The following is a 144,179-nucleotide window of genomic DNA, read 5'->3' as shown; positions in this document are numbered from 1 at the left end:
AGTAGAGATTAGAATATATGATGTCTTCAACAATAGAATCATTTCATCGAGTTCTGGTGTACAATCAAGATCAGTGTCAATGGCCTGTAATGTTTTTGAGGTCTCTGGGACTTCTATACCAACAATTCAAGGTATGGTATAGTACACCTGGCACTAAGGTTTTATTTGGCAACTAGAGTATCCAAGAGAAACAATATACCCCATGTATGGCAGTAAGGTAATTTCAATTAAATACACACATATGTATGTGAGTATGAATATATGTATTTTTAAATATGTGTATATTATATATACATTTTATATGTGTATTTGTATACACCCACATAATACATACTTGCTTATTTGCATATATATCTGCATTTTGAGGAATGACCACCAGGGGGCAGGAATAACCAACTTATAAAGTTCATGTGTCTTTTACGAAGGATTGTACACTATTTATTTGTCCTAACTGTATTTTTCAAATATAGAGTATATTTACAATATGCTCAGGTGAAGTACTTGCTATGTAGTTATCAACTTGTGACTTCCATTTGATAAATTTTTTCACTATGATCTATAAATAATCATGAATAAAATATGCTTTCTGGTGTTTATTAAAATACATGAGTAAAATTAATAGCATCAAAATATTTCATAATTATCTGTGTTTATTTCAACATTTGCCACTGTTAAAATCACTTTTATTTAACCAAAATGTTTATTGTGCAGATATAAGTGTATTCATACACATATACATGTATATCTTTGCATTATGTGTATGTATATGTATATATTGATCTCTACCTTATTGTAAATACATGCTCAATGTTTTCAGTGTCTTAATATTAATTACCTTATATAAATTTGATGTTTCAAAAGTCTCTTATAAAGGATACTTGTACTTTATTCAAGTATTTATATCTGCAGCATTTATATTGTCCTTCCAAAGTATTAACCTAAGACATTTGACATGACAATTAAAGATGAAAGCAACACTAGATTAAGCCAGGCCGTAATGCAATGATAAAAACCATTTAAAGAAAGGAGAACATTTCTGTACTTACATGAAATGAAACTGTAAGTGTGGCTATGAGTAATAAAAGCCTGTCACACATAGTACTGATAACATTTGACTATTAAAAACACATTCTCTTACCAATAGATACTTCCATGTTAATTTGCATAAAATATTTTAGGTTCAAAAACTGTTAAGAAGAAGTTGTCTTACAAATCTCAAGCATGGCTTAACTTTGGAGATTTTACAAGATATAAATACAAAAAGTGTCCATTAAGAGATATGGAGAAGGTGTACGATTTTCCATATCCATAAACTGTCTGCCATGAGCATTTGCAAAAATCACACTAATGAACAGATGTGATATATAGCATAGCAACAGAAAAGGGAAAAAGCAAATTGTTGGCTTAGTTTGCTGATCCTAGTCACAATGTAAAATGGTTGAAATCTGCCAAATAAGCAAAATAAATGGTACAAAATTCTAGCACTATAATATGGCAAATCCTCAACTGTTGTAATTATTGTAATGCTGATATTTTCAGAACAGCTATTTACCTTCCTCATTTGCTTTTCTGGTTCCTTTCAATTGTTTTAGCTTGTGGTGTTAGGATTACCGCCAACTCAGTAACACCTAGGATCACCCAGGTGATGCTCCTCTGGCTATGCCCTTCAGGGATTATTTGTGGGAATATCCATCTCATTTTTTTCAATTATAATTAAATTTTGCCCTTCCTTTTCCTTCCTCAAAACCCATGCAGATAGTCTTTGATCTCTTTCAAGTCCATGGCCTCCTTTATTATTAATTGTTATTACAGTTATGGGCAGGACTCATGGGCATGCCCGGTTTCTTACCTGGGTTGTGGCATCCAAACTCCAATTAATGTTCGAGCAACAAGTATTCTGAATCTCTGAGCATTCCTTTGGGTTCAGCAAAACATTCTTAAAAGGAAAATCTTTGGGCAGGCCAGCTTAGTTTCGTTTCCCCCTTGATAATGTAAATAGAATATGTGGAGAATCCTTAAGTCAGACAGTATAATCACTTTCCATTCACCAGTGCTGCCTATCTTGAAATCTTATGCTAGTAGTCATTCCCACCTAATAGCTTATTTCTTTCTTAAGTAAGATCTAATCTAATTTTGCCCTAATTTTATCCTGTGCAACTTTTCTATTATAGGCTTTACTGTTTTAACATGTGAACTTTTACAGTCTCATATCTCAAACACACTACCTTTTAGCTACGGGGAATGGCTGGCCACTTGGTACACAGCAGTGTAACTTGCAGTAAACAGCTCACCAAGACAACAACTACAAATGCCACAGAAGACAACACTTAAGAATTAACCAATTACAGTTAAGATTACGTACTTATTAAAGATTTAGTAGCAGAATGCTGCCACATTACCCACATGTACTTTGAGAGTCAAGTTATACCAGCTCATATAAATGCATTTGTCAAAGAGGCCATAAGAAGTAAAAAGTAGGATGTCAAAAATCTTCCAGAAAGAGATTTTTTTCTAATACTGTAAGATACATCTTGGGGAAAATCCTATTCATATCATATTTTATACTGTTAGGAACATGGCAGTGACTTTCTCAATTCTGTTTTTCAACATTGGAAAAATTAGATAAAACTAACAAGCAAGGCGGGGAGGGGGGAAATAACACATTTACATGTTGAGAAAGAAGAAGCAAAATTCTCCTTGTTCACAGATGATAATTTTATCTATAAATAGTTTTAATACAAAGTATCAAACGAACACACAATCACAGCAAGTTACTACACCCAAACCGGTTATTTTCCAGTTTACTAAGAACGAAAATCAGCCTAAAGCATCTGATGTCCAGGAAGTAAACCTGTACCCCAGCCTGCTTCCTCGAAATAGCCAGAGTTAGTCGTGAACTTTATCCAGGTTGCTAGGAGACAGGACTCCTAACATTCCGGAGGATTTATGAGGTGAACATTGCACAACCAAACTCAGTTGCTCAGTCCGCTAAAAGATGGACGTGCTGCCAGCCAACCAGAGAACCTCGCGACCTCCACCAGCCAATTAGAGCGCCAGAACGCCAACAATCACGTCATTACCCTTCAGACTGTCCACTTTTCTGAGCGCCGGCGGCCGCCCCGTGGCCCTCCAGTGCTGGCTGCTGGTTGAGCCAGAGAGCCAAGGGGTACCATGGAAATCATCCCTAGGCTGGGCTTAGGCACCTGGAAGGTAAGGATACTCTTTCGTCTGTGGTCGGGCTAATTAAGGGGGCTCGAGCCTGGTGAATACTTGCTTAGGAGCGGTCAGGGACGCGGGGTGACTCCTTCCACACCCGGGCTCTGATCAAGGTCCTGCCTGAAGAGGTAGAGGAGAGGTCGGACTCTCCCTTGTGAAATAACTGTTACAGGGTCCTAAAACACTTGCTCCCTGTCAGTTTGAAAAGCAGTCGGGATAAACTATATAAAGCATAGTGATCTTGACCCCGACCTTGTCCGAGATAGTCATGGATCCCTCCTCCCCCAGTCTCCAAAGAATCATTTATGCAATGTAGCTCTAATCCTCTTTGCACGCCAACAAAGTGTGCATGAAGCGACCACCAGGAAGCATTCTACTTTGCATGCTATAACCAAATAAAAATAAACAATTGCACTAATGCCTGCTTCTGGCTTCTACTTAATGACAGCAGAGGTATTTGCTAGTGATTGGACAGCTTGCACAGTAGATATTTTATGTTGGAAAAACACTTTTATATAGAGAACGAACATGAATTTGGGTTGGTAGAGGGGTGAGGAAGGTCTGCGAGGGGGAGAAACATAGTAAATATACTTTGTATGAAAAAATGAATAAAAATTCTGTTTAGATAAGTTTTTTTTAAAATAAACGTTTCTCTGGAAATTTTTGTAAAAGTGGGATTTTTAGGCAATTTTATGGTTTGAGTACTCTTTGGTTCATTAGAGTAAAGGCTGATATGGAAGAAACATGAAATTATTGAGACAGAGGCTTAAGAAAATCAAGAGGTGTCTTCAAAGTTGGTCTATTTCAGATTCTTCAAATACCTATCCTCTGTTGTTCTTGCCTGTCATGTTTGCACTTGCTAGCTCCTTGACAGCATTCTTTTTTTCGTTTTCTCTAACTGAAGAGGGATACTTCAGTCATTAGTTTTGAACTTCTCTGAACCTGTGATTTGTTATATGAAAACAATTACACTGGTGTGTTTTAGTAGCATTAATAACTATAATTAAAGTTAAAAAATAGGAAAAAAAGCATTGCCTTCTAAACACAGTAAAAAAATTTAATTCTGTTCAAGATACTGGGGTATGAATTTCCAAAAATATGGAAGGCACTGGAAAACCATAGCACAATTTGACATTGACTGATGGTCTTAAATAATGTAGCTATGCTAGATATGTATGTTGTTTTGAATAGTTATTATACTTGAATAATAAATATAATATCATAATTTACTTAATTTAATTATTAAGTAAACTATAAAACAAAGCAAGGAAGAGCTCAAATTCAAGACTAGCTTTGGCTATACTCAGATTTAATGGAAATGTATACTGTATCATTGAACTTCTCTTGTATATGTCGTATAGGTATCTGATGGATCATTTTTATGAGAATAAACACTTGGTTTGTCTTTACAGTTGATTGAACATTCCTGAGTGTTAGATCTCAGACTGCTTCATGCCCTGTCTATTGTTACTCATTCAGTAATCACTGGGGAGCATGGCATGCAGCTCAGTCCTCTGCAGGAGCTGGAAATGTCGGTGGTCTTTTCCCAAATGAGTAAGCGAGACAGTCAGACTTCTAATCACATTCTGACTCTGACATTCCCCAACTTTCGGTTTGGCTGATAATAGTGCTGTTTTCAAGATTTGGGTGTTTATATATTCCTTGGTTCTGCTTCCCAGGTGACAACAGAGACACTAAGTTGTTTGCCCCTAATGACAGAAGGGATACTTGTGTTTGATTACATTGCAGGCCTCTCCAGGAGAAGTAGCCAACGCGGTGGAGGAGGCTATCAACGTGGGATACCGGCATTTTGACTGTGCGTACTTGTACCACAACGAGAGTGAGGTTGGAATGGGAATCAATTCCAAGATCAAGGAGGGTGTGGTGAAAAGAGAGGAACTGTTTGTCGTCAGTAAGGTAAGGTTTCTCAGTTGCAAGGACAGTATGGTCTCCGCCACTGCAGTGATGGAAACTGAGAAAACTGGAATAATCTAGCCTCTAGTTTTTCTTATGGCGTCTTTGGTTTTCAGTTGATTCAGAACTAACAAGGAAGCTTCATGAACCTACGAGGTTACATCAAGTGTAGATTTGCTTAAGGTTGCTTAAGGTTTTGTTTTGGGTTTTTTTTTTGTTTTGTTTTGTTTTGTTTTTAAATTCAGCTGTTCAAATGGTTATGGAGAGATACCACCAATCAACCGTCCATTCATGCCCACAAAGCTCGGTTGAGTGATGACACCTCTGTGTCTGTGATGAGCAGGATAAAACTCTAGCCCTTGTGAACTCTGTCTACATATCCATGCCTAAACTTGGAGTCAGTGTGCACATGGCAAAGTCCACACTAAGAACTTGATGCTACCATGATTAGCTTTAGAAGCAGGAAGGAAATCAGAAATCAAACATGAGCTGGGCAGGAGCACAGCAGATGGAGGCTGGAGAAATGGACAGGGTTCAAATCATCGATGTTCTGGCGCATAAGAAGCTTGTACTTTTCCCTGAAATCCAGCGGGTTGAGAAAAGCCCTGTTTCTAAGTCAGGCAGCTGGGTTTCCATACGAATCAGACACGTGCATAGAACACAATGGTAGCTGACCGGAGGGATGTGCACTTTAAACAGGTTGTATACACAGTGCAGGAGATGATGAATTCTGTGCTGGCAATGTGAGAAAGGCGAGGCAGCTATGAAGGAGAGTAGGAAAATAAGCCCTGTAGAACACAAGGGTTAAACCAAGACTTAAAAGCTGCTCTGCCCAAATTGTTAGACAGCATAGGCTCAGGGTCCCAATGTCAGCATTTTTAAACTAAAGAGTTTAAGGAGGTTAATGTTCTGCTCTAATATTCTACCCAATTTCCTTAAGACAAGGGTCTTGTTAGTCCCATAGATGTGAAGAGAAAGATACAGATTATAGTCAAATTAATTTTCAAAAGCCTTTTTTATTTGTGCACATGGGCCATCCCTATAGGTGGAGTTGGAATGATGAATATTGGACATGGGTAAGGAAGGTAAGGGTTTTCTATTTCAGGAGTAGGGGTTTTCCACATAGGAGATTTAGCAGGCAAATTGCTACAGAAGCAGAACATAAGCATAACAAGCTGGTCATTACAACCTCCTGAAACAAAGACATGGTTGTAAGGTGGTCACAACAATTTCTAAACAAAAGTGTGCTTGCAAGGTGATCATAGCAACCTCCTGAAACAAAGCACGGTTGCCACTTCCTGGAACAGACAATTTAGAACCATTAAGGTTATAGTTGGGGCATAGTCCAACTTTTGCAAAACAGATTTAATAATCAACATAAATGATGTAGTTCGGCTTTACTTTGAGATTGCTTTCAAGCCCAAGATAGAGGCAGGCTGGTTTATCAGTTTCTCACTGAACATTCGGATAGACTAGCAGCCTCCCATTAAATGTCTTCCTGTGTTGCCTTTATGTAAATAGAGACAGTACTTTAGTTTTCCGGCTACCCAGACCGAAATAATCACACAGAAACTCTATTAATTACAACACTGTTTGTAGCTAGCTCTTACATCTTAAATTAACCCATTTCTATTATTCTGTGGATTGCCATGTGACCCTGGCATTACCCCATTTTCTACATGCCTTGTTTCCTCAGTAGCTGTCTGGCATCTGCTTGACTCTGCCTACTCTCTCTATGTATTTCTGTTAGGATTTCTCGCCTGGCTTTACTCTGCTAAGCCATTGGCCAAAACAGCTTTAATCATGAACCAATAAAAACAACACATATATGGAAAGACATTCCACATCACCCTTAAGCTCCCTTGAGTTTGGAAGGCTTCCTGCTATGGATAAGGATCATCCTTTTCTAAGGAAAATGTCTCTGTATTTCTTCAGAACTTGATGTGTTGTGTTGTCACATGAAAGTTTGTGGGAACCACTGATGAGTGTACGACCTGTTGGTTTTAGATCGTGGCAGTGTAACAACAGTCTCCCTTCTTTTTTGTAGCTATGGTGTACCTACCACAAGAAGTCCTTGGTTAAAACAGCATGCACCAATACCCTGAAGGCCTTAAACTTGGATTACCTGGACCTCTATCTCATACACTGGCCCATGGGCTTCAAGGTACCACTGATTTTATGACTGAATTCCTGCAAAGACCCAGACAAATGTTTTATCATAGAAAATGTATATAAATATGAATTAAGCTGCAACTTCCAACATTTGAAATTATTAGAAATTATATATATATATTTGATACTTGTCCTTTGACCTGAAGGAAGGTATGATTGGTCACAAGAGACAGGTAGTCTGTAAGCCCTTGTTGCTGTTCAGCAGAGTGACTAGGTTTTTTTACCCCTTAGCATGTTTGCCTTTTCCCTCCACACCCTGCCTTTGTATTCTCACTTGGTTGTCACTAACCTTGATGGGAGGTTGTTGAGGAGTAAAGATCCTAATAATATTGTTGGGAGACAATTGAATATATTAGGACATGAAGGAAGTCCCATTGTTCCCTGATTTTAAAAATCTGAATCAGTCAGGGATTCAAACTTTGAGCAAGTTTCATGATGGAATTTTGCTGGCCTCACCTTCCCTTCATTCTTGGTCTTAAAGTAGCAACTGAGCCTAGAGAGGAAAAGAGGCACAGCAAAGCCAGTAGGATTTAGTGGCAGGGCTAAAGCTAAGATGCAAATCCACCAGTGCAGACTCTGTACATCTGTGTTCTCTCCTACATAGTCTTCTGGTGGAGGATGCCACAAGCCCCAATAAGCTCTTTTTCTTCTGGTTCTCACAGCCTGGAAAAAAAGACGTACCTTTGGATTGCAATGGCATGGTTATTCCCAGTAACACCAGCTTTCTGGACACGTGGGAGGTAAGTTGAAGCACGCCATCTGGCTACGTCACCCCCATTCACACATACCCAGATGAAAGTTGCACAAGATCTCTCACGCTTCTATGTTCAAATACACCAGGTCCTACACTTCAGATATGTGGCTTGCAGTATATGATGGTTAAATATGGACTGTCAACTGGACATAATCTAGAATCAGTTAGGTCAAGAATCAAACCCCTTGGCAATCTTTAAAGAGGTTCCTAGATTGAATTAAATGAGGCTCAAAGGAGTCACCCTAAATGTTGGCAGAATCATTCCTTGAACTGGGGTCTTAGACTGAATAAAGAGAGTTTCTCGGGCACAAGTGTGCATCTCTGTCCATTTCCTTACAGTGGATGCATTGTGGCCAAGGTCCTCACATTCCTGTTACCACACTCCCCTACCATGATAGATGACCAGCCACACCTTTAAACTAGAAGCCAAAAATAGACCCTTCCTTAGGTTGCCTTTTTGAGGATCTTGTGCAAATAAGAAAAGTAGCTAATACACACCATGAATTATGGATGGATACTTGAAAAACTGAAGATACCAAATGAATTTCTCACTATTTTAACCTAGTGCAGTGTAGGGAATAATACAGATCACTCTTTTCCCACAACTGTTTCTTTTTTAAAATTAAAACATACTATTTCCCCCCAGGAAATACAGAGTAATAAAAAAAAAGGAGAATTTTTAAAATTCCTATTTCCATAAGCCTCTGGCAATCTCTGGCATTGCAGTTCTCTCCTAGTTCCTGTAGGTTCTCTTTTAATTGTTACAAAAACATAATGTTGGCCTCATTTAAAGCCCACATTGGGAAGGTAGGAAAAGGAAAAAGTTAGTGGCCAGGTGGCGAAGTGTCAAGTCAGTCAGTGTCCCAGATCTAGATGAAAAATGGTGAACATTTGAGTGGAGGTGGTAAGAAAAATAAGCAAGGTGGTGGACTTGAGAGTCTCATGATCAGTGAAGTTGACAAAGTCGGAACAGAGACTAGCAGGACTCTCCGACTGTTGCTGCCCAGCTTGAGGAACAGAACATCAGCACATTTGAACAAGTGTAAGTATAAATCAGCAAAGCTTAGGGAAGAGTTTTAACTCAGACGATCCAATATGGAGCCATGCCTGTGAGAATGATGGCTGAAATTAGCGCTATTTCAGTCCCTTAAAAAGAGATACAAGAGGACCAGGACAGACAGGGAGATGTCTCTGGGCTGGGCACTGACAGCCTCTCCTGGAAAATTATGAACTTGGAAACTAACCAGAAAGAAACTAAACAAAGTACTTTTGGGGTTCCAGCCATTTCTGTCACCTTGGGCTTCTGCTCATGAAAGATTTTGGTCATACACCAGGCGTTTAAACATGCATGGTGTTTATTGGGTGATTATTACAGAGTGCTAATTCTCTGGTCCCTGTCTTCATCATCGCTGGAGACTCAGGTGTGATTCTGCGCTGTCCTGCAGCTCATGGGTTTTCGGAAAGCCCAGGTCCAAGGCTCATTTATCAGAGGTCAGCCCAGTTTCAGATCGCTTTGCCCTCAAATTACTGAAAATGTGTAATGGGGAGAGTGGGAAACAAGAGTGCTGACCCGTCGCCACGCTCAGGGCGGATGCGTAGCTGGAAAGCAAAGTGAACAAATGGAGCCGGCAGTGGAGGGGTCGCTGTAGGTCACCTCGGAGCACAGGCTTAAGGAGATTGGAAATAATGCCGAATGCTTGCTGGGTTCTAACTGAGGCCAAATGTTGTGTGTCTCTCATTCCATGTAACTTTAAAACAGCCCTGGTGTGGAGACTGTTGTCCACATGATCGTGTAACGTCAAGTAAAATACTTTTAAAATATTGGAGCACTATGGCAAGTCGCTAAGGGACATGGCTTGTCATGGGGCTAGACAAACCATATAACTTATGTACTCAGCACATGTTTTTCTCTTTCAGGCCATGGAGGATCTGGTGATTGAGGGGCTGGTGAAGCACCTTGGGGTGTCAAACTTTAACCATGGACAGCTTGAGAAGCTTTTGAATAAGCCTGGTTTGAGGTTCAAGCCAGTTACTAACCAGGTGAGCTGGTAGATGGTCAGAAGTTTTGCACAGTGTTATTCTCTTTCCCTCCATGTGGTGAGTGAGAAAGGTAACATGCTTGCCTGTGTTAGCTGTCCGAATTGAAATGAGGTGACAGGCAGATGTGAATGGGCAGATGTCTTCCTTTACAGCTCATGTGGTTAGGTGATGCCTTGGGTGGGTGGAGTGTGACATGGATCTCGATTCTTGGCCTGGGTTTGGAGGCAGACGACCAAGTGTGTTCAGAAGAGCAGGATCCTCTCAGACCCTTCACCCTCACTAAAGGAGGGCAGCCCTTCCAGTCCACTCATCCAGCCCATGCGAAAGAGTAGTGGGTAACACTGTCTCCACCCAGGCTTGCAGAGTGCAGAAATGAATCTTCTCCCCACCCCCCAGCTGCCCTTCACATTTGGCCACAGCACTTACAGTACCCCAAATCTCACATTTTGTACGTTTACTGGCTATTATTTGTCACCAGGGTTTAATGACCATAAGAAGTTTCGTCTGAATTTAATTGTAGGTAAAGCTCAAAACTTGAGCATTTGAAGTTTTTCAGTACCTATTTGTTGAATGCATGCAATTAGAGAATTACTTGTGACAAGTGCATACTGCGGCTAACAGCAGCAGTCCTTCAAAGGAAACTTCCCTGCAAGTTGATCTTGCTGGATGTGGCATGATCCTGAAAGCCAAGGTGCTGCTCATAATTCTCTTCAGTTTCCTCTAAATGAGCATTAATTCTAAGTCTGTTTATAACCTGAAATGGGAGAGGTAGAAATAACTGTTTTCAAGGCTTGTGTTTGAAACTAAAGTCCTGGTAACAAAAGATAGCCAATAAGCAAATTAAACGTGTGAGGCGTTGGGTAATGTGAGTACCATAGGAACCTTGAAGGGCAGGAGGGAGAGGGAGTGGATTCAGACTACTCAGGCTTGTTCCTGCATGATGGAAGAAGCTTCACTGAGAAGGAATGTCTGCGTGATATAGAGACCTGAGAGTGTGGAACTGGAGCCATTTATAGCATTTGACATCTTGGAGATGCCAGAGACCAACCTACTCATTTGTAGATGGAGACACCCAGACCTTAAGAGAGAGGTTTTATACCTAGTTAGTGACAGGGGGGACATCAAGTATGTCTTCTCTTTGGTGCTTTCCTGGTATGCCACTTGTCTGGATTATTTTGGTGCACTATGGTTATGTTTGTAGATTGAATGCCACCCATATCTTACTCAGAAGAATCTGATTGATTTTTGCCATAAGAGAAATGTGTCTGTGACTGCTTACCGTCCTCTTGGTGGCTCAAGGTAAGGGCATGTTAGAGACTGTGCTAATCCAAATGCTAACAGATGCTAGATGCCCCCCTCTTGTTTCATTTGAGATTTGGAGGAGCTTCACTGAGAGAGTGTAGAGGGGGCTTCCTACACCTCTCAGGCCCCAGGGAGAATGTAGGTAGCTACTTCTCAGGCTGGAGAGTTGCCTTGTTTGGGCTTCCCTAAGAGGGTAACCAGCTTTGAAAAGACAGACCCAGCCTGAAGCAAAACCCTTTGCTGATCTGCCCAGTAGTTCATCAGACAGCTGCTACCCTTTGATTCAGGGCATGTCACAAAATTCAGTCCTTAGATAATGTTACAGTGATGTCTTCTTTCTTTATACCTGGAGCTTGTACCTTTCCCTTACGGAGCTACCTAAGCCAGAACTGTAGATGCATCCCTTTTTCTTATCCCTCTCCAATCCATTGCCAAGATCAGTTGCTTATTGTGCCAGGAGAACCTGGAATCTGTCTTTCACTCTCTGCTGTTATCACCTCTACCTTAATGAAATGCAGATGGCTTAAGGTTCTTAACCACTTAACTCCCTTGCAGATCCACCCGTTCCTTTGGGCTACTCACCTGCTAACTGAAGTGATCTCATTGGACACGATCATGTGTTTCCTACTTAACTTTGTTCTTTCTGAGCCTGTGTGGAGGAGCTGACCTGGCTTCATCCTCCTCTGGTCACACTTTTCCCCAGTCCTGTAAACCGTCAACATATCAATCAAAGAAAACTACTGATGGGTGTTTGGATAGAATATTCTTTCTAGTCTTTGCAACTTTGCATATACTTTTTTTTTTGCGTATACTAAGAATCTGTCGTTTTCTCTTTCTTGAGTTTGCTTGCTCTTGTTTCTGTTGTCATGCTCAGGTCGGGAGCACTGTGGCCTCCAGGAAGTTTCCATGATCTCCTTGCTGTATTTGGTGCCTTGATCTTGTCATAACATCTCACCTTCATTCCCTTCCACTATCTGATGCACTGGGTTTCTTTGCATTGTTTGTCACTGATGTCGCCTGACTGCAGAGGCTGTCTCTTCTTATCTATTCCTACCCTCAAGCTGGATGCCAGGAAAGTGTTAGGAAGCCAGGAAAGGCGGGACTTACTTCAGTTTCCTTAGCTCTGTGTTTTCTGTGCGAAATAGGGAGTGTATATTTGGACTTGAGAGCAGCTTGGGAGTTCTTAGGAGGCTGGGGTATATTTTACAGCTGAGCCTTTGTGTAGAAGAATCTCTGCTAGAGTGAGTTTAGGGCAAGATAGCACTCTGTCTGGTTCTTTCTGAATCTGTTGAGAGCTGTGACTAACTTTGTTCTTTAAACCTGTTAACTGCTTAATAAAAGATGATTTTCTGGGTTTGATTCCCCAGCGCTGTGTAAACCAAATGTGGTAGTGCACACCTGTAACCCCAACAGTTTGAAGAGGAGGCAGAAAGATCAGAAGTTCAAAGTCATACTCATGCTGTATAGCAAGCTCAAAGCCAGACATGACACCCTGTCTAAAATAAAATAAAATGGCTTTCTTATTCACTAGGACCCTTGCCTGGATAGAATTTTGATGAATATGTTTATAGTCTTAAACATATCTTGTAGTAAAAGTTTTTACAAGCGGAAAATAGTAAAGCTTACCCAGGTCTGGTGACACCTGCCTGCAATCCAAGCACTCAGGTTACAGAAGTAAGAAGACTGAGTTTGAAGTTGATGAAGTCCAAGTGAGTTACCCCAAAAATAAGCAAGTAAAATAAACAAACAGTAAACTTTTAATCTTAGAGGAAAGTCCATTTTCTTTCTCCTGACTCGACCCGCTTTGCTGTGTCTCTCTAGAGATGGGGTTGACTTGTTGGATGATGCTGTCATTCAGAAGATCGCAAAGAAGCATGCAAAATCTTCTGCTCAGGTATGTGGAAAGAACTGTCATGTGCTGAGATCACACTTCATCCCCTCTCCCCAGGTCCCGAGCCTTGTCAGCTCACCCTGATGAGTTGATTCGCCAGAGCTTCCCAGTTTGGAGCTCTACGTTGGTTGCTTCCATGTCCTCAGCCAGTCGAGCCATACATGCTGCCTTTTCCGGCAGTCAACTGGATGCCCTCCAGTGCCACTTTCTCTGCCCTGTCAGCTTCATGGACAACCAGTGTGAGAGAGATCAGTCATTAACATCAGCCTTATCCGAATGTCCTGATCATTTGTAAAACCAGGTACATGCTGAGGGATTCTAGTGAAGGTGTGAACGAGTCCTCTGTCCTTCTCTTTGGGCTGATGGCATTCATTACAGATGTATTGACAAAGCAATTAAGTTTGATTTCTAAAGGCCTTTGAGATGACCAAGGCTTTTGAAGTCTTACTGTACAATGAAGCTAAGCTACTGTAGTGTCTTGTTTCCATTTGTTTTATTTCTATGTGAAACTTTCTTTCCTACAGATTTTGATCCGATTTCAGATCCAAAGGAACGTGATAGTGATACCCAAATCTGTCACCCCAAGTCGGATCAGGGAGAATTTCCAGGTGGGCATTTCCTGATTCTAGAGTGTTTTAGATCATGACTTAGAGAGTGGAGGGCTGGCTAACTTCCATAACAACCAACCAACCAGATCTCTGTGGCCTTCACCTGACAGAGGTGTATTCTTCTATGACCTGTGTTGGTGGTTAGCCTTTCACATAGTGAGTCAGGCCCGGCTCTTATTATGTCCTGTCCCCCTACCTGCCAAAGCTGGGTGTCTTCTCCATTCAACCGAAGATGGGGAAAGAGGTAAGAGGAACTCCTGGGGAAGCATGTAACAGACCACATTTGGGAATGCGCACCTTCATCCCATTCAGTAATTCTGTCACACAATAATTGTGCTCATGAGGAAGGAATACAGGTTGGTGATCACCAGTCTGAGCCATATGGGGTTTGTCCACTAGTCTCGTGAGGGCAGCTGCTGTGGGTGTTTATGTTCTTCATGAATCAGTGAAAACTGAAGGGCTAGACAACTTAATTAGCAATCCACATACAAAACTCTGATTGAGAACAGCTTTTTTGAAGATAGTCTTTTAAAACTTGACCAAGCAGCAGAATTGGACCTGATGCTGAGGATAGAGAATAGTGTCCATTTAGAAGAGGCTCAAGAGAAAGTACCAATTAGTTTGGAGGAGCCAGGAGTTGTGTACCTGAGTTTAACTGGAAGGAAAATATCAAGGATAGTAGACTGTGGGCTTGTCCTCTGAGTTGGTCAAAGCCTTTCAATACAAGCACCTATGCTGCTCTGACAGCTCAGAGTACCCCTTTAGTATTGTGTACTTCTCCCCGTGGTCACAATGACTCCAGCACTAAGGCTGGCTCTCTACAACTCCCATATATGCTGTGTGGCTGGTTTGGCCAAACCTGAATATAAGTATATCAGTCTCCTTAGGGTAGAGGTGGGAGTCCAACAGCTTCCCTCCTTAGGGCATGGTGAAGCTTCTGGTTGTTCTTCTGTTCCTTTTCCTTGGGTTCAGACCCTCAGCTGCAGTGTTAGTCACTGTGAGATACTGTTGTTGAGGAATTTGATCATAGCCCTCAGTGTGTTAGAGGGCGAAGGGCAAAGAGGTAAGAATACTATTTGATTGAAGTTACTCAAAATGTTCTTGTGTGATTTGATGCTAGAGTCAATACCAACTGACTTCCTAGCTGATGGGGTAGAAGGAGCAATGGCTTTTTCCTTTGGAGAGAAGGAGGTAGATCAGTGAAGAAAATACTTTGCTTTTTTGAAACTCTTCCTCTTTGTTCCTCACCCCCATAAGATAAAAACAATATATAGTTCATCTTACCAAGGTTTCTTAAATTTAACTGAGACTAAGCCTGAGCCCACCAAGCAGTGAAAATCAAAGTGCATTTTGGAAGGCTCAGCAGTCTTTTACGGGAAGTTCTAAGTGCTTAATGAAGAATTTCTGTCCCATCTTGGTGTCTATTTTAGGGAACACATATGCCAATTAGATGGGGTTTAATCTGAATTGCCTATGATCATCTGATTTTGGTTCTAGGTATTTGATTTTGAATTAACAGAAAAAGATATGGAAGAACTCCTCAGCCTTGACAAGAACCTCCGGTTGGCCACATTCCCATCGTAAGTCTTTCTCCTTTACTTCTTTTCAAAGATAAAGACAAGCACAGTGACTGGTTCTAGAACAATCTTTACCGTTAATCTTTCTCCTTTACTTCTTTTCAAAGATAAAGACAAGCACAGTGACTGGTTCTAGAACAATCTTTACCGTTAATATTCAAGGTTAATTAAACCCTACTGTAATTTTTCCCTGTTAATTGTTGGGCCAGTGAATAAAGACAATGACTAATTTATAAACTAGAGAGTTAGAAAAGCACACCCCTGCCCTGTCACTTAAGATGTTTCCTTTAAAGATGCCTGCTCTCTATTTCTGCTTGTAATTTTTGATTCTGTTTTTCAGAACTGAAAATCACAAGGACTATCCTTTCCACATAGAGTACTGAAGACAGCGTCGCTCGCCCTCTTTTGTTCTCAGATCACCAACGTTGGCAGCATGGAACCACCTCTGCAGAGGCTGTGTGGGCTCAGCCAGCAATGACAGCAGCAGAGTTAGAAGCAAGAAAAATCCTGCCTAGAACAGAGGACCAGTTTTTGGAGAAACATATAAATCTAGGGGTGAGCAAAGAAAGTACCATGTAGACCGTAGCTGTTACCGAGTTGTTAGGGATCGCCAAGTACACAGAGCAGTGTAATTTATGGGGGTTAGTAGCCTCTGAAATGAGTTGCTGATGGCTCATGAATTAAAATCTACGAGTCAGCTTAACAACAATCAACCTAAGGCCAGTTGTGTTTTTCCTTCATGCCATTCTCTGCCCCCATCCCAAGTTTTCTAGATTTTGTTCAAGCAAACTCTACCTGCACTTCAGAAAAGGAAAAGCATTGAGCTGAGACTCTATCTCATTTTTTAAAAATATTCTTAATTAAAGATTCCCAAGTGTGGGTGTGAATGGATGTGGATGTGTGTATGCCTCTTCACATATGTGTGCAGGTGAACGAACATATGTGTGCATGCATATGGAGTGTTCACTTCTCTCATAGTCTACCTCCTAAAGAGAAGTGAAAGATTCTCCTTGGTCTGAGTCCAAAAGAGAGCTTCGTTGTATGAAAGCATTTGCTTTCCATGTGAGAACCTCATGTTAGGCTCTTCAGAGCGGTGCAGGTGGAAGCGAAGTGGGATGTCCCAATAGAGTATCTACAAAGGCCTCCAAATATCTCCCACCTACATTTCACTAGAAACACCCTGACTGACTCTTCCTCAGTCCCACTGACATGGACTTTTTTTGCCGTACTCATAACTCCTTATTACTTATTAATTGTATGACGTTATGCAAGTTAGTTAGTTCCTAAACTGAATTTTTCTTGAGTATCAACCTAAGGGCACGATAATGAAATGTCACCATATACATAAAGCACTTGATCCCATCATTAGCAGTAAAATCTTTTGTGTGGGCACACGTGAGCGCACCAGGAGGTTATATGGTCTTATCTCCATGAGGCTAAGCATGACAAGTCTAACCATAACATTTTGCATATCTCAGATTACTTATACATAAACCACTGCAAATTTGGAAAGTTTTTCTTAATCGTGATTCATATAAAGGTGATTCTTTAACTTGTGGGTTGTATGAATTTGATGGGGTAGAGATTAGTCCTCTCTACCCAACTGCAATGGGAATAAGGATGGAATTCCACATTAGTAGTGGTCCAAAACTTGTTCCTGTCTGTGTAATGAGAATATAAAATCTCACCACTCTCCCCTAGGCAGCTGTCGGTTAATTAAAGAAAACATGGGAGCCCCAGCCCCTCATGTAAAGACTGTCAGTCCCTTAATAACATGTTTTCCGATTGACTGAAATTTAACAGACATAAACAAATATTAAATTCAGACCACAACCATGTCTTCCCAAAGAATATCTTACCAATCCCCTTTTTTGCCAAGGAAGCATGGAGAGTCTCCTCTTATGTCAGAGATTTGGCATCCAGATGTCTGCCAATACCCAGAGAATGTAAACTTAATGGAGATATAGAAACAGTGGTTTTTCTACCTGAGTTTCAAGAAGTACACTTGAAAGTCTCTTTTGTTCCTCTTGTGGGAGCAGGAATGGAGGTCATTTTGCTTTGGGAGTGCATTCTTAAGAGTGTCCCACACTGTATGCACCTCAGCCCATCCTCATGAACCTCAAGAAAGGTTCTGTTTTCAAAACTAAAAAGCACTGTTTCCTCATTTTAACAAAAACGCTGCCCAGCAGATCTATGGGGGTCTTGATTAGACCTGCCAACTAAACTGAAATTGCACTTACGTATATAACTGCATTTTATCTAAGACTTCAAAACGTTAGATAAGGATTCATGGGCTATAAGGTCTTCTGATTAGTTTTAAGTTTTGTCGACTTGACACAAGCTGGAATCACCTAGAGAGTCTTTATAAATTATATCTAGATCAGGTTGGCCTGTGGACAAATCTGTGGGAAACTGGCTTTGCTGTTAATTGACACAGGATGGCTTAGCCTGTTGTGGGTGGTACCATTCCTTAGGAAAGGAACCCTAAATACTATATGAGAGGAGTGAACTTGCTCTTAGAAAGAGCAAATAAGTAAGCCTGAAAAGATCCATGTGTTTATTTTTTTTCTCTGCTCTTGACTGGATATGATATTACTAGCTTCTTAGATTCCTGCCTTGACTTGCCCTCAATGATGCATTATAATTGAATTGTAATCTGACTAACCTTGTCCTTGAGTTGCTTTGTGTCAATGAATTGTGTCACAATAACAGAAATGAAACTAGAATGTATGTTTTCATATTTTATCTAAGTGCTGTAGTCATCACACTTTTCAATAGTTGTTTTCTATAGTCTCTTTTAAAAAAATGAGTGAATGCTAAATTGATGTTCTGACAGAATTTTTGGGTTAGGTTGTTATAAGCTACATTGTAACAGTTCCATAACTGATCAATACCTAGCATTGTTTATATGTTTCTGTTTTAGAAACACCTTTTTGAATACACACTGGATTCATTAATGTTGAACTCAACAAGTATAAATTCATGTTTATCTAACATGTTCATCTTCTTTATAAAACAAATATCAGTCTCTTGGGTTTGAAACACTGTTTAACAAATACTGGTCAGTTTTAAACCATGAACTGACAACAAGAACCACAAAAATAAAATAGCACTAAGCAGACCGTGTAAGCAGGACTCTGCTTACAGCTTGAGCTTGTTGATTTTAAATGTCAACATGCCATGCCACAACCTAGAATCACCTGGGACAGAGCCTCAATTGGGAGATCACCTGTACTAGATTGGCCTATGAGCATATCTGGGAGGGACTTTCTTGATTGTTCATTGCTGTAGGAAGACCCATCTCATGATGGATGTCACCGTTCCCTGGTGGTAGATGTGAGTTATATGACACGGGAGGAAACTGGATGGGAGCTAGGAAGCTGCTGTCAGTGTAGATGCTCTTTTAATCTGCAATTAACTGGATGTTATGTGAGTTCCTGCATTGTACTCATCCTGTGTCACAGCAACAGAAAAAGTGCTCAGTGTCAGACACCAGCTGGTGCATGGAGAGCAATTATTTTTTTCCCGTTTGTAGGAAATAGATTTTATTTTATTACATAATATAACCTGATTACTGTAATCCTCTCCCTACCCCCTTCGAATCCATATTACCCCCTCTCTGTCTCTCATTAAGAAACCAGTAGGCTTCTAAGGGATACTAATGAAATAAAAAATAATAAAGCTAAAACTAGCACAGGTTAGGAGAAAAAAAAAAAAACAGGAAGAAAAGACCCCAAGAGCAGACAGAAACATAGACCCACTCATTTGCACACTCAGGAATCCCATAAAAACACTAACCTGGAAGCCATAATATGTACACAAAGGACCTGTAGAGTAAAAAGAGAGAAAAAAGGTTGTGTGTGTGTGTATACATACAAATACATATATGTGTTTATATATACACACATCTATTATATATACACATATATTATAAAATATTTTGAAAAAAGGAAAATCCATGATATGACATTATGAGACAAGGAACCTCCAAATATGCCAGTGAGTTTCTGTTTGCCATCTATTGCTAGGCATGCAGCCTATTCTTTAGAGTTGATTTCTCCAGTGAGACTCCCTCAGAGGAAGTGTTATTTTCATTTATAAGTGCTTATCCATTGGGAATTTCTTCTATGATTGTGATGGGAACATGTATTCACTTCTTTCAGCTTTAAGACCCCATCTGGTACAGTGCAGTAGCAGGCTGCTTGTGGATTTCTGACTGCCGAGCCCTGAAACAATCACAGAGAAACTGTATTAATTTAATCACTGCTTGGCCCATTAGCTCTAGCTTCTTATTGGATAACTTTTACATATTAATTTAACCCATTTCTATTAATCTGTGTATCGCCACAAGGCTGTGGCTTACTGGAAAAAGTTCCGGCATCTATCTCTGGCAGGGCTACATGGCTTCTCTCCTGACTCCTTTCTCCCAGCATTCAGTTTAGTTTTCCCCACCTACCTAACTTCTGTTCTGCTATAGGTCCAAAGTAGTTTCTTTATTCATTAATGGATGGTAATCACAGCGTACAGAGGGAAATCCCACATCACCTCCTCTTTTCTGTTTAAATAAAAAGGAAGGTTTTAACTTTAACATAGTAAAATTACATATAACAAAACAGGTATCAAGCAAGAATTATAGGTACAATATTTATATCTACTTTATCTTTTATCATAATTAAGGAAAACTATAACTATTCTTCAACTTTATCAAAGACTCCAGAAGGATATACTATTACGCATGTAAACAGAAAGTGCATTGTAGGCAACTTCTAAAACTCTAGACATGACAGAGCTGCCTGGATAGTCACCCAAAGTTCTTCTGTAACATTCTTCTAGGCATCCATCTTCAGCCTTCAAGCCCATAGTATCTGGTAGACTTTTCCATGAAGCAGGAAATTTCAAAGACAGTTCCACTTATATTGGCAGTTTGTCAGTGACTTTCTTCTGCATTCTGCAGAATCTGTGACTGCCTCAACAGTGACGCACTTCCTCCAACAAAGCCACATGTCCTAATGATGTCATTCCAAATGTACTTATTGGAGCCAGTTACACTAAAACTACCACACTTTCCATGTTGGGAGCTAGAATTCTGGTGGGGTGGGTAGCTTGGCCTTTGTTGCTACAAGGGGTTTCTGCCTAAGTTGGAGGGTGGGATATGGGGATGAGGAAGAGAGTGGAGATTGGGGGCACTGAGTGTGTGGAAGAAGTTTGCAGATGGGCTGTCTACTCATCATTCTGGCAGAAGAAATGGTCACTGACTGGTTCAGTAGGGAGTCTTGGCCTGAGTTCACCAGTTTTTTTTTTTTTTTTTTTTTTTTTTTCTGGCTTGCTTGACCTATCCCTCTTCTTCAAACTGTCATTGCCTTCACCAATTCTTCTGATTGGTATGACCTTCACCTCTTCTGACTGTCATAACCTATTTCTGGGCAGTGGAATTCCACCAGCTTGGAGGCAGAGGCTCAGCATCATGCCAAGCAGTGAGGTAGGAATATGGAATGAAAATTTGGGAGCCATAGCTAAGGAGGGGGACAGTTCAGGTGGAGGGAGAATCACTCACCTTTTATTCCGACTGATGTGACATGCACCTGAGCAGCAGAAGTCTGCTGGAGATGAGGACATGGGGTTATTTGGAGGAGATTTCTTCATGTTAATTGTTCTTAGACCACCAGTGTAGCTGACCTTGGTTCAGAAAACAAAGTGCACTTTCAACTGACTGGAGCAGACCATTGAGTTCATGGCCGACTAAGAACAGAAAGAAAGGCATATAAGGAAGAGTCAGAACCAAGGGTTTTTGTTTGTTTGTTTGTTTGTTTGTTTTTTCTTGCTTGGGTAGAGAAAGTAGAGAGGAAGGATCTTATCCTGGTTGCTCTGATGATTTCTCCCCCAGGTTTATTTTTTCAATAAATTATAAAAGTTGAAATATCTGATGTCCAACTCATACAAGCCTAAAAGAAGCCTTCACTGATCTTTTACAACTACTAACTACAGCTATAAATAGAATGCTATCAGATCCAGAAGTCAGGCAAATATTAACTAATTGTCTTTTGAAAAGGATAACTCAGAATGCAAAAGGGAGATTAGGCATATAAAGGCAAGATCAGCACCTATAGATGAATGAACCAAAATACAGCTAATATTGGATCTTGGTTATCATGATACTTGGATAGGAGAAGTCATTTCAAAAAATTTTAATAAAAAAATCAAAAGGTTAGATGTCTTAATTGTGGTAAACCAGGTCATCTGAAAAGGGATTGTAGGCAAGACATTCCTAGAAACAATTATTTTTTCTAGAGATAAGCCAAAAAGAAGGCCTCGACCTTCTGAAGTATGCAGAGGTGTGGCAAAGGACAACGTAGAACTAATGAATGCAGCTGAACAAAGGACATACAAGACAACCAACTACCATCAGAAAACACCTTGTGGAGGCTCTTGCATGCCCCAATGTCAAATTGGTTCAATCTTTAGTTGTCAACATGGAAAAAATTCCTCCACAGAGCAATTAAATGACCTAATGACTATTGTTAAACCGTGCTGATAAGAAAGACAAAACGGCTTCAGTAAGGAAAACAACATTTTCAGGAGAGAACCTAAAAAAAACAAATATTTTGGCAAATTTCTATAAAAGATCAGAGATTAAAGCTTAAAATACAAATAAATAACATTGAAACTGAGGATATAGTAGACACAGGGGAAGAGGTAACAATAATTTTGCAGAAATCTTGGCATCCAAATTAGCTACCTCAGGAGGCAAATATTCATTTTCTAGGGGTTGAAACTTTGCCACGGTGGGTTGGGGGTTTACATGTAAGTTGGGTCAAATATATAGGGCCAGAGAGACAGATAAGGAAATTAAAACCATGTGTGTCTAACATAACAATGAATTTATGAGAACATTATTTATTACAGCAGTAGAAAACTAAGATTAATGTTCCTCCAATTTCAAAAAAACCCTGTAAAATAAGAAAATGCTTCTGAGAGAAATATTAAAAGGTAATATTAAGAACATCCACAAAATGTTCAAATTGTACATGAGCAGGGCATAACAGCTGATCCTCTTTCAAAAGTATCAACAGCCCTACCTTTAAATTAGTTAACTGACAAACCGATCTGGGTAGAACAATGGCCTCTGATGTCGAAAAAAAAGCACAAATATTAGAACAGCTGGTACAGAGGCAACTAAATGCACATCATATTGAAGAATCAACCAGTCCTTGGAATTCTATGTTTGTCACTAAAAAGAAATCTTGAAAATGGAGTGTGTTAGCAGATTTGAGAGCAATAAACAAAATAATTCAGAGCTGATATGCTCTCTATAGCCTGGAATTCTGCCTTCTCTATTACCTAAATGTGCTCTATTATAGTGATTGACTTTTTGAAACTATACCATTAGATGAAAATGATAGAGAAAAATTTGCCTTCACAATGCCTAATTATAATTGTTCCCAGTCTGTTAAAAGTATCAGTAAAAAGTCCTTCCACAAGGTAGTTTAAAGCGCTTTAACTTCTGTCAATATTTTGTACACAGCCATCTGAAATAATTTATAAAACAACTTCCTCAATTTATGTGAAATAAATATATGAAATAAATTCATATATTTACCATTTTATGAATATTTTACTAACCGTTTCAGATGCAAATACCTAAGAAAAAGTTTGAAGAAGCCAAGAAAATTTTGCCTTGTTGGAGGATTATCAATTTTTCCTGAAAAAATACCAAGAGAATATTCTATTAATTAACTAGGTGTAGCACAAATTCTAATAGGTTTCAATAATAAAAGCCTGGAGTCAGCTATCAGGGAAAATGCTGAACTATCAGAGACAAAGGATTAAAACTGCAGCCACTTTACCTCTCCTGTTTCCATCTGAAAAGGAACTGAGTTCCTGTTTCCTCCTGGCTTATCACTTTGTTTTTCTCCCGAGTCATATCACTTCCTGACTCTATAGACAGACATTCACACCATCATGATTAGCTAGTGGCTAGTTCTACCATCTGATCTTCAGGCAAGCTGTAGTTGTACAAACAAGATATCACCACGTTTACTCTTTGTATAAAAATTAAAAAGGAAGTTTATAGCTAATATAAGAAAAATTATATACAGTAAGTACAATAGCTGTTTTGTTGTTGATACTCTTGTCTATAGTACCTTTAGAACTAGCATTTATTAAAATACTTCTTGAAAGACTAGGGATGCCATGCATATGTGTCACATCTCACTTAGTGAAAGGCACCATGGTTTGTGTGATGATATTCTACCTTGTGTACGAAAAATAGGTTTTAAGTGTTAGTGGTCATTGTTGTACATTATGAATTGTCAATGACAGTCCAATTTGAAGTGAGCTAAAATGTGAGAAAAAGAGAATCTTAAATTGAGCACCGTACCATATGAAGAACATTAATTAAGGTAGCTTTCTTAACAAAGGGGACCCTGTCTCGATTTAAATAAAAACAAACAAAAAGCATTTTAGCCTCTCTGACATATATAAACAAATTTGGAAGTCTTTGTAAAGTATATAATTGTTGTTTACTTGAAATGTTTATGACACTGTAATATTAATAATTTAAATGTCTACCATGTTAAGCTGTTGTGCAAAAATCCATCCAGAGTGGTTGCAAAGATTCTCATTGATATATCATAATATGCTAAGAGAGGAGTTATTTTATTCCCCATTTCAAGGATAAGGGAATCAACAACAAAATGTGAATGCATGGCAATCTTTACTTTGCTTTTTACAAAACTTCAAGCCAAAGGAAACTTGTATTCATATAAGTGTGCCTTATTCTTGACAATAGCTAAACTCATAGAATATATAGAAATCAGATATTTGCTATGCTTAATGTTAGTATCTAGTAGCAGTTTCACAAGGGAGATTTAGGACACTTTGGGCCACTTTGAGATGGACTCGAATTAGAAAAGGAAGATGAGATTGCTGCTTCGTAAGTTATGAAACTTCTCGAAAGCTTTTAGAACATCTCTATTTTGTGGTAGTCCCTGATCATGGGGGAGGGAGTATAACAGAGATATCTCATGTGTGGCTGAGCATTCCACTGTTATTTAATTCCTGTATTTTGAACAATTGTGAGTTTCTCTGTTAACCATGCTACACTGCACAAAAACCTGATGAGACTGGACATCTGAATAAACATAAAAATTTGGTGGCAGTTTGGTACTCTGTCCATTTATCATAACAGTAGTAGGTTCATCCATAGGGACAGCGAACTCTACAACTCTTGGCCCATGGCCAAATTTACAGTACTTTTTTTTAGTTCAACTAATTTTCAGTATTAAGTAGTAAAAAAACATCATACACATGAATATACAGATTTTTGGAAAAAAACAAGGAAGCTCTTTGGGAAACAAAGAAATAGCCAGCATGATATCCAACAATGACACTCCTGGGTACAGATCCAAGGGACACAGAACCAGCATCTCAGAAGTTGATTCATGTGTTCACAGCTGTGGCATTCACAGTAACCAAGGAATGGGAATCACCAAGTGTCTGTCTGCTGGTGAATAGGAAAGACATGGAACAGCAACACACTAGGAAATTCCTCAGCCATCCCAACCTCCAGTTACAAAATGAGACACAGTGCTGGATTTCAGCAAATACAGAACATGGTTGCTTCATGAATACCAGTAATTTATAACTTAAATTGTGCTTTCTAATAATGTCCCTCTTATTCTTGTTCATCACAGTGATAACTATGCTGCATCATGTGTCAGTTCTAATGCAGATGTTCAGGGTAAAATCTGGGTTCTTTATACACTGGAAATGATAGTGGAAGATCTGAATCCCCACCAAAAACCCTAGTGCACCAAGGCTCACACTACTTCTACTGTCAGAGACATAAAGAAACAGGTCATGAGAGAGAATAGGCTAATGAAAAATACACAAATGTCACTATAGGGATCATTTAACCCAAATCACGCTTAGGTGTGAGTTTCAACACACAACTTGCACAACAGTGTACCTATTGATGTTACTATGGTTACCTCGAAAATTTACTTCCCTTGAAGTTCTCATTCCAAGATTTGAATCAGGTTTGGCCAGAATTTCTCCTTTCACCCACAAGGGAGGGTGATACTTTGAGTAGAGGGAACAACATCTCACAATAATGAATGACACAGGTTACTCTGTGCCCTAATATTTCCACATAGAACCCGTGTTCTATCTCTGATGTCCAGCTTCATCCACAATAGTCTGTGCAGGAGAGAGCAATATGGCAAAACTTAGGAACCAGCAATGGCCACTCCTTCACCTGCTGTAACAGCCTGTCCTTCCGTCAGGCACTCTGACTTCCCACTATCTCCAGATGACACCCGGAACTCCTCATGATCATGAGCCATGATGCCCTTTGGGATTCCCAGAATGCAGTGAGGTGAACCTTCTGTGATGTCACAGGTAAATCCCTGCCCTAGAAACAGCAGTGTTCTTTGCCTGAGGACTACACAGTGTCCACCAAGGAGGGTTGGGATTCAAAGACAGCCCATGTGTCTGGGTAAGTTTGGGCTGTTTTGTGGGAGGAACAATACCTGAAATTCAGTACGTGAGTGACTCACTCAGTGTGAGGCACTTCTTCATCAGAACCTTTAATATGGAGACTAAACAGAGTGAGGGACTGGAAATGTTTCTGCCTAAGGACAGTTCATTCTATGCAGGATAAAAAAGAGCAAGGATGAGAAGTCTCATAACAGTGTGACTAGACCCCAAAGACCACAGGGAAAGAAATTCTCATCTCACCAGAGAGAGGGGCCTTGTAAAGGAGCTGCACAGGTGTCAATGGTGCAGGAAGGATGAACATTGCTGCTTGCTGCCCACATTAGACCTTCACTCAGAGCTTGTCCAGGGAAGGGAGGAAAAGCATCCAGGGTACTGATGTCTGCTTCACTAAGGACTTCTTTTGTATCAATATTTTCATGTGTACTCATAGCTGACACAATATTCGAACAAACATTACTGCCACTGTCATAAGAAACATCATGGCAGCACTATACTGTCTAATTCTCTACTTCTGAACCTGGTTTTTACCTTTATGTCCTCGTGTCTGCAGGTTTATATCATAGGTAAGAAATAACTTAGAGAGGACACTGAATGCTTTCCCATATCTTCCCTACCAAAGAACACATTGTTATAAGAGTCAGGGTGATATTATATTAATACTTTGTTACTAGGATGACCTCACCACATGGACAGCCTTCTACTTTCCTGGGACAGTGTGCTCAGCACAGTGTGGGAAAGCATCGTTGTTCCTTTTGCTACACTCAGACAGACAGGAAGAAGCTGGACAGAGGTGTGGTTGTGCCTCTATTACCTCATAAAATATCTCATTGCCAAGGAAAAGGTTATGGTGTTGATGGGGGAACCCTGTGTCTATGGGGGTGGACTGGATTTCAGTAGGAATTGCTGTTATGCTGTGAGGTTTGAGCTATGTGGGGGAAGACATACATGCAGGAAATATGAGAAGGCAACCTAATTAAACATCACTGTGTTATACTGGGAAGTGGAAAATGAAAAAAGGGCATGAAAACAATGTGTTTTTGAGGTGCCGTTTTTGATATAGGCTTTCTCTGAGTAGTTTTGGAACCTGTCTTGAAACTAGCTCCTACAGACCAGGCTGGCCTCAAACTCACAGAGATCCACCTGTCTCTGCCTCCCGTGTACTGGGATTAAAGTCATGTGCCACCACAGCCCAGCCAAGGTGCCTTTTAACAAGACCTGTGCCATAGCAGTAGAACTAATTTATCTATTATGATGTATGCTGAGGAACTTGCCAAACAAGGATTCATGGAGATGACACCCACAACTGACCAGAGAATGAGGTCAAGGGATGACAACACCCAAACTATAACATTGGTACGGAATAAAGCCTGTTGTTGTTCTTCAAGTCTGGTCAACTGTCAGCTATGGCAGCCCACAGTGTCCAGGGCATGTGGGAAATGCTTCACAGACTGCTACTGTAGGGGTTCTGAAGGGACTTCGCTTCTTTCTGTCATTAATCTTCTCATTTCTAACTAGGGATTGGACCACTACAACTGAAGTTAGAGCCAGAATATAAAACAGAGCTAAAACCATCTTTCTAACCCCAAACCCTGCCCACCATCCACATTTATATTTAAATGGTATGTTATATATATGGACATGTGCCTTCAGGTATTATAAGCATTCAAGTAGGTGTAGGAGCAAAGACCTGAATGATGGTGACAGGGGCTCAATGCAGTTCTTGACATATCCTGATCTAACACACAGGAATCTTGATAGAAGCCAAAAGAGCAGTGAATACAAGCCTGTTTGCAGAGTGACATGCCAAACAAAATATCCAGGACAGGAACCTATACAGTGGGAAGAAAATGTCTAGAGATGACCTGGTCTAGGACTCAAGAGTAGAACCTACAGAAGATTAATGATCAACAGCATACAGCAACAACTTGTGGCAATCCCTCAAGGGGCACATGCAGCACAAGGAGGACAGGAAGTGCTTCACTGGGACCTTCTCTTGGGCTTCTTCAGATGTAAACTTTCCTGAAAACCACCATATTTATTCAGGCCTTAGGCATTCACTACTGGGCCATAGACAGTAATGTTACACTCTCAATATCGACATTTTTACACTTGTAGTTTTATTTAAGAAACTTGTGTTACTATGTCTCTTATCTGTGCATGAATCTCTACATAGATGTTCATGTGTGAGGGTACTATGTTCTTCATTTCTACTGGTCTACACCTGTACTTTTTGAGAAAAGGTGAAATCAGCTGAGGAAGCCACTACCTATCTCAGGACTTCTGGTTCCAAACTTCAACAGGAGGAAGCTTTGCTTTTATTCTGTTCTCCAGGGACTGACATTCTCAGAAGTCATCGGCTACAATGACAGGGTCATGTTTGGAAACTTCATGATATCCTGTTTTCTAGGCAATCCTACTTCAAGCTGTGTTCAATGGTGGTGATGGGATGGATTACAGGGCAAATTTAACAGTCAGCTTGGTGCCCAGGATCTAGCAGGTAGCATACTCCAATTCAGAGGTCTATATAAATTTCCTGATACCCCAGGAATCAGAAATGATAGACCAAAAATTATACATTGCACATTTTAGATGAGTTTGACTCGTGGCCACTGAACTTGCTCCTGCCAGATGAGAAAGCCCCTAGAGGAGGAGGAGGACTGAATGTGAGCTTGATCCCAGGATATGGTCAGAAAAGCAGTCTTTAGGCACTTTCGTAAGTACAGGTGTGTACAACAGTAATGGATTTCCTGTCTCTCCTTACTACATATTTCATATTTCTAGTCATATAATGTATAATTTGTAGCATCTGAATGGTGGGGAATAGACATTTGTGTTTGCACATGTATGCCTGAGCATGGGTCAAGTATATACCAGAAAAGAACACAAATAATTTTCTCCATAACTATCCATAATCTTATTGGTTTGATGTTTCTCTATCTCTTTTTCAGAAAAGCTAACCTGATATGAACACTAATGTAAAAGTGTTCATCTTTTATATTACTTGTTTTTCTGAGTCAATCGCTGAGCCTGAGGCATCCCAGGCCCAAAGAAGGAAAGATGTGGGCCTGGGTCGATAGCTTACCCTGACAAGATTGGGAAAAATGAAGAAGAAATGACAACCTGGGCCTAACAATTACACTGAAGAGGCCTGAGTGCAATAAAGATGAGATGTGGGCATGGGTTTAACACTTGCCCTGAAGAAGCCTGGGCCCAAGGAAGAAGAGATGTGGGCCTGGGCCTAACCTTACCGTGAAGAGGCCTGGGCCTAATGAAGAAGAGATATGGGCCCGGGCCTAAAGTTTACCCTGAAGAGGCTTGGGCCTAATGAAGAATAGATGTGGACCTGGGCTTAACCCTTACTCTGAAGAGGCCTGGGCTCAAAGAACATAAGATGTAGGCCTGGGCCTACTTTTGATGCTGAAGAGCTCCAGGCAAAACAAGAAGAGATGTAGGCCTGGGTCTCTTCCTAACCCAGAACAGGCTTGGGAAAAGAAAGGATTGAACCTGGGCCATTTCGTAACACTGAGGATGCTTTGGCCCTAAGAAGAAAAGATGTGGACCTGACCCATCTTTATCCATGAAGAGGCTTGAGCCCCCCAAAACAATGGGATGTTGGTCTATCATTCACACTAAGAGGGCTTGACTTTAAGAAGGAAAATGTGGCCCTTTGCCTGTTTTAAACTTGAAGAGACCCAGTCGAAATGAAGGAATGCAGGCCTGGTTCATTCACTAAGCCTAAAGAGCCCTTGCCCTGAGTAAAAGAGAAATGTGGGACTGGGCCTACTCTTGAAACCAAAAAGATGATAAATGGGCTAGGGCATATTGCTAAACATGAAGTCACAGCCCTAAAATAATAGAGATGTTGGCTTGGGTGAATCCCTAATCCTCAAGAGGCTTAGGCCCAAATAAAAGGAGAGGTGTGGTCCTGGGCCCATTCCTAACACTGAAGACTCCTGGGCCCATAAAGATCTGTGTCTATACCTCATGCTGTAGAGTCCAGGGCCCAAAGCAAGATGAGATGGAGGTGAGAGCCTATCTATGAATTCAAAGAGGCCCAGGCCCAAAGGAGAAGAGATGAGTGTCTGGGGCTATACCTGACCCTCAACAAGCATGGGCCCAGAACATGAAGACCTGTGGGAAAATACAAAATGAGCAAAAGCCAGGAGAACCAAACAAAAAGGATTGTGCCTATGGTATATCACAACCAGAAGCATCCCAGGCCTAGATCAAATAGCCCTGGAACAATTGACTCAGATTCATTCTCTTCCAATAAGCCCTGGACATAAAGAAGAGTGCCAAGGCCAAAACTAAAGAGAATCAAAATTGTGTTTAGACCATGTACATGAGCCACACTGGTCCTAGGTCTGATTTTCTATTTTATAACCAGCTAAAACATCTGTGCAGATACATCCCTGCTTGTTCATCCATAATCTTGGCCTCGACTGCACTACTCTCTTTCTGAGTACTCATGTAAGTTGACATGCTCAAAAAATAGGTGTGTGGATCACACACACATATTTTATTCAGTGCTGACCACATTGAATATCAGCAAGTATGAACCATTGCCGTAATGTGCCAGGGACTCACTGAAATGATATGTCAATATAGATATAGCATACAAGAAAAGAGTATTATACTGTGTCCTCTAGCTGTCTGAGACATAATCTTAAGATCTTAAATTTCTTTAGGAATGAACAGTTCTCAAATGTAACTCATGCAAAAGCCTATTTTTTAAAAATTGCCGACTAATGCAAATTTGGTCTTTATCTGAGTAACTGACTCCTGGTCACATTATATCTTTCAAGATTCAGAACTTGGTGATGATGTAACTACTAACCTAAAAGCATGGCCATGAACAGACCTCAAAGGAAATGAATCTGCTCCTGAACTGCAAGTACTCTGGGCTATCATCTTCAAGGGTGTGTGGGTCACACCCTTGCTCTATGCATTCCAGAACAAAATCCCAAAACAGAGGATCCAGGCCTTAAAGGGAACAAACCTCATCTCAATGATCAAAGGAAATGGACACCCCATATCCATGACCAGGTCTAAAGCTAAGCATTATCTTCATGTCAATTTATTTTGTTGGATACACCATAGCCTCATCTGTGACCCAGGCCATGCCATGTTCACCAAGACAATTGGATTCTTCACCAATGTGTGACATCAGATCATAAGCCATGAACTCAGAGCAAGAAGAAGTTCATCTGAAAGCTCCTTTTGGTTCCATTCTGGTTTGTGGGTTGTATTCGTGATTGTACCAACACAGGCAAAATTCTCACAAATGTGTTAAGGCAACCTCATGGCTTTGAAATAATCTGGACCACACATGAATGTCCAATGACAGGGACACTGCGGGCCGCACCCAGAACATCTCTGTGTCCAGTTCAAGAATAACAGTTTGACCTTGGTCTGACCCAGGGCATGTACTACTAAAGGAATGTCTACACACTCCTACCCTATGAGTTGGTTGTCTAAAGAATGAGAAAAGGACAAAGGCCATAAACTGACATCCATGGGGCCCTGCCAGCTCCCTGATTTCCAGTAAGTCAGGTCAAGATTAAATTTTAGGGTGTGAGGGCCATACCCTCTCTTTACAAGACCAAGCACTTTGCTGACAGTGAGTCAGGACCACAAACCATGGCCTTGAATATGAAAAGGACCCACTCTCATTAATGATAAAAAAAACACGGTCATAACTTAATATAAAGAGTGATTACATGGCACATGGCCCTATACTGATTTTAACTGATTTTTACCTGAGGCTAGACTATATTCACCAAACATTTTAAATGCAGAAGGAAGGCTTCATAAGTGGAAGACAGACCCCAAATTAATAATAATGTGGGCTTTCCACCAAGAAATCTGTGTCAAATTTGAATTCTCTCCATCTAATGCAGGAGATTTGCTCACCATGTAGGACCCAGGACCATGAAACATGGCCTTCATCATGTATGAGAGACACCAGAGAAACAATCTGGACATATTTTGGCAAGATGAATGTGTGGGCCGCACCCAGAAGCCATTATGTGCCCGGCTGTCTTCAATAGATCCAGAACAAGTGATCGTGTTTGTGTTGGCCTACACCACCACCTCAAAAAAAAAAAACAAAAATAGAACCACCACAATGACCAGAGTTGGTATTGTGGTATATGACATCAGCCTCACAAACTTCCAAATTGTGGTCCAAATCTAAATTTCCTGAATTTCCTTCTCATTGCTGACTTTGGCCTTCAGCCTTACCTGATTAGAAACACCAAAGAAGCCATTGGGTTAAGAATGTCATGACCCAAGAGTACAGACATAACTTTAATAAAAATGTGTAATGGAAAACCCTGAACTTCTTTCTCTGGAGGCATGTTTGGTGGCATGCTCAAAGACTAGACATGCATTCCTATGTTTGTTCACAGGAGCCTACCTAGAAGATGCCAGAATTATAACCTGGTGACTATAGATCCCTCATAGGTCTAAAGCCTTGAAGTCATCAGTCTTACTGCATTTCCTAACATTTTGTATATGGTTTTGAATAAATATGATGAAATGCTATCATGGTTGATCTTTAAATATCTATTTGGCCTTTTCCTTTTCCTGAAGATAGGTGAACCTCCATCCATGGTTTGTAATTTTGCCACTTGCAGGAGTCACTTCAAAAAGCAAAAATTTAGTGAAAGGGGACAAGTAGGCAAGATCCCTCATCTAGTTGTCAAATCACTGGGATAAATTTCCTAATTTGGAGGAGCAGATCCCAACTACAACTGGTGGCAAAATCTGATTAGATTTACTGAGAAAGGTCAGGGAGGCAGAGAAGTAGCTGAAGGTTCAGTGTGGATCACAGGACACCTGCATCTGAAAATTGTTTTTCCAGAGAGACTGCAAGTGAAGATGGACTCCCACTGATATCCTCTGCATGGTGCCACAGCACAGTCAGATACAGTTCATGTCAGAAGAACAGTAAAATGTCCTCTATCTCTTCAATTAGAGATGCTAGAGGCTGACCTTGTCCCTCATGATCTTTGGAAGCACAGGTTGCAGATCTGTTGGAATGTTCCACATTGATTGTAATAGACGAGTGAGGGTGTCTCCTAGAAATGACATGGAATCTACACCCATAAAACCACAAAATATGGGTGTAAAAATGAGACAGGACAATACCCTTGGATATGCTTTTGGAGGCGGGAGAAAACTCATGAGACTCAACCCAACACAATGAGCTATAGGCAACTGAAGATTGGTAATAAGGGAGAATTAGCTATCCCTAGAGATGAGTCTTCTACCTGGTTATCCAATACCTAGTATTCAGACCTGACAACTGTACATGCAAGCTTCACTGAAGAGGTATAGCCTATTGGAGTTATACATTTAAGCATTTTTCTAAAAATATATATCAATAAGAAAAAACATCCCATAAATTTGAGGGAAAGAGATGGAAAAGATAAAGGTTAGAGCAAGATTAGTGAAATGGTGAGGTTTTAAATAAATGTAAAGTTTAGGAACTGGTTATGGGAGACTTTGGCTAGGTTAGATACTTAATATTGTAGCATTTATGCAGTAAAACAGATTTCCAGTGTAGGCATTGTATTTCAACACTCTTGTTTCCACACCTAGATCTCTTCTCTCAAGGAGACACAAACACAAGACATTGCAGCACTGTGTTAGACATGCAGCTTCTATGGTGACAGGGAGAGCCATCTTGAGCCTTTAAAACAACTGACGTCCAGGGAATAATGCTCTATCCTACAGCATTCTGCACCCACACATTTCCCGAAGCCCATCTCTTGTATTAAATCAATCCCTACTATGCTGCCTGCACCTGGAAGGAAAGCAACACAGAGGAGAGGACTACAAGCATGCTGGGCTTTACACTGGAGCAGCAGAACCCTGGTCGGCCTTTTGTTTCAATTTATACAGGTACCTGAGTGAGTCAGACTCCAGAATGCCAGGAGTTATCTTAAACATATATTGTTCAATTTCCTATTTATATTTAGATATACACACAACTATTTTCCCACACCTCAAATACGCTTACAATGCTTTTGTATTATCTGCATAAATATTAAACCATTTTCACTTTTTATGTAAATGAATTTAATAGCTGGTCCATATCAGGAATGAAAGTTTTGAGATACATGTAACTCACTCAGGAAAACCAAAGAAATGAGAAGATCTGGGTGCATAAAGAACTTGTTTATACTGTTATAAGCTAAGTGCCATCTATTACCTGAGTGCCCAAACCACAGGAGAATTCTTAAAATGTGCTTTTCAGTATCCAGAAGATCAGCCTTTTCATTCACTAACGACTTTGTCAGCATCTAATATCTGGTTTGATATTTGGCACCAGGTCAGGTATTGCTACATGGGCAGTCCTGGCCTTGAGCTCACATCTCTCCTCCTTTCTCTGTCTCTCAAGTTATGAGATTCATAGCCCACCAAATTAACACACAAGGCTTGCAATCTTCACACCTGACCTCAATGGGGAGGCTTTTCAATGGTTCTGCAATGATAAGGAGGGTCAAAAACAAGTGGAATATACACGAATACATCTTGAACCAAGTTCCTCTGCCTATCTACCTAAAGGGTACACTGAGGAGTGTTACTTACGTTGTACATAGAAGTGTCAAGTAGCAAGAAGAACCAAATTTCAAGTAAAATTATTGAAAATTAACCTTGTACTGATACATAGGAAACAGCTTTAAGATCATTTTGTAAAATTACTCTTTTTACCTACATTTTCTCTAAGTATGCTGATTCTACAAGGAAGGGCGGCCTCTTATTTATAATTTTGCAGATTTCATCACCAGGGAATATTTATTAAACTTTCTGCTCTTGCTGTGCCTATGATGTTTCACCTGAACCAACACAGGTGTCAACATCCACACATGAGTGCTGAAATGCAACATTCTGCCACAGAAGGCACACAGGGTAGAGAGAAGTAATAATTAATTTTTTAAAAACTGAACAACTGAGTTCCATGACTTTTCATTTGTTCTTGTTTTAGGTACCGGGCTACTTCATAATTTAGGTACAGAAATAGAAAGGAAATTAACGCTAACTAAAAACCTTTTCCCAAAAGATGATGAAACACTTCTCACAGCCCTCAGCAAGATCCATAAGACAGAAGTTCACATTTTCTGCACAAAGGAAATGGTTGAGAAGCACAAGTGAATGAACTGAGCCCCACCCATGATCTGGCTCTGCAGCCAAAGCACATAGAGCCAAGTTGCAGTGACAATAACTTCCACTGCCTATAGAGAAAAATTATAATAGTGAATTCTCACCCTATTCCTTTCAAATATCAAAAGGTTTCATAAGGATTTTAGTAGCATTAAAGAATGAACTTTCAGGGATGGTAATGCCTCCAGAAGTACCTTTATTGTATAAAATTGTTTTGGCTATCCTGGGTTTCTTGTTTTTCCATATAAAGTTGATTATTGTTCTCTCAATATCTGTGAAGAATTTTGATGGGATCTTGATGGGGATTGCATTGAATCTATAGATTGCTTTTGGTAGAATTGCCATTTTTACTATGTTGATCCTCCCAATCCACGAGCAAGGGAGATGCCTCCATTTTCTGGTATCCTCTTCAATTTCTTTCTTCAACGACTTAAAGTTCTTCTCAAATAAATCCTTCACTTCCTTGGTTAGAGTTACCCCAAGATATTTTATGCTATTTGTGGATATTGTGAAAGGTGATACTTCCCTGATTTCCCTCTCTGCTTCCTTATCCTTTGTGTATAGGAGGGCAACTGATTTTTTGGAGTTGATCTTGTATCCTGCCACGTTACTGAAGGAGTTTATCAGCTGTAGGAGTTCTTTGGTGGAGTTTTTGGGGTCGCTTATGTCCACTATCATATCTGCAAATAACGAAAGTTTAACTTCTTCCTTTCCAAATCGAATCCCCTTGATTCCCTTATGTTGTCTTATTGTTATTGCTAGAACTTCAAGCACTATATTGAAGAGATAAGGAGAGAGTGGACAAGCTTGTCATGTTCGTGAATTTAGTGAGATGGCCTTGAGTTTCTCTCCATTTAATTTGATGTTAGCTGTCAGCTTGCTGTAAATAGCCTTTATTATATTTAGGAATGACCCTTGTATCCCTAATCTCTCCAAGACCTTATCATAAAGGGGTGTTGAATTTTGTCAAATGCTTTTTCATCTAATGAGATGATCATATGGTTTTTTTCAGAGCTACAGTATTGAAAACAGCTTGGTATTGGCATTAAAACAGAGAAGTCGACAAATGGAATCGAATAGAAGACCCACAAACGTATGAACACCTGATTTTTGATAAAGGAGCCAAAAGTACACAATGGAAGAAAGAGGGCATCTTCAACAAATGGTGCTGGCATAACTGGATGTCAACCTGTAGAAGAATGAAAGTAGATCCATATCTATCACCATGCACAAAATTCAAGTCCAAATGGATTAAAGACCTCAATATTAATCTGAACACACTGAGCTTGATAAAGGAGAAAGTGGGAAGTACTCTACAACAAATGGGCACAGGAGACCATTTCCTACGTATAACCCCAGCTGCACAGACTTTAAGGGCAACATTGAATAAATGGGACCTCCTGAAGCTGAGCAGCTTCTGTAAAGCAAAGGACACTGTCACTAAGACACAAAGGCAGCCTACTGACTGGGAAAAGATCTTCACCAACCCTGCAACTGACAAAGGTCTGATCTCTAAAATATATAAGGAACTCAAGAGTCTAGACTTTAAAATGCTAATTAACCCAATTAAAAAATGGGGATCTGATCTGAACAGAGAATTCTCAACAGAAGAAGTTCAAATGGCCACAAGACACTTAAGGTCATGCTCAACCTCCTTAGTTATCAGGGAAATGCAAATCAAAACAACTTTGAGATACCATCTTACACCTGTCAGATTGGTTAAAATAAAAAACACCAATGATAGCCTTTGCTGGAGAGGTTGTGGGGTAAGGGGTACACTCATCCATTACTGGTGGGAATGCACACTTGTGCAACCACTTTGTAAAGCAGTGTGGTGGTTTCTCAGGAAATTCGGGATCAACCTACCCCAGGACCCAGCAATTCCACTCTTGGGAATTTACCCAAGAGATGCCCAATCATACTACAAAACATCTGCTCAACTGTGTTCATAGCAGCATTATTTGTAAAAGCCGGATCCTGGAAACAACCTAGATGCCCCTCAATGGAAGAATGGATAAAGAAAGTGTGGAATATGTATGCATTAGAGTATTACTCAGCGGTAAAAAAACAATAACATCTTGAATTTTGCATCCAAATGGATGGAAATAGAAAACACTATTCTGAGTGAGGTAACCCAGACCCAAAAAGAGGAACATGGGATGTACTCACTCATAATCGGTTTCTAGCCATAATTAAAGGACATTGAGCCTTAATTCGGGATCCTTGAGAAGATAATAAGAAGGTGAACCCAAAGAAAAACATATAGTTATCCTCCTGGATATTGGAAGTAGACAAGATCGCCGGGCAAAAATTGGGAACATGGGGGTGAGGTGGGACGGGGCCAAGGGCAGATGGGGAGAGAAAAGTGTGAAGGGGAGAATGGGGAGAGCTCGGGGGAATGGGATGCTTGGGATATAGGAAGGGTGGATATGGGAGCAGGGAAGCATATATCTTAATTAAGGGAGCCATCTGCGGGTTGTCAAGAGACTTGACTCTAGAGGGATTCCCGGGTTTCCAGGGAGATGCCCCCAGTTAGTTCCTTGGGCAGCTGAGGAGAGGAGCCGGAAAAGGCCAGTTCCTATAGCCATACTGATTAATTTCTTGCATATCATCATAGAACCTCCACCTGGCAATAGATGAAGAAAATGACTGAGGCCCACATTGGAGCACCGGACTGAGCTCCCAAGGTCCTGATGAGGAGCAGAAGGAGAGAGAACATGAGAAAGAAAGTCAGCACCGTGAGGGGTGCGTTCACCCATGGAGACGGTGGGACAGAACTAACGGGAGATCACCAACTCCAGTTGGAAGGGGACTGATGGAACATGCGACCAAACTGGACTCTCTGAATGTGGCCCAAGGTGGAGGCTGACTGAGAAGCCAAGGACAATGGCGATGGGCTTGGATTCTACAGCATGTTCGGGCTCTGTGTGGGCCTTGTCAGCTTGGTTTCTCACTTACCTGGACCTGGGGGGAGTTGAGAGGACCTCAGACTTAACATAGAGTAGGGAACCCTGATGGCTCCTTGGCCTGGAGAGGGAGGGAGTGGGGGTATGGGTGGAGGGGAGGGGAGGGAAGGGGGAGGAGGAAAGGAGGAGATGGAAATTTTCAATAAAAAAATAAAAAATAAAAAAGAATGAACTTTCAAATAATACATTTTAGTTAATATCTGAGAATTTCATACATAAATATAGTGTACATTTCACACAATCCCCTTAATTTCTCCAGATCCTCCCTGATTTCAACATCAGCTGTGAGATTATTCCATGTCCATAATCTCATGTGTGCAGGGCTATCAACCAAATGTTGCTCAACTTACCCTTGAATCAGCACCAGAAGGAAAGCAGACTCCTTTTCCTCTAGAAGCCACCAACTGTCAACATCTCTCAGTTAGGGGAGGGGCTAGTGAGCTCCTTTCTCTTCCATGCTAGAATACAGTGTTCTTAAGCACAGCAGGACTCTCATGTCCAGAAGACACAGCTTCATTGCAATTCTATGACCTCTGGATCTAAAATATTTTCATCCTTCTTCCAGGATGGTGTCTGAGCCTCAGAGCAAGCCACAATAGCAATAACATATTTATGCCTGTGAACTCCTACAGACACTTCTCTGAGTTTTGAGTTTCTTTGTAAAAACAGATTCCTGCATTAAGAAACTTCTCTGATGAGGAACGAGAGCTCAATAACCTATGAGTATAGAGATGTGAAATCAGAGGGCAGTTTAATGTGACCATTTAATATAGTAATTATGGCAGGTCCACCCTGGGATCCTGGGAGTTTAACAAGCATAGGTTTTATATAGATTAAAGTTATGATATTATATGTGATTATCTGTTTCAACAAAACATCATACATGAAAAAAATTACAAGAATATAAAAAGGAAAGCAACAGGAAAGAGAGAAAGGAGATGAATATTCTCAGTTCTGCAGGTGGAAAGACAAAGAGCAAGCTGCCAGCATCTGGATTCCATCATCTCAGATAATTTGCTGTTGTCCTCTCACATGGTGATTGATAGAAGAGAACTGATGATAGACACCATGTGATTACATGGCACTAAGATGACAAATTCACTTCAACAGGCCCTCATTACAATGACACCTGTCCTCCATGAGGATGAGAACAGGAACATCTCCCTAAATGTTCACTTCCCAGGATAGAAGCCCTGGTGAGCAAAGAACCAATCCTTGTGTAATCATGAACACATGGAGGACAAACTTGACAGACTGGAACATACAAACAGATCTATCAAATAGTTGAAAACCTCTAAAGTTTGCCCGTTGGCCTTCTGCCTCCTATATTTCCAGGATCACTTGTTCCTGAAAGGGACCGAGGATTGCTTGCAGTCTCCTTATAACATCATGGCTGTTGGGTCAAAATATCCTATTAGGTTTGCATGGTCAGTTGCTAAAATGGTGCTTTCCTTCAGCTTTCCTTCCCTGGAATTCTCAAAGTAACTTCTGTGGTCCTCATTACCGGACCTATCTGAGGCCATGTGCGGCTGCTATGAAAAGATATCTTAGGTCGATGGCATGCCTGCTAAGCAGAAGTTAACGGTTAATGAAGGGAACCTTCCCAAACTGTCCTTTTATCTGATTATCTATCCTGTTCAGGAGGGTACTACCCTCTGATATAATGATCTGCCAAAGGCTAAACTTCATCAACTCTGGAGCTATAAGATCACAGCATGGGAATTTGGGGCCCACCATTTTCAAAAAGAGTAGAGGCCCACTATCTTAGAAACCACAAACATGACTTTTACTTTTCTGCATCCAGATGCCAGTAACAGAATAAATATTGTGCACTGTGCTACAAGGAGGAGAAGATGGGTCTTCTCAAACCAGAGAGGTAAAGGGAGATGCAGTTGCCACTAACTCTTACACTACAGGGAGAAACAGGAAGGGCTACAGATAATAAACTCCAATCCTCTCAAATTTGCCTGGCATTTTTCTCATATAAACTAGGAAACATGAAGGCTGCTGGCCTGGTTTTAGAATCCTTCTTTAAAGGGTTCCCAAAGAAACTCTTGCATGTATAGACACATAGGTTGACCATCAGCACACAGAGGTTTAATTAGCAATGCACAAAATCCCCAAGTACCTAGGAAAAACTTCTGGACAAATAAACATCTAGTTAATGTTATTAGGCAAATAGAGAGGATTTTGGCCTGAGAAGTGATTGTGGCTGACGTGAATGGCCAGAGTTCTTGCATTCCAGAGATATCCAAGATACTTCCCATACAGTCACTTCTGGGGCCTCAGACATACTAGGCCCCAAAACAATATACATCATAATATGGGAGACCTAACACTGATGTGAGATTTCACTCTGTGTGCTGTGATTATCATTGATAAACAGAGGAACTGCTTTGGGTCTATAGCGGAGCTATAGGGGAACAGAGCTAGGCAGGGAAAACTAAGCTGAATACTGGGAGAAAGACGGGTAGAATCAGATAGAAACCATATAGCCATATAGCCCTGCTAGAGTCAAATGGAACTTTAGCCGGTAAGCCACAGCCATGTGGCGATACATAGATTATTGGAAATGGGTTAAATTAATATGTAAGAGTAAGACAATAAGAAGCTGGAGCTAATTGGCCAAGCAGTGATTTAAATAATACAGTTTCGATGTGACTATTTTGGGGCTAAGCGGCTAAGAACCAACAAGTGGCCTGCTGCTACATCACACTCAGTGGGGAAAGTCAGTACTGCCAAAGGTGAGTTAGAAGGACCAAGAACTTCAACTTGAAAACTCTGGGCACTGATTTGCTCACAAATTGGGCAACCTTTAGAGCAGGACCTGGATACCAGCCTGCAGGGAGCAGAGCAGCAGTGGGAATGGAAAGGTAGCGAGGACAGAACACCAAATAGACTGGATCAAAAGAAAGCATCCGCACGCCATATAATAATCAAAACACAAAACATACAGAATAAAGAACAGATATTAAGAGCTGCAAAGGAAAAAGGTCAAGTAACATATAAAGGGAAACCTATCAGAATTACACCTGATTTCTCAATGGAAACCATGAAAGCCAGAAGAGCTTGGATAGATGTGCTACAGACACTAAGGGAACATGGATTCAAGCCTAGACTATTATACCCAGCAAAGCTTGCATTCACCATTGATGGAGAAAACAAGATATTCCAGGACAAAAACAGATTTAAACAATACGCAGCCACAAATCCAGCCTTGCAGAAAGTAATAGAAGGAAAATCACAAACCAAGGAGTGCAACAACGCCCACAATAACTCAGGCATCTAGCGACCCTTCACCAGCACAACTAGAAGAAGGGAAACACACAAACTCTACTACTAAAAATGACTGAAGTTAACAACCACTGGTCATTAATATCACTTAATATCAATGGACTCAATTCACCTATAAAAAGGCACAGGCTAAGAGACTGGATACAAAAACAGAATCCAACATTTTGCTGTTTACAAGAAACACACCTCAAACACAAAGACAGACACCTACTCAGAGTAAAGGGTTGGGAAAAGGTTTATCAAGCAAATGGCTCTAAGAAACAAGCGGGTGTGGCCATACTAATTTCCAACAAAGTTGACTTCAAACTAAAATCAATCAGAAGAGATGGAAAGGGACACTTTATACTCATAACAGGAAAAATCCATCAGAATGAAGTCTCAATCCTGAATATCTATGCCCCTAATATAAAAGCTCCCACTTATGTAAAAGAAACACTTCTAGAACTCAAGGCAGCCATCAAACCACACACACTAATAGTTGGAGACTTCAACACTCCTCTCTCACCAATGGACAGGTCAATCAGACAGAAACCTAACAGAGAATTGAAAGACTTAATGGAGGTAATGAACCAAATGGACTTAACAGACATCTATAGAACATTCCACCCAAATAGGAAAGAATATACATTCTTCTCTGCAGCTCATGGAACCTTTTCGAAAATTGACCATATACTTGGTAACAAAGCAAACTTCCACAGTTACAAAAAAATATTAGTAACCACCTGTGTCTTATCGGATCACCATGGATTAAAATTAGAATTCAACAACAATGCTACCCCCAGAAAGCCCACAAACTCATGGAAACTGAACAGTCAACTACTGACCCACACCTGGGTCAAGGAAGAAATAAAGAAAGAAATTAAAGTCTTTCTTGAATTTAATGAAAACAAAGACACAACATACTCAAACCTATGGGACACAATGAAAGCAGTGCTAAGAGGAAAGTTCATAGCACTAAGTGCCCACTTAAAGAAAACGGAGAAAGCACTCATTGGAGACTTAACAACACACCTGAAAGCTCTGGAAAAAAAAGAAGCAGACTCACCTAGGAGAAGTAGAAGACTGGAAATAATCAAACTGAGGGCAGAAATCAACAAAATAGAAACACAGAAAACAATCCAAAGAATCAATGAAACAAGAAGCTGGTTCTTGGAGAAAATCAACAAGATTGACAAACCCTTAGCCAAACTAATCAAACGGCAGAGGGAGAACACGCAAATTAATAAGATCAGAAATGAAAAGGGGGACATAACCACAGACACAGAGGAAATTCAGAGAATCATTAGATCTTACTACAAAAGCCTGTATGCCACAAAATTGGAAAATGTAAAAGAAATGGACAGTTTTTTAGATAAATACCATATACCAAAGTTAAACCAGGACCAGGTAAATACTCTAAATAGTCCTGTTAGTCGCGAAGAATTAGAAACTGTTATCAGAAACCTCCCTACCAAAAAGAGCCCAGGACCAGATGGTTTCAATGCGGAATTCTACCAGAACTTCCAAGAAGACCTAATACCTATACTCCTTAAGGTATTTCATAATATAGAAACACAAGAGTCACTGCCAAATTCCTTCTATGAAGCTACAGTTACCCTGATACCTAAACCACACAAAGACTCAACCAAGAAAGAGAATTACAGGCCAATCTCACTCATGAACATTGACGCAAAAATTCTCAATAAAATACTGGCAAACCGAATCCAAGAACACATTAGAAAAATTATCCATTACGATCAAGTAGGCTTCATCCCAGAGATGCAGGGCTGGTTCAACATACGAAAATCTATCAATGTAATCCATCATATAAATAAACTGAAGGAAAAAAACCATATGGTCATCTCATTAGATGCTGAAAAAGCATTTGACAAAATTCAGCACCCTTTTATGATAAAGGTCTTGGAGAGATTAGGGATACAAGGGTCATTCCTAAATATAATAAAAGCTATTTACAGCAAGCCGACAGCTAACATCAAATTAAACGGAGAGAAACTCAAGGCTATCCCACTAAATTCAGGAACACGACAAGGCTGTCCACTTTCTCCTTATCTCTTCAATATAGTGCTTGAAGTTCTAGCAATAGCAATAAGACAACATAAGGGAATCAAGGGGATTCAATTTGGAAAGGAAGAAGTTAAACTTTCATTATTTGCAGATGATATGATAGTATACATAAGCGACCCCAAAAACTCCACCAAAGAACTCCTACAGCTGATAAACTCCTTCAGTAACGTGGCAGGTTACAAGATCAACTCCAAAAAATCAGTCGCCCTCCTATACACAAAGGATAAGGAAGCAGAGAGGGAAATCAGAGAAGTATCACCTTTCACAATAGCCACAAATAGCATAAGATATCTGGGAGTATCTCTAACCAAGGAAGTGAAGGATTTATTTGACAAGAACTTTAAGTCTTTGAAGAAAGAAATTGAAGAGGATACCAGAAAATGGAAGAATCTCCCTTGCTCGTGGATTGGGAGGATCAACATAGTAAAAATGGCAATTCTACCAAAAGTAATCTATAGATTCAATGCAATCCCAATCAAGGTCCCATTAAAATTCTTCACAGAGATTGAGAGGACAATAATCAACTTTATATGGAAAAACAAGAAACCCAGGATAGCCAAAAAAAATCTTATACAATAAAGGTTCTTCTGGAGGCATTACCATCCCTGACTTCAAACTCTATTACAAAGCTACAGTATTGAAAACAGCTTGGTATTGGCATAAAAACAGAGAGGTTGACCAATGGAATCGTATAGAAGACCCGGATCTTAAACCACAAACCTATGAACACCTGATTTTTGATAAAGGAGCCAAAAGTACACAATGGAAGAAAGAGGGCATCTTCAACAAATGGTGCTGGCATAACTGGATGTCAACCTGTAGAAGAATGAAAGTAGATCCATATCTATCACCATGCACAAAACTCAAGTCCAAATGGATTAAAGACCTCAATATTAATTTGAACACATTGAGCTTGATAGAGGAGAAAGTGGGAAGTACTCTACAACAAATGGGCACAGGGACCCGTTTCCTACGCATAACCCCAGCTGCACAGACTTTAAGGGCAACATTGAATAAATGGGACCTCCTGAAGCTGAGCAGCTTCTGTAAAGCAAAGGACATTGTCACTAAGACACAAAGGCAGCCTACTGACTGGGAAAAGATCTTCACCAACCCTGCAACTGACAAAGGTCTGATCTCTAAAATATATAAGGAACTCAAGAGACTAGACGGTAAAATGCCAATTAACCCAATTAAAAAATGGGGCACTGAACTGAACAGAGAATTCTCAACAGAAGAAGTTCGAATGGCCAAAAGACACTTAAGGTCATGCTCAACCTCCCTAGCTATCAGGGAAATGCAAATCAAAACAACTTTGAGATATCATCTTACACCTGTCAGATTGGCTAAAATCCAAAACACCAATAATAACCTTTGCTGGAGAGGTTGTGGGGTAAGGGGTACACTCATCCATTGCTGGTGGGAATGCAAACTTGTGCAACCGCTTTGGAAAGCAGTGTGGCGGTTTCTCAGGAAATTTGGAATCAACCTACCCCAGGACCCAGCAATTCCACTATTGGGAATCTACCCAAGAGATGCCCAATCATACAACAAAAGCATATGCTCATCTATGTTCATAGCAGCATTATTTGTAATAGCCAGATCCTGGAAACAACCTAGATGCCCTTCAGTGGAAGAATGGATGAAGAAACTGTGGAATATATACATGCTAGAATACTACTCAGCGGTAAAAAACAATGACATCTTGAATTTTGCAGGCAAATGGATGGAAATAGAAAACACTATTCTGAGTGAGGTAACCCAGACCCATAAAGATGAACATGGGATGTACTCACTCATATTCGGTTTCTAGCCATATTTAAAGGACATCGAGCCTATAAATTTGGGATCCTTGAGAAGATAATAAGAAGGTGAACTCCCAAAAAAAGATATAGTAATCCTCCTGGATATTGGAAGTAGACACGATCGCCAGGCAAAATTGGGAACTTGAGGGTTGGGCAAGACTGGGCCAAGGGAAGATGGGGAGAGAAAAGTGTGAAGGGGAGAACGGGGGAGCTCGGAGAAATGGGGTGCTTGGGATATAGGAAGGGTGGATATGGGAGCAGGGAAGCATATATTTTAATTTAAGGAGCTACCTGAGGGTTGTCAAGAGACTTGACCCTAGAGGGGTTCCCAGGTTTCCAGGGAGATGCCCCCAGTTAGTTCCTTGGGCAGCTGAGGAGAGGGAGCCTGAAAAGGCCAGTTCCTATAGCCATACTGATGAATTTCTTGCATATCACCATAGAACCTCCACCTGACGATAGATGAAGAAAATGACAGAGCCCCACATTGGAGCACCGGACTGAGCTCCCAAGGTCCTGATGAGGAGCAGAAGGAGAGAGAACATGAGAAAGAAAGTCAGGACCGTGAGGGAACCTCCAGCTGGCGACAGATGGGGAAGGTGACTGAGCCCCACATTGGAGCACTGGACTGAGCTCCCAAGGTCCTGATGAGGAGCAGAAGAAGCGAGAACTTGAGGGAGAAAGTCAGGAACGAGAGGGGTGCGTTCACTCATGGAGACGGTGGGACAGAACTAATGGGAGATCACCAACTCCAGTTGGAATGGGACTGATGGATCATGCGACCAAACCCGTCTCTCTGAATGTGGCCAACAGCGGGGGCTGACTGAGAAGCAAAGGACAATGGCTCTGGGCTCTGATTCTTCTGCATGGACGGGCTCTGTGGGAGCCTTCTCAGCTTGATCGATCACCTTCCTGGACCTGGGGGGAGTTGGGAGGACATTGGTCTTAGCATAGAGTGGGGAACCCTGATGGCTCCTTGGCCTTGAAAAGGAGGGAGGGGAGGTATGGGTGGAGGGGAGGGGAGGGAAGGGGGAGAAGGAGGGGAGGGAAGGGGGAGGAGGAGGGGAGGGAGGGGGGAGGAGGAGGGAAGGAGATGGAAATTTTTAAATATATATATTAAAAAAAAAATCAAAAAAAAAATTTAAAAAAAAAAAAAGAAAGAAAGGTAGCGAGGTATAGAAGCAGGTTTCCTGCTCACTAGGGCCTCAGCAGGACTAACAGTAGTCCAAACATCTCTTTATCACAGCATCACATCCTAATGGCTTCTGTTAGCCTCTGGACTATTATCTGTAGTTCACAGGTAAAAATCTGTAAATGCAAATACAGCCACAGGCTACTTGCTTACACTGTATAGTTTCAACAAATTGACTTTTATTGAGCTATACATTGTTCTCTTCTCTCCTCTGTTCTTCCCTCCCTTTAAACCCTTGAGCATGGACCCCATGCTTCCAATTTACTCAGGAGATCTTGTCTTTTTCTACTTCCCATGTATATTAGGTCCATGTATGTCTCTCTTAGGGTCCTCATTGTTGTCTAGGTTCTCTTGGATTGTGATTTGTAGGCTGATTTTCTTTGCTTCATGTTTAAAAGCCACTGATGAGTGAGTACACATGATATTTGTTTTTCTAGTACAGGGTTACCTCACTCAATATGATGTTTCCTAGATCCATGCATTTGCCTGCAGATCTCAAGATGTCATTATTTTTTCTGCTGTGTAGTACTTCATTGTGTAAATGTACCACATTTTCTTTATCCATTCTTTGGCTGATGGGCATTTAGGTTCTTTCCAAGTTCTGGCTATGACAAACAATGCCGCTATGGACATACTTGAGCATATGTCCTTGTGGTACGATTGAGCACCCTTTGAGAATATACCCAAAAGTGGTATTCCTGGGTCTTGAGGAAGGTTGTTTTCTAACTTTTTGAGAAATTGCCACACTGATATCCAAAGGGACTGTACTAGTGTACACTCCCACCAGGAATGCAGGAGTGTTCCCTTTACACCACAACCTCTACAGCATAAGTTGTCATCAGTGTTTTTGATCTTGGTCATTTTTACAGGTGTAAGATAGAATTTTGGAGTTGTTTTGATTTTCATTTCTTTGATGGTTAAGGATATTGTGTATTTCCTCAAGTGTCTTTCAGCCATTTTGGATTCCTTTCTGGGAGTTCTCTGTTTAGGTCAGAACTCCATTTTTATTTATTGGACTATTTGTCATTTTAATGACAAATTCCTTGAGATCTTTTCATATTTCAGAGATCAGATCTCTGACAGATATGGTGTTAGTGAAGATCTTTTCTTATTCTGTAGGCTGTCATTTTGTCTTGTTGAGCATGTCCTTTGATTTACAGAAGCTTTTAAATTTCCGGTGGTCCCATTTATTAATTGTTTCTCTCAGTGTCTGTGCTGCTGGGGTTATATTTAGGAAGTGGTCTCCTGTGCTAATGTGTTCAAGTGTACTTCCCACTTTATCTTCTATGAGGTTCAGTGTGGCTGGTTATATGTTGAGGTCTTTTATCCACGTGGACTTGAGTTTTGTGCATGGTGTTAGATATGGATCAATTTTCATTCTTCTACATGCTTATATCCAGTTATGCCAGTACCATTTGTTAAATATGTTTTCTTTTTTCCATTTGTTATTTTTTGCTTCTTTGCCAAAAATCAGGTTTCAAAGGTGAGTGGATTGAGTCTTTGATTCTGTTCAATTGTTCCTCATGTCTGTTTTTATGCCAATACCAGGCAGTTTTCAGTTCTGTAGCTCTGTAGTAGAGTTTGAAGTCAGGGATTGTGATGCTTCCAGAAATTACTTTATTTTACAGGATTGTTTTGCCTATCCCGGGTTTTTTGTTTTTCCATATAAAGCTGAGTACTGTTCTTTTGAGGTCTGTAAAGAATTTTGCTGGGTTTTTGATGAGCATTGCATTGAATCTGTAGATTGCTTTTGGTAAAACTGCCATTTTTACTGTGTTAATTCTATCTACTCGACAGCATGGGAGATCTTTCCACTTTCTGGTGTCTTCAATTTCTTTCTTCAATCCTACTTGGCAACACACAGACATCACACCTACCTAAGAACCAGAATAGGCAACACAAACCAAGGTACATACAAAACACACACCCTACAAAGAAAAAACAAGGTAACCACATCAATAAAATGAATCATCCCAAACCCAGGTGCCAGTATGAAAATATATTCAGTACAGATAAAACAAAATCTGTCCACTAGAGGGCAGAAAGTCTACTAGAATAGGCTCTAAGAAATACAACATAGCAGAAACATAAGGCAAGTTTCTTAAAATAGACTACAAATATTCTGGAGATCCTAAGAAAACAAATGAATTAATAAGAAAATCTATGAGAACATATTCAATCAGTGGAAGGAAATGAATCAAACAATTCAAGACCTGAAAGTGGAAATAAAATTAATAAATAAAATTCAAACTCAGGGAAAACTGGTAATAGTATATTTAGGAAGTCAAACAGGAAGTACACCAACAGAATAGTAGAGGAGAGAGAGACAGAGAGAGAGAGAGAGAGAGAGAGAGAGAGAGAGAGAGAGAGACTCAGACACTGAAGACAAGAAAGAGGTAATGGATAAGTTGGTCAAAGAATGTTAAGTCTACAAAATCTGGGTACAAAACATCCAGGAAATCTGGGACACTATGAAAAGATGAAATCTAAGAATACTAAGATGGGAGAGAAAAAAACTCTCAGGTAAACGACACAGAAAATATTTTCCACAAAATCAGAGAAGAAAGTTTCCCTATCTTCTGGATCAATACCTATCAAGGAACAAGGAATATACAGAACACCAAATATACAGGACCAGAAAAAATATTCTCATGACACATATTAATTAAAGCAGTAAATGCAGAAAACATGAAAGAATATAGAAAGCGAGAGCAGGCCTCAGACAGTGATCTCCATGTGAGCAGAAATGGATCCAGACCAGGGCTATTTGTTAAAGGAGGACTGGGCCAGTGACCTAGGCAAGAGCAGGCCTGAAATGTTGAACTCCATGGGAGTGAGACTGAACCAGTTACCTAGGCTGGAGTGTGCCTGAGAAAGCGAGCTCCATGGGAGAAGGAGCAGATCCAGACCAGGAACATTTGTGGACATAGGACTGAGCCAGCAACCTGGGCCAGAGCAGACCTAAGACAGCAAACTCCACAGAAGCAGGTACAGAGGAGCAACTACTGAGCTCTGGGGCCAGAGACAGAGACCACTGCAGGTCCAGATGTGAATCTGGGACATTCAAGGGAGCAGACCTAAGCCAGGACCCCTGTGGGTCTGCACATGAATCTAGAACCTGATAGGAACTAGGCCTGAGCCAGGACCATTACTGCTCTAGGCATGAGTCTGGGACTTCTGAGGGAGTAGGCAGAAACCAGAGATCTCTGCAAGTTTAGGCATGAGTCTTGGACTTCTGAGGGAGTAGTCCTGAGCCTGGACCACTGTGGGTCTGTGTGTGGGTCTGAGATGTCAAAGGGAATAGGTAGGAACCAGAAACTGCTGTGGGTCCTGGGCATGAGTCTTGGGCCTCTGAGGGAGTGGGACTGAGTGAGGTCCTTTGTGAGTCTGGGTGCACATGAGCTTGTGGAGTAGATCAGAGCCAAAGTCCTTTACAGGACCAACCCCAAGCCAGGGACCTCTGCATGAGTGGATCCAGACCAGGGATATTTACAAAAGAAGGCTTGTGCTGACAACCTAGGCTAGAGAAAGTCTAAGACAGGAAGCTCCCATGAGAGCAGAGCAAAGCCCAGGAATGCTGAGCAACCTCCAGGAAAACAGAATGACCAATAGGGTAACTAGAACCAGGGCACTGACTGTATCATGAGGAACAACCATCTGAGCTCTGGATTTACTGACATCTAAAAGATTAATCAGCAGAATCACAGACAGCTGTAACCATACCAATTAGAGGAAAAGATGAGTAGAAAAAGTAAGAACACACACAACAACAAAAAGAGAAGCACAACACCAGTAAAACCTAAAGACCCTACAATAGCAATACTTGAACAACCAAATATAGATAAAGCAGAAAAAAAAATGACCAAAAAGTAACTTCAGGAGAATATTTGAAACTTTTAAAGAAGAAATGAGAAATTCTCTCAAAGAAATGGAAGGAAAGACAAACAAAAAATTGAAAGACATCAGCAAATCCCTTAAAGAAAACCAAGAAAAAGCAATCAAACATGTGAAAGGAACTATTCAATACTTGAAAACTAAAATAAAGACCATAAAGAAAACACAAGCTGAGAGAATTATAGAAACAAAAATCATGGAACCACAAACACAAGCATAAACAGCAGAATACAAGAGATGGAAGAGAATCTCAAGTGCTGAAAATACAATAGAGAAAACAGACTCATCAGTCAAAAAAACATTAAATCTAACAAAAGCTTAACATAAAATATCCAGGCAATATGGGACACCATGGAAAGGCCAAACCTAAGAATAATAGTTATTGAAGAAGGAGAAGTTCAACACAAAAGCACAGAAAATATATTTGACAAAATCAAAGAAAAAAAAACTTTCCCAACCTAAAGAAAGATATGCCTATGAAGATACAAGAAGCTACAGAATACCAAACAGACTTGATCAAAAAAAGGCCCAATACCACATAATAATCAAAACACCAAACATACAGAATAAAGAAAGAATATTAAGAGCTGCAAAGGAAAAAGGACAAGTAACATATAAAGGCAGACCTATCATAATTAACCTAACTTTTCATTAGAGACAATGAAAGCCAGAAGGTCTTTTTCAAGCATTATGCAGACATTAAGAGACTATGGATGCCAGCCTAGACTACTATACCCAGCAAAACTTTCAAACACCATAGAAAGACAAAACAAGACATTCCTTGACAAAACCAGAGTTAACCAATACCTAGCTACAAACTCAGCCCTACACAAAATATTAGAAAGAAAACTCCAGTCCAATGAAGTTGGCTGGCTACATCAACAAAAACACAGACAACTGATGGTCTCATAGCAGCAAATCCCAAAGAAGGGAAAAAATGCACAAATTAACATCACAAACAATGAAAACTAAATTAACAGAAGATATCAATCATTGGTCATTAATATCCATTAATATAAATGAAATCAACTCACCTTTAAAAATACTAACAGAGTGGATACTAAAACAGAATCCATCCTTCATCTGCATACAAGAAACACACCTCAACCTCAAAGACAGACATCGCCTCAGAGTAATGGGTTGGGAAAAAATATTCCAATCAAATGGGCCTAAGAAACAGGCTGGTGTAGCTATCCTAACATGTAACAAAATATACTTCAAACTAAAATCAATAAAAAGAGACAAAGAAGGACATTTCATGCTCACAGGAAAAATCCATCAAGAGGAAATCTCAATACTCAACATATAGACCCAAGTACAAAGGTACCCTCATATGTAAAAGAACCACTTATAAAGCTTAAATATACATTAAACCCCACATACTAATCGTGGGAGACTTCAACATTCCACTCTCACCACTGGACAGGTCATTCAGCCAAAAACTTAACAGAGAAATAAGGTGAATAGCAGATGCTATGACTCAAGTGGGCTTAACAGACATCTATAGAATATTCCATCCAAACATAAAAATATATACCTTCTCCAACCTCATGGAGCCTTCTCAAAAATGACCACATACTTGGTTAAAATAAAAAAAAAACCAAACCTCAACAAATACAAAAAATATTGGAATAACCCCATGTATCTTATCAGATCACCATGGTTTAAAACTAGAATTCAACATCAATGCTAACTACAGAAAACCCACAAGCACTTGGATATTAAACAGTGCTTACCTGAATCATCAATGGGTCAAGAAAGAAATAGAAGGAGAAATTAAAAACTTCCAAAATTCAATGAAAATGACCTCACAACCTACCCAAATTTATGGGACACAATGAAAGCTGTGTTAAGAGGAAAGTTCATAGCACTAAATGCCTACATAAAGAAGGTGGAAAAATCCCACACTAGTGAATTAACAGATCACTTGAAAACTTTAGAACAAAAAGAAGCAATCTCACCCATAAAAAATAGATGACAGGAAATAATCAAATTAAGAGCTGAAATCAATAAAATAGAAATGAAAAAAACAACACAAAGAATAAATGTGACAAAGAGTAGGTACCTGTAGGAATGACCAAGATCAAAACACCGATGACAACTTATGCTAGAGAGGTTGTGGAGTAAATCACATTTTTATCTTTATTTTGTAGTTCACTTCCCTGTGTAACATTTGCATGGCCCCCCACAGGACGCATGTTGTTAGAGGCCACATTTTTGTTTCCTGGCCGCATAGATTTCTGAAAATAATCACACAGAAACTATATTATTTAAATCATTGCTTGGCCACTCACTTAAGAATATTGCTAATTAGGACTTATATCTTTGATTAGCACATTTCTATTATTTTATATTTTACCATGAGGTTCATAGACTAACACTGAGGTTCTTGCTGGTGGCTCACATCTTTTTTTTTCTCTCTTGGTCCTATGGCTTCTTTCTGTTTCTACCTTCTTTCTCCCAGCATTCAGTTTAGTCTTCCCCATCTAGCTCTATTCTGCCCTATCACAAGCCAAAACAGTTTCTTTATTCATTAACCAATAAAAGCAACACACACACATAAGTGTTTTCTACATCATCTCCCCTTTTCTGTCTAAATATAAAGGAAGGTTTTAACTTTGAAATAGTGAAATTACATGTAACAAAAGTTATTAAGCAAGAAATATAGTTACAATATTTGTATCTACTTTATCTTTTATCATAATTAAGGAAAACTATAACTGCCTGTTCTTCAACTCCATCAAAGACACAAGAAGGATATAATATAATACCTAAACTAACAGGTAGTAAATTGTAAGCAACTTTGAAAACTCCAGAGTTGAGAGAGAGACATCTTGCTGCCTGGACAGTCACCCAAAGTATTTCTGTAATATTCTTCTAGGCATCCATCTTCAGCCTATAGGCCCATAGTATCCAGCAGACTTTTCCATGAAGCAGGAATTTCAAAGACTGTTCCACCTATTTTGTCAGTTTGTCAGCGACTTGCTTCTGCATCCTGCAGAATGTCTGAATGACTTTTTCATGAAGCAGAAACCCCTAAGGAATGTCTCATCTTCAGGCAAGTTCAGCAGTCATTTTTCTGTGGGTCTTGCATGTTCCATTTATACAGCATATCGTCTAGCAGTTCAGACAAAAGCAGATTCTTGCCCAAATGGCTAGCAAACTCCATAAGGAGCCTCTTCAAGTCCCATCATCCTCCTGAAAAGGATTGGTGCTGCCAGGAACAGATATGTCTCATTGTCATGAAAAGTCTAAGTTTTTAAACATTTTAAATGCCATAATCTGAAGGTCTCTGAAAAAAATATTTGAAGAATATCATTGTAACTGAAATATATATCTATATATCTAGAAAACCTAACTAACATGACTACAAGCTTGACTATCATTGATGACTATCTATTAAGCTTTATTTTTTAATTATACATTACATATATAAATGAGTTGTACAAACACAGTACCTTAGTCACGAACAGAAATACACATATAAAATGACCTTAAATTAGTATCAATAAACCAAGATCCATACCAATTCAAATAGCTATAGCATATCCCACTTTAAATGTAAAGAAACATTCATAAACAATATTTGAGAGTTTGGGTGTAGTTCTCTCTGAATTGCTTCCTGCTTTTTGTTGGATGAGGTAATTTTTGAGGGATATTAATGGCAACCTTTTGGGGTGTCTTGGTCCATCAAACTACATTAGTCTGAAAGGAATTAATAGGTTGTCATCTCCTGTGGAAACTAAAGAAGAACTACTTTTCCAAAGCAACAAATTCTTAAACCTAAATTCTGAAGTCAAGATACCTTTAAAATATAAATGTTGGTTTAGCTTAGCAGCCCATACAATGAAATGTCTCTCTGTACTTAGCTCCTTCACAGTCAAACAATTCAAAGAAAACACAATAATATACATAATCCAGATACTCTGTGTATATTCCATCTTTACATGGCTTATTTTTCTTACTATATTACTTTTTCTACAAATTTAATATTTATTTTATTTTTTACCCCTTTAACCTATGACTGTCTGTACTTTTTTATATTATAATTGTTAATACTCTTTTTTCCTCTCTCTCAAGCCTACATACATTTTTCAAACATACTCTGACCCGTTTGGAAGTCATTTTTATCTAAATTTGTGTTTATTTTTATCTGTACTTTCTGACCAGAAGTGCCCCCTTTTTTATTGTTAAGTAGTTGTGGCTAGGGTCAACACAGCCCTGCCTGCTTCCTCCATACAAACCAACATGGCTGATGTCTGTTCACTGCCTCTGAGATCCTTTCTTTCTACCCCAGATCCAGGGTCAGGTCACAGTAAGTCTGTGTTGCTATTAAGCAAGTTGTAGCACTCTGTTACCAAACCCCATTTGTATGCTCTGTAGCTGGACCTTCTGAAAGAGTCAGAGTTCATGCTAGCAGCATAGCCTAGGGAGCAACTGTTTCAAAACTGCAGGTTTTTATTTATTTATTTTTGCTATTGCTAAAGACCTCTCTTAAAGGAATCATGTCTCTACTTGCTTCTAGAAAACAGAGCAAGAAGCTGTGTTAAACTCTTGTGTGTGTGTGTCTAGAATTCCTTTTCAAGCTCTCTCAAGTTTTTATGTAGATTTAGTGACCCATATTGGGCACCAATCTGTAGTAGGAGGCTGCCTGTTCATTTCAGACTCCCAAAATAATCATACAGAAACTGTATTCAATTAATCACTGCTTGGCCAATCACTTAACCATATTGCTAGCTAGCTCTTTTTTATTTACTTATTTATCTATTTTTAATTAAAAATTTCCACCACCTCCCCTCTTCCCATTTTCCTCCCCCTTCCCCCTCCCGCTCCTCCTCCTTCCCCAGATCAAAGAGCAGTCAGGGTTCCCTGACCTGTGGGAAGTCCAAGGTCCTCCCCCTCCATCCAGGTCTAGGAAGGTGAGCATCCAAACAGACTAGGCTCCCACAAAGCCAGTACATGCAGTAGGATCAAAACCCAGTGCCATTGTCCTTGGCTTCTCAGTCAGCCCTCCATGTCAGCCACATTCAGAGAGACCTGTTTGATCACGTGCTCCATCAGTCCCAGTCCAGCTGGTTTTGATGAGTTCCCATTAGATCAGCCCCACCATCTCAGTGGGTGGGCACACCCCTCGCATTCCTGACTTCTTTGCTCATGTTCTCCCTCCTTCTGCTCCTCATCAGGACCTTGGGAGCTCAGTCCGGTGCTCCAATGTGGGTCTCTGTCTATAGCTTCATCCATCGTCAGATGAAGGTTCTATGGGGATATGCAAGATATTCATCATTATGGCTATAGGATAGGGCCATTTCAGGCTCTCTCGCCTCAGCTGCCCAAGGATCTAGCTGGGGACATCTCCATGGAAACCCGGGAACCCCTCTAGAGTCAAGTCTCTTGCCAACCCTAAAACTGCTTCCTTAATTAAGATATATATATTTCCCTGCTCCCATATCTACCCTTCCTTTATCCCAACGTCCCATTCCCACAAGTTCTCCCCATCTTCCCCTTCTCACTTTTTTCTCCCAAACTCCTTTTATTCCCACCCCAGCCCCAACCCCAAGTTTCCAATTTTTGCCTGGCAATCTTGTCTCCTTCCAATATCCAGGAGGATAATTATATGTTTTTTTTGGGGGGGGGGTTCACCTTCTTATTTAGCTTCTCTGGAATCATGAGTTATAAGCTCAATGTTCTTTCTTTATGGCTAGAATCCACTTATGAGTGAGTACATACCATATTCATCTTTTGGGGTCTGTGTTACCTCACTCAGGATAATGTTTTCCATTTCCATCCATTTGGATGAAAATTCAAGATGTCATTGTTTTTTACCGCTGAGTAATACTCTAATGCATACATATTCCACACTTTCTTTATCCATTCTTCCATTGAGGGGCATCTAAGTTGTTTCCAGGTTATGGCTATTATAATTGATGCTGCTATGAACATAGTAGAACAAATGCTTTTGTAGTATGATAGAGTATCTCTTGGGTATATTCACAAGAGTGGTATTGCTGGATCCTGGGGTAGGTTGATCTCGAATTTCCTGAGAAACCGCCACACTGCTTTCCAAAGTGGTTGCACAAGTGTGCATTCCCACCAGCAATGGATGAGTGTACCCCTTACCCCACAACCTCTCCAGCAAAGGTTATTATTGGTGTTTTGGATTTTAGCCAATCTGACAGGTGTAAGATGGTATCTCAAAGTTGTTTTGATTTGCATTTCCCTGGTTGCTAAGGAGGTTGAGCATGACCTTAAGGGTCTTTTGGCCATTTAAACTTCTTCTGTTGAGAATTCTCTGTTCAGTTCAGTGCCTCATTTTTTAATTGGGTTAATTAGCATTTTAAGGTCTATTTTCTTGAGTTGTTTATATATTTTGGAAATCAGACCTTTATCTGTTGTGGGGTTGGTGAAGATCTTCTCCCAGTCAGTAGATTGCCTTTTTGTCTTAATGACAGTGTCATTTGCTTTGCAAAAGCTTCTCAGTTTTAGGAGGTCCCATTTGTTCAATGTTGCCCTTAATGTCTGTGCTACTGGGGTTATATGTAGGAAGTGGTCTCCTGTGCCCATGTGTTGTAGAGTCCTTCACACTTTGTCTTCTATCAGGTTTAGTGTGTTCAGATCGATATTGAGGTCTTGAATCCATTTGGACTGGAGTTTTGTGCATGGTGATAGATATGGATCTATTTTCATTCTTTTACAGGTTGACATCCAGTTATGCCAGCACCATTTGTTGAAGATGCTTTCTTTCTTCCATTGTATACTTTTAGCTCCTTTGTCGAAAATCATTTGTTCATAGGTTTGTGGGTTAAAATCTGGCTCTTCTATCCAATTCCATTGGCCAACATCTCTGTTTTTGTGCCAATACCAAGCTGTTTCCATTACTGTAGTTTGGTAATAGAGTTTCAAATCAGGGATAGTAATTCCTCCAGAAGTACCTTTATTGCATAGGATTGTTTTGGCTATCCTGGATTTTTTGTTTTTCCATATAAAGTTGATTATTGTTCTCTCAAGGTCTGTTAAGAATTTTATTGGGATTTTGATGGGGATTGCATTGAATCTACAGATTGCTATTGGTAGAATTGCCATTTTTACTATGTTGATCCTCCCAATCCAAGAGCAAGGGAGATCCTTCCATTTTCTGGTATCCTCTTCAATTTCTTTCTTCAAAGACTTAAAGTTCTTGTCAAATAGATCTTTCACTTCCTTGGTTAGAGTTACCCCAAGATATTTTATGCTATTTGTGGCTATCGTGAAAGGTGATGTTTCTCTGATTTCCCTCTCTGTGTCCTTATCCTTTGTGTATAGGAGGGCAACTGATTTTTTGGAGTTGATCTTGTATCCTGCCATGTTACTGAAGGAGTTTATCAGCTGTAGGAGTTCTTTGGTGGAGTTTTTGGGTTCGTTTATATACATTATCATATCATCTGCAAATAATGAAAGTTTGACTCCTTCCTTTCCAATTTGAATCCACTTGGTCTCCTTATGCTGTCTTATTGTTATTGCTAGAACTTTAAGCACTATATTGAAGAAATATGGAGACAGTGGACAGCCTTGTCTTGTTCCTGATTTTAGTGGAATGGCTTTGAGTTTCTCTCCATTTAATTTAATGTTAGCTGTCGGCTTGCTGCAAATAGCTTTTATTATATTTAGGAATGAACCTTGTATCCTTAACCTCTCCAAAATCTTTATCATAAAGGGGTGTTGAATTTTGTCAAATGCTTTTTCAGCATCTAATGAAATGATCATAATGGTTTTTTCTTTCAGTTTATTATGTGATGGATTACATTGATAGATTTGAGCTGCTATTCTTCTCCTTCTTCTACACCTATTATTCTTAGGTTGCCTTTTTATTGTGTCCCAGATTTCCTGGATGTTTTGTGATGAGAATTTGTTGGATTTGCTGTTTTATTTGATCAGTGTGTTTATTTTCTCTATGGTGTCTTCAGCATCTGAGATTCTTTCTTCTATCTCTTGTATTTTGTTGTTTATGCTTGTCTCTGTCATCTCTGTTCATTTACCTAGATTTTTCCATATCCAGCCAGTGCTTGATTTGTGTTTTCTTCATTGCCTCCATTTCAGTTTTCAAGTCTTGAACTGTTTCCATTATCTGGTTTCTTAGGGTATTTTATATGGATTTACTCATTTCTTCAAACTTTTTGTTATTCCTCTCATCCATTTATTTAAGGGAGTTTTTTACATCCTGTTTAAGGGAGTCTATCATTTTCATAATGTCAATTTTTTTCTACTTCTTCTGGATTAGGGTGTTCAAGTCTTCCTGTTGTATGTTCACTGGGTTCTGGTGTTACCATGTTGTTTTTCAGGTTGTTGGAGGAATTCTTGCTTTGGCACCTGCCCATATCTTTTTTCAAATGCTCTCTGAAGGCTCTTCTGGTACAGGATCAGAGCCCTTTGCGGGCCAGTGACCCCTCTGATGGATTTTCTGGTACAGGATCAGGGCGCTCTCAGACTTTTTTTTTTTTTTTTTTTTTTTTTTTTTTTTTTTTTTTTTTTTGGTTTTTCGAGACAGAGTTTCTCTGTGGCTTTGGAGCCTGTCCTGGAACTAGCTCTTGTAGACCAGGCTGGCCTCGAACTCACAGAGATCTGTCTGCCTCTGCCTCCCGAGTGCTGGGATTAAAGGCGTGCGCCACCACCGCCCGGCTGCTCTCAGACTTTTTTACTTATGATGTTGCTAGGCTATGAGTTGCTGTATGTCACTTTTATTATGCTGAAGTATGTTCCCTCTGTGTTTACTTTATTGCTACTTTTATCATGAAGAGATGTTGGTTTTTATCTAAAGATTTCTTCTTTAGCCGGGCGGTGGTGGTGCACGCCTTTAATCCCAGCACTCGGGAGGCAGAGGCAGGCGGATCTCTGTGAGTTCGAGACCAGCCTGGTCTACAAGAGCTAGTTCCAGGACAGGCTCCAAAGCCACAGAGAAACCCTGTCTCGAAAAACCAAAAAAAAAAAAAAAAAAAAAAAGATTTCTTCTTTATTGATTGAGATATAATTTCAGGTCTTAAGCATATTTATGTGCTATATTGAACTTACTTGCTTGTTTATGATGAACCAATCAAACATTTCTAGAAATAAACCAGTTCCTTCACAGTGTATCATCTATGTAATGTGCATTAGGGCTTTGTTAGCAAAAATTTTTGAGGGCCTTGACATGGATGTTTATCAGTTTATAGTTCTCTTTCTTTCTTGTAGCTTCATCTAGTTTTGCCATCAACATAACACTAGAATCATAAAATGAGTATTTTCATCTTCATTCCATTTCCATTTTATGAAATAGTTTAAATTATATAGATGTCATTGCTTCATTAGATGTTTAGTAGCTCTGCCCTTTGATCTGTGGTGAGGAGTATCTCTTAGGTATCTTTGGTGACTGGTGACTTTTTGTTTACATGACCTATTTAGAGAAGACTGTGGTGCATAGAAATCATCAACATTATTGTTGATATCTAGTTATGCTGGCAACATTTGTTGAAGATGCTTTCCTTTTTCCATTTTGCCATTTTTGTTTCTTTGTTAAACATAAGGCATTGTAGGTGTATGGATTAATGTCAGGGTCTTCAAGTCAATTCCATTGATCCAGATGTCTGCTTATATGCCAGTACCAAGCTGTTTTTACTACTATAGCTCTATAGTAGAGTTTGAAGTCGGGGATGGTGATACCTGCAAAATTTTCTTCATTGTACAGTATTTTTTTAGCTTTCTGTTTTTTTGTTTTGGTTGTTGATGTTTTTCCATATGAAGTTGAGTATTGCTATTTCAAGGTTGTGAAGAATTGTGTTGAAACTCTGATGGGGATTATATTGAATCTATACATTCCTTTTGGTAAGATTGCCATTTTTGTTATGTTTATTCTACCTATTCAAAAGCATGGGAATTTTTTTTTTCATTTTCTGAAATCTTCTTCAATTTCTTTCTTTAGAGACTTAAAGTTCTTGTCATACAGGTCATTCACTTCTTTGGTTAAAACTATCCTAAGATATTTTGTATTTGTGGCTATTGTAAAGGGTGATGTTTCTCTAATTTCTTTCTCAGCCCTTTTATCATTTGCATATAGGAGGGCTACTGATATTTTTTAGTTGTTCTTGTATTCTGCCACTTTACTAAAGGTGTTTATCAGCTGTAGGAGTTCCTGGGTAGTATTGTTGTGGTTACTTATACATAGTATCATGTCATCTGTAAATAGTGTTAGTTTGGCTTCTTCCTTTCCAGTTTGTATCTCCTTAATCACCTTTTGTTGTCTTGATGGTCCAGATAGAATTTTAAGTACTATATAGAATAGATACAGAAAGAGTGTATAGCCTTGTCCTGCTCCTAATTTTAGTGGAGTCACTTTGAGTTTCTCTCCATTTAATTTGATGTTGGTTGTTGGCTTGCTGTATGTCTATATTATGTTTAGGCATGTTCCTTGTATCCATGATGTCTCCAGACATTTATTATGAAGGGGTGTTAGAATTTGTCAAAGGTCTTTTCAGTGTCTAATGAGATTATCATGTTTTTTTTTCCTTTCAGTGTATTTAAATGGTGGATTACATTGACAGTTTGACATATGTTGAACCAATTATACATCTCTAGAATGAAACCTACTTGTTTATGTTGTAAAGCATTTGGATATGTTCTTGGAATCTGTTGGCAAGTGTTTTATTGAGTATTTATCATCAGTGTGCCGACATCCTTTTATGTGGCTACAATTGCCCTGATATCCAAATCATACAAAGATAAAACAAAGAAAGACAACAAATCTCCCTCATGAATGTCACCATTACTGAATCAGGGCATATCTAATCTATCATCTCTCAATGTTTCTTTTGTACAAATGAGTGTCACAAATTTTGCCACATTATAATTTATATTTGTGGATGGGACATGGGTATATGCCACGGCACAATGTAGAGGTCAGAGGACAATTTTCAGGATTTAACTTTTTCCTTGTACCATGTGGATTCAAGGGAAGATTATGATGCTGGAAAATAGTATAAAGAGCCATCTCATCTTCTCATGTTTAGTCATCTTAATGATTTGTTCTCTCTACTATTATGAAATAACATGTTACTTCATGTTATTCTAACTTTCTTGTGTTTGAGATACACTTTATCAGTCATCTGAATAGTAATGCTAGGCTGTTTTTTTTTAACTTATCTTTACTGGCAGGCTTTTGATGCGTGGGTAGGAGAACCAATTTCCAAAGGTACAAAGAGCTATCAAAATACCAAGTGTTTTAATCATGGTTTAATAGGACATTTGAGAATGTATTATTTAAAAAGGTGTTCCTTAAAATACTGTTTCCTCTGAGAATAACTAAAATAAAAGGTTTTAATCTTCTGGATTATATAGAAGATGTGGCAAAGGGTGACATTTGACCAATAAATGTAGCAAGAGACAAGCAAGGCAACCCATTACTATTAGGAAACTCCTTGGGAGGCTTCTTGCAGGATCCCAGGTCAAACATGGAATCCTCACTGTGCAGGACTCATCTCCCTAAGAAAATTAAAAATACAGGTCCTGTTGTAAAAATCCATACTGCTCTGTATGAAAGAATAATCATGAAAGATGAAACAAAATTTCCAATAGAAAACAAAAAAAATGTTTTGACAGACTTCTATTAATGATTAAAGACTAAATCTGAGAGTCCAAATATATAACATTGTAATTGAAGGATTACTGGACATAGGTGTGTATGTGATTATTATAACTCTAGAATATTGGCATCTGAATTGACCTCTTCAGAAGGTAGATGTTCAATTTCTAGGAATTGAAGCTATATCTCAAGTAAAACAAATCATGAGATGTGTTGAATGTGTAAGGCCTGAAGAACAAAGAGGAAGGCTGAGGTCACATGTGGCTATTATAGCAGTGAATCTATGGGTTCATGATCTGTTGCAACAACGGAATACCCAGATTCATATACCTGTAGTCTTAGAAACAGAACATAAATCAAATCATGTTTCTGGGAAGGATATTATAAGGTACTACAAAAAACAGTCACCAACCATTCAAGCTATACAAGAACACAGAACAACTAGTGAACTCTCAGAGGTACCAATGGCCCTACCTTTAAAGTGGTTAACTATGAAACCTATATGGGTTAAACAATGACCTTTAACAATAGAGAAACTGCATGTCTTAAAATATCTGGTACAGGAGCCTGAGGCCAGAAAAATCATGGAGGATTTCCTGCAGGAAGTCATGGGCAGCAGTTACTCAGTTGCAAAGTAGGCTAGTAGATAAACTGAGTCACATGGGTGCAGGCTGTTGGGAAATTGCCAAGTCACCACTGTGGGCCAGCCAAGCTGTGGCTTGCAAGAGAGGGCTAGTTCAATTGCATGGGGTGAGTGGAGGTCACCACAGTTCTGGGCAGGGCTAGGCAATGACATGGACTCAGGACACATGGGTGCCAAGTTGTATTAGTATCAAAGAGTTTCACAATAACCCACAATGGAGGATAACAAAGGTTTATTTTGTGGGGATAAACTCACAGTAAGGGTACCAATCCATAGTCCTATGAGTATACTTGGAACTAAAATGAAATCCAGCAGAAAGAAGTCACACATGCTTTCCATCTGAACTTATAGTACACGAGTCCATGACCAAAGTAGGCCCGTATCTTAAAGATTATTGTCTGAAGGAATTCCCACAATAATAAGCTATTAACTACTACCTTGCATTTCCTTATTATCCTAAACATTTGTTAATAATAGTTTTCAAGGACTAGAAATTTACATTAATTGTTTAATGAGTTGTATAAGTACAATACCTTGAATAAGAGTAGAAACGTATATTAATCTCAAATTTGTATCAATGTAAAAAAATGTTATACAATATGCAAAAGTCCAATCCAATGTGAAACACTTAAAATTAGTAGTTGCTTTTTAGAAGCAGATTCAATGATTTATCTTTTTATTTTATCATATCTGCAGTCTTCTATTTTTCTGATCAGAGTAGGTTCAATAATCTACCCTTTTATCCTATCATGTCTGTAGCTCATAGTTTTCTTTTAAAACAAGAACTCTAGGTCTAATCTACTTTGCTTGACTTTAGTTCTGGCAATAAGCAATAGAAACTGTAACCAACCCTACTAAACAATGCCAAATATCCATAACCCATTAAATGACTAAAATCTACCCACCCCAATTCTTGGGAGAACACTTCATATTCTTAATTTAAATTTAGATAAATATTCTTAAATTTATTTTCTGCTGTCTGGGGTGGCAGTATATTTAGGGGATCCTGAAAACAAAAATTTGCGTTAATTGTCAAGTCTTGGACAATGTAGCTTTATCATTTGTTGTGCAGTCTCTGTGTAATAGGAAAGTGTAGGGCTTGTCTCAAGTCTTGGCTAGAGTAGTCTGTTAGGCTGGACCATCTCAGGTATCCAACTTTAAATTGTTCTGAGAAGTTTGTAGTTCAAAAGCCGATCTTCAGGTAGTGTTTTCAGTTTAGTGGTGTTATCATTGTGGTTCGCCATCCTCCTTTTGGAGACTTCAAAGGTCATTGTTAAACATGCTCATGATTCACTGTAGAAAACTGATAGAGATTCAAACCCCAAATCATATACTGGGAGGTAAATGATATTTTTATCTAGAATTATCTAGTACTCTATATAACCTTTAATATCATTGCATTATTATTACAAAATGTTTAGTATATATGTATGTATATATAAATTATGAAATTTATTCCTTAAGAAAATCTGTTAAAGAGCCAATATAAAAGATTATGAAATTAGTGGCAATAAAATAGTCCTTAAACATTTGTTTTTCTTCTGTCCCATATCAGGTAGCTCTTCTGATATGAAAAAGATATTTTGGATTTTACTTTAATAAGCATGCTCTTTCCTTAGAGGAGAGAGCCACACTCTAATGCAGAGACCATCTTTAATCTTGGATTGGACTAGGACTACAAAAAGATCATTTGTGTTATATATTTGTGGAGAATAACAGAAAGAAACATTTGGGAAGATTTTTAAATTTTTATTTTTAAAATTGGCAATATGATATAATATTATATCACTTTACACTTTTTCTTGGTTTTTTTTTTTTTTTGAAGATTTGTCCTTTTACTTCAGATGCATCTTTTGTCCAGAATTCCTAAGCTTCTTTAGAAGGATTTCTTCATTCTCCTGATAATACATGATAATACAAAAGCAAGACCCTTCCCCAACCCTAATTTTGAGGAGATATTTTTTGGCAAGTTATATCTGGTCAAATGAAAGAATTTCTTAGTTTTTAAGGCTAGTTTAGATTAAGTGGCTATGCTGTTAGATGAACTATAATTTTTTTCTAATTAAGAGGTGTATCTTGTTTAAATCAAACAGTTATCAATTTTAATAGTATCCATAGCTTTTCTTCTCCTTTGGAAACTAAAGCAAAACTGTTTTCTGTTGTGGGAAGGCCGCTTGTTTGTTTCTGGCTGCTCAGCCCCAAAATAACCACACAGAAATGTGATTAATGAAATCATTGCTAGACCCATTAGCTTTACCTTCTTATTGGCTAACTCTTACATCTTAATTTAACCAATTTCTATTAATCTGTGTATCTTCACAAAGCTGTGGCTTACTTAGGTAAAGTTCTGGCCTCTCTCTCTGGCAGGGCTACATGACTTATCTTGACTGCCTCCTTTATCCCAGAATAAAGTTTAGTTTCCCCAACCTAGCTCTATTCTGCCCTGTCAACAGGCCAAGACAGTTTCTTTATTCGCCAATGGTATTCATTGCATATAGAGGGAAATTCTGCATCAACTTCCCCAGTATAACAAGCACAAATGCTTTCCATTCTGAGGTCAGTACATCTTTAAAGTATGTCAATTCATTTAATTCTGTAATTTCTTAGTGCTAGCCATTGTCTCTCTGCAGCTGTTTCTCTTTTATCATCAACATTTAGAAAATAAAATTAATAAATCCTTATGTGATCTATTTCTGGGTGTATTTATCATCCCTATCTATTTAGCAAACCCTTCAAAGTTCAATTTGATCTTTTTATAACTGTCTGGCCTGCATGATTGTATGGTATACATGTAATATACATTATATTATAATAAGCAAAAAACACTGCTTCATTTTCTTAGATACATATGGGGGAGTATTGTCTGTCTTTATTTTTACAGGTATACCCATGATGGCCATAACTTCTAGGAAATGTGTGATTACCAAATCAGAATTTTCTGAAATCAAAGCAACTGACAATTGCAAGCCTGAATAGGTATCAATGGTTGTGTTGTACATATTTTTGTTTTCAAAATTCTACAAAAATGAACAGATCAATCTGCCAGATTTCATTCTTTGAATATACTTTGGGTTACTTCCTGCAGGTAGTGGTATTTGGTTGTATAAAGAACAAGTAGAACATTTCCTTATAATCTCCCTGATTTTTGCCATGTAATAGAAAAGTTCTTCTTTAATCTTTTCCATTCACATGAATTTTTTTGTGAATTCTAAGGCCTTCAGTGCATTTCCAATTAATAATTATTCAATTTATACATTACCTTGTGCTAGAGATCCTGGCAGATCCATGTAAGATCAGATGTGTGTTATGTATATGGGATGAAGCCTAGTCCTGATTATATACCTGAAAAATAATAAAGTAAATTCTGTATTATCTGATATAAATTCAGTAGTTTTAATATGCAAAGCAGCTCTGCATATTGTGAGTTGGTAACTACAATGAGTAATTCCTTAAAATCCCTTACTACTATGAGCATAGCATATAATTCTGAATTTTAGAACTAATCATATATGTTTTGATACACTTTACTTAAATTTTCTGGTTTGTAACCTGCCTTTCCTGATTTATTTTCATCAATATAGAATATAGGGACTCTAATTATTGGTGTTTCCCTAACAATGTAAGGAAGGATCCAGAAGTTCTCTTTATAAGTTGAATTCATTTGCTTTTGGGATAGTTGTTAATCCCTCCAAGAAAATTACTACAAGGTCTTTGTCAGGGTCCACTTCCTCCACATAATTTGTCAATTTAATCATCATTTAAAGGTACTATGATTTTTTCTGAGTATATTTCTGCTAATTGAAGTTAATTGCCACCATTCACTGGTCTGTATCAGTGACTAATATGGCTGCCTTGCCCTCTGATTTTTAGGAAAATTTATTTACTAAACACAAATAATATACTACTATATGCCCACCATCTCATCTGAAGTATATTGTTGGGCAGGTGCAAATATGTCTCATTGTCATAAAAAACTGTTGTAACCTGTTACAAACACTCTCAGGACTACACACAGGATAGCAAAAAGAATGCTTTAGAGCAATGAGGACTTTGCAAAAAATTGTTGTCTATTTAAAGAAAAAATACAAATGCAATCTGAGATTTAGGTTCTCTTCATCTCTTGTTCTTTTCTCAGTTACAGTTCTCTACTTCTAATTCTCTTGTTCTAATTCTCTCTAATATTTAGTTTCAATTTTCTCATTCTAATCCTATTCTTAATTTTGTGTTCCCATAGCTTTTATATACATTTAGCAGCAAACTTTTGGTATTAAATTTGTTACAAAGCTATTTTTCAGAATCGCAATGCACCCCTTGGGTAAATGATAAGGAACAGAACTATTTATCATGGCAATGCATAGGTGGGGTAAAATGCACTGGGTATTATTTTATTCTGTATGTAGCTTCAGAGCACAGGGAGGAAACCTTGCAATGCTTGTACTCAAGGCTGTGGGGCTAGACGATTCTCTGTGGTCCAGCTCAGTGAAACTTTTCCTATACATGCTAGAATACTACTCAGCGGTAAAAAACAATGACATCTTGAATTTTGCAGGCAAATGGACGGAAATAGAAAACACTATTCTGAGTGAGGTAACCCAGACCCAAAAAGATGAACATGGGATGTACTCACTCATAATCGGTTTCTAGCCATAATTAAAGGACATCGAGCCTATAAATTTGGGATCCTTGAGAAGATAATAAGAAGGTGAACTCCCAAAAAAAGATATAGTAATCCTCCTGGATATTGGAAGTAGACACGATAGCCAGGCAAAATTGGGAACTTGAGGGTTGGGCGAGACTGGGCCAAGGCAAGATGGGGAGAGAAAAGTGTGAAGGGGAGAATGGGGGGAGCTCGGAGGAATGGGGTGCTTGGGATATAGGAAGGGTGGATATGGGAGCAGGGAAGCATATATCTTAATTTAAGGAGCTACCTGAGGGTTGTCAAGAGACTTGACCCTAGAGGGGTTCCCAGGTTTCCAGGGAGACGCCCCCAGTTAGTTCCTTGGGCAGCTGAGGAGAGGGAGCCTGAAAAGGCCAGTTCCTATAGCCATACTGATGAATTTCTTGCATATCACCATAGAACCTCCACCTGATGATAGATGAAGAAAATGACAGAGCCCCACATTGGAGCACCGGACTGAGCTCCCAAGGTCCTGATGAGGAGCAGAAGGAGAAAGAACATGAGAAAGAAAGTCAGGACTGTGAGGGAACCTCCACCTGGCGACAGATGGGGAAGGTGACTGAGCCCCACATTGGAGCACTGGACTGAGCTCCCAAGGTCCTGATGAGGAGCAGAAGGAGCGAGAACATGAGGGAGAAAGTCAGGAACGTGAGGGGTGCGTTCACTCATGGAGACGGTGGGACAGAACTAATGGGAGATCACCAACTCCAGTTGGAATGGGACTGATGGATCATGCGACCAAACCCGTCTCTCTGAATGTGGCCAACAGTGGGGGCTGACTGAGAAGCAAAGGACAATGGCGCTGGGCTCTGATTCTTCTGCATGGACGGGCTCTGTGGGAGCCTTCTCAGCTTGGTCGATCACCTTCCTGGACCTGGGGGGAGTTGGGAGGACCTTGGACTTAGCATAGAGTGGGGAACCCTGATGGCTCCTTGGCCTTGAGAGGGAGGGAGGGGAGGTATGGGTGGAGGGAAGGGGAGGGAAGGGGGAGAATGAGGGGAGGGAAGGGGGAGGAGGAGCGGAAGGAGGGGGAAGGAGGAGGGAAGGAGATGGAAATTTTTAAATATAAAAAAAAAATAAACCATGAGAAAAAAAAAAGCCGTCTCTCTCTGGACTCACGTAATTGGTTGACTGTTATTCTTGTTATCCATATAAATTTTAGGACTTAAACATAAACTGTTAGTTAGAATAGCCTCAAGTTATAACGGTCATTAGTTAGCTACTCTCACAAGCTCTGAGTCACCATTGCCCCAGAATGTCTTGCATGCAGGACAGATTTGAGTCTAAGGGTTGTATGTTTGGCTTATTACCTTGGTCCCATGACTGAGAACTATGCCTGGTTACTGAAAATAGTCAGGTAAGTTTCCATAGACTTCATTCCTTGAAGTCTCACTAGCATCACTCGCATAGGTTCCAGGAAGTTTCTACTACACTAGGTATCCACATCACCCCTAGATACCCACCTAGTCAAGTTGGTGCTCACTGTACTCTCTGCTTCCATCCTCTTCTTGATCTCTTGTTTTCCCATCCCCACCTGCCCCCATTCCACATGCAAAATCTGATCTATTTCCCCTTCCAAGGAAACTAGATGTTCCTCCAAGGGCCCGTCTTGTTACTTAACATCTCTGAGTCATTGAATTGCAGTGTGATTATATTATACTTAACAGCCAATATCTACTTATAAGTGAGTACATATCATACTTGTATCTCTGTGTCTATCTTGACTGCCCCAGGTTAAATTTTCAAGTTCTATCCATTTGCTATAAATTTCATGATGTCATTTTTTTTCTAACAGTTAAATAATGCTTCATTGTATAAATTTTCTTGTATCCAGTATTCAGGTGATTAGCATTGATCTTGTTTCTAGGGTCTAGCTATAATAAGCAAAGCCACTATGAATACAGTTGAGTGAGTGTCCTTATGGTAGGAAGCATTGTCTTTTGGGTATATGTCTTTGGGGTATATATAGCTGGATCTTGAGTTATATGATTTCCCAGTTTTATGAAGTACTAGCATATTGATTTCCAAAGTATCTGTGCAAGTTTGCACTAAAATCAGAAATGGAAGAGTGTTAACTTAGCTCCACAACCTTATCAGCACAAGGTGTCATGGTGTTATTGATCTTAGCCATTCTTACAGGTGTAAGGTAGAATCTCAAAGTCATTTTGATGTGCATTTTCCCAGTAGCTAAGAGCTTTGCACATTCAATCAATCAACTAGTTTGTTTTGATGCCAATATCATGATTTTTTATAACTGTAGTTCAGTTGAATAGCTTGAAATCATGGATGGCGATACCTCTGGAAGTTCTTTGTTTGTTCAGAATTATTTTACCTATTCTAGGTTTTGTTTTTCCATATGAAACTGAGTATTGTCCTTTCAAGATCTGTAAAGAAGAGTGTTGGAATTTTGATGGGGATTTTGTTGAATCTGTAGATTGCCTTTGGTAGGATGAACATGTTTATTGTGATATCCTACTGATCTATGAGCATAGGGCATCTTTCTATCTTTTGGTGTTGTTTCACTTTTATTCAAAGACTTGAAGTTTTTGTCATGGAAATCTTTCACTCTCTTGTTTATATTGTTTGAGGCTATTGTAAAAGGTGTTGATTCCGTGATTTCTTTCTTAGTTCAGAGGATATTTATTTCTATGAAGGTTACTGATTATTTTAGTTCTTCCTGTTTCTAGCTAAATTGCCGAGGGCATTAGTCAACTGTAGGAATTTTGGGGGTTGTTTATGTATAACCTGAAAATTGTTTGGGATTGGTTATGTATCACCTGCAAATAATGATACTTTGATTTTTTTCTTCTAAATTTATATCCCCTTGTTTTTTAGTTGTCTTATTGCTCTAACTAAGATTTCAAGAACCATATTGAATAAATATAGAGAAAGTGAACACTTACTCCTGTTACATATATTAGTGAAACTGCTTTATGTTTCTCCCCATGTAAATTTTTGTTGGTTATATTCGTGTTGTTAATTACCTTTATTATGTTTATGGATGTATGTTGTGTACTAATCTCTACAAGTTTTTTATTGTTGGATTTTGTCAAATACCTTCTTTGCATCTTGTGAGGTGATTTTATATGTTTTTTCATTCAGTTTGTTTATGTTATAGATTACATTGACTGATTTTTCATATATTAAACTATCCTGCCTCTCTGGGATGGAGCCTACTTGATATATGCTCTTGGATTAAGTCTTTGAATATTTATAGAGTTTTTCTCCATCAATATTTATGAGGGAAGTTGATCTGGAAATCAGTCTTTGTGTTGATTCAGTCTTTGTGTGGTTTGAGTATCAGAGTGAATTAAAAAAAAGAATGTGGCCTCATAAAATGAATTGGTTAACATTTCTCTCATTTCTGTTTTATTTAATTATTTTAAGAGTATTGATAATTACTCTTCTTGAAAGTTTTTCAGAATTCTGCACTAAAACTATCCAGCCCCTTTGTTTCATTTTTTGTCTGTTTTGTCGAGAGACTTTCAATGACTACTGTTTTGTTAGGTCTATTTAAGCTGTTTATCTGATCTTGAATTAAATTTGGTAAATGCTATCTCTGTAGAAAACTCTCCATTTCTTTTAGATTTTTCAATTTTTTTCCAATACAGGTATTTAAAATATGATCTAGAGATTTCTGATTTCATTGCGGTCTGTTTTTCCCCTTTTCATTTCTGACTTTGATAATTTGGATATTCTTTTTATCTTTTAGCTTGTTTAGACAGTTTTGTCTATCTTGACTTTATTAAATTACCAACTCTTATTTTATTGATTTTTCTATACTGTGTTGCCCCTTTTTAAAAATCAATTTTAGCCCATAGTTTATTTTCTGACATCTCATCCTCCTAACACATTTTTACTTCATTTGTTCTTGGACTTTCATATGTACAGCTAATTGCTAGTATGAGATTTCTCCAACTATTTTATGTAGGCACTTAGTTCTATGAATTTCCCTGTTATCACCAATTTTATTGTGTCTCATAAGTGTGGGCATGGTCTGCATTTATTTTCATTGAATTGTAGAAGTAATTATTATTTTTTATTTCTGTCTTGACCCAGTATCATTCAGCTAAGTGTTGTAGGGTTTCTATTACCTTGGAGGTTTTTGTTAGTTCTGTTGTCATGATCAAATTTAATTGATGGTTGTCTGATATGAAGCAGGGGTCATTTCAATCTTTTTATATCTTTTGAGACTTGATTTATGACTGAGTATGTGGTAAATTTTGGAGAAATTTCCATGAGGTGCTGTGAGGGATGATTATTTTGTATTTGGGTAAAATGTTCTCTAGATACTTGTTAGCCATATTGTTTTTAATGTCTGTTAGCACAAGTATTTCTCTGTTTAGATTTTTTTGATGACCTGATTTTCGTGAGAGTGGGATATTTAAGTCTCTCACTATCAATGAATGATATTGATGCATGATTTAAGATTTAGTAATGTTTCTTTTTACAAACATGGTTGTCCTAGTGCTCCAGATGCTGATATTCTGTTTGTGCTCTAACCAATCAAGGTTGCCTGAAGACCATAGGATGAAGCCAGCTTAACCGCATGTATCTGAAGTTTTGTACATCAGACAGGAAGTGATATGGACGGCACAGAGAGAAAAATAATAGAAGGAGATAGGAGTGCAGCCTTTTCCCGTTGAGAGTTAGCAAGGTAAGAGTTCGCAGTGGCTTGCTCTTTCTCCCTTTGATCTTTCAGCATTTGCCCCAATATCTGGCACCAGGTTTTTATTATTAAGACCTATTAGAATTCATGCAATAGTTCAAAGCATAGCTGTCAAGAATTCAAATGGTATGTTGGTGGAATTTTTGTTTGATGAGTGTGAAGTGTCCTTCCTCATCCCTTTTGATTAATTTTGGTTTGAGATTTTCATTTTGATAATTAGAATAGTTGCCCCAGCTTGCTTAGGTCTGTGCTCTTTTAAAATATTTTTCTAACCATTTACTCTGAGATAATATCTATCTTTGATGATTTTATGTGTTTCTTGTATGCAGCTGAAGGTTGGATCCTGTTTACTCATCCATTCTGTAATTCTGTCTCTTTTTATTGGGAAATTGAATGCTTTGATATTGAGAGATATCAATTACCAATGCATGCTAATTCCTGCCATTTCATTGTTGGTAGTGGTGATGGTGTGTTTGTGTGTGTGTGTGTGTATGCATGTGTGCATGTGCATGTGCATGTGTGTGAGTGCGTTCTTGCTTTCCTTTTGTTTTGCTAGTGCAAAATTATTTATTTCTTGTATTTACTTGAGCAAAGTTAAACTCCTTGGATTAAAATTTTTCTTGTAGGACGTTCTGTAGTGCTGGATTTGTAGGTAGTGTTTAAATTTGACTTTATCATGGAATATCTTGGTTTTTTTTTTTTCCTTCTATGCTGATTGAAAGTTTTTCTGGATATATTAGTCTGGGCTGGCATTAAAGTCTGCAAGACATCTGTTCAGGCTGTTCTACCTTTTAGAGTCTCCATTAAGAAGTCATATGTAGTTATAAAAGGTCAGCCTTTATGTGTTACTTGGGCTTTTGCTATTGCAGCTTTTAAAAATCATTCCTTGTACTTCATGCTTTGTGTTTTGATTATTACATCAGCAGGAGACTTTTTTCTTCTTCTAATCTATTTAATGTTCTGTAAGCTTCTTGTAGCTTTATAGGCATGTCGTTCTTTAAAATAGGAAAATTTTCTTGTATAATTTTGTAGATAATATTTCCAGGGTTTTAAAGATGGAATTCTTCTTCTACTTCAGTTCCTATTATTATAATGCTTGGTATTTTCACAGTGTCTCTGATTTCCTGTGTTTTGTTTGTTTTTAGATTTTAGAAATTTTTTACTTTTAACATTTTTGACTGATGTATGTATATCTTCTATAACATCTTCAACACCTGAGATTCTCTCTTCCATCTCTTGTATTGTTAGTGTCCCTTGATTCTATAGTTTCTGTCTCCTTGCCTAGATTTTTTCATTTCCAGAATTCCCTCAGTGTTTTCTTATTTTATTCTTTTTCCATTTTCAGTGCTTAAACACTTAATTTATTTCCTTCAATCATTTGCTTGATTTTTGATTTGTTTTGTCTTTATTTTATTTTTCTTGGCTTTCTTTAAGAGATTTGTTGATTTCTTGCTACTTTTTTGGTTGGATTTTCCTCTAATTCTTTAAGGGACTTATTCATTTTCATTTGACCCTCCTCTATCATCTCCATAAAGTTGGTACTCAGGTTGTTTTCTTGCATGTCAGTTGTTTTGGAATATTCAGGGCTTGCTGTATTAGGATAGCTGGCCTCTGGCGGTGACATATTGATCTGGCTATTGTTGATATTGTTGTTATACTAGCACCTAGAAATCTGGGTTTGGGGTGGTTACAGGTCTAGGTCCTGAATTCTGAGTTTGTCTGTGCTCCATGAGTGTTTTGCCTCTGCTTTCAGATCTTTTTCTATCAGCTTAGTGGCTGAATCTGAATCTACTTATATGCTAAGTACTCTCTGGGAACCCATATCTCCACAGTCTGTGCCCTGCCACCCAGGCCACACTCCAGTGGGATTTCCAGTCCCCTCTCCCCTGCCCAGCCTTGGCTCTGGTACTGCTGTCAAAGGAAGTTTTCAACTAAGTCTCTGTCATTGTGTTTGCCCACAAACCTGGGATGAGAACTGAGAAAAAGACCTGCTAGCTCACAGAGGCAGAAGAGCAACGAGCTGACTTTCCTTTTTGACCAGAGACCCAGGAAGTGTGTGTTGCTCCAGCCATCCCAAACAGAAAAGACCATGAAATTCCAGGTTCCTCACTAACTTTTTTCAAGTAATTCTCTCTACCTGTCTTCCTGTAATCTCCATATTCTCTATGGTTAATTCCTGTCAACTAGCTGCTGCACCTGCCCACTGATCCAAGGCTGATTTTACTAACACAGTCCTGGGTTTCACAGTGTAATAAAATATCTTACAACAGTTTCCTCTTTCCTCTCTGATTTTCTTACTGGATTAGGCTACAATTGAGCAGGGAATCTGCACCCAAGTTGGGGGCTGGATTTCTAGTGACTATGGTGACTTCTGATCAAACAGGTGTTCTCTATACTTGGAACTTGACAAAGTGATGAGGAGGGGTGGGGAATTGGAGTGGGGGTACTGAGAAAGTAGGGGGGATCCCTGACATTCAGCCTACCTGACATTCTGGTCAAGCAAGAGGCATGTCTGGGTTTCTTGATGTCTATCTGTTTAACATGTTAAGTTCTGATTCTGACTTTTTTCAAATTATGTGTATAAGTGTGTTTTCATGTGTAGGGATATTTATGTATGAGAGTGGGTACACACAGTATCCAGAAAAGGGTATCTTGGATATTGGGCTTTGAAAAATTATTATTTTTATGTTCATCCAGACATAAAATTGTCAATTATTCTAAACAAAAGAAGTAAGTTTTCAAAATGTGTTTCTAAACACTTATTATAAAATTAATTAAATCTATAGGAGCTAGAGAGATGGTTCAGTGTTTAAGAGCACTGGCTGCTCTACGAAAGCAACCATATTCAGTTCTCACTACCTATATTGCAGCTCAAAATTTTCACTCTACTATGACCATTCTCATGAGATTAATCCTATTCTGTTTACTTTGGATTTTCTATACTCATAAGCCTTTATGTAGAACTGGGTTCATTGTTCAAATTTCTCAATTATGCCTCAGCTTTCTGATCACATGATACACATTTTCCATTTGTGAGATAGAGAAACATGCCTGCTAACTGTCACTCCTCAAAGAATAAAAAATATCTTCTCATTAAAAAACTGTTTGTAAAATGAGAGTTTTCATTTACCATTGAATGAACATAGACATTTAGGCAAATTAATTTTGAGACATCATGAATCATAGGAAAATAAGCCTTTAAAGTAGTAAAATGACCCTGAAAATTGTTGAAGAATATGACTTTTTGGGGTTTCCGAATGGGATAATATTTTACTTTAATTTTTTTTCTCTTATATGAAGCATAGTTCCAGAAGGTTCTGAATTTCTACAGAGTAGAAGTGACAAGTCCAGACATCAACCTGAGCAGTCTTCCACCAGTGAAACTTTCAAAAGACATCCAAACATGTTAGTATTCATCAGAAAATGGGAAATCAGGGTGACCCTCAAACCTGCAAAGCAAAGAAAATCAATAATACATTTGAATATTCTGTTTTGAGAAGTGATTTTTATGAAGCAGATTTTAGTATGGAAGTATATAATTTTCTTTTCCCAAGGCATACAATCTTCTTTTCTTACTTTAAATAACACTGCTTTCTACTTGAAAAGCAAACAATAAATGAATGATTCAGTTTATCCTATTTTCCCTAATACTGAACATATAGAAAATGAAGAATCAAATGCTCAAACATGCATCTATCAACAAAAGGAAATAGGGCCTGGGAAAGAAGAATCAGCCTTTGAAAACACTGGCCATTCTTTCAAAGGAATCAGGTTCTAGTCACAGCATCCAAAAGCTGGCTCACAAACATTTTTAACTCTAGTTTCAGAGAAACCTATGCCATCCTCTGGCTTACATGGCTCCAGGAATACTGGTGATACACAGATATTCATATAGGTAAAACCCATATGATTAAAAAGTTAAATAACAAACAAGAAAAATTATTTTTAAATATATATAAATAATTTATATATTAATAAAACTATAACAAGTAATGTAATAATTTATATTAATAAAAATATATATGCATACACACTTGTATTAACAGCTGTCAAGGAGATACAGAAAGGTACCATTTGACAGGACCAGTCTCTTAATTACTTACAACAGGTCATAGATGGTACAGATGTTAGAGTGGGCCAACCCAAGGCCTGAATATATGGATCTGGGTGGTAGTTAAACTGTTCAGTTCTGGCTACTGGGGTCACATCGATCTTCATGGTTCAGGGTGGCCTCAGGATATCCCAGAGAAGATTCAGTGAGGATCCAGTGAGATGGTGTGCTAGAAACCAGAGGCCTTGAACCAGACCAATGACTCATTGCAATGAACATTTGCTAGCTAAGCTGATTGGACGAAAGGGTATACTAAGAGATGAATTGCTCATAATGGCACCATAACAAATGAAGTCGTATTGAAGATGGTAGTAGTTTTAATGTAATTGGCCCCCATAATTTCAAAGGGGGTGACGCTATTAGGAGGTACATCTTTGTCCAATGGGTATAAACCTATTGGAGGAAGAGTGTCACTGTAGTGGCAGGCTTAGTGGTTTCCTATGCAGAGGATACTGCTCAACCACATAGTTGATGTCCTGTGCTTGCAAAGTATACCAATCTCAGCTCCAGTACTACATCTGCATGTATGCCACCATGCTCCTGTCATGATGATACTACACCGAACCTCTGAAAGTGTCAAGTCACCCCCTCAATTAAATATTGTGTTTTTAAAGAATGCCATTTCCTGTTATTTCTTTACAGAAATAAAAACCCAAACTAAGTTGGTAGCAAGAGTGGAATATTGCTATGATATACTAGCAGATGGTTTTTATTTGGAGTAATATGGACTTTAGGAGTTTGGGTTGGGAAAGAAATGAAATGCTTTGAGCACTGCTTAATGATTGATACTAGCAGAAGGATGAAAAACAGAGTTGGTTCTTTGAGAAAATCAACAGAAAAGACTAACCTTTATCCAAAGTAACTAAAAGGCAGAGAGAAAATATCCAAATGAACAAAGTCAGAAATGAAACAGGGAACATAACAACAGACCCAGAGGAAATACAGAGAATCATAAGCTCATATTTCAAAAACCTGTACTCCACAAAATTGGATAACTTTCAGGAAACAGACATCTCTCTGGATAAATATCATTTACCAAAACTAAACAAAACCAGATAAGCAAATTAAACAGACCTATAACTGCTAAAGAAATAGAAACAGTCATCAAAAGTCTCCTAACCCAAAAAAAGCCCAGGACCAGATGGTTTCAGCTCAGAATTCTACAAGATTTTCAATAAAGAACTAGTACCAATATTTCTCAAATTGTTCCATACAATAGAAACAGAAGGAACATTGCCAAACTCATCTTATGAGGCTATAATTACCCTGATAAGCAAACCACATAAAGACATTTCTAAGAATGAGAATTACAGACCAATATCACCATGAACAGTGACACAAGTATACTAAATAAAATACTGGCAAATTAAATCCAAGAACACATCAGAGCCATCTTCTACCATGATCAAGTCAGCTTCATCTCAGACATACAGGGATGTTTCAACATACAAAAATCTGTCAATGTAATCTACCATATAAATACAATGAAAAACAAAAACCACATGGTCAACTCATTGACAAACTACAACATTCCTTCATGATAAAGGTCTTGAGGAGAGCGGGGATACAAGGAACATACCTAAACATATTAAAGGCAATATACAGCAAACCAACAGACAACATCAAACTAAATAGAGAGAAACTCCCAGCGATCCCACTGAAATCAGAAACAAGACAAAATTGTCCACTCTCTCCATATCTATTATATTTATATATATATAATGAGGTCCTAGCTAGAGCAATAAGAGAACAAAAGGAGATCAAGGGGATGCAAATCAGAAAAGAAGAAGTCAAATTCTTACTATTTGCTGATGATATGATAAGTGACCCTAAAAATCCTACCAAGGAACTATGACAAATCATAAGCACTTTCAGTAATGTAGCAAGATACAAGATTAACTCAAAATATCAGTAGCTCTCTATTATACAGATCATAATAGGCCACAAAAGAAATTGGAGAAAAATAAAATTCTCTCATTAAATAAAAAGAATGCAGAGACAATTAGAGCCTAGAATTTAGAAAAGTACTTTTGGAATTCATTCTAATCTGTTCTGAATTCTGACATTATTCACAGCATCTGTGTAAGCAGACCCAGGGTCTCCGTAATCTGTTGTACCTGAAGGTTTGTACACTTTCAGAGAATATGCTGGGCAAGCCTGCATCACTGCTGAATGCCCTGTCATGGCAATAATCTGTATGTCCTGCTAACATGCATTTTGGGCAGTTTGAGGAGCCCATTGAAACCTTTCCAATATCAACATCATGCCAACATGTCATTCTCTCTAGCAATTGATTAAATCCAAATCTTATTTAATATATGACCACCAACCTTGTAGTCTATGCATCACCTGTGTATGAAATTGTTCACTGTGCTCAGGAACCTTTATGATTTTTAATAGTTTGAAAACCTTCATTTCTTTCTGATGTGTTTTTATTCTGGAGCTGAAAGTTTTATTTTGAGAACTGTCTTGATATGTGTGATAGCACAGTCAGAGGATTAGGGTTAGGGTTAGGGTTGATTTTCTTAAAAATAAAGAGGTCAATGTAGAGAACTAAAAAATTAGAGAGAAAATATTTAAGGCCCCAGGAAACACTGAAAGATGACTTAGTAACAACCATCTGTAAATGAGGTCTGGTGCCCTCTTCTGGCCTGCAGGCATACACACAGACAGAATATTGTATACATAATAAATAAATAAATATTTAAAAAATATTAAAGCTTATTTTAAAATTTTGTAATTTTTTGTCATTTTTATTTTTTATAAATTTTTATTGAGCTCTACATTTTTCTCTGCTCCTCTCCCTGTCTTTCCCCTTCCCCCTTCAACCCTTCCCCAAAGTCCCCATGCTCCCAATATATTCAGGAGATCTTGTCTTTTTGTACTTCCCTTGTAAATTAGATCTCTGTAAGTCTCTCTTACTGTCCTCATTGTTGTCTAAGTATTCTGGAATTGTGGTTTGTAGGCTGATTTTCTTTGCTTTATGTTTAAAAACCTGAGTGAGTACATGTGATTCTGTGTCTGTGTTACCTCACTCAAAATAATGTTTTCTAGCTCCATCCATTTTTCTGCAAAATTCAAGATGTCATTGTTTTTTTCTGCTGTGTAGTACTCCATTGTGTAAATGTACCACATTTTCTTTATCCATTCCTCAGTCAAGGGACATTTAGATTGTTTTCAGGTTCTGGCTATGACAAACAATGCTGCTATGAACATAGTTGAGCATATGTCCTTGTGGCACGATTGAGCACCTTTGATATGTACCCAAAAGTGGTATTACTGAGTCCTGAGGAAGGTTGTTTCCTAATTTTCTCAGAAATTGCCACACTGACATCCAAAGGGGTTGTACCATCTTGCATTCTACCAGCAATGCAGAAGTGTTCCCTTTTCCCCACAGCCTCTCCAGCACAAGTTGTCATCAGTTCTTTTGATCTTGGCCATTCTTACAGGTGTAAAATGGAATTTGAGAGAACTTTAAAAGCATTATTCTTGAAATAAATGGAGTAAAACATGTTGCAAGTTACTTACATTGGTGCAGTCACATATCGCAGATTTCTGTTTAGGCCATCAAGTACTTTCATATCCTCTGGACTCAACTGGAATTCAAAAGCCTACCATGCAGATAAGAAACATTTTTACATATTTAGACTGTAATTTTGCCAACTTGAACACGGTAAATGCAACAGACTGAACTGTGATGACAAAAAAGTTGAAAAATCTCAGATCTCTCAAAATGCAAAGTTATTCGTCCAAAGGCTCAAGTGAAAAACAAATGCGAGGGACAGCATCACTCAAATTCCCTTCACGTATTGAATATAGTGTTAAATAGTAGGTGAGGACGGAAGAAATTTGATGTGATTTAAAAAAGAATTCATCATTGTTTAGCTTATCTAAACCAGAAGTGCAATTTTCTAAACGTTTAACATAATTCAATTGCTGTCATTTGATAGTTTTATTTTCACACTGAAAAAAGGCAATCAAATATAAGAATGCTAGTTTGAACACTGCTTAAATGGATATTCTATTATAAATGATGTTTTATAAATGAGTCATGAACTGGTCTCAAAGTGGTCATCTTTAATACACTTTGGGCAGTTTAATCAACAAAATGATCATAATTGTTAATGTATGTAAACAAATGGATCAATAAATTGTTTTGATCTGAAAATCAACACCAAGAAAGAATTAGAGAATAAAAATATCAATCATACAGCAACTTAGTCATGTAATTGACAGAATAAATGCAAAATATCCTGAATATTTCAAAGTTGATGAAACAAAAATGCAATATCAAGAAATTCACAAAATTACATGTTTTCTATGTATAAATGAGACAGAATATAAGCAGTTACTTATTGTGAAAATTATGGGAGTACATAAAATATCATCTATGTAACTGCAAATTCCAATAAAATGATCATGGTTTGGACAGAACAGTACTACCTAAACCTCATAGTCTCCAAAATTATGAACAGATGTGAAAACAAATACAAACTTAACACTCTGGTTGAGAGTTAGAAAGTGGATTCTAAACATTTTTATTACATAAAAAAAAAATAACCAAGGCAAGCCAGGTGTGATGACACCTGTCTCTAATGCCACCACTTGGTGTAAATGGCAAAAATTAGAAGTCCTTGGTCATTTTCACCTGCATTGCTAGTTTAAGGCTAGACTACTTCAAAAATGACAACCTCAAAGTAAACTATTGTTAGGAAATACAAAATTGCCCACAAAACCAAACTCAACCCAAAGTCCAGAAAACTCCCTTGACATATACAACACAAAACACTTAACTTCCCTAGATGTTTTAATTTTTTAAAACATTTTTTCTCTAATTTTTCAGTAACACCACAAGGGAACAGCAGTCATTCACGAAAGCAATTGCTTAGCTGGAGCCTCTGCACAGAGGATGTAGGCACAAGATATTTATCAGAAAATAAATCAAAATCACAACAAAAATAAGGAAATGTAAAATAACAAACAAAAAAATCATCAAGCTGTGTTTAAGAAAGAGGAGAAATAAGAAACATTTTCATTTGAGATAGCCAAACTAAATTTGTACTACGAAAAATATGATAATTGACCACAAGGGTGAGGACAGATGCATAGTCATAGATAGTGAATCTAATTATCCATTTTTAAATTGTACATATGCTTTGGTTAACACTTGAAATTACAAAACAGTAATTTTGGTGGAATATAAAAAATGAGATGGAAAGAACAGAGGATATTTTCAAAATAATAGAGAAGAATATGGGTGTGTTGCACACAGGAATAATTAGCATCAGTCAACCAAATAGAAAGTAACGAAGAATCTTAATATATAGAGAGGCATTTCTCCTTATGTTACTTAATGAAAATTTGAAAACTACAGCATTTTTTATAGTAAAAGCTTTAAAATCCACTTCAGAAACTGAGACCAATAGATTTCCAGAATACATAAACATAGTTAATGGATTCACAATAAGACTATAATAATGCCAGAGGAAGAGGGAGCCTCTCCCAGGGACGATCCTCCTAACTTGTCCAATACAAAGTGATCTGCTCAGAAGCTATATATGTACTATCAACAAAAATGGACTCAGCATGTTTAATTTATACAATGGTGCATACAAATATATAAATAAGATATATGTAACAATAATAATTTGGAAATAAGGGACAGAGATAGAAGACTATGTATGTGGATGAGAGAGCAAGGAACTACATAGAGATGAGACAGGCTCCACTGCAGACAATGCAGTCTACGTCTTAGAGCCGATGTGACAGAACACATCCAAGCATGGAAAATCTCTTTGAGGTCAGAGGAGACACACAAAAAATCTAACCGCAGAAAAATGGCTTACATAAATGTTTTATATATGAAGTCCTTACAAAGAACAATTGCATGACTGCTTCATATGTGGAGCCCGTGCATTGAAATGGTTGTTTTCTAAACTCATACAATTATTCATAATAAAAATAAATGATCTATTTGAAAAGAAAGATACTCTACGGGATTTGAAAGGTGACAAAATTAAATTTTAAGAAGATAAATGCCTGTGTGTTAAAATAAATGTGTGTGCAAGGAAACTACAAAATAGGACATAAATAATTTGAAGACCCATTATCTAGACTAAGTCCATTTCATTTCAGAAGACAAAGGAACATTTCATTCACTTAAGGTTAATGGGTGCATTGCCATTGCAATGCTGAGAACAAGAGTCTGTCTTGAACCTAATTCTAATTCTATATTGCAACAAAAACTATAGTGTTATTACAGATAAGGATAAACCCTTCATATATATATATATATATATATATATATATATATATATATATGACACAAGGGCATGGGAAAGCAAGATAGAAGGACTAGGGTGATATAGAATCAAGAGTTGCCAAAGAAGTACATTGGGGTGAATCAGTGTGAACAGTTTTGAAGCCCACAGTCTAACTCAGCACCTGGATGTTCTCTTTGACTCGCTTTTCTTTGATAGTGGTGTTGAGGGCCACAAGCCCACGCTGTAACTGATAGCGAAGGGCAATCAAGGCTGGAGTTTGATTGTATTTCTTTGCCATGGAATGTAGAACTGGTTCATCCAAGAGAACAGGGGAGCTCGGGTCCACCCTGGAATGAAATACAGCGAGGCTAAATCCTTCAATCTTTAACATGTAAAGAAGTTTCAAATACACATGAAGGTAACCATAGACATTGGGGCTTCTCAAGTGTGTTCCTGTAGCAGTAACATTAAAACCATTTTTCATTCTATAAAAATGCAAATTATTCATGCTATCAGATTGCATAAGTTTGAATTTAGAATTATGGGACTAAACGTATGCCAGCACAATTGTTAATATATGCTTAATTTTTAATGACATCATTACCATCCTGTATATCGTTGTGTTCCCAGGACACCATAGGCAACCAGTATAATATCATTTGACTTGCAGAAATCAAGAAGTTTCATTTGGTTGAGATAAGGATGGCATTCTACCTGCAGATGAATGAATAAAGATACCGTAATACATAAAATCCCACATTGATATAAAGAAAAGTGTTAAAATACAATAAACTAAATTTAGAAAACTTGTCTAATAAAATATGAATTGACTATAACAACACCAAGACTTAAACATATAGCACCCTACCCATTCTGATATGATAAACCTTGATTAATTGCAGTGGATTATTGAAAACATGAAAATAAAGGTTCCTGAGAAGTAGAAAGGTTCTGCAGCACGAGAGTTGGAGAACGAAACAATAAATGATAATTGGGGGACTTTAACCAAGGAACATATATAAATTCTCTTTTTTTAAATTCAAATATTTTATTTTTTGCTTTATTGAAGGGGAAGCCTAGCCCAAAACCTTGTTTTGTAAGGCGTGTCCCCCTTGGTTTAAAGGCGTGTCCCCCTTGGTCTAAAGGCGTGTCCCTCTTAGGCGTGTCCCTCTTGGGCGTGTCCCCCTTAGGCTAATATTGACTTATAAAATCTTGCGGGCCTGCGGCCCGCGCGCTCTTTGTTTTCCTGCCCTCCTCGCTGGAACCTTGGATTTGTAAGTTCCCTTTCCTTTCCTTTATTAAAACTGAATTATATATATTAAAGCTTGTCTGGTGAATCATAACTGCCGATCAACCACGCACCTTCATTTGGCGTCCAACTCGGGCATTTGGGAGCCTTCAGCTCCAGTTCCCACACTGCGTGGCAAGGATTCGGCCTTGGGCTCTTGATTGCTTCAGAGCAGTTTCCCAGACTAGCCTGTCCCAGCCCCGCTTGTACGGAGCAAAGGACGTGTGTGTGACTCGGTTTGGCCGAGCGGTTATTGCCCTAGCGACCTACTGGCAGGGAACGGTCATTTCAGGTAAAATTTCTTTTGATTAAAAAAAAAAAAAAAAATGTCTGACCATATCACCGTTGAAAGCTTCTGCAGTCTATTTAATTGTACTATGGTAGAAATATTACAGGATACATATGATATTCCCATAACTTGGATGTTTATAGGGCTTGCAATTTTTCTCGTATTTGGTTTCTCCCTTACATGGTTTGAAAATAGAAAAATGATAAAGTCCTTACAGAATGAAACCAGGATTCTTAGGTCAGAGGTTGAATGCTTAAGAAAGGGCACAACTGTTTTGAGTAACAACTTTAAGTCGGTCGAGGTATTTGCAAAAACAATTCAGACGGACTCCAAGAAAGAGTTTGAAGGTCTCAAGGAAGGGAATAAGGCTTTGTCTGATATGACTCGGTCAAATGAGCAAAATTTAGAAAAACTACAGTCTGATATTAAGGAGAGACTCATTGCTGCGGAGGAGAGAACAGCTGATTTGGATCGTAAACTTCAGTCCCTGTCTGAAACATTATCAGAGAGAATTAAAACTGCTGAATGTGAAAATCGGACTTTGTCTAAAGGATATGACAGATTGGCTGACAGATTGTCAATACAAGAAGGCACAATTCAGGCCATGAAAATTCTATCCAAGGATGAGACACTAACTCTACTGGACAAACTTCATGTTTTGGAATCCTCCATGAAGGCCTTGGAGCATAATTCTGGACAGGAGATCCAGGCCTTACAGAAGGCAATAGTAAGCAGATTAGAAAAGATTGAGGAAATTATAGAACAGGAGCAAACGGTACAAAGGCGAAATTTAACTCCGTCAATGAGTAAAACTCTCCGGGATAATTTCCATAAAGTTCTACCTGCCTTTCCAATAGTAACGTCAGAAAAGGTGACTGGTTCCAAAAACCCTAAAGTCATCAAGGAATATACATGGGAACCCGTCCGTATGAATGATCTCAAAGAAATTAAACAAGCTATTATGAACTTTGGGCTACATTCGTCCTTTGTTAGAGAGATGCTCAAAACTTGGTCTATAAGCAATAAGGCAACGCCCCATGATTGGGTACAATTAGTATCAGCTGTTCTAGAGAGTGGGTCACAATTAAATTGGAAATGCATGTTCAGACAAGAGGCTAAACTTTTAGAACAGCAGGAAAGAGCAAAGGGAATTGAGATCTCCCTAGATCAAATTCTAGGTGAAGGACTTTTCTCCGATCCTCTGGAACAAGCGAATTATGATGAACACACCTTATCCATATGTACTACAGCAGCTTTAAAGGCTTGGGACAGGGTTCAAGACCCAGGACAGAGACTGGAATCATATATCAGAGTTAAACAGGGTCAGAGAGAACCCTTTAGTGATTTTTTACAAAGGCTAACTAAAGCTGTACAGATAGGGATATCTGACCCAGAAGCAAGACGTATAATAATTGAATCTTTGGCTTATGAGAATGCCAATGTGGAGTGTAAAAGGATCCTGGGGCCTTTAAAGATGAGATCAGCGCCCTTGGACGAATGGGTCTTACATACAATGAATGTTGAATCATTTGACTATGGCACTGAAGCATGGGTCGAAGAAGCAATTTCTAATGCAAAAAGGAGGCATCAAGTTACCAAATGTTTTAATTGTGGCAAGATGGGACATATTAAAAGGAATTGCAGACAACGGATTTTCAGAAATAATAATAATAATAACAACAACAATAATAATAACAATAATAATAATAATGCCTCTTCTAGAAATAACAGACGTAGGAGGACTCAGCCTTCAGGTATATGTAGGAGATGTGGAAAAGGCAGACACTGGACAAATGAGTGCAGATCAACAAGAGATAGACAAGGCAACCTGTTGCCACTGGGAAACTCAATGGGGGGCCTCTCGCAGGCCCCCATGGCGAATGTGGTCCAGTCATTTCCAGTTACTGCCGAGAACATGCCTCGTCAAGAAAATTAGAAAGCCCCATGCCTGCTGTTAAAAGCAAAAATGGCCTGAAAGATGAGTTACGTGTATTTTGGCAGACTTTTATAAATGAACAAAGACCAAAGTTAAGAGTGTGTGTAAATGGCGTTTTTATTACTGGCCTACTGGACACAGGTGCGGATGTAAGTATCATTACTCCAGAATCTTGGCATCCGTATTGGCCTCTTCAGGATGTAAATGTTCAGTTCCTGGGAATTGGAACCCTATCTCAAGTAAGGCAGAGCACGAGATGGGTTGAATGCATAGGGCCAGAAGGACAAATAGGAAAATTAAGGCCATATGTAGCCAATATTGCAGTGAATTTATGGGGCCGTGACCTGTTGCAGCAATGGAATACCCAAATTAACATTCCTGCTGCTTCTAGAGCCTATATCACCGAGGGAAATATTAAAAGATATTACAGAAGGCGGAAACCGGCTGTTCGGGCTGTACAAGAATGCAAAGCAATTGATGGCCCTTCAGAGATACGAACAGCACTGCCTCTAAAATGGTTGACTGAGAAACCAATATGGACAAAGCAATGGCCTTTAGCTGAGGAAAAGTTGCAGGCTTTAGAACAGCTGGTACAAGAGCAATTAGATGCTCGACATATAGAAGAATCTACCAGCCCTTGGAATTCTCCTGTATTTGTTGTTAAGAAAAAATCTGGTAAGTGGAGAATGGTGACAGATCTCAGGGCTATCAATAAGGTTATTCAACCTATGGGCTCTCTGCAATCTGGAATTCCTCTGCCATCTTTATTACCAAAAGGATGGCCTCTCATAGTAATTGATTTAAAGGATTGTTTCTTCACTATACCTTTACAAGAAAAGGACAGAGAAAAGTTTGCCTTCACAGTGCCTACTTATAATAACTCTCAACCTACAAGGAGATACCAGTGGACCGTCCTCCCACAGGGCATGTTGAACTCTCCCACCCTGTGCCAATATTTTGTAAATCAACCATTGCAAATAATACGCAAGCAATTTCCCAAGTCGATAATTTATCATTACATGGATGATATTCTGTTATCTGATTCAAACATGGCTACTTTAGAAAGACTGTTTGAAGAAGTAAAAATACTTTTACCTAAATGGGGATTGCAGATTGCTCCTGAAAAAATTCAGAGAGGAGATTCTGTTAATTATCTAGGTTATAAAATAGGTTTACAAAAAATTAAGACACAAAAAGCACAAATTAGGAGAGATCGGTTACGGACTCTCAATGACTTTCAAAGGTTGTTAGGAGACATTTCCAGCTTACGACCAGCTGTTGGCATAACACCTGATATGATAATTCATTTAAATAAAACCTTGGATGGTGAAAAAGACTTAAACAGTCCCAGAGAATTAACAGCTGAAGCAGAAAAGGAGCTGAGAATGATTGAAGAGAAATTACAAGAGACACATGTGGACAGGGTGAATCCAGAGCTCAGTTGTATTCTCGTCATATTGCCTTCCAAAATTTCTCCTACAGGAATTTTAATGCAGAGAGATGATATTATCTTAGAATGGATCTTTTTACCACATAAACCAAGTAAGAAAATAAAAACTTATGTGGAAAAAGTCTCTGAATTAATTATAAAAGGCAAATTGAGACTTCGTCAACTAGCAGGCATAGACCCAGCAGAAATTATAGTGCCTTTCACTGCTGATGAACTAAAAAAGTTGTGGGAAGATAACGAACCATGGCAAAGAGCTTGCGCTAATTTTTTGGGAGAAATCAATAACAACTATCCGAAAAGCAAGAGGCTTAACTTTATAAAGAGAACTTCTTGGATTCTCCCTCGAATCATCCGTGATGCTCCGATAACTGGAGCACGTACATTTTATACTGATGCTAATAAATCAGGGAAAGCAGGTTACAAATCAGAAGATTTGAGTAAGGTGGAACAAAGCCCTTATGATTCTGTCCAGAAGGCAGAATTATATGCCATTCTTATGGTGGTAAGGGATTTTAAAGAACCGCTTAATATAGTTACTGATTCACAATATGCAGAAAGAGTAATCTTACATATTGAAACTGCTGAATTTATACCTGATGATACAGAACTAACCTCATTGTTTATCCAGGTACAAGACATGATCAGGAACAGGCTTTGCCCTATGTATATAACACACATCAGATCCCATACGGGTCTGCCAGGTCCTCTAGCAAAAGGTAATGCAGAAATTGATCAATTGTTGATTGGTAGTGTGCTGCAGGCCTCTGAATTTCATAAAAAACATCATGTCAATAGCAAAGGCTTGAAGAAAGAGTTTTCTATTACATGGCAACAAGCTAAGGAAATTGTAAAGAAATGCCCTACTTGCTCTTTTTATAACCAAACACCACTGCCTGCAGGGGCTAATCCAAAGGGCACTCAAAGGAATGAAATCTGGCAGATGGATGTGTTTCACTTTGCAGAATTTGGCAAATTAAAATATGTACACCACACCATTGACACTTATTCAGGTTTTCAATGGGCAACTGCTTTAAGCTCAGAAAAAGCTGATTCAGTAATCACTCATTTATTAGAAGTTATGGCCATCATGGGTATACCTACACAAATAAAGACGGATAATGGTCCAGCTTATGTTTCTAGGAAAATGAAACAGTTTTTTGCTTATTACAATATTAAGCATGTTACAGGTATACCATACAATCCTACAGGTCAAGCAGTCATAGAAAGATCAAATAGAACTATAAAGGACATGTTAAACAAACAGAAAGGGGTGGAAAATACCCCTAGAAATAGGTTACATAGTGCTTTATTAACCTTGAATTTTCTCAACGCTAATGAGAAGGGGACAACGGCTGCAGAAAGACATTGGATAATGGAAAAGTCTGCTGAATTAAATCAACCAGTTTATTTCAAGGATGTGCTGACCTCGCAGTGGAAGCCAGGAGATGTGCTGCGTTGGGGAAGGGGTTTTGCTCTTGTCTCCACAGGAGAGGAAAAATTGTGGATACCGTCAAAATTAATAAAGGTTCGGTTTGAAGAGAAGAAGCCCCTTGGAAAAGAAAAATAATTCATTCACAAGGTTGATGATCATACTGATGGTAAGAAAAGCATATAGGTTGGGGGCAGGGTTCTTTTCTTATCTCCACAGGAAACCACTCATCTTCAAAGAACTTAAGGGACCCTGGATATTTAAATACTGATTCATGGACACTAGTTACAACCTAATATGGATCAACACAGAACCCGAATATGTTTAGTAAGTATAAAACTTTTTTTACATATATACTGTGCCTTTATTTATATGTATATAGAGCTGGTTTTGGAGTTGGACTATGGCTCAGTTCTTCTTCAATTCCAAGCCTGTTTATAAGAGATATCTCAGAGTTTCTGTCTCAGGTCAGGAGCCATGAAATGGGACAGAATAATAATAGTAATAATAATAATAATAATAATAATGATAATGATGATGATGATGATGATGATGATACTTGATAAACTTTCTTTGCCTTTCCTCATATCTGTCTGTCTTTATTATACCTTTCATCGAATATATATGTCTGTATATGTCTTTGTAGATAATGTTTACCTTTCCTGTAACAAACAACAAATTTTCCTTCAGTAATCTTTGAAGTTTCCAGGATGAAGATGGGGCCCCACAACATCAATTTCACCTGGTTACTATGACGTCATGTTTTTAATAGCGCTAAAATTAGACCTTTTTTTGGTTTTTTTTTTTTTGGTACCAACTACACAAGACAGTTTCAAATGGTGTACAATTTTGACAACACTCTGGCCGGACCTCCTCAAAACACTCAGAGGCTAGTTACAATTTCCTCGACAAAATGTTATTCTGGGAATTTTACCATCATTTGCTTTCATGGAACCCCCTGAGAAGAACGTCGCCCCCATGTCAGCTAGAAGCAATCTTAGAGGACGACGCCCCCTCTCCCAACAGAGTTTGCCCTCTGGTTTAGGGACATCATTTAGTAGATGGTATAGGGTTGAGGGGATGGGGGAGGTATTATATGGACTCAGGGGTGTTTATGAAAAAAAAAAGGGGGGGGGGATTACCTGGTTTGATGGGATGATTAGTATTTGTGAATTATTGTTATTAGAAAATTGCATTGGTGTTGATTCTTGTATATTGAACATTGTATGTGAGTATGCTTCTACCTCTATTGTATGAGAGTATGCTTCTACCTCTGTTTAAAACAATTGTTATATTGAGATATTTATCATATTGCAATGTACATTTCTACCTCTGATATTATTTGTATAATGACATTGTTTACGTTTGGGGATATTGTCCTCATTTATTGCACAGTTGTTTTTCAGGTTTTTTAGATACATAGAAATTATATTTAGTATAGATAGTATAATCTTCGACCTCTTTGAAGAGCTGTAGAACATGGCCTTTAATCTAACCTAGAGTTTGGTACTTATGAGACACAATCACTCCTGGCAACACCACTCTACTCCCGAGAGAATGTTGAGCACCAAAGACACTCCACTGGGAGCTTGTCTTCTTCTTGGCAGAAGTGGCCTTTAGGCAAAGAAAAAGCCCATACCTCGACCACTGACAGAGTTTCAGAGTATCCGTAAATGGATAAAAACAGGATTGTCTTATCTTGCCAAGACAGGGTTGGACAGTTCTACAAAAAGTTCCTTGCCTTTGAAAAATGTTATGTCAGTTGTGTTAGGCCTTAGCCAAAGTTGGTTGCCTCAACATTGCAAAACGAAACTTTGGGTGACTGCCCAGGTAGTTAGTTGTCTCTGTCATTTGTTGCACATTTTGGAAGTTTCTTGTTTGTACTTCCTGGTTGCTTAAGTAATATTACTTCCCTTCTCAGATCTTTGATGGGGTTGAAGATTAGATAATTGTAGTTACCCTCTACATTATTTAGACTCCTTGAAATAGAATACTTAGTAAAACTTTTGTTATATGTTTCTTCTTAATATTGTTTGTAATTTTATATTTATTATTTGTTCCTATTGAATATAGTTGTATTTGGTTTGGTTCTGTCTTATTTAGACAAAAGGGGGAGATGAAGGGGAAGCCTAGCCCAAAACCTTGTTTTGTAAGGCGTGTCCCCCTTGGTTTAAAGGCGTGTCCCCCTTGGTCTAAAGGCGTGTCCCTCTTAGGCGTGTCCCTCTTGGGCGTGTCCCCCTTAGGCTAATATTGACTTATAAAATCTTGCGGGCCTGCGGCCCGCGCGCTCTTTGTTTTCCTGCCCTCCTCGCTGGAACCTTGGATTTGTAAGTTCCCTTTCCTTTCCTTTATTAAAACTGAATTATATATATTAAAGCTTGTCTGGTGAATCATAACTGCCGATCAACCACGCACCTTCACTTTATAAATAATACCATTCAAAATTTCCACCTGCTCCCCTCCTCCAATCTCTCTCCCACTGCGCCCTCCCCCTCCTCCCTCCCCCTCCAGTCCTAAGAGAAGGCAGGGTACCCTGCTCTGTGGGAACTCCAAGGCCCTCCCCCCTCCATCCAGGCCTAGGAATGTGTGCATCCAAACAGACTAGGATCCAAAAGAGACAGTACATACAGTAGACTCAAATCCCAGTGCCAGTATCATTGACTTCTCAGTCAGCCCCCATTGTCAGCCATTCAGAGAGTCTGGTTTGATCACATGCTCATTCAGTCCCAGTTCAGCTGCTTTTGGTGAGCTCCCCTAAGGTCAGTCACACCATCTCAGTGGGTGGACAAAACCCTCACAGTCCCGACTTCCTTCTTTAGCAATCAGGGAAATGCAAATCAAAACAACTTTGAGACCATCTTACACCTGTCAGAATGGCTAAAATCAAAAACACCAATGATAACCTATGCTGGAGAGGATGTAGAGTAAGGGGAACACTCATCCATTGCTGGTGGGAATGCAAACTTGTGCAATCACTCTGGAAATCAGTGTGGCGGTTTCTCAGGAAACTGAGAGTCACCCTACCTCAGGATCCAGCAACTCCACTCTTGGGAATATACCCAAGAGATGCCCAATCATACTATAAAAGCATTTGTTTAACTATATATATAGCAGCACTATTTGTAATAGCCAGAACCTGGAAACAACTTAGGTGTCTCTCAATAGAAGAATAGATAAAGAAAGTGTGTCACATATACACATTAGAGTTCTACTCAGTGGTAAAAAAACAATGACATCTTGAATTTTGCATGCAAATAGATTAAAATAGTACACACTATACTGAGTGTAACCTAGACCCAAAAAGATGAATATGGTATGTACTCACTCATTAGTGGATTCTAGCCATAAACAAAGGACATTGAGCCTATAGTTCATGATCCTAGAGAAGCTAAATAATAAGGTGAACCCAAAGAAAAACATATATGTATCCTCCTGGAAATTGGAAGCAGAAAAAAATTGCCAGGCAAAAGTTGGAAGCATGGGGGTGGGAGTGGTGGGGAGAAAGGGAGAGGGAAAGAAAGAAGGAAGGTGAGGATTGGGGAGAGCTTGAGGGAGTGATGGTTGAGATGGAGGAAGGACAGATATGGGAGCAGGGAAGAAGATATCTTAATTAAGGGAGCCATTTTGGGGTTAGCAAGAGACTTGGCTCTAGAGGGGTTCCTAGGTGTCCAATGAGATGTCCCCAGAGAGGTCCTTGGGCAGTAGAGGAGAGAGTACCTGAACTGGCCTTGTCCTTTAGCCACACTGATGACTATCTTGAATATCACCATAGAATCTTTGTCCGGTGATGGATGGAGATAGAGACAGAGACCCAGACTGGAGCACTGAACTGAGGTCCCAAGGACCAATTGAAGAACCGAAAGAGGGAGAACATACATAAATTTTCAACACATAAAACGTTTTCATGTGTTTAAACGAAAATACTGGGAATGTTCATGGATCTAATTTCGAGAATTAAGGATAGTGTGTGTGTGTGTGTGTGTGTGTGTGAGAGAGAGAGAGAGAGAGAGAGAGAGAGAGAGAGAGAGAGAGAGAGAGAGAGAGTCTATGATGTTTGCTTTAAAGTTCACTTGAACCTCAGCATGCCTTTGGAGGTTCAAGGACAACTTGTATGAGTCGGGTGTTTTCTTCAACCACACGAAGGATCAAACTCAGGTTTTCAGGCTTGGTGGAAAATGCATTTACTCACTAATCTATTTCACTGGCTCCATAATTTGTATGTTTCATTGCTACATTTATAGTTTCAATATGCTTCAGAAAGATGTATTTATATAACTACACTTGGTATTTTGACCTTATTCACTGCAATTTCCATTCAAGTCTCTGAATTTTTATTTAAAAAAAATTCTGATGTCTTATGTTCCAGATCTTTTATAAAGTTTTTTATAAGTAACCATTTTGATTTGAAGTCACTTCAAACTAAAATCAATCAGAAAAGATGGAAAGGGACACTTTATACTCATAACAGGAAAAATCCATCAGAATGAAGTCTCAATCCTGAATATCTATGCCCCTAATATAAAAGCTCCCACATATGTAAAAGAAACACTTCTAGAACTCAAGGCAGCCATCAAACCACACACACTAATAGTTGGAGACTTCAACACTCCTCTCTCACCAATGGACAGGTCAATCAGACAGAAACCTAACAGAGAATTGAAAGACTTAATGGAGGTAATGAACCAAATGGACTTAACAGACATCTATAGAACATTCCACCCAAATAGGAAAGAATATACCTTCTTCTCTGCGGCTCATGGAACCTTTTCGAAAATTGACCATATACTTGGTAACAAAGCAAACTTCCACAGTTACAAAAAAATATTAGTAACCACCTGTGTCTTATCGGATCACATGGATTAAAATTAGAATTCAACAACAATGCTACCCCCAGAAAGCCCACAAACTCATGGAAACTGAACACTCAACTACTGACCCACACCTGGGTCAAAGAAGAAATAAAGAAAGAAATTAAAGTCTTTCTTGAATTTAATGAAAATAAAGACACAACATACTCAAACCTATGGGACACAATGAAAGCAGTGCTAAGAGGAAAGTTCATAGCACTAAGTGCCCACTTAAAGAAAACGGAGAAAGCACTCATTGGTGACTTAACAGCACACCTGAAAGCTCTGGAAAAAAAAGAAGCAGACTCACCTAGGAGAAGTAGAAGACTGGAAATAATCAAACTGAGGGCAGAAATCAACAAAATAGAAACACAGAAAACAATCCAAAGAATCAATGAAACAAAAAGCTGGTTCTTGGAGAAAATCAACAAGATTGACAAACCCTTAGCCAAACTAATCAAACGGCAGAGGGAGAACACGCAAATTAATAAGATCAGAAATGAAAAGGGGGACATAACCACAGACACAGAGGAAATTCAGAGAATCATTAGATCTTACTACAAAAGCCCATATGCCACAAAATTGGAAAATGTAAAAGAAATGGACAGTTTTTTAGATAAATACCATATACCAAAGTTAAACCAGGACCAGGTAAATGCTCTAAATAGTCCTGTTAGTCGTGAAGAATTAGAAACTGTTATCAGAAACATCCCTACCAAAAAGAGACCAGGACCAGATGGTTTCAATGCGGAATTCTACCAGAACTTCCAAGAAGACCTAATACCTATACTCCTTAACGTATTTCATAATATAGAAACACAAGAGTCCTGCCAAATTCCTTTTTTTTTTTTTCTTTTTGGATTTTCGAGACAGGGTTTCTCTGCAGCTTTTTTTTTTTTTTTTTTTTTTTTTTTTTTTTTTTTTTTTTTTTTTTAGAGCCTGTCCTGGAACTAGCTCTTGTAGACCAGGCTGGCCTCAAACTCACAGAGATCCGCCTGCCTCTGCCTCCCGAGTGCTGGGATTAAAGGCGTGCGCCACCACCGCCCGGCTGCCAAATTCCTTTTATGAAGCTACAGTTACCCTGATACCTAAACCACACAAAGACTCAACCAAGAAAGAGAATTATAGGCCAATCTCACTCATGAACATTGACGCAAAAATTCTCAATAAAATACTGGCAAACCGAATCCAAGAACACATTAGAAAAATTATCCACTACGATCAAGTAGGCTTCATGCCAGACATGCAGGGCTTCTTCAACATACGGAAATCTATCAATGTAATCCATCAGGAAAATAAACTGAAGGAAAAAAACCATATGGTCATCTCATTAGATGCTGAAAAAGCATTTGACAAAATTCAGCATCCTTTTATGATAAAGGTCTTGTAGAGATTAGGGATACAAGGGTCATTCCTAAATATAATAAGAGCCATTTACAGCAAGCCGACAGCTAACATCAAATTAAACGGAGAGAAACTCAAGGCTATCCCACTAAATTCAAGAACATGACAAGGCTGTCCACTCTCTCCCTCTCTCTTCAATATAGTACTTGAAGTTCTAGCAACAGCAATAAGACAACATAAGGGAATCAAGGGGATTCGATTTGGAAAGGAAGAAGTTAAACTTTCGTTATTTGCAGATGATATGATAGTGTACATAAGCGACCCCAAAAACTCCACCAAAGAACTCCTACAGCTGATAAACTCCTTCAGTAATGTGGCAGGCTACAAGATCAACCCCAAAAAATCAGTCGCCCTCCTTTACACAAAGGATAAGGAAGCAGAGAGGGAAATCAGGGAAGTATCACCTTTCACAATAGCCACAAATAGCATAAGATATCTGGGAGTAACTCTAACCAAGGAAGTGAAGGATTTATTTGACAAGAAGTTTAAGTCTTTGAAGAAAGAAATTGAAGAGGATACCAGAAAATGGAAGGATCTCCCCTGCTCGTGGATTGGGAGGATCAACATAGTAAAAATGGCAATTCTACCGAAAGCAATCTATAGATTCAATGCAATCCCCATCAAGATCCCATCAAAATTCTTCACAGATATTGAGAGGACAATAATCAACTTTATATGGAAAAACAAGAAACCCAGGATAGGCAAAAAAGTCTTATACAATAAAGGTACTTCTGGAGGCGTTACCATCCCTGACTTCAAACTCTATTACAGAGCTACAGTATTGAAAACAGCTTGGTACTGGCATAAAAACAGAGAAGTTGACCAATGGAATCGTATAGAAGACCCGGATCTTAAACCACAAACCTATGAACACCTGATTTTTGATAAAGGAGCCAAAAGTACACAATGGAAGAAAGAGGGCATCTTCAACAAATGGTGCTGGCATAACTGGATGTCAACCTGTAGAAGAATGAAAGTAGATCCATATCTATCACCATGCACAAATCTCAAGTCCAAATGGATTAAAGACCTCAATATTAATCTGAACACACTGAGCTTGATAGAGGAGAAATTGGGAAGTACTCTACAACAAACGGGCACAGGAGACCATTTCCTACGCATAACCCCAGCTGCACAGACATTAAGGTCAACATTGAATAAATGGGACCTCCTGAAGCTGAGCAGCTTCTGTAAAGCAAAGGACATTGTCACTAAGACACAAAGGCAGCCTATGACTGGGAAAAGATCTTCACCAACCCTGCAACTGACAAAGGTCTGATCTCTAAAATATATAAGGAAATCAAGAGACTAGACTTTAAAATGCTAATTAACCCAATTAAAAAATGGGGTGCTGAACTGAACAGAGAATTTTCAACCGAAGAAGTTCAAATGGCCAAAAGACACTTAAGGACATGTTCAACCTCCTTAGCCATTAGGGAAATGCAAATCAAAACAACTTTGAGATATCATCTTACACCTGTCAGATTGGCTAAAATCCAAAACACCAATGATAACCTTTGCTGGAGAGGTTGTGGGGTAAGGGGTACACTCATCCATTGCTGGTGGGAATGCACACTTGTGCAACCACTTTGGAAAGCAGTGTGGCAGTTTCTCAGGAAATTCGGGATCAACCTACCCCAGGACCCAGGAATTCCACTATTGGGAATCTACCCAAGAGATGCCCAATCATACTACAAAAGCATTTGCTCAACTATGTTCATAGCAGCATTATTTGTAATAGCGAGATCCTGGAAACAACCTAGATGCCCTTCAGTGGAAGAATGGATGAAGAAACTGTGGAATATATACATGCTAGAATACTACTCAGCGGTAAAAAACAATGACATCTTGAATTTTGCATGCAAATGGATGGAAATAGAAAACACTATTCTGAGTGAGGTAACCCAGACCCAAAACGATGAACATGGGATGTACTCACTCATAATCGGTTTCTAGCCATAATTAAAGGACATCGAGCCTATAATTTGGGATCCTTGAGAAGATAATAAGAAGGTGAACACCCCCTCCCCAAAAAAGATATAGTAATCCTCCTGGATATTGGAAGTAGACACGATCGCCAGGCAAAAATTGGGAACTTGAGGGTGGGGCGAGATGCGGCCAAGGGAAGATGCGGAGAGAAAAGCATGAAGGGGAGAATGGGGGGAGCTAGGAGGAATGGGATGCTTGGGATGCAGGAAGGGTGGATATGGGAGCAGGGAAGCATATATCTTAATTTAGGGAGCCATCTGAGGGTTGTCAGGAGACTTGACCCTAGAGGGGTTCCCAGGTTTATAGGGAGACGCCCCCAGTTAGTTCCTTGGGCAACTGAGGAGAGGGAGCCTGAAAAGGCCAGTTCCTATAGGCCATACTGATGAATTTCTTGCATATCACCATAGAACCTCCACCTGGCGAGAGATGAAGAAAATGACTGAGCCCCACATTGGAGCCCCGGACTGAGCTCCCAAGGTCCTGATGAGGAGCAGAAAGAGAGAGAACATGAGAAAGAAAGTCAGGACCGTGAGGGAACCTCCACCTGGCAATAGATGAAGAAAATGACTGAGCCCCACATTGGAGCACTGGACTGAGCTCCCAAGGTCCTGATGAGGAGCAGAAGGAGAGAGAACATGAGAAGGAAAGTCAGGACCGTGAGGGGTGAGTTCACCCATGGAGACGGAGGGACAGAACTAATGGGAGATCACCAACTCCAGTTGTAAGGGGACTGATGGAACATGCGACCAAACAGGACTCTCTGAATGTGGCCGACAGTTGGGGCTGACTGAGAAGCAAAGGACAATGGCGCTGGGCTCTGATTCTTCTGCATGGACGGGCTCTGTGGGAGCCTTCTCAGCTTGGTCGATCACCTTCCTGGACCTGGGGGGAGTTGGAAGGACCTTGGTCTTAGCATGGAGTGGGGAGCCGTGATGGCTCCCTTGGCCTGGAGAGGGAGGGAAGGGGGGTGTGGGTGGAGGGAGGGAAGGGTGAGCAGGAGGGGAGGAGATGGAAATTTTAAATATAAAAAAATAAACCATGGAAAAAAAAGTAACCATTTTGAGATAAATCAAATTTTATCAAAATTCTAGATGATATTACCCATTTCTTCTATGCGGAATCATGACATAAGCCTAGATGCAGAACATGGAAAGGACTTACTAAATTTTGACTGTTAAAGAGAACAATAAAGCCCAAACTATAAAGTCTATAGCTTGAAACAGCCAGTTGGGTATAGATTACAAACCTGGCAGATTTTAGCAAGAACTTAAAACCAAAAATTAATTCAAATAAATGAAGTAATTCAAAATCAATAAATTCATTTGAATGGACACAGAGAACAGAGATAATTTGACAAAGAAAAAGAAAAACATAAACTTCATGTCACTAACAATTGTGGTTTCTACAACTCTTGTCTAAGAACATTGGTAACTAAAGGTATACATTTAAGTAGAACTAGGCTTTTCTTTAGTAGACAATAAAATAAGAAGTAACAATACAACTTGAACTTGAATTTGAAGTAACAAATTGAAACAAAATAATTGGCTTAGGAAAAATCTTTAATGGATTCTCAAATATTTTATTGCAGTTCATCATAAACTATGAATTCCTTCTTGCAAATCATGCACCCATGTCACAGCATTTGGACTGGAGGAAAATGTTGAAAAAGAAAGGATTTGCCTGAGAGGAGCAATTTCACAGTCAATGGAACATCACTAAAAGTATGACATTGCATCGGTCCATAACCCTTTATCATATTCCATGTGAACATCAGAACATGGGAAGATGCTTTCTTGGCAAAAAGTTTAGCATTAGTGAATAAACCATTCAAACTCAAATTCTAGGTGTGCAAACTTGCAGTGATAGAAAAACTGTCTATGATTAAAACATAAGTATCTGAATCGACTCAGTACTTTAATTATTCTTCTTAGATGTCATTTAGAAAAGCACAGATCAATATTAAAGTATAAAAGATCTGGGAAAATATTTGGGAAAAATGTATGCATAACAGTTTTACCTTGATGAGGAAAGAACTACATAAGATGATTTGGGACAACAGGGAAATCTTACTAAGAATTGATAATTTATAGAACATGAAAGCTGGAGAGATGACTCAGTAATTGAAGCAATTGTTACACAAAGAAGAGGCCTGGAGTTCAGACTCCAAGAACCTGCATAAACTTGAGAAGGGCAGACTGCTCCGTCCATGCTTCTAGATTTTAAGGGCAAAAACAAAGAACCCACGAAACAACTTAACTAGTAAAACTATCATCATTCAAAATGGGTTTGAATGGCATAATCTGTTTCAAAGCACAAACTGTGGGAGGAAGACTAACATCAGCCTTAGGCCTCTATGTATACCATTGCACATACTATATGTACACCACAAGCACATATACAAGAAATGAAGCATAGGGTGAAATGTTATAAACTCGGTTCTCATAATGCAAATCCAACCAAAAAAATATGTGTCCTCATTCCAAGGAGAAGTTTGAAAAATTATTAGAGGTTGGTAGTAATACGTACATCTAACTTTGAAAGTTTTGCCAAGGTATTGTTCAAATATGTAATCATATGCATTTACTATAATTTACAGTCTTGCAAAATGTCTACAATTTTGGAAATAGATGAAGAAATATAGAAGATCTGTACCATTAATTAAAATTTCTTAAGTGGTTTAAAATAATCATAAAATTATATAAAATTATGAATATCACATTGTTTTTTCTAATCTAAGTTTAATATTTTAATATCTAATAAATTGATCTGGCTATGACAAGTATATTAATAGCATACACCCTTATTTCCTATATGTTACTTTATCTTGTCTACTGTAAGTTGTTTTAAATATCTGAGAGAACGGAGTCACAGATACAAGGAAGTTCTTTCACACTTTACTTGATGCCAAAAAGCCAGTGAAATATGCCCAGGAACAAAGTCAGCTGAAGTATTGTTCAAAGTTTCTGAGTATTAATATTATACATCCAAATAATATCACTAAGAACAGTAAACTCCCTCGCTCTAACCTGGATGAGAATTGTGACCTGTTGTAATTCTTATGTAGCTAAGTCTTGGTCCATAATCACCAAAGCATGGGAAACCTACAGAAGCCTAGACCAGTATCATTTGTTACATTCACAGTATCCTTGTTTCCTGGACATCTCAAGCTTTTTCAGTCTTATCTCAGTACACTTCCTAATAGCCTTCTCCCTTTGTATATTGTTTTTTCTTAATATACCAAATAAAGTTTAACCTATCCTTCAGACTGTAATCAAGACTGTAGTCTAGCTTGATTATCATACCTCTCTACAATCTACTAAGAAAAGATTTCTGTTTGTGTTTTCTATTAAGGCTTCACAGAGGAAAACAAAATCAACTGTCATAAAAATCCTGTGTGTAAACACTCTGGCGTTAGCTTGTGTTGCTCCACATATAAAATGAATGCTGAAACCCGTACCTATTAATCAGTGGCAACAAGGGAAACGGGAGACGGAGAACAAGAGGTTAAGGATGCCCACCTCATTACACACAGGCTTGTACTTGAGCCCTGGCTTGTTCAGGATCATCTCCAGCTGCCTGCGGTTAAAATTGGACACTCCAATGGACTTGGTCAGTCCTGCATCCTTACACTTCTCCAAGGCCTAAAGAAGAAAAGGGAGTCACAAAGTATTTTATGTGGTTGTATATCCCTTTGATTCTATTATGTTAAAGTCATGCATGCTACCCCAACTCTTAAATAAAACATTCCTTGGAAATAATGTCAGTTTTTCACAAAGAAGACACACCCCACTCTCATGAATGAAAGAGTGGCCTGATGTTTTCTCTCCCTGCATTCCCTCATGTGCTCTCTATTTCTAGTACTCACTTCCCATGTGGCACAGAGATCCACTGTGTCAAATATTAATTTTCCATGTTCATCTACTGGTAAATTTTCTTCTCCTGGCTGGAATAGAAGCAAAAGTTAAAGTAACATCTCAAAAAGGCATGTTTTCTATCAGTAGCCATGTTTTAGGGAAAGGGAATGCTGAGAATTAACACTCCATAATATAGATGGGTCATATTTAATGTAATTATATTTGTCATGCTTTTTTAATGTGAGTTATATAAAATGTCTTTAGGTTGTAAGATTCTATTTTCTCATGCCTATTATATGTGTTCCTAAATATTACATCTCTGGGTCATTATGGGCTGTCCTCTAGATTTTTATAAATTTTTTAGGGCTTTCAACATTGTGAGTAACAAATTTTGTGTCTCTTCCCTGGAGAAGACTATTTTCCTTACTCTAATTCATTAGTTACCCATAGTTGCTGCCTCATGAGATTTTCCCCTTCCACATTAACATGTTTACTGATCGTTGTTTGGGTCTACTTAATCGGCACGTTGGTAAGACTTCATGGGTATAGATTCCCTGGTATCTCTAGAAAATACAATCTCATAGAAAACCCTCTATTTCTCTGAATCCTACCACCATCATAACTACAAACTACTCTAAATAAAATAGTTTTGATTATTCAAAAAACATACTTTCAGGGCCATTGGGAAATGTATGAGGTAAAGGTCCACATAGTCCAACTGAAATTTCTTCAATGACCGTTCCAAAGAAGATCTCACCAGTTCTGGGCGAAGACAATTACACCAAACCTACAGCAAAAGGTGGAATTCAGATTGAATTAATACATTCTAGGAATTTTTCATTTACTTTACCTATTACAGATTTTTTTCCTACTAATTTTAAATTGATGTGGTCAGTGGGAATATTGCGCTTCTTCCCAAAAGTCTTTTAATCTGATCCAGCCATGTACATCATGAATTAATCTTGGAAATTACTCAAGACACAATATTTTAGTCAAGCAATAACAATTTTCACCATCAATATTATCTTTCAATGGATTTAAAATTCACAATGAGAGTCTAATATTCTAACTAGTCAACCCAATATGAAATAGTTGGTGGTGAAAGTATCTATATGTGTGTACTGTTTTGCTTATTCAGTATACACATATGGAGGCTTAATGTCATTCTTGTGTGCTTATTTCTGTCACTCTCAGTCTATGCATTTTTAATTTACATAACCATAGGGAAAATATTTTCAACATTTTGTTGTATACTAGATTAGTTACATCTTGCTTAACAACCAAAATATAATCTTATTTTCTCATATTACTAAAGGTATCTGAAATATTCAGAACAATTAGAACTGCTAAAAAGTTATCCAAGAGATAAGCAAAGCTCCTGAATGTCTTCCATAATCCACTTACATCATAGTCCTATAAACCAAGATGATGAAGTAAGAGCCATCAAATCAAATCATATTCATAAATCTAAAGACAGCAATAATGTGCCAACCATCCCCTGTCAATAAACACTATCCACTGTGTGTAAGCACAAAGATAAAACAGTAAATACAATTCACTAATAATTACTGATCCAGTCATATCAACCTCTGTCCAAATATTATGGTTCATTTGCAGGTACATTATATAAACAGTACCTTGGATGTCAAAAATATATCTTCTCTCCTCACAGTGCCATCAGCAATCTTACTTCGGATGACCTCTCCCACATAATCTTCAGTTTTATAAACAGGAGCAGAATCAAAATGACGGAAGCCAACATCTATAGCTACTTTGATGATCTCCTTAATCTTACTTTCGGGAAACTGAGGAACAACAAAAGGTACCATTTACAGTTAGACAGGCATGTATCAGAAAGTATTCAGGCATAAAATGTGACCTGTTCTGGTATCAATGTCTCAATGCATCTTATGTCACAAGGACTCCATCTAAGTTAATTATTACATTTGTCTATGTAGTAACAAGAGGAAAGCATTCTGGGAACCTCTTCTATTCTCCACAGTTTAGTCATCATCACAAGATATCTCTCCTAGCATTTAGGATCCAGGACTTAAACAGGAAATCATAAGAATATTAAAAAATTTACCCAGGAAATATGTTTCAGTGGACATAAACATTAAATGTTGTGTAAGTAAATTTTCCCCAACTCCAAGCCAAGGCCATAAAACTGAGTTCTATGTTCCAAGAAGTCAGCTACTTAGTGGTTTCAGAAGAAAAAGAGCTGACTCTTTCCCTAAATAACTGATGACCACAAAAATCTTACAGAACCTTGTAGTTTCAAAAAACAAAAGAAAACAAAAATAGACAATTTAAGAGAAGCAACTGACTTCTCAGTCTGCCCTCTTCCCTATCCTTGGCTACAAAAACAGAGCTGAAAAGGCATCATCTGAGTCCTGTCACTCCAGTTGCTAGGTAAGTGGGTCTCATGCCATGATGACTGTGTGGCCAGAACTTGAGAATCTCCTTTTCTGGCATCAAGTAAAACTTTCTCTGGGATGAATCCTACTTGATCATTATGGATGATTTTTTTGATATGTTCTTGGATTCGGTTTGCCAATATTTTTTTTGAGAATTTTTGCTTCGATGTTCATGACAAAGATTGGTCTGTAATTCTCTTTCTTGGTTGTGTCATTGTGTGGTTTTGGTATCAGGGTAATTGTAGCTTCATAAAAAGAGTTTGGCAATGACTCTTCTGTTTCTTTTATGTGGAACACATTAAGGAGTATAGTTATTAGCTCTTCTTGAAAGGTCTAGTAGAATTCTTCACTAAAACAATCTGGTCCTGGGTTTTTGTTTTTGTTGTTGTTTTGTTTTGTTTTTTTATTTTATTTTATTTTTTGTTGTTGTTGTTTTTGGTGGAGGTTTTTGATGACAGCTTCTATTTCCTCAAAACTTATAGGGGTGCAGGTGGGGTGGGTGAAAGGGGAAAGAGGAAGAGAGAGAAAAGGGAGAAGGGGAGGACTGGGGAGAGCTTGGGGGATTGGGATGGATGAGATGGAGGAAGGATGGATATGGGAGCAGGGAAGAAGATATCATAATTAAGGGAGGCATTGTGGGGTTGGCAAGAGGCTTGGCTCTGGAGGGGTTCCCAGGTGTCCACAGGGTTGTCCCCAGCTAGGACCCTGAGCAGTGGAGGAGAGGGTGCCTAAACTGGCCTTGTCTCGTAATCAGACTGATTACTATCTTGAATATCACCATAGAAACTTGGTCTGGCGATAGATGGAGATAAAGACAGAAACCCACATGGGAGCACTGGACTGAGCTCCCAAGGTCCAGTTAAAGAGCAGAAGGAGGGAGAATATAACAAAGGAAGTCAGGACTATGAGGGGTTGCTTCACACACTGAGACAGTGTGTCTGAACTAATGGGAGCTCACCAAAGCCCGCTGGACTGGGACTGAACCGAGCATGGGATCAAACTGAACCCTCTGAATGGGGCTCACAATTGAGGCAGACTGAGAAGCCAATGATAATGGCACTGGAATTTGTCTCTACTGCATGTACTGGCTTTTGGGGATCCTAGTCTATTTGGATGCATACCTTCCTAAGCCTGGATGGAGGGGAAAGGGCCTTGGACTTCCCACAGGGCAGGGTAGCCTGCCCTCTCTTAGGACTGGAGGGGGAGGGTGGAGGAGGAGTGGGGGAGTGGGAGGGAAGTGGGAGGAGGGGTGGAAGTGGAAATTTTGATTCCTATTATTTATAAAGTAATAAAAAATTATCAGAAAAAAACTTTCTCTAGTTTTTGAAATAGTTTAAATTCTCATCTTTTGTTTCTTCTTACACAATTAATTCTTAAATAGTCTTACACTGGGAATTTTCTATTAGCTTTCTCCCAGGAAAAGTGGACAGAACTCATGAAATTTCCCAAACAATGATTTCAGAAAGGGTGCTGTGAAGTTTAAATGGATACTGTTTAGAGCCTCTATTCAAAGAGCTTCATAGGCAGTTTGTATATAAACACTTGTCTTTACATGTCCCCATTTCCTGTCTCCAAATCAAAATATGTTTATGAGAGCCCCGGTGCTTGTTCCAGTAGTAGGATTGCAATCTACATATTATGAAATCTGTGTTCTAATTTTTAATCAACAAAATTATGACACACAATGACACACCTGCTGTCTCCTCTAGACAACACCTTTTTCTTATTTTGAAACCTTAGGAGCTCCTAATCTTCTGCCTTTTATTCTGCTTTCCTCCACAATTTAAGCAACTCTTGTCATTGTTCTTTATCATTGTCCTTTGGACACTTCAAAAACATGTAATTACATTGAAATAATTCAACAGGTTAATCACTATCAACAATTCTGATGACTTTTTTCAATCCCTGAGATTCAAAAGGTGGAAGAGAAATGACTTAAGTCTGTTGATCTCTGTCCTCCACAATTGATCCATGGTAAATATAAACACAAACACCCCATGCACACGGGGGATGGGTGGGAATAAGAGAACAGAAGAGAAGGGAAAGGACAAACAGAAAACAAAATTTGAGCCTTCTATACCTAAAAGCCCATACCCTGTAATTAAAAGGTAATAGTCACTCAAGAAGAGAGAGAATCTGTAGAAAATGAGGAACCATTCTGCGCACAAAGCACTAGTGTTGAAATTGTGTGGATAATTCAAATCTAGCAAAAACCACATAATCCATTTCTTGAACGGGTAGCCTAACTGCAAAAATTTTTCCCTAGATGTGAAATACATTGTAGGTAAACATTTAAAGATTCTATAATATTCATTTTCAGGTAGTAAAACAGAAATAAATGGACATTAACAACAGGGAGCATGACTCCAGGATAATCATTAGGCAGCCAGTGACCACACTCTGTCTCTGAGCAGTCTTTCTCTCTTACAGCACATAGCTGTAGCCTGGGTAAGTATGAATCTAGGAACCCCAGCATTACCAGGAAGTGGTATAATCATATAGTTTTACATTTATTCTGGTTCTATTTCTTCTAAACCCTCAACACCCAGCATCACTGTTTTTACCTCTGCAGGTACAGCAGTTCCAAAGCCCAGCACAGGTATGAAGTGCCCATCATTCAGTTCTATATTTTGACATTTAGAGTTCATCTTCTGTCACTTTTCAGGGTTAGTTGGTTCTGCCTGTTGTTATCCTTCAGAGGTCATTAAGTAATGGGAGTTACTCTGCTGCCTTCCAAATTAAATAGCAGTCTGTGACATGTGGGAGGAGATTAGCTGACTTCCACCAGTGAGGATAAAATGACTAACTTATCTTTAGCTGAAAGCTAAGAATAGCCATCACAGGATGTATAGCATGATCTTCAAGTAGATTAATTGCTATCTTTCTGAGGAAATAACACACTGGTTTCCATAGTGACTAAACAAATTCGCACTACTACAAGTAATGGATGTGTATTCCCTTTAATTCACATCCTCAGTTTCATGAGGGCTCATTTATCAATTGTTGATCTCAGTGCCTGTGCTAATGGTGTTCTGTTCAGAAATTCTCCTGTAACAATGGCGTAAAGGTTATTCCACTTTTTCTCTTCATTGTATTCAGTATATTTAGTTTTGTATTGTTGTATTTCATCCATTTGGAGATGATATGAGGCAAGATGGTATATATGTCTTGTAGAAATGATTTCTGTTTAGTCAATAGGGTTTTTCTAAAGATCTTACTTGTATTTCTGGCCAGAATGTTGTAAGAAAGTGCACCATTTCAGCAGCTGATACCAAAAAAAAAAAAAAAAAAAAAAAAAAAAAAACTGTCTTATAGTACTGCTACAAGCATCATGACATCTTCTTGACCAGATGGAGTCATTGTTGTGGGTCCCCATCTTGTTCCTGGAAACTTCAACAATTACTGCAGGAAAATCTACTAATCGTTGTGGACAACTTAAACATTATTCATATAGACATATATTCAACAGAAGATACTATATAGACAAAATTAGCATGGAGAAAAGTAAAATATTTTCTTAAAATGTATCTTCTTTCTGTCCCATATAAGAATGTACCTGACATGAGATGGAAATCTAAATTTTTCTCTTAAGAACATGCTTGGATTTAGAGAAGGATAGCCATTGTCCAACTCCAAAGCCCCTTTCTCTCTCTCTCTCTCTCTCTCTCTCTCTCTCTCTCTCTCTCTCTCTCTCTCTCTCTTTCTCTCTCTCTCTCTCTTCCTCTCTCTGTCTCTCTCTTTCTCTTACTCTTTCTCTCTCCATATAATATATATATATATATATATATATATATCACCTGATATATATTGATATCTGTCTGTCTGTCTATTGATCATTGTCCTTTGGACACTTCAAAAACATGTTATTACATTGAAATGATTCAACAGGTTAAGCACTATCAACAATTCTGATGACTTTTTTCAATCCCTGAGATTCAAAAGGTGGAAGAGAAATGACTAAGTCTGTTGATCTCTGTCCTCCACAATTGATCCATGGCAAATATAAACACAAACACCACACACACACAGAAATGGGAGAGAGGGGGAAATGAAAGAACAGAAAAGAAGGGAAAGGACAAAAAGAAAAAAACAAAATTTGAGCCTTCTATACCTAAAAGCCCATACCCTGTAATTAAAAGTTAATAGTCACTCAAGAAAAGAGAGAGTTATTTTTTTCTTATTAGGCACCTAAACATCCAGAATCTCTTTACTTTTTGAAGATGTACATTTTCCTGTAAAGACAAGAACAGAATCTTCCACAATCCTATATGAGGTTTCCTTACCACCTGTATGATTTTAACTGCTGTGAATGAGCTGTCATTTCTCTTTCTCACAAATTTTTATTTTTTTCAAAGCAAATCTTTATTCATCTTGAGGGTAGGGTATTCGTAGTTTCTCTTCTCCTGTGGAAACAAGAACAAAACCCCTTCCCAAACTTAGCCCATCTTCTGGTTTCCATTGTGAGGTCAACACATCCTTGAAATATACTGACTGATTTAATTGAGGAGTTTTTTTTAATTATCCATTGTCTCTCTGTTGCTGTTGTTCCTTTTTCATTAGCGTTAGGAAAATTCAATGTTAATAAAGCATTATGCAATCCATTTCTGTGGGTATTTTCCATCCCTTTCTGATTGTTTAGCATATCTTTTATAGTTTGATTTGATCTTTCTATACCTATGTGATCTGTAGGATTCTTTGGTATATCTGTGATATGCTTTATATTATAAGCAAAAAAACCTGTTTTATTTTCTTAGACACATATACTGGACCTTTGTCTGTCTTTATTTGTGCAAGTATACCCATGATGGCCATAACTTCTATTAAATGTGTGATTACTGAATCAGTCTTTTCTGAGCTCAAGGCAGTTGCCCATTGAAGACCTGAATAAGTGTCAATGGTGTAGTGTACATATTTTAATTTTCCAAATTTTGTAAAGTGGAACACATCCATCTGCCAGATCTCATTCCTTTGAGTACCCTTTGGGTTTCTTCCTGCAGGTAATGGTATTTGGTTATAGAAAGAATAAGTAGCTTGTTGCCATGTAACAGGAAACTCTTTCTTTAAACCTTTGCTATTGACATAAAGTTTTTATGAAATTCTGATGCCTTGAACATACTTCCAATCAATAACTGATCAATTTTTGCATTACCTTGTGCTTGAGGAACTGGCAGACCCAAATAGGATCGAGTGAGTGTTATGTATATGGGACAAAGCCTATTTCTGATTATGTCTTGAACCTGAATGAATAATGAAGTCAATTCTGTATCATTTGGTATAAATTCAGCAATTTCTATATGCAAAACAACTCTTTCTGTTTATCATCAATCAGTCACTATATTGAGAGGTTCTTTTTTTAGTTATTAAATTTTTTAATTTTTTTATATTTTATTGCTTTATAAATAATACTATTCAAAATTTCCACTTCCTCCCCTCCTCCCATTTTCCTCCTGTTCCCCCTACTCACCCTCCCCCCTCCAGTCCTAAGAGAGGACAGGGTACCCTACCCTGTGGGAAGTCCAAGGCCCTTTCCCCTCCATCCAGGCTTAGGAAGGTGTGCATCCAAATAAACTAGGATACCCAAAAGCCAGTACATGCACTAGAGACAAATCACAGTCTCAAAAACTGATCACATACTAGATAACAAAACATACCTCAACAGAAACAAAAAACTGGAATAACGTCATGTAGCTTATTGGATCACCATGGCTTAATATTAGAATTCAACAACAACACTAATTCCAGAAAGCCAACACACATGAAATTAAACAATGCTCACCTGAAATATACATAAGTCAAGGAAGAAATAAAAGAAGAAATTAAAGACTTCCTAAAATTCAGTGAAAATGACCTCAAAACATACCCAAATTTATGGGTATTAATATTAAGCAATATTAAGAGGAAAGTTCATTGCACTAAATGTGTAAATAAAGAAGCTGGAAAAAATCCCACACTAGTGAATTAGCAGAACATTTGAAACTTTAGAACAAAAAGAAGCAAACACACATAAAAGAACTAGATGGCAGGAAATAATCAAATTGAGAGCTGATATAAAAAAAATAGAAACAAAAAAAGCAATGCAAAGAATCAATGAGACAAAGAGTTGGTTCTTTGAGAAAATCAACAGAATAGACAAACCTTTATCCAAACTAACCAAAAGGCAGAGAGAGAATATCCAAATGAATAAAATCAGAAATGAAACAGGAGACTAACAACAGACCTGGAGGAAATACAGGGAATCATCAGGTCATATTTCAAAAACTATAATCCACATAATTGGATAACTTGCAGGAAATGGACATATTTCTGGATAAATGTAACTACCAAAATTAAATCAAGATAAGATAAGTAATTTAAATAAACCTATAACTGCTAAAGAAATAGAAACAGTCATCAAAAGTCTCCCAACCAAAAAAAAAAGCCCAGGACCAGATGGTTTCAGCTCAGAATTCTACAAGCTTTTCAATGAAGAACTAATACCAATACTCCTCAAATTGTTTCACACAATAGAAACAGAAGGAACATTGCCAAACTCTTTTTATGAGGCTACAATTACCCTGATACCCAAACCACATAAAGACATTACAGACCAATCTCACTCATGAGTATTAATGCAAAAATACTTAATACTAAAAAAATACTGTCATTTCAAATTCAAGAACACATTAGAAAAATAATCCACCATGATCAAGTCGGCTTCATCCCAAAGATGCGGGGATGGTTCAACATACAAAAATCTGTCAATGTAATCCACCATATAAACAAATTGAAGAATTAAAACCACATAATCATCTCATTAGATGCTGCAAAATCATTCGACAAAATATAACATCCCTTCATGATAAAGGTCTTGGAGAGAGCAGGGATACAAGAAACATGCCTAAACCTAATAAAGGCAATATACAGCATATACAGCAAGCCAACAGCCAACGTCAAACTAAGTGGAGAGAAACTCAAAACAATCTCATTAAAATTTGGAACAAAACCAAGGTTGTCCATTCTCTCCATATCTATCCAATATAGGTCTTGAGGTACTAGCTAGAGCAATAAGACACCAAAAGGAGAGTAAGAGGATACAAATTAGAAAAGAAGTCAAACTCTCACTATCTGCTGATGTGATAGTTTACATAAACAACATTAGTAATCAGAGAAATGAAAATCAAAACAACTCTCAGATTCCATCGTACACCTGTAAGAATGGCGAAGATCAAAGACACAGATGACAACTTCTGCTGGAGAGGATGTGCGGTAAAGGGAACACTTGTGCATTGCTGGTGGGAGTGCAAATGGGTACAGCCCCTTTGGATATCAGTATGGTTAGTTCTCAGAAAATTAGGAAACAACCTTCCTCAAGACCAAGCAATACCACTTTTGGGTGCACACCCAAAACATGCTCAATGTTACCAAAAGGATGTGTGCTCAACTATGTTTATAGCTGCAATGTTTGTCATAGCCAGAACCTGGAAACAACTTAAATGCCCCTCAACTGAAGAATGGATAAGGAAAATGTTATATATTTACACAATGGTATACTACACAGCAGAAAAAAAAAATGACATCTTGAAATTTGTAGGCAAATGGATGGATCTAGAAAACATCTAAGGTAACCAAGACCTAGAAAGACAAATACCATATGTACTCTCTTATAAGTGACTTAAGACAAAAAGTAAAGAAAATCAGCCTACAAATCACAATCCCAGAGAACATAAACAACAATGAAGACCCTAAGGGAGACATACATGGATCTAATCTTCTTGGGAATTAGAAAAAGACAAGATCTCCTAAGTAAATTGGGAGCATGGAGAGCATGGGAGAAGGTAGAAGGGGAGGGGAGAGGAAGCAAGGTGAGTAGAGAAAAATGTATAGCTCAATAAAATCAATAAAAACAGAAAACCTTGAAAAAATAAAAAAAAAATCCCTTAGTACTATGAGAATAGCACATAATTCTGCCTTTTGGACAGAATTATAAGTGTTAGTTTCACCTTATTTTATTCTGATTTGTAACCTTCCTTTCCTGATTTATTTGCATCAGTATAAAATGTACAGGCTCCAGTTAATGGTGTGTCACATTACAATTTGGGGAAGAATCCAAGTAGTTCTCTTTACGAAGTTAATTCTATTGCTTTTGGGATAATTGCTATAAATTTCTCCCAGAAAATTAGAACAAACTCTTTGCTGGGGTTCATTGTCATCCCAAAACTTTTTAATTCCATCAGTAGTAAAAGGCACTATGATCTCTGGTGGGTCTATACCTGCTAGTTGATGAAGTCTCAATTTTCTTTTTATGATTAATTCAGAAATGACTGCACTAACAAGACTTAACAATGGCAATAGCGATAGACATGCTAACATAGAAGGGGGAAAATCCCATAGCAGTCTTCCCCAGACAAAGATACAGACAACTAACAACTACAGAGAAAGGCAGAATGAGCCTCTCCCAGGGATTAGCCCCATTACTAACTTGTTATCCCATAGAAAGCTGTCAATCCTGAAACCACATATTCATAAGCATCAAAATGGATTCAATAGATTGTATTTGTGTATTTGTCTATGTAAATATGTGAAAGATATATAAAATGTAATATATACTATATATAAAATACTAATGACAAAAAAAGATAGCTATCAATATAAAAGAAGGTACATGGGAGGCCCAAGAAAGAAATATAAAAGGGAAGTAATTTTTTAATTAAAAATAAAAATATGAAACACTAACTCTTAAACAGAAGTTAAATAAAGCAGCAATTAGGGCCAGCTAGCACCACAGCTCTTAGCTTTAGAATATCTGGATGCTTGGCATCCAAAAAAGTTTGAATTTGCTATTCTAAAGAAAAGAATACTTTTTGTATCTGAGGAACATGGTGCCTGACTACTCTTTTGCCTTCATTTTTCTGCCTGTAAGGCATATGTTGCTTGAGACAGTGCAGACATCTTCATTGGTGGTCACTGAGCAAAGACTTTCTGGTGAAGAGTCATGAATTCAGCTGTAGTAGGTCTTGGACCTGAACTGTTCTCAGAGTGATCACAATATATTGTTCTAATAAGTTAAACTGCCATTAAGAGATTTTGTTTGATAGTTGAGTAGCTACTAGGATGACAGCTCTTTTTTCCAGGTTTTCAATCACAAGCAGAAAGTCTCTGTAGCTGTTTGATGATCAACTTTTAGGGACTCTACAATTTAAACAAGAAAGAAAAGAAAAAATTATAACCGTTTACAATAAAGGTCCTAACAAAATTCCAAAAGTAAAATTAATATTCTAAAGTGTGCTTAATGCTTGTAAACACTCAGAATGCTTAGAAACAACAAAACCATGTCTTCATAGAATTGAGTCTCTATGACTTATCCAGCATAGGACTGTAAAGAGAGTCCCCAAACCTCAGTGTCTCATTGAAATTCTGTACTGTCCCGTTTGGAAAGAGTAGCAGAAACTCTTTTTTCCTGTCTTTGGGAGGTGGACACAGTGACTACCTTAATGTGTTTAGGTTACAAAACATGTTCTTCATTATGCTTTGATGTGTTTTTCTTGTCAATGCTTGGACATGGGGTCACTTTCTCTTTCCGAATGCTTGATTTTTCTAATTAGAGCATGTCTGCCCTATATCTCTCAGCATTGCATTATGAAAGCATGCCATTTGTTAACTAATGTCAGAAACCAGGAAGTTTAAATCTTGTTTAAAATTTTACTCTCACATCATTTGTATAGGGTGATATGTTGGTCTTTGAACTTTTGAGTTGTTGTTTAACCAAGATAAGATTATTATCATGAAATGGAAATGGTGCCCGTGTGAAGATGGGAAGGATGACACCCAGGGAATGCTGTTGAAGTATGAATATAAAGCGGTGATACTTAATTTGATCTTCAACTTTACTGAACCTACAGAAGAGATATAGCTATGGGCAGGTATGTAAGGGCATTTCCAAGGAGAGTTAGCTGATGAAAACAGAACTGCCTGGACCTGCCTGGACTGTATGGCATCTTCCATGATGGTCTCATATTTAACAACTTGAAAAGGCTACCTTTTCTGCATGCCTGCTGTCCTTGCTGGTGAGTGCCTCTATCCATCTTTTGTTGCTGCTGTTGCTCTCCTTCACTGATGGTGAAACCTCTTTTTATTCAGTCCTCCTGCATGGGTACTCCATGAGTCCTGCAGGTCTTCAGTGCCAGTCTGAGACTGGTTCCCTTGAGCTTTGTGGACTGAGCAACTACTGCTTTCAACCTCTCCAGCAGCACCCACCCATTCTTGCACTACCCAGCCCCTATCGCATAATCCAATCTAAGAAACTCATTTTCAAGTAGATAATTTTCTGTCGTTACTGTTCATTTGAAAAACGTCCCCACCCGTGAAAACTGTACAGGGACTAGTTATTCCCAAATGCAGCAGTGTTGAGTTGAGGCCTCACAAGACATTTCTAGTGCATGAGGACTCCAACCTCATGAATAAATTAATGTCAGTAATAGAAAGACTTGCTTTTCCACATTCCAAGATCTTTCTCTCTTCTCAAGGATCTTTTGTGCCTTTCTCCTTTCATAGACACAGCTTGTAATCCTGTGTCAGAAACTATCCCATCTATTTGTTTTTTTTTCTGCCCTTTATAACTGTAAGAAACAAATCTCCATCCTTTATAATTTACTACACTCTCTTACAACAGAATAATATAGACTGCAATGACATGGTGATCAAATCTGAAAGAGAATATAAGGAGTATTTGTTAAAGGATTAAAGTAGACAAAATACATTAAATTTTTTACCTTGCCTTTTAAGTACTTTGGAAGAAATATGCTACCTTTCTATTGTAAGAAGTTGGACTAGATTCTACTTCAATGTAACTGTGTGAATGAGAAGAGTCTAGGTGAAGGACAGAGTATTTTCTGAACAGAGAGAAGTGTACAGTGATGTGGCAGGACAGATGAAAAGAATGAAGAAACAGCCACAGTTCCAACCTCCGCCTTCCCACTCATGGATGGTAAATTAGACATCAAAATAAACCAAATAGCATTGATACCATCAGTATGTTCATCTAAAGCTACGTGAGAAGCCCACAGTTTTAGAAAACCTTGAATCCAAGGCAAGAATTTGATGCAAGAATGGCTCTTACATAGCAGGCAATCGTCTATTTTGTCGTGACCTAGCCTAGTTTACTATGGTTTCTCTGATAAAACACTGACCAAAAACTACTTGGGGAAGAAAGGATTTATATTCTCTCTCTCTCTCTCTCTCTGTCTCTCTCTCTCTCTCTCTCTCTCTCTCTCTCTATATATATATATATATATATATATATATATATATATATATACTAAGTGAGAGAAGTCAAAGCAGAAATCTAAACAGAGGAATTGACACAGGAATGAATTTTTGGCACTACTTACAACTTGCTCAGTTACCTTTCTTATTTAATCCAGATATAACTTCTCAGTGTCTTCATCAACTAGAGATCAACAAAATATTCTACAAACATTCTCACAGGCTAATCTCATGGAGACAATTTTTTGATGGAGGTTTCCTTCTCTCAGGTAACTCTAATTTCTGTAGACAAGTTGACAAAAAAAGTAACCAGCTCAAAGATCGTTTATCAGCTTGACACACAATCCCATCAGTATTCAGCTACAACATTTCCTTGTTTATTTGTTCCTATCACTGACTTGAAGACCAGCCTTCAGCAAAGGATAGCTCAGAGGGAATCTGGAGTGTCAGTGTACTAAGACTTTTAATCTGAAGGGATAAGGAAAAGATACACTCACTCTCTTGATAATTTCCTTCTGACTTTTCTTTATTCTTCTATGTATTCTGAATTTATTTTTCCTGATTTCTTTCTCTCATTCTTGATGTTTTCCTTCTAAATCACTTCATTTTTCCCTTGCAGGTTATATACCCCAGCAAAATCTTTCAAGCAATATAAAAATTACAATGAATGCAAGTGAATAGCAGCATGTTTTCCATATCCCTTACTTGATTAAACATTTTTTTGTATTACACGTGAAAAACAATTTGTTCCTAGAGCCCACATATATTCATGTCCAAGCAATTTGTTATTAATTAACAGAGGGTGAGAAAGCATGGTTCTTTCTCAGACAGTTCTTTTGCTGGTACACTGCATTTTGCAGTTACAAGGAAAGGATCAATCACTTTAATACTTATCTCAAGAGCAATCCTATAGGAATCATAAATATAAACTTCTGTATAAGAAAAAGAACCAGTTGGCTCTATTTTAAATCCTCAGATTGCCAAAGCTTTATTTTAATTAGGATGTGCTCTGCAGCCTGTGCAAACATTTCCCAATATTAAGAAGAATTTAAACTAGCTAGGTTACTGTGACTCAATCAATTTTAGAAATGATAACCTAAGCCACAGTTTACCTGTCTCCTCAACAGAAACTCATGTGTTCTAGTTGTGTGACACTTTCTTGTTTTGTTTTTATCCTCTGCATACTCTTCTTCATCAGAGGCCCAGATAACATTTTATCCTACCTTTACCTATGTTAATTTTCCTACTAAACTAACCCCTATCATAATTTCTTACTATATGTACTAAAAACCCTCAATCATCAAAATTCTATTGAAAATAGCACTCTTTTTTTTCATGGTTTATTTTTTTATATTTAAAAATTTCCATGTCCTCCCCTCCTCCTCCCCCTTCCCTCCCCTCCTCCTCCCCCTTCCCTCCCCTCCCCTCCACCCATACCTCCCCTCCCTCCCTCTCCAGGCCAAGGAGCCATCAGGGTTCCCTACTCTATGTTAAGACCAAGGTCCTCCCAACTCCCCCCAGGTCCAGGAAGGTGATCGACCAAGCTGTGAAGGCTCCCACAGAGCCCATCCATGCAGAAGAATCAGAGCCCAGCGCCATTGTCCTTTGCTTCTCAGTCAGCCCCCGCTGTTGGCCACATTCAGAGAGACGGGTTTGGTCGCATGATCCATCAGTCCCATTCCAACTGGAGTTGGTGATCTCCCATTAGTTCTGTCCCACTGTCTCCATGAGTGAACGCACCCCTCACATTCCTGACTTTCTTTCTCATGTTCTCTCTCCTTCTGCTCCTCATCAGGACCTTGGGAGCTCAGTCCAGTGCTCCAATGTGGGGCTCAGTCAGAAAATAGCACTCTTATTGTATAAAATCATGGCTTCAGTTAAACTGTACAACTTAGGAGGAAATCGTCTTCATAACAATCCACAGGTAAAAATATCCTGTAGACTGGGATATTTCTAAGAGATGATCATACTGCATTAAGGGCAGTGGGATTCTCCCCCTGCCCATTTATATAATTCCAGATACCAAGAAAAGTGGCAATGGCAAACATGCAAAGATATACATCAGCAAGAAACATTCTGGGGCCAAGGCTCTTAGGGTCTTACCTATTCGAGATTCACCCATCAGGGTTTTCTTTCCTGGTGGGCCATACCCTTAAAGTCAATTGCCATCTGCTGCTCCCCTGACATGACCACTGACATGTCCCTAAAATCTCATATTACTATTAATACAAAATAACATCCAATCTTTTAAGATTATTTTTTATTGAGCTATATATTTTTCTCCATTTCCCTCTGTTCATCTCCCCTTCCCTTCTACCCTCTCCTATGATCATCATGCTCACAATTTATTCAGGAGATTTTGTATTTTTCTACTTCCCATGTAGAATAGAACCATGTAAGTCTCTCTTAGGCTTCTCTTTGTTATCTAGGTTCTCTGGGGTTGTGAATTATTGTGAATTGCTTTATGTCTAAAGGCCACTTATGAGTAAGTACATATGGTATTTGTCTTTCTGGGTCTGGGTTACGTCAGTCAATATGATGTTTTCTAGATCCATTCATTTGCCTGCAAATTTCAAGTTATCATTACTTTTTCTGTTGTTTAGCACTCTATTGTGTGAATGTACCACATTTTCTTTATCCATTCTTCGGACGAGGGGCACTTAGGTTGTTTCCAGGTTCTGGCTATGACAAACAATGATGTTATAAACATAGTTGAGCACATGCCCTTGTGGTATGATTGAGCATGCTTTGGGTATATACCCAAAAGTGTTATTACTGGGTCTTGAGGTAGGTGGTTTCCCAATCTTCTGAGAAATCCCCAGATTGATATCCAAAGCAACTGTACCAGGTTGCGCACTCACCAGCAATGCGGAAGTATTCCCTTTACCCCACAACCTGTCCAGCATAAGTTGTCATCAGTGTTTTGATCAGTGTTTTGATCTTGGCCATTCTTACAGGTGTAAGATGGAATCTCGGAGTTGTTTTGATTTGCATTTCTCTGATGGCTAAGGATGTTGAACATTTCCTTAAGTGTCTTTCAGCCACTTTAGATTCCTCTGTTGAGAGTTCTCTGTTTAGGTCTGTACAGCTCCACTCTTCCCTCTCTTTCACATCAATACACACTGTGCTTATCTCGTGGAGTCAACAAAACTCCACTCTGCACCTGCCACTGTCTTTGAATCAGTTCACTGTCCTGGCATCACCTTTATGCTGGAGGCCTACCATGAATCTGAGGCGACACTTCTGATGGTCTCGTGTCCTCTTCTCAGGGACTCTGAATCTGTCACATGATGCCAAGTGTTAGCTGTTCTTCACAATCCTTTAAGTCTTCAGTTTTCATACTTCCAAGAATAGAACCACGTGATAGATTCCTACACATTATCAAGTTCAGCTTCCAGTTTGAGATGCAGTCTTAACTCCCTCCAGACCATAACTCCTGGATGCTGACCCTGGGGAAACACATTCAAGAAGAATTCTCAGTGTGCTGGTTTTGTGAATTACAGCTAATTCTTCAGTGCCAGCTAATCAGCTAATCAGATATAAATTCTTATTTTTTGTAATCTATTTATTTACTTGGTTTTTGAGATAGGGTTTCACTGTGTTGCTTTGAAGCCTGTCCTATAACTAGCTCTTGTAGACCAGGCTTGCCTTAAACTTACAGTGATCTCCCTGCCTCTGCCTCCTGAATGCTAGAATTCAAGGCATGTGCCAGTACCGCCCAACTTCCATAGATTCTTAATCAAAAATATCACAAAACTGACTCCAAAAGAGACTGTTCTTCTGTCTTAAACTCCATAGGCCATGTTCTGCATCTCTCTTGGGACTGAGGAGGCACCGGCTGCCACCCTGAGAAAAGCCTGAGGCTGGAGCAAGAGGGAGATCCTGGTCTCCTGAATCTGAATCTTTCACAGTTGATGTGAGATTTTTTTTTTTTAAAAAGTCCTTTCTTGCTGCAAAGATGATCAACAGTTTTGGCAGGACTTTTGAGCACACAGTGAGATCTAAAGAACCAGGCCAAAAAATAATTCCTTCTTTCAATTTCTTTAGTCTGAGATGCCACCAGAAAGTACCACCTGTGTTTATGGTAGATCCTTCTGTTTCAAATATTCTAGCCAAGTCCCTCACAATAGGACTCAGCAGGTTGTGTTTTAATAAATTACAAATGCAGTCAAGATTAGGCTGAAAAATGACCCCTGGCCTGCCTAGCCCACACTCAAGTAGAAAAAACTTGACTGTTGTGAATCACAAGAGAATGTAACCTTAGCTCACTAACCACACCACTAGAAGACTTAATATTAGCAGTCCTAGAAATAAACCTACTCAATCCTGCCATTTTTTTCCAATCTCGTACTCTTTTCTTTCTTTATTTTTTTCTGTTTTACTTTCTCTTCTACTACATTTTATACTTATTTTGCTTTTAAAATATTTAAGTCAGTAGAGGATCAATGAGTAAGCAATTAAGAGCACTTCTTAATAATGGAGTGGATTTTGGGGTGGGCCAGCTCATAGCCTTGACCCAAAGCTGCAGGATTTCCATAACAGAGGGCAACAACAGGATTTGTAAGAGGAGTCCAAATGAGAACCCAGTATTCATAGTAAAGCAGAAACAGAGGCCTCAGACCAGACTAATGACTCTTTGCCGTGAACATTTGCAAGTAAAGATATATGGAATAAAGAGTATACTATGTGGTTCACTGTGTCACACTTCAGCTTCCATGATGAGATTTTCCTTCCCCCCCCCCTTATTTTAGCTTTTATATTAATTTGTGGGAGAGGTTGCAAGAACAGAGGATATATATGAATGGACAGGAAAATGAATGGATTAATATTTCCATATCGACATAGAATAAATGAAAAATTTACAAAATAAACTCTTGTTGTTCTTGCATATTCTGGGAACAGGATGCCTGCCTCAGACTTCTGTGGGTATTGCATGTCTGTAGGTGTACCTACGTGAAGGAAAAACTCTCATACGCATCATATAAAACAAATCTAGAAACTTCAAGGGAAAACTGAAACCAGGATGTAGTAAATAAATAAATAAATAAACAATAAATAAATAAAACATATGTAATTTTAAAATTAATCTCTATCTAATTTTGTTCTCATATATTTAATTACTTGGCTATCCAATATTTATAATATTGTATATGAGTATAATTTATATTATTGCATTAATAATATTCCTATAATAAATGATAAGAATTTTATTATTTTTAAAGAAGGTGTTAAAATGGCCTATAATTCACTGAGTATACTAGAATAACTATCCAGTGAGGCCTAGGAATCACAGTATCTCAGTTTGTCCAGTGCTGAAATTATGTCCATTTTGATTAAACAGGGACTAGAGATTGAGCCTTAATCCTAACACTAAGCACTGGGCAGGAATTACTAACTCTAAACTGATAAACGCTAACCTTTCAACATAACCCTAACAATGGTCTCTAACCCACTCATAACCTTAACTGTAATTCTTAACCATTATTTTAGCTCTTACCCTAATCTCAATATCTAAGTCTAGCTCTAACTCTTCACCATCACCCTAAATCCTAATCTCTAATCTTAAACAAAAACCCTACCCTTAAACTAAACCTATAATCCAGGACTAATTATGAACTTAATATTACACCAAGTTTCTACCCAATGACTAACTCACAGTCTTAACACTAATCACGACACCAATCCAAAGTCTATTTTATTGAGCTGTCTTTCACTATGTAGAAGCATAGTTTGCTATTGTGATGAACTGTGGTTCAATATTATGCTGGGTCATTTATACTTACTGTTGTTTGACTACTGTTCTGAGTCATTTTTTATTCTATTCCTGGGTCATAGTTGGTGTTTTTTCAGTGTTGTGGTTTGATTTACTGCTGAATCATGATTAAAGCTTACAAAGTCGTGGTTAACTATGTCCCCTAAATCATGGTTTGATTGTTTTACTGAGTCACCATCAAATTCATTAATAAGATTATATGCAGCCAATGGCTCAAAAGAGGACAAAAGAAAATAAAGCCATACTTTGAGCCTTTATCTTGATTAACATATATTTGTATATATATGAATATATGTTTGTATGAATGTGTGTATATATTGCTGAGAATGTTTGGTGTATTTTTGCAACCTGATAGGTATTTAAGACATAAAACTTGTCTTTCTGTGTTTCAGATATTGCTTCCTATTTTTTAATTAAGAAATAAAGTTGGCTGATTTCTCAGAAAAATAATACATTTACAAAACTTTGTTTCAAGAGCAAAGTTTTTTATTTGTTCAGCATTTTTTAATTTAATTTTTTAAAATTGATTTTATTGAGCTATACATTTTTCTCTGCTGGGATTAAAGGCATGTGCCACCACAGCCCAGTTTGTTCATAGTTTTTACTAAATTTGTCAGGCTTCTAATTGGGAAGGTGAAAGTTAACAGAATCAATATTTATTTAACATTATGTCTTCATCAAGTATTATCTGATAGTTTTATAACAAATTTAACCATTTATTATTCTTCAATCCTGATGTAATTGACCTCTGATTTCAACAGTAATATATGGGGGCCAAAGTCAATGAAGATATAGAGAAAAATAGGTTGGCTCACTCATTTCTTCATGACCATTGATCAAATAGTGTCCAGGGAACAATGGGCCACCTCCTAAAGCCTCCTACCTCTCTGAAAGTCTCCCATTCCCTTCATCAGAGTAGGCTATGGAGAGGCAGATGTTGGACTCTAAGCAGAGTATATTCTGAAAAATTTCTTTTATTCTCAAACCACAAATAGGAACATACCCAAAAAGAGCACAATCAACTTTTCACCCTCTACATTCTACTGTGGTTTGAGATCTCATGATCTCAGGCAAGTTCATCTGTCACCTCCTTGAACCCTCACATACCACACCCTGTATATCTAAACCTTGGAACTTTGGTCCCCAAGACTCTGGACAGGAGCCCAGATGTATTGGTCCATCTTCTCCTTATGTACACCTATTTCTCAGACTACATAAAGTGTGTTTCTTCATTCCTTAAGATGGAGAAACACATATTAAGAAATACTTGATAATTGCAACTCATCAAGGATGTAAACTCTACCTACTCATGTTCTGTAAAAACTGTGTATTAAGTGACTGTTATTTTCTTTGGATATAAACTTCCTGGCAAATCCCTGTATGGTCATAATGAATCAGAAGAAGACAAAGCATTCAATTAATATACTGACACTGACAAATATTAAAGCAAGTGTTTTTTATTTATTTTCAGAATGGGACAGAGTTTTCTTTGTTTGTTTGTTTTTTATTTCTTTCAAGTTTTGTAGCAATTCCAGACTGAATTGCTACTGAACAGAAGTGACAAATTCAAGTCATTGGCATGTGAGCGGTCTCCTCCAGCACTGTCCATTGGCCATCCCTCAAGGTGTCCAACAAAAGTCATCATACATTAATATTCATCAGAAAATGGAAAGTTAGCATGACCAGGAAAAGTGCAAAGACAGAAAAGCATTTCATACTGCATTTGATTATTCTGTTTCTAGAAGAAGTCATTTCTATGACTCTGATATTAGTTTGGAAATACATATTTTTTCATTTTTTGGTAAGGCATAGAGACAGTCATTCTTACTTTCATAAACAATATTTTCAACCTGCAAATAAAACAACAGTAAAGTATTTCTCCTTTCCCTGAAACCTCACAGGAAATGTAGATTCAGATGATGAAACATGCATCCATCAAAAAAGCAAGGAAACAATCTCTTCTCTCTAGTATAGTTTCTCAATAAAAAAAACTGTTTTATCTGTCTTAAAATGAAGAAGCCAGGCTATATACTCTGTGAGGACATATGACTTGAGAAGATGAAATTACTACTAGCAATCTCATTTTGATTTTTAAATCAATTATTTGTAAACTGCCTACCACACGTAACATAAGGGATTTGACTCAGACGTAGAAATAACGATAAAATCCCATATCTAAGGAGATGCATGTAAAGAATCTCCATACAGTATCAATCACACAATGGAGAAAAAGGTGCTCCATTAGAAATTGTAATGGCAAAATATGAGTTCTGATATAATATTAGTATATACTAGTACAATAGTGATATGATATTAGTTCAGGAGATCAAACTAAGGTCTATAATTTACAAGTCAAATGCCTCCCTAAGCTTTTCTGAGTTTTTAATGTCTTTTCTATCATTTCCTAATCCTCTGAATTGACCATTGTAAGAGTCTAAATAAAGGACCCCATACATGAGTAAGTCTATTTCTTTTCCTGGGAACACACTGGGCTCCACATTTAATGCACATCACTAAATTGGGGCACATGGCATACAAAGCATATTATTATTGGTTAGACGTATTTCTCAAAGGTTATTGATTCATGTTTTCCAAGCAAAGACGCACACAAATTGTCCCTCCTAGGTTTTCCTTCATTGGAATCTTCATGATCCATAAAAACTGGTTTACCCTCATCACCTGTGAACCCTCCCACAAGGATAGTTCAGTGTCTAGATCACTGAAGAAACAATGTGACTAAAGGTTGCCCTTCCTATGTATGGTTTACTTGCTATCCTACACATAACACACCTCTTATTCCTTCAAATGCTAGAGAAAAACATATTAATAGACACTTGATAACTGCTACTTTCCAGATGATGATAATTTTGTTTAATATCAGGTTAGATATGTTTGTAAAATGTCTTTTATCATTACATGCCCTGTACACATATTTCTACGAAAATGCTTTAGAGATCTAAATGAGTCCAGAGATGTTAAAATAAGTAAATACTACAAACTGGCATAGATAAATGCTGAAGAAAATTATTCTTTTATTTCCACTCGGGAAGGGGCAAATATATATCGTATTTGTTCATTGCATATAGCTGTAGATTCAGCAAACCAGGGTTTCCCAGAAAGGATTGGGGCGGCGTATGTAATAATCACCATTGGCACACATTTCCTCTGTATGTCCACATCACAGACTTCTAGCACTGGGCATGGCACAGAAAGGCCTTCATGTTAATCTTCATCTGAAAATGGAAAACCAGGTTGTCCCTTAAATCTAGAATGACAAACAAATCATATGAGTTTTGAGTAACTTCTATGAACCTGTTATGCAAAAATACAAAATACAAAATTTTATTTTCTGGTAATTCATAGTCTACCTTAAACATTATTTTATAAATGGTTAAACAAAAACTAAATAAATATTGCATATTATGCTCCTTCCCCTAAGACATACACAGAAAATAATATTAAATTGTCAAATATACATCGATTCAAAAAAGATATTTTTTCATTTTTTTTAAAAAAGAGAACAAACTGCCTTTTTACATTATACATGGATCCAAGTTTCCACTCCTTCCCCTCCTCCCTTTCCCTCCACCTACCTCCCCACTACCACTATCCACTCCTCAGAGAGGGTAAGACCCATTGCTTTGGGGAAGGTCCAAGGCCCTGCCTACTATATCTAGGCTGAGCAAGAGAATAGGTTCCCAAAAAGCCATTACAGGCAGTAGGATAAATTGTGCTTCCACTGCCAGTGATCCCTCAGTCTTCCCTAGCCATGTAATTGTCAACCATATTCAGAGGGACTAGTTTGTTCCTACGCTTGGTCTTTTTCAGTCCAGCTGGTTTAATTTCAAATTCTTAATGAAAGCAGAAACTAGTCACCTTGTTTTGAAAATAACAAGGCAAACTACACACTCCACAACAAAAAAAAAATACTTCAGGGGGATATAAATAGGAGGCATCAATTTTGCCTCAATTTCTACTTGATAATTTACTTGCTAAAATTCTGCAAGCACTATACTAATCTTGGTTTAGAAGTAGAAATAATGGACTAGGAACATTTCTAAGTGGAGAAATATTTTTGGTGCAAATGTGTGGTATGAGTTTTGATCCTCAGTGTCCACATAAAACTAGCCATGGTAGCATGCAACTGTAACATGGTGCCATAGAAAGTGGAAACAGAACACTTCCTGCAAACCTACAGACAACGTGAAATACACAGTAGAAACAAGATATTCTGTTTCAAACAAGATAGAAGGCAAGGAACACAATCACGGTTGCATGGTAGATCTTTCCATTTTCTGTTGTCTTCTTCTATTTCTTTCAAGTATTAATAGTTCTTGTCATACAGGTCACTTGTTTGGTTTAGGAGAAGTTATATTCTTTTGGGTTTCTGTGAAATGTTCTACTGATATCTCTTAAGCCCTTTTGAGTCATAACATCTGTTAGTTCCTTTATTTCTCTGGTAAGTTTCTGACTGACAGACTTCTCAAGTGGTCCAAAAGTCAGTGGTGAAGTCTCCCATTATCAGTGTGTGGGGTCTGTTGCGTGATTTAAGCTCAGTAGTGTTTCATTTGCAAATGGCTGTGCCCTTATATTTGCAGCATAGAACTGAGACTTCATCTTGATGGATTTTTCCTGTGATGAATATGAGATGATCGTCTTCATATCTTTTAACTAATTTAGTTTGAAGTCTACTTTGTTATATATTAGGATAGCTGCACCAGCTTGTTTCATAGGTACATTTGATTGGAAAATATTTCCGAAACTTTTACTCTGAGGTAATGTCTGTCTTTAATGTTGAGGTATGTTTCTTGTATGTCGCAGAAAGATGGGCTCTGTGTTCATACCCAATCTGTTAGTCTACATCTTCTTATAGGCAAATTGAGTCCATTGATATTACAGGATATTAATGGCCAGTGATTGCTAGTTCCTGTTATTTTTGTCTTTGTTGTTGTTGTTGTTGTTGTTGTTGTTGTTGTTGGTGGTGGTGGTGGTGGTGGTGGTGGTGTGTGTGTGTGTGTGTGTGTGTGTGTGTGTGTATGTGTGTTTCTATTCTTTGGGATTTTCTGGTATGGGATTATCTATTGCCTATGTCTTTGTGGTTATTGCTAACTGCCTTGTATTGGAGTTTTCTTTCTAGTACTTTCAGTAGAGCAGTATTTGCGGGTAGATACTGATTAAATCTGGGTTTGTCATGGAATATCTTGTGTCTCTGTCTATACTGATTAAAAGTTTTTCTGGATATTGTAGTCTGGGCTGGCATCCATGGTTTCTTAGTTTGTTCATAATGCCAGGACTTTCTGTCTTTCATTGTTTCCATTAAGAAGTGGAGTATAATTCTGATAGATCTGCCTTTATATGTTACTTGGCCTTTTCAGTTGTAGTTCTCAATAATCTTTCTTTATTCTGTATGTTTAATGTTTTGATTATTATGTTGCAAATGAACTTTTTTTGTCCAGTCTATTTTGTGTTTTGTAAGCTTCTAGTATTTTCATAGGCATGTCTGTCTTTAGGTTGGGGGAAGTTTCCTTCTATGATTTTGCTGAATATATTTTCTTTGTTTTAGAATTGGGATTCTTCTCCTTCAATTTTTATTATTCTTAGGTTCAGTCTTTTCATGCTGTCCCAGATTTTCTTGCTGATAATTCCTGATGTCACTGCTGTTGCCATGGTCTACTGCACTGCTGAGGCTTCTCCCAATGGCCTGTCCCTTCTGCTGCACTTCGAAGGTATCTCTTGGCAGACTGAAGCAGAAAATGTTCTGCAAAGTCTTCTCCCTGTGGCCTGGCCTACCCATCACACTGATGAGGCTGCTCCAAGCAGACTGGCCTGCCTGCTGCACTCTGTACTAGCAATTTTCAATATGCTAGCTCAACAATTCTCATATTTATATCCTTTAGAAGTAATTTCCCAGTAATAGAAGAAATACATATACAATTCTTCCATCATGGCTGTAATAAGTATATCTTTCCTACTTATTAGAGATATCTATATTCATAAAGCATTATGGAAGTATAACACTTTTGTTGGTTAAAAGTTCTTCTACAGGTGGCATTGTTTTCTACATTCTATAATGTTATTCATATTTTTTTCTAGTACTTCTTAATCTTCAACATTGAGGTCTCTATATTCTAGAAAACCATTACCAAGTGAGCTACAGAATTCATTAAGCCACTCATTATAAACTCAAACAGAATACATAAAAGCATTATATAGCACCTGAGGGAAAGGTGCTACATAAAGGATGTGGAACTTTTCAAACCATTGAAAACATTAAACTTCCTGAATTCAAGAAACAATTTCACCTGGAAGAAATTTCACAGACCACAGGGCTGCTGGTCATGTATTTAAAATAATTAGAGATTAAGCAGGTATAGGTAAAATTACACGACATTGAATTAAAATGCTTCAAGAGGCTTGTTTAAAAGCCTCAAGTGTAAATCACGGGACAGACAAATTTGGGAGCCCACACGAAGACCAGAGACCCAGCACTGATGACACAGAAACTGTCCCTGAAACAGGAGAAGAGCAGTAAAATGCTTTAGGTCAGTACAAGCCTAGGTCCACACCTCCTGCTTCTCTCACAATGGACAGAATTCACAAAGAATAAAGCTCTTGTGTCCATTCTGGTGTAACATGGTCTCTGTATTCCTTGCTTAAATTAAAGCAAATGATAACAATTATGTTACATCCACCTCAGAAAAAAAAAGTTGAGAAAAAAACATTTACTGAAATTACTTACATTGTGAAACTCATGTATCGCACATTTTTATTCAGGCCATCAATGACTTTCATATCCTCCAAAGACAACTGAAAATCAAAAATCTATCAAAGAAATAGGAGCTACATTATTATATTTACACTGCATATTTGTCAATCTGCCTATTCCAAATGCACCAGACTGAATGATGCAGATAAATATTTAATATATTCAAGAAATCAAGAAAATGAACACATGCTCATCAAAACATTTAGGAAAGTGATGAATAGCAGATGTAGAAATTCTGGGAATTAATTCTGAATTGAAAGGTACAGCCTCACACACAAAGGCATTAATAAATAATCTGAGGAAGAAATAAAGACATTATGATGACAAACATGATCTTAATCAGGTTGTTAGATGGTCCAAAATAAAATAAATGCAGTCGTTTAAATGTTTAACAAATTCCCATAGTAGTCCTTGATACAGTTTTTCTTTATTTTAATTGAAACTATTTTTATATACTACTATCAATCACTTCCCCCTCCCCAAACTCTTTCCAGATTCTGCTCATCTTCCCACCTACACAATTTTAACACACACTCACTCACTCCCGGAGAGAGACAGAGACAGAGACACACACAAAGAAATAAAAGGATCAAAGTAAACTAAAAAATGTAATAAAAATAATATGAAACAAAAGACCAGAAAAAATATGGCATTAATTTTGTGTTGGCCAACTATCCCTAGGTATGCCGCCTGCCAGGAAATATAGTTCATATATTCAGTGACACCGCTGTGAGAAAACTGACCTCATCATTCCCAGCAGATATCAGTTAAGAAAAACTCCTAAGCGTCCAGGGGTCAGACCTTAAATTCATTTCTCCCTTTTAGTTCTGAGGATTTTTCTAGCCTAAACCTGTGCATGCTGCCACAATCTCTGTGAGTTCCTATATGCATCAAGTCAATTGAGTCTGGTCTGTGGCAATAAAAAGACTCCTAATGGGTGAACGCACCCCTCACGGTCCTGACTTTCTTTCTCATGTTCTCCCTCCTTCTGCTCCTCATCAGGACCTTGGGAGCTCAGTCCGGTGCTCCAGTGTGGGGCTCTGTCTCTATCTCCATCCATCGCCAGGTGAAGGTTCTATGGTGATATGCAAGATATTCATCAGTATGGCTATAGGATCTGGTCTTTTCCTGCTCCCTCTCCTCAGCTGCCCAAGGAACTAGCTGGGGGCATCTTCCTGGATACCTGGGAACCCCTCTAGAGTCAAGTCTCTTGACAACCCTAAGATGCCTCCACGGGAGATCACCAAGTCCAGTTGGAATGGGACTGATGGAACATCCGACCAAACCGGACTCTCTGAATGTGGATGACGGTGGAGGCTGACTGAGAAGCCAAGGATGATGGCGATGGGCTTGGACTCTACGACAAGGACAGGCTCTGTATGAGCCTTGTCACTTTGGTTGCTCACCTTCCTGGACCTGGGGGGAGTTGGGAGGACCTTGGACTTAACATAGTGTAGGGAACCCTGATGGCTCTTTGGCCTGGAGAGGGAGGGAGTGGGGGTATGGGTGGAGGGGAGGGAAGGGGAGGGAGGGGGAGGAGGAGGGGAAGAGATGGAAATTTTTAATAAAAAAAATGAGAAAAGAAAAATAAATAAATTATATATATATATATATATGCAAAAAGACTCCTAATGATTTATTTCTATACCTGCGTATCAGAGCATCATGCAACCCTCATCAGAAAAGCTTCTCCTTGCAGTAGATGGAAATTGACATGGAGACCCAGAAATAGACAATGCACAGAGAGTGAAAGGCTTATGAGCTCTCTCTCTCCTATATGGGAGACTTTTCATTGAACCCTTCCCCTCAAAGCTCAGGGGTCTATGTGGAAGACAAGACAAAAAGACTGCAAGAGCAAGAAACAGTGACTGCCTCCAAGTAAGAGTGTCATTAACAGAGTGTTCTTCTATGCCTCAATGCAATTCAAAGTAAAAAATTTAGAAATCTTAATAATTAAACTCCAATTAAAAAGAAGTGACATCAAGAAAATTTTCTTATATAAAATGTGGTCCAGTTCATCAACAAGAAGGTCTCCTGTTGTTAACAAATGGAAAGAAATAAGATGAGAAGACGAAAAGTTCTCAAAAAAATAACACCAAGAAAAAATAGTTAGCCATGTCTGAAAAATTAAACATATTAAGTAACAGGTACTTCTTGCAAACTTCCTCTCTTTTTGACGCATCTGGCAGCTAATAAAACAACAGCAACAAAGGCTGTTAATAAAATAATTATATTTCTATGAGTCAATAAGATAGAACAGAAAAAATAAAGTTCCTTAGTTTGAAATGTATAGAAGTTGGAAATGAATATAGTAAACTATTTGAATTATTGCAAGTTTCTAATGTTATCATGGATTGAGCACTTCAAATCCAAGTCAAATAGCATAGTCACAGTCTCCAAAATAATAAACTCAGTGCAATATTAACTTTGTCAAAAACACCCTGGATGGAAGTGGCCAAATTGATTGCATAAAAGAATAACCAGAATATGTATGCCATTATGTAAAGTGAACATTAGAATATCTAGAAGATAGACTCATTAACAAAAGTAAATACATTAATTAATGATATGAATGAGTATAGACATGGGATTACTGAAAGAGATTAACATTTCTGCCTTCCAGGTGAACCAAAATAACCCAATTCTTTTGGATGATCCAGTTCTTGGTTCTATGGCAAAAAAATACAAGCGAACTCCAGTCTGATAGCTCTTCGCTATCAGCTGCAGCGTGGGGTTGTCGTACTGGCCAAGAGTTTCACTGAGAAGCGGATAAAAGAGAATATGCAGGTGATGAGATGCTGCAGGTGTTAAGCATCTACACAGATTTGTCCTATGGACTTTGTGGTTAGTCCTATAACCCTAGTCAGTATCCCTTACATTCTGACTGTATCTGTGCTTTAAGGGCATCTCCAGGAGGTTTAAATACTATTCCTCAGAAGGAATGACTGGGAAGGCTGTATTCATGAATTTATAAATATGTATGTACAATCACATATCCATATCTGTATATAACAACAGTTAATCAAAATTAAGGTTATGAACTGAATTTGACCAAGGAAACTAAGTGTATAGCAGAGAAAGGAAAGGAGAAATAGGAGAGATAAACACTACACTCTGCAGCAATCATTATAGAAGCTTTCCTTCTCAAAATACTTACAATGAAAATTATGAAAGATTATCCCATCTTCTAGAAATAATTTTACTAGGCTAATTTTTCAAAAAAAAGTTTCAGATAAGGAATGTTAACATAGAAGTTAAAGATCAAATATATGAGTTCCAGACAACAAAAAATTGACTGAGACAAAAATCATTGATGAATCTAAAACCTGACAAGAATATTGGTCAAGAAATATACACCAAAAATGTGTATGATTTAGGTTACAATTTATAATAAAGAAACTTTACCATTTCCCTTAATGCAGCAGAGAATAACTCAAGGGACAAAGCTAGCAAAATGAATGTACTTTAATGTTTTATTTTATGGCAGAACCCAGAAAAAATGGAAAGACACTATAGAACAGGGTCATCTCAAAGCTTCATGTTAAGTTTCCAATGTTATTTCCTCACTCCAATTGGCACCTCACAGTAGCAGAGGAAGAAAGGAATGGAAAGGAAAGGTTGGGGGCTGAGGATCCCCACCTGGTTGCACACAGGCTTGTACTTGAGCCCTGGCATGTTAAGAATCATCACCAGCTGCCTGCGGTTAAAGTTGGACATCCCGACGGACTTGGTCAGGCCTGCATCCTTACACCTCTCCATGGCCTAAAGAGAAAAAAATACCAACATATAAACTAAGATAAGTGGGAAACTATAACATCAGAAACAACACTGTAAGAAGATAAAAATGAAACTTTATGGCATTCATTCTTAGGAAAAATAAACCAGTAACGAAAATGACAGTATCAATCTGTAAGAGTACCCTGAGCTACCCTTAGTCAATTAGACTGTTCTCATCATTTCAGTCAAATGTTCCCTTCATTTCTATTATATCGCTGTCATGCATGGTCCCCACTTCTTAAGTAAATAAACACTTACGAAGCTCATTAATTTTGACAAGACAGAATGCACACCTCATTCTCACAAGTGGAGTTCTGACATTAATCTCACTCTCTACTTCCACTGTGCTCTCTCTCATCCAAGTACTCACCTTCCAGATAGCACACAGATCCACTGTGTCAAATATGTATTGTCCATTCTCATCTGTTGGAAGATAATTTTTTCCTGGCTGGAATAGAGTCAAACGTTAAAGTAATCTCTCAACAAATGCATTTGCTCACAATAACAAAACTCACTGATAGAGAGGGCTATGAATATAACTTCCAGCAGATGGGTGTATTATATTTCATTTAATACTGATCTTATGTTTTGGGTTTTTTGTTGGTTTTTTTGTAAGATTTATTTATTATATATACAGTATTTTGCCTGCATGTACACCTGCACGCCAGAAGAGGGCACCAGATGTCATTACAGTTGGTTGTGAGCCACCATGTGGTTGCTGGGAATTGAACTCAGGACCTATGCAAGAGCACTCAGTGCTCTTAACCTCTAAGCCATCTCTCCAGCCCCTGTTCTTACGTTTTGAATGTAAAGTTGTAAAAAATGTCCTTAAGTTCCATGGTTCTTTTTTAAAAAACAAGTATTGCCATACTCATGAATATCTTGCATATCACCATAGAACCTTCACCTGGCGTTGGATGGAGAAAATGACAGAGCCCCACATAGGAGCACCGGACTGAGCTCCCAAAGTCCCGATGAGGAGCAAAAGGAGGGAGATCATGAGCAAGGAAGTCAGGACCGTGAGGGGTGCGTTTACCCATTGAGACGGTGGGACAGATCTAACGGGAGACCACCAAGTCCAGTTGGAATGGGACTGATGGAACAGGGGACCAAACCGAACTCTCTGAATGTGGCTGATGGTGGAGGCTGACTGAGAAACCAAGGACAACGGCGATGAGCTTGAACTCTACAGCATGGATGGGCTCACTGTGAGCCTTGTCAGTTTGGTTGCTCACCTTCCTGGACTTAGGGGGAGCTGGGAGGACCTTGGACTTAACATAGTGAAGGGAACCCTGATGGCTCTTTGGCCTGGAGAGGGGAGGAGTGGGGGTATGGGTGGAAGGGAGGGGAGGGAAAGGGGAGGAGGAGGGGAGGAGATGGAAATTTTTAATTAAAAAATGAGAAAAAAAAACAAGTAATTTCATTTTAATAAAGAACTTGTTTCTGGTTACTTAGACTATCATGCTTGACTTGTGTTTCTGTTCAATGCCACTTTCACTTAGAAACTGTTAAGAATATGAGGAGCAGAAGGAGGGAGAACATGAGAAAGAAAGCCAGAACTGTGAGGAAACCTTCATCTGGCGATGGACGGAGATAGAGACAGAGCCACACATTGGTGCACTGGACTGAGCTCCCAAGGTCCAAATGAGGAGCAGAAGGAGGGAGAACATGAGCAAGGAAGTCTGGACTGTGAGGAGTGCTCCCATCCACTGAGATGGTGGGGCTGATCTATTCGGAGCTTACCAAGGCCAGCTGGACTGGGACTGAAAAAGCATAGGATAAAATGGGACTCCCTGAACATGGCAGACAATGAGGGCTGCTGAGAAGCCAAGGACAGTGATACTGGATTTGGATCCTACTACGCATACTGGCTTTGGGGGACCTAGCCTGTTTGGATGCTCACCTTCCTGGAGCTGGATGGAGAGGGGAGGAACTTGGACTTCCCACAGGGCAGGGAACCCTTACTGCTCTTGGACAGGAGAGGGAGGGGGAGGGGAGGGGGAGGGGGAGGGGGGTAAATGGGAGAGGGGAGGAGGCGGAAATTTTTAAAAAAGAATATTACAGTGATCTCCACCAACAATAAAGTTCATTTTTGACCCATAGCAAACAAGAAATCTTCCCCATGTTCCTTGCTTTTTTGTTCTTCAATCCTGACAAGTATGCAAAAGATGACACAAGATTGTTGTGTTTTGTTTGCTCTTTTGTCTTTGTTTGTTGTGCGTGTCTGTATGTGTATCACAGCTAAGGTGCTGATAAACACTTGAAGATGGTGTCAGGTTCCCTGGAGATGGAATTACAATTAATGAACTATCTGAAGTGGAGGCTGGAAACTAAACTCAGGGCCTCTGCAAGACCAGAAAGTGCTCTTAACCACTGAACCATTTGTCTTTTCAGCTCCAAACTGGTATATTTTAAATATTATTTTGATGATGTAAAATACATAGAAGTAAACACCTGTCAATGAACTAGAACTTCAAATTACCTAAAGTCTCAATTTATCACCAATAGAAATTGTTGAAATAAAAATTAAGCAAATTTGGAGCTGGAAAGATTGTTCAACAGTTAAAAGACCTTGTTGGTCTTCCAAAGGAAACATGTTCAATTTCAAGCACTCACATGATAGCACATAACTGTTAATAACTCCCATCCCAGGAAACTCAATCCATCTTCTGGCCTCTTTGGGTACCACACTTGGTGAAAACACATGCAGAGAAAACAATCACACGTATGAAATAAAACTAAAATAACTTTTAAAACAAATAATCAGATTTATAATAATACACAGGTCAGTAATTAAAAAGCAAAGACAATTTTTAAGATTACTCAGAATACCAAATTCAAGACTTAGGCTATTCATTCACATAATCCTATTAACTCCTTTGCATAAATTATAAGAATTTTCTAAAATTAACCAAACTCTGTTTTAAAACTTTATAGAAGTTGAATTAAACCCATCAGGAAAATGTTGACTTTAGAGATGAAATCGTTTGGTGATCCAATCTGCATACCTTCAGAGACACTGGGAAATGAATGAGGTACAGGTCCACATAGTCGAACTGGAGTTTCTTCAGTGACTGTTCCAAGCAAAGCTGCACCAGTTCTGGACGATGAAAAGTACACCAAAGCTGCAAAAATGAAAGAATGGAACTGACATTGTATTATTAAATTTCAAGAGTTTGTTGTGGAAGTTTACTTAATAGAGACATTTTTTTTCAAGTGCTGTGACATTGGTGACCATAGGAAAAACTATTCCTATTCCCCTTGAATTTTATTCATTTTATCTATCCATGACCTCTCTTAAATGTTTGCCTATTTTAACTTAATCTTGGATATTACTCAAGTCCCAAAACTTTCATCATGCAATTATAGTATTTATCATAAAAATTTAATTTTGCTTTATGAAAAAAACAATTTTGAACTCTAATACACTATAAATTTCTTATGTATAGTTCATTATGGTGTGCTGTGCTAGATTAATATATATGAAGTAACTCTAACCTCACCCATAACTATTGTTTGTAATGTAAATAACCTCATTCACCTTGTATAAATGTCTTTGCAATGTACCAGGATTCCCAAGAATACTATGGGAACAGTCACTTTATAATAAATCAGCAACAATGAAGGAACTGTTCTCTAGAACATCATGGTTACTGCTTCTCTATGTCTAAATAGCCATTTAAAATCCTTCCAGAATGACATATTGTGTTATCAGCAGGAAAATTTGGTGGTCTGCATTTGCTCACTCTGAATTGTTAGTTGTGGGGGGGGGCTCAGGTCTTAAATGATTGGTCAAGGAATAATTATTGCCACGTGTGCTTTCATCCTTCACTATTCATCACAGGAAGAGGAAGTAATGCTGCTATGTCTATGTAAAAAGAAGCTGAACAAAAGTATACAACCTCAAAATAGAGCATGGAGGGTTAGAGAGACGTGTTAGCAAGACAGTGCTTGTAGATAGGCCTGATTTGGTTCCCAGCACCCATGTGGCAGATCATAGCCTTCTTTACCTCTAGTTCTAGGGGATCTGATGCCTGCTTCTAGTCTCTGCAGGTATAAAGCTCACTCATGGTACATGTAAGATACATGCAATCAAGATACGAATACACATACAACAAGTAAATATTTTTTAAATTACACATAGATAAAATCAGGTATTCTAAAACATAAGTTACTGGACAATTTTACTAGATGGGGAACAAGCATTTAGAAAGATTTTAAAGTATTACTTTAGGTTAATTCCCAGTCTCTTATTTCAGTTTCCTCCCAGTAAAGAGTGGCATCATAAACAATAACATCCTAAGCAATTTTATTGAATCAGAGTAAGAAAAAAATCAAAGTATTTATATGGCCTGAACACTCACATTGAGATCACGGCCTTTGGCAGCAACAAAAACCTCAGTAACTACTTGATTTGGAAATATGAGACTTTTAAAAAATGTAGAATACATACAGTTCTGTTTTTATAAGAAACTACATACAAAAGAAACATGAAAATACAAATACAGAGTTTATAATCATGTGTTATGTAACAAAGTATTTGTGAGGAATGATCCACACATTCAATGGTGCTCTATAAGGCTATAAATTGATCATTTAATCATATAAAGATTACTTCAACACATCACATTTTATTTATTTATCAATACCTTTGTTGTGTAAAATATATCTTCTCTCTTCACAGTGCCTTCTGCAATCTTGCTTTGGATGGCTAGTCCTATCTCCTCTTCATTTTGATACATAAAAGCAGAATCAATATGCCGGAAACCTGTATCTATAGCTATTTTGGTGGCTTCTGTAACCTTAGTTTTGGGTACCTATAAGATCAACCAAAAGAAGTATTTAGAGATAGATGTGACTTAGTATTTTTAAGGCATAACAACAAAACATCTTTAGCATTAAGCTTCCCCATGTCTTCAATGAGGTATCTATTTGCAGTGAAGAATCCAACCAAGTCTGAATGGACCTCTTCACTGAGTCACAAGATTAGGGTACCCAGGAACCAGTCAATTTGTCCAGTCGATTACATATAATTGGCATTAGGGTCCCCACCCACACCACAGGAAATTATGTGTGCTAGAAGGATGCCTATGTATATGACACCATAAATTTTATAAAAGAAAAAGGACATGAGACCACACAAAGAAGAAACACTATAGAATCTTCTATGAGCTTTCTCCCAGGGAAGTGAAAAAGAATACATCAAAGTACCTAATACTGAATTTATAAAATAAAAGCATTTAAATATAAACTATTTAGTTTTCATTTCTAAACTGTTAATTTGTAGCTTGATAAATAACCCCTAGTTCATCCCAGATGAAAGAATGCACACAAGAGTCCTACTGTTTGCACAGAGAGTTAATGGAAAGTTTTCATCCTTGTTATGAAATGGGAAGATTTCAACATTCCCAGGGATCATCTAAGGTTCAATTTCTCAACAGAAATTTGAGAAGATAGAAATATGATATAAATTATTTTCACACAGACATTTTCTTTGCATAAAAATAATAAAAACTATCAGCAAGATTGTACTCAAAACAAGATTGTACTCAAAGGAAATTAAGGACATTGTACATAAATATATTTAGGGGCATGTCCTCATTTAAGCTACAGTTTCTTAGTTTATAGGAATTGTGATTTAATAAAAAACAAACTTTTTATTGGCTAAATTTTATTAAAATCTATACTGCATTAAAGGAAGAAAATGAAATAGCAATATAGTAAACACAAAAGGAAGTTTGTATTGCTATGTAATTTCAGGGAAATATAGGAAAAAGTAGATATTTTCCACAACATTTGTTGCTTTAGTTAGAATTTCTATTCCTGTGATAAAACACCATTACCAAAAGCAACTTGTGGATGAAAAGCTTTATTTCATCTTATAACTCTCAGATCACACCCCATCACTCAACAAAGTCAGGGAAGAAACTCTAGGGAACGTGCCTGGAGGTAGGAGCTGACTTAGAGGCCATGGAGGATTGTTGTTTACTGGCTTGCTCCTTTTGACTTTCTTAGCCTGCTTTGGATCCCAGGATCACCACCAGGGATGCTACCACCCAGAGTAGGCTGAGCCCTATCACATCAATCACTACTTTAAAAAAAAATTTCTAAAGTCAAATTTTATGGAGACATTGTCTTAGTTAACATTTTCTTCTCTCAAATGAACTTGGCTAATGTCAAGTTGACATCTATAAAGCACATAAACAAGAATACAGGTTTCAAATGGGTAAATATATAAACACACATTGTAGATGGAACGGCGGGCTCTGTCCTGCCACCCAGCTAGCTTTACCCAAAATAATTATACAGAAACTGTATTCATTTAAATACTGCCTGGCCCCTGGCCCATTATCTGTAGCTTCTTATTGGTTGATTCTCATATCTTGCTTTAACCCATATTTAGTAATTTTATAGCACCACGAGGGGTGCCTTACCATGAGAGATCTTAACCTGCGTCCATCTCAGAGAGGAAAAGCATGGTGACTGCATATGGCGACTGCCTGAAGCATCTCCCCAACTCTGCTTCCTTTCTCCCACAATTCTGTTCTGTCTACTCCGCCTACCTACTTTTCTGTCTCTTAAAGGGCCAAGGCAGTTTCTTTATTAAAAATGAAAGTAACACATAGACACTTCTCCATCATTTCCCCTTTTTCTGTTTAAACAAAAAAGAAAGGCTTTAACTTTAACATAGTAAAATTACATATAACAAAACAGTTATCAAGCAAGAATTACAGTTACAATATTTAAATCTATTTTATCTTTTATCATAACTAAGGAAAACTATAACTATCTATTTATTCTTGTTTTTTTGTTTTTTGGGTTTTTTTGGTTTTTTTTTTGAAACAGGGTTTCCCTGTAGTTTCTAGAGCCTGTCCTGGAACTAGCTCTCATAGACCAGGCTGGCCTCGAACTCAGAGATCCGCCTGCCTCTGCCTCCCAAGTGCTGGGATTAAAGGCGTGCGCCACCACTGCCCGGCTATCTATTTATTCTTCAACTCCATCAAAGACTTAAGAAGGATATAATATTACGTAAGTAAACAAGTCATATGCAACTTTCAAACTCTAGAAATGACAGAGACAGCTCGCTGCCTGGACAGTCTCCCAAAGTTCCTCTGTACCATTGGGGCATCCATCTTCGGCCTTCAGGCCCATACTGTCCAGCAGACATTTCCATGAAGCAGGAAGTTCCAAAGGCAGTTCAGTAACTTTCTGCTGTGTCCTGCATAACGTCTCTCAGACTCTTTCACGAATCAGGAATCTCGAAAGACCATCTCACCTTTAGGCAAGTTCAGCAGTCCTCTCTCTGCGGGTTCTTTGTGTCCAGTTTATGCAACAGTCCAGGCAGGAGCAGTTTCTTACCCAAATGGCTAGCCAACTCCATAAGTAGCCTCTTCGATGCCCATCTTCCTCTTGAAGTAGATTGGTGCTACCAGGAGCAGATGTGTCTCATTGTCATGAAAACCCTAAGTTATTAAAACATTTAAAATGCCATATTCTGTAGCCTTTGAAAGATATGAAGAATGCCTATTTAACTAAAATATATCTCTATATATCTAGAAAATCTAACATGACTAAAAGCTTGACTATTATCAATGATTATCCATTAACAACCTATATTTTCTAATTATACATTACATTCTTAAATGAACTACACAATCACAATACCTTAATCAAGAGCATAAATACATTTACATATAACAAAATTGACCTTAAAATCCATACCAATGAAGATTATTCATACCTATATCATATCCCCCTTTAAATGTAAAAGAACATTTATAAAATCATGGGAATATGGGCGCAGTAGGAAAACTGAAAAAGGGGAAATGATGGAGAAGTGTCTATGTGTTACTTTCATTTTTAATAAAGAATCTGCCTTGGCCCTTTAAGAGACAGAAACTTAGGTAGGCGGAGTAGACAGAACAGAATTGTGGGAGAAAGGAAGCAGAGTTGGGGAGACGCTTCAAGCAGTCACCATATGCAGTCGCCATGCCTCTCTCCGAGATGGACTCAGGTTAAGATCTCTCCTGGTAAGCGATCCACCTCGTGGTGCTACACGGATTACTAAATATGGGTTAAAGCAAGATGTGAGAAATTAGCCAATAAGAGGCTGAATCTAATAGATCAAGGCAGTGTTTAAAAGAATACAGTTTCCGTGTAATTATTTCTGGGGCTAAGCTAGCCAGATAGCCGGGAGCAGGGCAGCGGGAATGCAGCCCGCAGCTCCTTCTACAACACATCTCAGAAAAGGAACCAGGACTTGCCAACAAGCACTTTTTAAGAGTTTAATTCTCATCAGAGAGGCTGCATCCTGCAACTGGAGAACAAACAGAGACCCACAGCCAAACATTAGGCCCAGCTCAGAAAATCTTGCTGAAGAAAAGGAAGAAAGATTATAGACAGGGGGATCAAGGACATCACAAAAAACCCACAGAATAAACTGCCCTTCTCACAAAGGAGCTCACAGTGTCTGAACTGACTACCAGTGAGCCTTCATGGGACTAACCTAGGCCCTCTGCATATATATGACAGTTCTGTAGCTTGGTCTTCTTATACGACTCCTCAAAGTGGAAGCAAAGGCTGTCTCTATCTATTGGCTGACATTCAGGACCCTATTCCTTATGTTGGTTCACCTTGTCCAGCCTTAAGACATGGGGAGGTACTTAGTCTTTCTGCAACTTGATATGCCATGATTTTTTGATCTCCATGGGAAGCCTGCCATTTTTCTGAAAAGACATAGAGAAGGAGTGAACTGGGTGGGTCAGGGGGTTGTTTTGTAAGTGAATGCAATGAGAAAAGGGAAGGGATACTCTAGTCAGGATGTGAAATAAACAAATTAAAAAAAAAACATGCTCAGAACTCAGTATCATTGATCCTCATGCAGTGCTCTTGAAAGCTTGATTTCATTCTTTCTCCCTAATTAGGATAGAGGGAAATGGAAGGAAAAGCTAATGCTCTTAAATTCTGCTGTAAAACTCTTCTAACAGTCCTGATGCTGAGTGCATTCTGCCTTGTCCTTGTACAAGAAATAGTTCTACCATGGTAAAAGAAAAAGCAGGTTAGCCCCACAGAATCACATCAGAACTCAATGACTGCATATACCATATCAATCCCACATAGCCAAGCCAAGCAATCTTTTTTCTTGAACCCTGAGCCCATTCTGTTGCCCTTACCCCTTTAGGTACATAGGTACCAAAGCCCAGTACAGGGATGAAGTGACCATCACTTAGTCTCATTGTCTGCTGTTTAGAATTCATGCTTCTAGGTTCTCCAACAAAGAAGATATTACTTTTGTCTTTATAGGACAGCAAATACTGGCCCCAATCCTGACTGTCTTATAATGAGTAACTAATGGGAAGGGAAAATAAAATAATTTTTTGGTGTAATGGGGGTGGGAGATAATTGGAATAGGAGGGGTCAAGTAAGGGGGAGGGAGGGAGAAAGAGAGTACTGGAAGAAATGACTGGAAAAGCAGGTCATTTCAGGAGCAAGGTAGAAACGTGGTGTAATGGTAACTTCTTGGAATAGACAAGGGTGAACCTACTAAGACTCCTAGCAATGTGATATATGAAATCTGAACATGCCATCCTCTATAACCGGGCACGGCTTCCAGTAGAGGGACTGGAACTCCAACCCAGCCAAAAATCTGTGACTTAAAATCTATTTTGCCTGCAGGATATGTTGGGTCAATGGAGGCTCAGAGTTCTTGATAATGGCCAATCAATGATTGGTCAAACTTTAGGCTCAAATCACAAGAGGGTTTCCAAGCCCAACATTGCCTAAATGGCCAGGGTCCAGAAGCTGGATGGCTCAGAGACATAGAACTGAACCAAACACAACTAAAAAGCAACAAAAATTAATCAATCCATTTCTTAAAATATTTTTGCTATACTCATAGAACTATGCCTAGTCCAAATGTCATCAGAGAGGCTTCCTCAGCAACTTATGGGAGCAGATACAGTGACCCACAGGCAAACATTAAGCAGAGGTAGGAAACTCAGTAAAAAACAGGGAGGAAGGATTGTAGGAGCCAGAGGGGTATAGAATACCAGGAAAATACAGTTACAGAATCAACAAAGCAGGGCTCATAGGGGCTCACAGAGGCTGAATCAGTAATCACAAAGTCTGCATGAGTATGAACTAGGTTATCTTCATACAGGCTATGATTGTTTATCGTAGGGTTTTTGTTGGACTCCTAATGGTAGGAGTGGGGTTATTCCTCCTACTGAGTTGTCCCATCCAGCCTTGAAATGAGGATTTATGACTAGTCTTATTGCAGCATGCTATGCCATGTTCACTCGATATCACTGGGAAGCCATCTCTTTTGAGAAAGGAAACAGAGAAGCAATGAATGGGGAATAGGAGAAGTCAAGGTCTGGGAGGAGGGAAGAGAAGAGATGTTTTAGTTGGGATAAACTGCATAAAAGAAAAAATTAAAAATTACACTAATTTTGACAAAGGAAATGGAAGGGGGAACTGATTATATTACATTATAGACTCAAAAACTAAATTTATAAATAAATCATTGATCCATCTTTGACCTAACACAGTAAGGGTAACAAACCAATATTTAATTTGATTTAAGGCCACCTTCCCAAGATGAAACTCCTACCCAAAACTGCTTGGGTGATCACAAACCAAAGACCAGATAACCCAGATACTTAGTATAAAACCAAATACTACTGGGCTTAAAATCAAAAAGTAGTGATAAAATTACTCCTAATGATATTTGGCTGTACTCATAGCTCATTGCATTTAGGCAATATCAAAGAAACTTCCTCCTACAGCAGATGGGAACAAATACAGAGATCTGTACCTAGACAATACTCAGAGAAAACGAGACCTTGGAATACACATCCCTAAATGGGATGTCTCTATCAAATCCATCCCCACTAAGCTCAGGAAATTATGTGGAAGAGGAGACAGACTATAAGAACCAAGGATATAGAGAAGAAAGAGTCCTTTAAATTAGTTAAGCAAGGCTCATATCATCTCACAGAGACTGAAGGAGCAAACACAGGGCCTGTACAGGTTTACCATGTCCTCTACCATATATATCATAGTTTTCAGGATTTTATTTTTATAAGACACCTGAGTATGTGACAAGTAGGTTTCTGGTTCCTGTGCCTCCTCTTGGGCTCTTTTCCTTCTATTGATTTGCCTTGATTACCTTCAATGTGATTTTTTTCTTATATTTTATTTTGTTCTGTTTTGTTATCATTTAGAAGCCTTTCCTTTTCTAAGAGAGATAGAATGTGCTGTTGAACAATGGTTTTACCCTGTAAAGATTTGTATTCTGTACCTGTTTAATAAAATGCTAATTGGCCAGTAGCCAGGCAGGAAGTAGATGGGGTAACCAGGCAGGAAGTAGAGGTGGAGCTATAAGAATAAGAGAATTCTAGGGAGAAGAAAGATTTAGTTTGCAGTCATCACCCAGATACAGAAGAAGCAAGATGAGAATGCCTTGCTGAAAAAGGTACCAAGCCACCTGGCTAACACAGACAGAAAATATGGACTAATATAAGAAGAAAGATGCTTAAAAAATACCACACTAGCTCAGAATTGAGAATAATAGACTATTATTTATTTAGGAGTAGACTCACTAATCACAACCCTCTGTTGGAACAGGGAACAGCAACCGAATCCCACAGCTAGAAAAGAGACTGAATGCGTACTTTACATTGGCATAAATAGTATAAAAGGTCATGTCCAAGTGGGTGGGTAACTTAAAGGCTACTGGTGGTAGGAATTCCTACAGCCACTCCCTCTTTTGTTTAAATAAGAGGGTTCTAAGCCTAATACAATATTATATACAATAAAAGCAAATATATCAACAAGAACCATGTGATAAATGATTCAATAATTATTCTATCCTAATGAGTTTATGTCTTGTATAATAAATAACTTGGTTAAGTCATAAGAGGAAAGTAACTACAACTATCTGGTCTTCAGTCCCATCAAAGATCCAAGAAGGGAAATAATATTACTTGAGTAAGCAGGAAGTGTAATCAAACAACTTCCAAAATGTGTAACAAATGACAGAGACAACTGGCTACCTGGGCAATCACCCAATGTCTCATTTTCAATGTTGGAGCAACCAACTTTGGCTAAGGCCTAGAGTAACTGTCATACTATATTCAGAAGCAAGAAATTTTTCAAAACCATCTTACCCTGTTGTTCATGTATCCTGCTTGTCCTATCTAGACATTGTGCATTTTGTCAGTGGTCAATGCATGGGCAGTTCCTTGCCCAAAGGCCACTTTTTCCAAGAAGAAAACAAGCTCCAATTGGAGTGTCTTAGGTGCTCAACATTCTCTCTGGAATAGATCAGAATTGCCAGGAACAATCACGTCTCACTTCAACAGAATTCTAAATTATTTAAATACCATATTCTACAGCTCTTTGAAGTGGTTGAAGATTACCTACCTATGCAGAATACAATCTCTATGCATCTAAAAAACTTGAGCTGTCTAACTATAAGTATGACAAACATAGATGACTTTTGATCTATAATTCTTAATGCCTATATAACTTAAAAACTAAGATTTAATATTAGAATATTATACAATAAACAAATGTGCTACAAATGAGGACAATGGCCTCAAAATGTAAACAATGTATAAGTATCTTGATCAGGGGTAGGAGTATACATTGCAATATGATAAATATATCCTAAAATTGTAACAATATACAAAAAAGGTTTTAAGCAGAAGTAGAAGCATACATACATACAATATGTCAAAATAACTTTACCTAGGTGTACAAATATTGCAGACAAAAATAGTAACACGTTCAATATAATTTAAGTTTGTATCAATATGCAAGAATCTATACCAATGTAAATTGCCTATAAATAATATCTCACAAGTATTCACTGTATTACTCATTATTATTATTAATGTAAGTAAGCTCACATTAATCTATTATCCCATCCAATTCCCCATTTTTTTTCAAAGAGATCCCTGAGCCTACATAATTTTCTCCCCAATCCCCAACCCTATGCCAATTATAAAAACCCGAAAATAATGCCCCTAACTATGAGGACAAACTTTGATGTGAGAGGAGACCTTGTCTTCTAAAATTACTTCCAGCTGTCATGGGGGCATGTTCTTTCTATAAGATCTTGTGAATGTAAAATGGTGGTTAAGTTCCAAGATTACTGTCTGGTGTAATTTCAAATAGTCTTTGAGTATTCAGTAGAGTTTTTCTAAGGTTTCTATTTGGAGTTCTGGCCAGAACAATGTAAAAATATGCACCATTTTGGTTAACCAAGTTGAAATCATCTTGAGCTGTTGGTACTCAAAACAGGTCTTATAGTAGTGCTATCAGCATAATGACATCATATCAACAAGGTGCAGTTGTTGTTGTGGGGCCCAATCTTCTTCCTGGAAATGTCAAAGTTTACTGCAGGAAAATT

General features: G+C 38.3%; 2 protein-coding genes and 1 long non-coding RNA gene across 7 annotated transcripts; 2 read left to right on the top strand and 1 right to left on the bottom strand.

The window, feature by feature from the left end:
• Positions 1-3,065: 3,065 nt before the first annotated feature.
• LOC119817584 (1,5-anhydro-D-fructose reductase) lies at positions 3,066-16,187 on the top strand. 2 transcript variants are annotated; one of them, XM_038334907.2, is made up of 10 exons: positions 3,066-3,210; positions 4,966-5,133; positions 7,178-7,294; positions 7,965-8,042; positions 9,974-10,096; positions 11,298-11,395; positions 13,220-13,292; positions 13,814-13,897; positions 15,395-15,477; positions 15,890-16,187. In XM_038334907.2, exons 1-10 carry the CDS (start codon positions 3,172-3,174, stop codon positions 15,987-15,989), a joined length of 963 nt encoding a protein of 320 aa, XP_038190835.1. In that variant the 5' UTR covers positions 3,066-3,171; the 3' UTR covers positions 15,990-16,187. The 2 variants fall into 2 exon arrangements, with proteins under 2 accessions (XP_038190835.1, XP_038190836.1); XM_038334908.2 differs by having other exon boundaries at positions 15,815-16,187.
• Positions 16,188-23,218: 7,031 nt separating this feature from the next.
• On the top strand, positions 23,219-32,517 carry LOC119817586. The gene is made up of 2 exons (XR_005285920.1): positions 23,219-28,694; positions 28,920-32,517. It is a non-coding gene; the product is annotated as an uncharacterized LOC119817586 (long non-coding RNA).
• Positions 32,518-75,030: 42,513 nt separating this feature from the next.
• On the bottom strand, positions 75,031-140,081 carry LOC119817583 (aldo-keto reductase family 1 member C21-like). 4 transcript variants are annotated; one of them, XM_038334906.1, is made up of 9 exons: positions 139,936-140,074; positions 135,412-135,579; positions 133,771-133,887; positions 100,800-100,877; positions 100,453-100,575; positions 82,907-83,016; positions 82,484-82,649; positions 79,568-79,650; positions 75,031-75,377 (listed from the first exon to the last, which is right to left on the bottom strand). In XM_038334906.1, exons 1-9 carry the CDS (start codon positions 140,017-140,019, stop codon positions 75,335-75,337), a joined length of 972 nt encoding a protein of 323 aa, XP_038190834.1. In that variant the 5' UTR covers positions 140,020-140,074; the 3' UTR covers positions 75,031-75,334. The 4 variants fall into 4 exon arrangements, 3 of the variants coding, with proteins under 3 accessions (XP_038190834.1, XP_038190832.1, XP_038190833.1); XM_038334904.1 differs by lacking the exons at positions 133,771-133,887; positions 135,412-135,579; positions 139,936-140,074 and adding exons at positions 101,459-101,575; positions 102,426-102,593; positions 105,770-105,927; XR_005285919.1 differs by lacking the exons at positions 75,031-75,377; positions 79,568-79,650; positions 133,771-133,887; positions 135,412-135,579; positions 139,936-140,074 and adding exons at positions 80,097-82,328; positions 101,459-101,575; positions 102,426-102,593; positions 105,770-105,927 and having other exon boundaries at positions 82,361-82,649.
• Positions 140,082-144,179: the final 4,098 nt, after the last annotated feature.

Source organism: Arvicola amphibius, chromosome 6 (assembly GCF_903992535.2).
Source record: "Arvicola amphibius chromosome 6, mArvAmp1.2, whole genome shotgun sequence".
NCBI lineage: Eukaryota > Metazoa > Chordata > Mammalia > Rodentia > Cricetidae > Arvicola > Arvicola amphibius.
Note: the sequence above shows the minus strand (reverse complement) of the source record. Positions and strands in the feature narration are given on the sequence as shown.

Coding starts and splice junctions, on each gene's coding strand:
- LOC119817584 (XM_038334907.2), top strand. CDS start 3,172: ATGGAAATCATCCCTAGGCTGGGCTTAGGCACCTGGAAG. Junction 10,097..11,297: donor TCAAGCCAGTTACTAACCAG/GTGAGCTGGTAG, acceptor TTATGTTTGTAG/ATTGAATGCCACCCATATCT. Junction 13,293..13,813: donor ATGCAAAATCTTCTGCTCAG/GTATGTGGAAAG, acceptor TCTTTCCTACAG/ATTTTGATCCGATTTCAGAT.
- LOC119817583 (XM_038334906.1), bottom strand. CDS start 140,019: ATGAATTCTAAACAGCAGACAATGAGACTAAGTGATGGTCACTTCATC. Junction 135,580..139,935: donor GTACCTATGTACCTAAAGGG/GTAAGGGCAACA, acceptor TTGATCTTATAG/GTACCCAAAACTAAGGTTAC. Junction 100,878..133,770: donor ATTTCCCAGTGTCTCTGAAG/GTATGCAGATTG, acceptor CTTCTATTCCAG/CCAGGAGAAGAAAATTTACC.